The sequence below is a fragment of the Phocoena sinus genome, chromosome 4 (genome assembly GCF_008692025.1).
Source record: "Phocoena sinus isolate mPhoSin1 chromosome 4, mPhoSin1.pri, whole genome shotgun sequence".
Lineage (NCBI taxonomy): Eukaryota > Metazoa > Chordata > Mammalia > Artiodactyla > Phocoenidae > Phocoena > Phocoena sinus.
The window spans coordinates 56,841,369-56,963,264 of record NC_045766.1 but is presented as its reverse complement, the minus strand read 5'-3'; the positions used below and the strand labels follow the sequence as shown (position 1 = coordinate 56,963,264).

Genomic DNA, 121,896 nt, shown 5'->3' with positions numbered 1-121,896 from the left:
ACTGTTAACGCAGTTAAAATTTTCGCATCTTTTTGAGGCACGTACAGTATCTCTATTTCGTCCATGATGAAACTGAGGCCCTGAGATGGTTCACGGTCATACAACTAGGGACGGTAGAGCTGGGATTGCAATGCAATTTTGTAAGACTCTGGGCTTCAGTTTACTCTCTTACATTCAGAATTCCAGAATGTTAAACCTAAACGGGACTTTGAGGTCTTCTAAATCAGCCCCTCTATCCTGCCCACGAGCAAGCTGAGGCCTGTGCGGTGGCAGGAAGGAAACCGGCCACACCACTTGGGCGCTACTCAGAAGTGTGCTCCAGCGTCCAGGCGCCGAACCAAGAAAACGAAACTGCCCGGGAATAAATGTTTTTCTTCTTCTAGCAGGAAACGAGAGAGAAAATAGGAAGCAGACGCTCCGCTGCGCGCCAGCTGCTTTCGCCCCCCGCCCGGGCCGCGCACGCTCTAGGGTCTGCGCGCGTCCACGGCGCGTCCCCGCGGGCTCGCGCGCCTCGTGCCTCGCGCCTCGCGCCTCGCGCCTCGAGCCACGTCCCCGCCCCGGCCCCGCGCGCAGCGGAGTTGGCTGCTGGGAGGCGCGGGCCTGGGTGTGGTCGGCGGATTTCGGCGGCGCCGGTCTCAGCGGTACTCTGCGCTCTGCAAGCCGGCTCCGCGCGCCAGGGGCTGCTGAGCGCCCAGCTGACCTCCGCACGTCCAGTCCACACGGGCCCAAGCTCCCTTCAGGTAGGCGGCGGCCGCGCTAGCTGCGGCTTGTCGGTGCGCCCCGCGGGGGCATCCCGGGCTTCCCTCAGGGGGCGTGAGGCGCGGCCGGCGGGGTCCTCCTGACTCGGGGACGGGGGACTCCAGGAGGCGGACCCTGCCCGGGAGGGACGGGGCGGGCGCGCCTCGGTGGCGCTCCGCTCCGGTGCGGGGACCAGCCGCTCGGCCGCCGCTTCGGGCACTTCCTGGGCAGCGAAGGGGCGGTCTATGGTCCTTGGCCTCCAGACCCCCAGGTTTCTCTCCGCGCCCCGAGGCGCCTCCGGGGCACTGGAACGCGAGCGTGCGTTTGTTCCGAGAATAGCGGTTATTCAGGGCTTCCCAGAAGGGTTATTGGGTGGTGAGCGCTAGGAGAGATAAAAGTTCTCCACCGAGTGCTAAAAATGAGTCCAGTGGTTTCGTGTTAAATTTATTTTGTAAAGGATATGATGATGCCCAATATTTGGCGGGGGGGAAGGAATTAAGGATTTTGAATACTTGTAAGTTCAGTACATGATAAAATGTTTTCCTTTTCTCTCCGCATTCTTTTCTGCTTTCAAAACACAAATGATTGCCTTGTATTGTACTTTGATATTTATTGCTCTTCGGCAGAGGAAGAATCTCCCAAAGTTTCAAAACAGACTTTCATTTGGTTATAGAAGCAGTGTCTTGTTATTTTGCATCTCTCTCTCTTCCCTTTTCTCCCACTCCTTCCTTTTCTCTTTTAGTAAAGGGTGTGGATGCATCTTTCTCCTTCCACAAGCAAAATAGCTCGGTCTGTGGATTAGCACCCTACTGGAAAGTTTTCTTAAAACGTTCGGCATTGAATTGTAGATGAATTCTAATCGTCTTGGTATTGCATACTGAGATTGTGACCTCTAAGTGCGTCTTCTAGAACAGAGGTAGAGCACACACTACTTATTTAAGATGAAAGAGAAGTCATTTCTAGTCGGCGAGGAAAACGACGGGTAAAATTGTATGCTTTGTGTCTTATTGCCATTGCGCATTTTAAGGCTCTTCAGTGTGGGGCTTTGGGGTTATTACTGATTCTAGATTCTGAAAGTTTATTGTATATTTCAGTATTTAGTTAAAGATCACTTTAAGACTTTCCATGTTGCATTTTGGTTTGTAGATCAATTTGAAAGTGAAATAGAAACTTTTAAAACATTGCTTTATTGAACGTCCTTAATTCTCTTGTGTATACACATTTATAAAATTATAAAATTGGTTAATATGCCTTTTGATACATTTATGTTCATCTCTTTGTGAGCCATAGGCATTACTTAGGAGATTATTCAGAGTCGTTGGTATTGCTTCTTTTATTATTTTCTCCAGTTTTATTGAGATATAATTGGCGCATAACATTGTGTAAGTTTAAGGTGTACAACGTGATGATTTGATAGATATATAAATTGCAAAATGATTACCACAGTTAAAGTTAGTTAATACATCCATCACCTTTGTGTGTGTGTGACATTTAAGATTATTCTTTTAGCAACTTTCAAGTATGCAATACAGTATTGTTAACTGTAGTCACCATGTTGTACATTAAGCCCCCAGAACTTATTCATCTTATAACTGGAAGTTGTTTTTTTTAATTAATTAATTAATTAATTAATTTTTGGCTGCTTTGGGTCTTCGTTGTGGTGGCTTCTCTTGTTTCAGAGCATGGGCTCTAGGCGTGCGGGCTTCAGTAGTTGTAGCACGCGGGCTCAGTAGTTGTGACGCACAGGCTTAGTTGCTCTGCAGCATGTGGAATCTTCCCAGACCAGGGCTCGAACCCGTGTCCCCTGCATTGGCAGGAGGATTCTTAACCACTGAACCACCAGGGAAGTCCCTAACTGGAAGTTTTTAACATTTGATCAACATCTCCTCAGAATTGTTTCTTTTAAATCATTGGCACTTTAGTATGTCAGCACATATTTTTACACTTTAAAAATAGACTCTGGGACATTTTGAAAATTGAGAATTGGAACTACGTGTTGGACATTTTTTTTGCCCTTACCAAATACTGCCTGAGATGGTGTGATTTCACTGATTTCTTCTAGGCATGTTATTTATTGAAACACACTGTGTAATTTCTTTACCTTGTTTATCTGCATTTATTATAGGAACTACTTATTAAGCATATGTTCTGGGCCAGGGGCAATTCTATACATTATTCTGTTTATATTCTACATTAACTTGGCAAAAGAGATATTATCCAGTTCTACAGGTAAGAAAATTGTGACTCTGAGATGTTAAGTAACTGGCCAGTGGTTATGTAGCTGTTAGGTAACTCAGTTGGGATTTAAGGCCAGACCACTCTGTCTCTAAAGTTCATGTTCTTCCCTCTGTGCCACACTGACTTAGTGCCAGGACATGAGGAATAGCCCTCAGTTACTCAATAGCATATTTGTAAATTTTCCAAGACGTGCCAGAGATGTGGGTTTGATTTTCTAGCACGATCATTACTATCCATCTGTGTTACTACACAGATCCTCATGTCACCCATTCTCTTCTCACCTCTCTATTCCTGCTTAAATGTCTAGCTCAAAGTTCAAAACCTCTCTCTTGCCAGGGCAGAATTTCTCCTACTGACATTAATAGGTAGTGATAGCTTAATTATCCTTCCAAAATAATAACCCCATTTTATGTAGGTTCTCTAGAGCCATAGGTATAACTAATTTGGAAGGTTACAGACAAGATGGCATCTATTTTGGAATATGGGAACCTTTTGATATCCCTCAAATTTAAACCAGAAGTTATTTTGATAGATATTTCTTTCTGCAGTTACCCCATCCCTTCTCCACCTTCAATTTCAGTTTCTGTGGAATCATTTACATTATAATACAAACATTCTGTTATGTCTCCCATCTTAAAATTCTTTCTTGATCCAGTATGCTGTCCCATTTCTCTGTTCCACATTGAGAAAGCATAATCTTTTGATAGAACAAAAATAGAGAAGAGGTAACCAGAAACTAGCTATCTGTAGGGGGTGGGTAGGAACTGAGTAAAAGGGATGGTGGAGGGAATGGCATTGCTCTGATTATACCTTTTTGTGTAGTTATGAGCTTTGGAAACTTGGTAATGTTTTATATGTTCAAGAATGAAATTAACAGGGTTGGGAGAAAAAAGCCTCCAAAATTGAATACAAACAGCAACAGATGAACTAACTGTATTTTAGTGAATAACGTAAACTCTCAGAAGAAAAAAAATGAATCCAAGTAAGTTTTTAACACAGGACTTTGATTATATGCCTTTAACCTAAAGGTGAAAGGACTGCCAACAACAAAAACAAAAAACCTTGAACCATGTGTAGTAGGCTGTTATCTATAGTGTAGACATATAGCAGTTCTGAAACTATTTTGTGTGTTTTGTAGGATTGAGCAAATAAGTAAATTCATTGCTATTTTGAGAGCTAGGGTTTTCACTGTGGGAGAAGGGAAATAAAAAATATGGAACAGAAGAAGGCAATGAAGACCTCTATAGTGTTGGATTGGAATTAGAGTTATACATATGAACTCATGATTAAAATATACCTACATTGGGCTTCCCTGGTGGCACAGTGGTTGGGGGTCCTCCTGCCGATGCAGGGGACGCGGGTTCGTGCCCCGGTCTGAGAGGATCCCACATGCCGCGGAGCAGCTGGGCCCGTGAGCCATGGCCGCTGAGCCTGCGTGTCCGGAGCCTGTGCTCTGCAGCGGGAGAGGCCACAACGGTGAGAGGCCTGTGTACTGCAAAAAAAAAATAATAATAATAAAAATATATATATACCTACATTAATACAGACATGCATATAATTCCTAGCTCTGTCTGATGAAAGGGCTAGAAGTAATGACACCCTAGTAGCAGTGAGCACAACCAGTGCACAGACCTAAATAGCTGATTCAAGAGCTGGGGAAGGGAAAGTATAAGCTGAGCCTAGAACACAAAATAAGGAAGGGTTCAAAAAAATAATGGGGGCATGTCAAAGGGATGTAGGAACTAGCTTGAACAGACAAATCTGGGAAAATTTGAGCATCAAAATGACTAATAATAGTAATGTAACCCATTGAATGAAAACAGAATCCACAAGTCCATAATAAATAAATAAAATAAGAAAAAGGGAAAAACTGTTCCTGGTAGACCACCAATAAAAACTGTAGAAGGAACAATAGAGTTAGAAAAGTCACTAGTTTGCAACCATCATGATAATACTGATTCAGGCAAGTGTTACTAATAGAGAAAGGTCGATGAGGAAAAAGGTATTACTACTGTTTCCAGTGATCTCTCTGGAGATTAACAACCAAGGAGAAGACAGTAACTTCACAGTGGAGAAATCTGGCATATACCACTTTGGTCAAGTGATCAAAATTAACATCACCAGTAGTGGGATAAACATGTTCCTTTTAACCCTCTTGCCCTGTTGGTGGGAATGTACATTGATACAGCTACTATGGAGAACAGTATGGAGGTTCCTTAAAAAACTAAAAATAGAACTACCATATGACCCAGCAATTCCACTCCTGGGTATATACCCTGAGAAAACCAGAATTCAAAAAGAGTCATGTACCAAAATGTTCATTGCAGCTCTATTTACAATAGCCAGGACATGGAAGCAACCTAAGTGTCCATCGACAGATGAATGGATAAAGAAGATGTGGCACATATATACAATGGAATATTACTCAGCCATAAAAAGGAATGAAACTGAGTTATTTGTAGTGAGGTAGGTGGACCTAGAGTCTGTCATACAGAGTGAAGTAAGTCAGAAAGAGAAAAACAAATGCCATATGCTAACACATATATATGGATTCTAAAAAAGAAAAAAAATGGTTCTGAAGAACCTAGGGGCAGGACAGGAATAAAGACTCAGATGTAGAGAATGGACTTGAGGACACGGGGAGGGGGAAGGGTGAGCTGGGACGAAGTGAGAAAGTGGCATGGATATATATACACTACCAAATGTAAAATAGATAGCTAGTGGGAAGCAGTCGCATGGCACAGGGAGATCAGGTCGGTGCTTTATGACCACCTAGAGGGGTGGGATAGGGAGGGTGGGAGGGAGACACAAGAGGGAGGAGATATGGGGATATATGTATATGTATAGCTGATTCACTCTGTTATAAAGCAGAAACTAACACACCATTGTAAAGCAATACTCCAATAATGATGTTAGAAAAAAAATGTTCCTTTTGACATGCTTGAAATAGGGATGTCATTACTTTTCTGTGGTATTTCTGAAATGTGTAACCAAAATCTAATCACAAGGAAACAGTTGAGGGACCTTAACTGAGGATTGTTCTACCAAGTAACTGACTTGTACTCTTCCAACATGTTAATGTCATGAAAGACAAAGAAAGGCAAAGGAACTGTTCCAGATTAAAGGAAGTTCAGGAGACCTGTCAGTTAAATGCAATGCATAATCCTGGATTGGATCTTGGGTTTTGGGAAATCCAGTTACTCTAAGAACATTATGGAGACATTGGCAAAACTTGAATATGTACTGAATATTAAATATTAAACTTGAATATGTACTGAATATTAAATAATATTGTATCAAATTTAACATATGTTAAATTTCCTGAATTTGATAATTGTACTGTAGTTATGTAGGAAAATGCCCTTGTTCTTAGAAGATACACAGTGAATTATTTAGGAGTAAAGGGTCAAAATATCTTCAATTTACTCTCAAATGGATAAGCAATAATAATTACTACATATAGAGAGAGCAATAAAGCAAATGTGGCAAATGTTAACAACCGGTGAATCTAGGTGAAGGGAATAAGAGTATTCACTATATTAAAATTTTGAACTTTAAGTTTGAAATTCCAAAAACATGGAAAGTTAAAACTTCAAAAAGTAATAAAGCTACTTAGTGTCCAAAAATCTTGGAAAGATTCCATGTAGGCTGTATCTGCTTCTCAATTCCTCCTCTCCCTCTTCTTCTGAACCTACTCCAGAGACTTTATCCTTCCTATGCCACAAAACCATTCAAGGTCACCAGGGATGTCAGTCTTGCCAAGTTAGATCTCTCAGCCACGTTTGACACAAGTGATAGATAACTCCTTCCTTACTGAAGCATTTTTTCCCTTGACTTATGGGACACTAACTCTGATTTTCATCCTGCCTCACTGGCTGTGGCTTCTTATTCTTTTCCAACTCAGTAAATGGTATCACTATCCACCCAGTTGTTCAGTCTAAAACTCCTAAGAGTTACCCTGATTGACTCATCCTATATCTGTTCCTCCATTGGCAAGTATTATGGCCTCTAACTTAAGAATTATTCCAAATTTGTCTGTTTTTCATCACCTCCACTGCCACTACCCTCTTGTCAAACCACTATCTTTCCTGGTCCAGACTACTGTAGTAGTGCCTAACTGGTCTTTCAGCTTTCGGTGTCTGTGTCGCCTAGCAGCCAGCATGAACTTTAAAAGGTATCAATCAAATCAGATTATATCTCCCAGTCATCAGAACACATTACTGTTAGATGAAAACTGAAGTTTTTATTATGGTCAGGAGGCCTACATGATCACATGTTTGGGCTCTTACCCACCTCTGTTAAATCTTCTGCTTTGCTTACTCCCCTCCAGCCTTACTCTACTCTCTCCTGTTGATTCAGTTTGCCAGGTTAGTTTCTGCCTCAGGGCCTTTGCATTTATCAATACTATTTCTTGTACCTGGAATGCTCTTCTCCATTTAAGGCATGGCTCATTTCCTTCAGGTCTTTACTTAGATTAATTTATTTAAAAATAGCCTTCCTGGTCACCCTCTAACTTCTTGCAGGTTTTTTTCCCCCCTGCGTAGTACTTTTCTGTACTTGAAATTGTTATTTATTCATGACCTTTGTAATCTTCTCCTAGACAAATATAGAATAAAGCTCCATGACCACGGGAGACTTTGTTTTGTTTACTGCTGAATCCCTGGAGCCTGGAATGTGCCAGGCATGTGGTTGGAATTCAGATATTTGTTGAATGAACGAATAAATGCATGAATTAATATTTGCCAACTTTCTGGCTGTATTTTATTTAACACTATGGCAATTGGAGAAGACTGTCTCAGAGAATCCCATAACATCGGTGCTGTTTTTTGGTGACACTGCTCCAGGTTTTCTGGAAGCTAACAGGTTATCAGCTTTGTGTTTCACAACTTCATCTTTCTTTTGTCTGCCCTCTGGTGGAGGGAGTACTAATAAGCAGGAGATAGTAGAGTAGGTCAGTAGGAAGAAATAAAAGTGGATGAGTCTTGATCACAAACTGGATAATTAACTTTTAAGTTACAAAGATTTGAAAATTTAAATTTTAGGTAAGCCTCAAAATTAACCATAATAAGGTTGGAAAGAATGAAAAGAAAACTGGCAGTAGTTAGATTTAAAGAACTTTCTGGCTTAGGATGAAAAATAAAACTAGCTCCAAAATGTTTTGATTACTTAAAATAATTTCTGCTTAAATATAATTCTCTTAAAATATTTTTAACATTTTTCCATCTTTAGTGCAAAGACATCTTTTTCTCAACTGTACTAATAATGTCAGCTAACTTTTGTTGACTTTTCCAGTTGTCAGTTAACATATGCCAGGGGAAAAGCCAGTATTCAAACCCCAACAGTTGGGTACTAGAGGCAGCACTCTTAACTACTGTGCTTCACTACAGCCTTCCTACTAATGTCCTATGAATGGTACAGGCACCAAAGAATTTCCTTTGGTGTAATAGTTATGAATAACAACAAAAATGCTTGATAAGGGGAATTCTCTGGCAGTCCAGTGGTTAGGACTCCTGTGCTTCCACTGCAAGGGGCACAGGTTCAATCCCTGGTTGGGCAGCACAGCCAAAAAAAAAAAAGGCTTGATAAGTTTACAGCCTGTGTTGCTGAATACCACTTTCCTAGTATGTATTATGGAGAGCTTTTTCTTACAGAATTTGAGAACTATATCTTATTTAATCTGTTTTGAAGTAGAAATCACATTAAATGATTTCAGCCCTTGTGTACTATTGACTTGATAAAATAATATAAAGTTTCTCTTAATGTCCATATTTAACATTTAAGGCAATATACAGCTTAAAATTTTTTCCCCCCGTTTCACCTTTAGCTCTCCAATTGATTTATTCTTATAATTTTTGGTTATATAAACAATTGGGTAATGACTGTCTTTAAACATTCATTCTTACCTCTTCAAAAATACCATGTTTTATTATTTATTTATTTATTTTTAAATTTATTTTTGGCTGTGTTGGGTCTTCGTTGCTGCACGCGGGCTTTCTCTAGCTGCGTCAAGCGGGGGCTACTCTTCGTTGTGGTGCGTGTGCTTCTCATTGTGGTGGCTTCTCTTGTTGTGGAGCACAGGCTCTAGGCACGCGGGCTTCAGAAGTTGTGGCAGGTGGGCTCAGTAGTTGTGGTTCGCGGGCTCTAGAGCTCAGGCTCAGTAGTTGTGGCGTATGGGCTTAGTTGCTCCGTGGCATGTGAGATCTTCCCGGACCAGGGCTCGAACCCGTGTCCCCTGCATTGGCAGGTGGATTCTTAACCACTGTGTCACCAGGGGAGTCCTACCATGTTTTTAGAAGCCTTACTTTTTCTTCTTCATCATGTAATTTGTAATACATTTTTAGCTATAGAGAAATTGATAGAATCTGTATCATAAAGTGAGAACACTACTTTGGTAGGGACAAAGATGAGGACAGTGGCTCCTGTGCTCCAAGTGCTGATAACCTCTGGGCTCTTACATAGGAAGTTTTGGTATTTTTGTTATGATGACATTTACCAATGGCTTGACTCTGTTTTTTTCCCCTTCAATTTTTATGAGTTCCCCACCTAAACACCTTTACCCAGGAATTGTTTAAAATACGAAAATTGAACGTTAACTCTTTGGTTTGTGAAATTAAAACCCCAGTAATGCACCTTAAACTGAATGAGGCTCTGTTGTACAACTGGCATGTGACATAGATTATATCAATACATGGTATTTAGGATAATTAACAAGGCTTATAATGACTAGTTTTATAAGGAAATAATTTGAAACAATTTTACTTTCTAGGCTTCTGTAAATTAAATTATGTATTTAAATGGAAAAATGGTAGACAGCTAATTACTTAAGGAAATTGAAATTCGTCAACAAGGGATGTCATTATGTGCATTGCTTACTAAATGTGCCCCTAGGGAAGTTGTTGGGAGAGAATAAACTTTTTGAAAAATGTGGTCTCCTTGTCATTTGGTGTAAAAAAGCAAAAGCAATTGGTATTTTAAAAGTTTTAATAGATACTAGTTTTCATGGTTATGTTAACCTCTACTTTTGGGAATTAAACTTTATCAACAAGGAATTTTATTATGTTTATTAATTATTAATGCGCCACTAAGGAAGATTTTGGGGGAAAATGAATTTAAAAACACACACAAAGACTCCTCCATGCCTTAAAATATAAAAAAGGAGAGAAATGTTTGTATGTAAATTTCCCCCATGGTTATAACTAATCTTTCCATGAGGGAACATCTGTATAGTTTCTAGAGATGATAGAGAGACAGGTTATGAAGGGATTGTGAAGCATCAGGAGCAATGTGTGTTTCCTCAAGGCTGCTGAAGGGCAGTATTGGTGTATGTGATAGTGAGTGTGGCAGGATGAAAAACATCAATAGGACAGTCTGAGCAGTAGACTAAAACTGTATGCGACTACAATGTAAATGTAACTAAAAGTGAGTACACTGTTCAAGCCACCTGGTGGAGATAAACTCTCTGTTGATTGATGGATTTTGAGGATATTAATTGTAGGAGTAGGGAGCTGGGGATGGAGTGGAGTTGCAAATAGCTAGTGTGGGTTATTAATTAGCTGTTAGTCTAAACCCAAGAGAGCAATCAGATGACATTTTGGTAAAGAAAGTGTGATACTGAAGTAGCATTGGTGGATATCTGTTCATCTCAGACCAACATCATATAAGTACACTTGCTTCTTAATTAGTAAAACTTCCAAAGTTTTACCTCGTGCATAGGCATTATAGCTTTATGTTAGAAAGAATGAAATCTGCCCAGGGAGAAAGGCACTGAGTGCTATACTCTATTTCGACTTATTATTGGTAATTTTAAGATATTTTACTTTTATTAAAACTGAACATACGGAATTGTAGCTACCGTTCTATGAATATGTTAATTACGCAAGTCACATTTTGTGCTGTCGAGCCAACTCAGCAAATGAGTTAGATCATGATTGATGCCTGCTAGGCACTCATAAAAATTTGTTGGATGAAATTCTGATGTATCCAGCTGTCATATTTTCATCCTTTAGCGGTGGGATTAATTTAAAAAAAATTTTTTAGATATAACCAAGAGTAATATGTAATCAGTTCTGGTGAGTTTGTGTTGTTTCTGGTAAAACAAAAGCAAATTATGTGACTTTAAAGGGTATAAGACTTTGTGACTTAGTGGTACAAAGATGAACCATGCATGGTCCTATCAAAAAAATCCAAGAGGTGATAATATTTGAGTGAAGTCATATGAGAAAAGACGGGCTGACAAGGTTATGATCTGTAATGTACATAATCGTAATTCATTTTCCTAATGTTTGGTTCACGAAGCCTTGGAAATACTAAAACTAGAGGCGTTGCAACTTAGAGAAAGTAGTTTGAGGACTAAGTAAAAGGAAATACCCTCCTATTTTACATCTCTGACAGCGAATTTATAGAACTGGTTACTTTAAGAGGTTGTACAGCTAAAAATACAAGCATACTGAAAGTGGTTTCAGTGGATTCACAGACAGTGTTTTTGGAATGTATTGCATTTAGTTTGAGGGAAATCCTTAGTATGTTGAGTTCAGTCACATTCTCATGAAACATTTGGTTTTGGTGACATAACACTCTAAATATGTTCAGTATTGCGGCACTTACATCTTAATGTAACTATTATCTTTCTTGTGAGAAGATGAATTTTTCTGATTGGGATGGGTCAGTTCTTGTGCCTGGTGCAGGGTAGGTGTTAAATACATGTTTGTTGAGTGGAAGGTCCAGGAAGATCCCACATGCCGCGAAGCAGCTAGGCACGTGAGCCATGACCGTTGAGCCTGCGCGTCCGGAGCCTGTGCTCCGCAACGGGAGAGGCCACAACAGTGAGAGGCCCACGTACCACCAGAAAAAAAAAAAAAAAAAAAAAAAGGAGTCAAAGTGTTCACCCTAAGTGGATCTGTTTATGACACTTAGATAAAGAACTTGGTTTCTTGTTGATTGATTTATGACTATGTGTAGACTGATCCTGTTGTGCCTTGTTAAGAAAACTTAATCACAAGTGGGTTTTTTTGTTTTAAAGAAAAATATATAAAAGTCAGTTTTGGCATTTCATAATCCAAGTTCCTTTTTTAGTTAATTCCAAGGATACACGAAACACTGTTTTCTTCGGGGTATTTTCTCATATACTTTGCTACTTTAACAAAGATTAATACATTTAAGACTTGAATTTAAAACATTGTTTTCAAGTATCTGTCTTTTCAGGTGACATGGGTATTTCAACATAGAAGATAGCTTGGTTCTTAAGTTGTCCTTTTCAATCCTGGTGTTTATTTCATTCTTATATTTCTTAAAGAGTAAAGCAAGACCAAATACAAGTAGATTATTTTAAAGAAGGCAATGGCTGCCAAAAAAAAAAGAAAGAAAATAAAGATTTTACCAGATGCATTGTTTCCCTTGAGGAAAGGGAAGATAACACCTGAAATACGTCAAGGAATTGTTAATGATTTCTTTGTAAAAATATGTTAAGGTGTGAGTGTTGAAATAGGAAATGTATATGGAAACTTCTTTTTTCCTGTTGCTTCTTTTCTCATTCCCAAGCTATCCTTCAGAAAAATAAAACTAAAAAATTTCATAATTCAGATATGGGAAATAGTTTTGCTCTATTATTTATTTATTTGTTTATTTATTTTTGGCTGTGTTGGGTCTTCGTTGCAGTGCGTGGGCTTCTCATTGTGGTGACTTCTCCCGTTGCGGAGCATGGGCTCTAGGCATACAGGCTCAGCGGCTGTAGCACGTGGGCTCAGCAGCCGTGGCTCGCAGGCTCAGCAGCTGTGGTGCACGGGCTTAGTTGCTCCGCGGCATGTGGGATCTTCCCGGACCAAGGCTCCAACCCATGTCCCCTACATTGGCAGGCGGATTCTTAACCACTGCGCCACCAGGGAAGTCCCAGGTTTGCTCTGTTTTAAAACCAATTGGAATGGGAATGATTACTTTCTGTAATTATGTTTTCCATCCATTATCTTTATCTTTTTTTAAGTATCTAGGTGTTGTGTTTGACCAGGAAGATAATATAAATGCCATTTAGTTTTTTAGGAGCTTCTTAATAAATGAACACACACCCTTGAGGTTTCCTCCAATCCAGTGGTTTTAGACAAGAGTTTAGACCTGTAGTTCTCAAACTCCAGGAGGCATCAGAATAACCTGGCATGCTTGTTAACCACAGATTGCTGGGCTCCATCTCAGAGTCTCTGGTTCTTTCGGCCTGGCAAAGGGCCTAAAAGTTTGCATTTCCAGCAAGATCCTCAGTGATGCTGATGCTACTGGTCCCCACCCTCTGAGAACTACTGATTAGGCTATTTGGTTAAATTAGTGGTTATGAACCATGTTTCTTCCCTTACACACCTGATTGATATGACATTAATAATGCCCCGATCCAAGAGTCACAGCATTGGAGTGAGATGGGCAAGGTGCTGTTGGAGAGTCAGGTATTGAGATCTTCAGGAGGTGGGTGTAGTTTGAGATAGCCCCCTTTTTAAAAAATTAATTTGTTAATTTATTTATTTTTGGCTGCGTTGGGTCTTCATAGCTGCACACAGGCTTTCTCTAGTTGCGGCGAGCAGGAGCTACTCTTCGTTGCAGTGCGCGGGCTTCTCATTGTGGTGGCTTCTCTTGTTGCGGAGCACGGGCTCTAGGTGCACGGGCTTCAGTAGTTGCGGCACGTGGGCCCTAGAGCACATGGGCTTCAGTAGTTGTGGAGTGCGGGCTCAGTAGTTGTGGCTCGTGGGCTCTAGAGCACAGGCTCAGTAGTTGTGGTGCATGGGCTTAGTTGCCCCATGGCATGTGGGATCTTCCTGGACCAGGGCTCAAACCCATGTCCCCTGCATTGGCGGGCAGATTCTTAACCACTGAGCCACCAGGGAAGTCCCTGAGATAGCCCTTTAAATGATTGGATGTTTTCTCTCCTATCCTCTCCCCCTCTGAATCTTCCTCCTCCACGCTCGTTAGAGAGTCCTAGTCTATAAGTAAGGGTGCAAACGGGGTAGAGGTAGTTTAGGTCCTCTCCCAGCAAACTTATACCTTCTAGAGTCAGGGAGGAAGCTTCAGTGCTTCTCAAGGAGCTGAGGAGAGAAAGAAGAGGTTACACTGCAGGAGAATTGGGATGCTGAGGCCATGAACAGAATTCTTTCTGGTAATAATTCTATTTTCCTTTTTTGTTTAAAGTATTATTGTGTTATATCTATTGATCCATCAACAGATACGAATATTGGCCTGAGTCATGTTTATGATTATACCCTCTTCATATATTTCCCTTGTTAGGCCAAGTTAGCTCTGACTTAAAGTTCCAAGGACGTTTTGTTAATGTGTGTTATTTAATCCCTAAAACAATCACTTGGGTGTAGACATTAGTGTCTCCACTGTACAGATGAGGGAATTGAGACTCAGAAGTTAAACAGTTTCTGGAATCACACAGTAAGTATAATCATACTCCAACTCTCATTAGGTTGTGTGAACTTGGGTGAGGTTCATAACCTCCAAAACATGTAGTTTCCTCATCTGTAAAATGAGGATGATATTAGTACTTACCTTTTGAGGTTAATTTGAGGTCGTTAAATGAGTTACTGTGAAGAGTTGTGAACAGTGCATGACACATAGTAAGTGCTTAATAAATGTCATCTCTTGACTGGCTAAATACTAAGTATCTTTTAACATCAGGGGTCATCCAGGTAATCCTCCTCTTATATATTATAGGTCAAGAATCTCTTACCAGCTTACGTGGTTCTGTGTGCCACAAGGGTTGAGAATCACGGATCAAGCTAAGTTTGTTTGGCTTTTGCAATGAGAAGGTGGAGGCTCAGAATCAGGATTGGCCGCTTATACTTGAGAAGTTGATTTGTGTTGCCAGCCACATCTCTTGTAGCCATCAATTTTGTAGGAAATCATTTGTTATACCGAGATTTGCTTTAACTGTATAATGAGACAGTGATTAATCACTACGTAATAGATTGTGTTTACTGGAAAAGTATTCATTTCTTGGGAATGCCTCAAACATCTTTTAGATAAACTGTTATTTGCTTTAAAAAAAAGAAAAAGAATCTCTTATCCATAATTTGGAGATCTAGAATGCTTTGAAACTGCAGTTTTTTTATATATCATTTAGTGGCAAAACCTTATGTGATTTGAACTCGTTTGGTGGCACAACCTAACTTGAACTAACGTGAAACTGTTGCTAGTCTACTTTTTCCCCACCTAGTTGTGACGACACTTACATTTTGCTGCAGAAGTACTCCTTCTGGATTATGTGGCTGCTGCCCAGGAGTCCAGTTGGTGTGGAATGAAATATGTGATGAATACACCTTTTAAAATCTGAAAACCTGGGAATTCCCCAGTGGTCCAGTGGTTAAGACTCTACGCTTTCATTGCCAAGGGCGCGGGTTTGATGCCTGGTTGGGGAACTAAGAGCCCACAAACCATGCGGTGCGACCAAAAAAAAAAAAAATCTGAAAAGCTTTTAAAAAATCTTTTAAAAATCTGTAGACTCCCAAATTCTGAAATGCATTTGGCCCTTAGGGCTTAGGGTAATGGATTATGGACTTCTGTGAATATGCCCTTAAACCTCTCTTTTCCTTCTTAGACGGTAAACTCCTGGAGAACTGGGCCTGTATCTAATTCATGTGTAGCCCCAGTTCTTGGCACATAATAGGCGTTCGGTAAATGTTTGGTGAGAGAATGAACTGTGCCAGAACAAACCAGTTAGGTGAAGGGAAACAGACTTGAGAGCAGCACCTTATTTTTTCCTGGAACACAGACAAAACAGACTGCCTTCAGTTTACAAGAGGCTGAATCATGTTAGTTTTGGGGCACTTAAAAATGTTCAGTGTAATGAGAAATTTGGTAGCAAAATAAAAAAGCAAAACTTAGTGCCTATACTACAATGTCAGCATCTCTTCTATTTTCCTCTCTTATCCACTCACTCCATACAGCTTTAGATTTTTGGCCAACTTCTTGAGAAAGAAAGCCACATGGGAACATCTGTAACTGGAAGACTACTTGGGGTGGGTAAGCAAGTGTGTTTTTACATTCTTCTGAGAATGATCATAAAAGCTTTAAATACCTTAACTAATTCATTAAGGGTTTAGGGTTTTTTTAAATAAATAAAGTATAGGAATTATGAATCAGGATTGCAGAGACGAAAGCAGAACATTAGAGAATTTAATTATAATAATAGCAAACTTTTCTGATAGACTACTAGTAGGTAAAAGTAGTTTACATTTAAATTTTTAAAGTACAGTTTAAAATATTTTTTCATGCCTTACATGAGCTTTCATGATCCATATGAAAATTATTAATAGTTAAGAAATATTTGTATGTCTTTGTCTTACATGGATTAAAATAACTGTTCATTAACACAGCAATATAATTGTACAGGCTACATAATGCCTTGTTTTAGAAAAAAATTCTGTGGACATTTTAAGAAGTGTAGAGAGAAGTCTATTTGAATTATGCAATTGTATTTTTTTCCATTTTATTTAATAAGTTGGCTTGGATACAATGACCCATTGATATTTTTTGATATTTGTAACTGGTACAGCTGAACTTTTTAAAGGATAATTGATATGCTGCCTTCTGCTCAACTAACAGTGCTTTCACTGTATGATCAAGTTATTTAAAATGTGTTAAATGAATCAAATATTCATGTTGAGAAAGAACCTAGTAAAGAAGTTACAGTAATTAAGAGAGCACTACTCTTATACCAAACTAGTTTCTGTTAAATTATTAGTTTAAAATTGCCTTAGTTAGTAATTTCAGTACAACTGCAGAGATTGTGATAAACAGCTCCAGTTGGATCTTGAGTAAAAACCACTGTTGGTGAAATTCCTTGACTGTATCCTTCTGATGATTTTTTTGTGTTTTTTGTAAAGGAAGGTAGAGATGGCTCATATCTCATACACGTCTGTATCTTTCCTTCCTCCCAGGAGGGAAGTTTCTTAACTAGCTGACCAAAGATAGATCTGGAAAAACATAAATATTTAAGAAATGAATTGGGGGTGGGAAGGGGTGGGGGGAGGAGCCCACAATGGTATGGATAAGGAATAGTCACTGAAGTACAAGGAGGAAGTAAGGGGTCTGGAAAGCTATTGGAGTAAAGCTTGAATAAGAGGGAGGATCATTAGATTCAAGCGGAGAGATCTAACGAAAATGCCCTTCCAAGGAGGCGAAGTGGAGTGGTTGAGAGACTGGGTTCCAGAGTCATATATGCTTTGCTTCAATTCCCAACTCTGCTTCTAATCTTAGGCAAGTTGTTTAACCTAACCTCAGTTTATTTTTAAATTTCATTCCATTACATTTATTTTATGGTTCCCAGTGGACTTAAGTGTGTTAAAAGGTAAGCTGAGGGACTTCCCTGGTGGCGCAGTGGTTGAGAATCTGCCTGCCAGTGTTCGATCTCACATGCCACGGACCAACTAAGCCCGTGCACCACAACTACTGAGCCTGTGAACCACAACTACTGAGCCCACACACCACAACCACTGAAGCCTGCATGCCCTAGAGCCCGCATGCTGCAACTACTAAGCCCACGTGCCACAACTACTGAAGCCCGTGCTCTCTAGGGCCTGCATGTCGCAACTACTGAGCCCGTGTGCTGCAACTACTGAAGCCCACGTGCCTAGAGCCCGTGCTCCACAGCAAGAGAAGCCACCGCAATGAGAAGCCCACACACCACAACAAAGAGTAGCCCCTGCTCGCCACAACTAGAGAGAGCCCGTGCACAGCAACAAAGACCCAACGCAGCCAAAAATAAAATAAAAACAAAGGTAAACTGATACGTATTGGGTTAGCCAAAAAGTTCCTTCAGTTTTAAAGTAAACATAAAAGACACATTTTTCATTTTCACCAAGAACTTCATTGAACAACGTATTCACAGTTTTGTTCCACTACCTTCTGTCATTTTTCAGGCAACTTCATAATTCCATCTTCCCAAAACTTTTTGAGCGAAGAACTGTTCCAGGTGCCTTTTACAGTCTTCCAGGTAATTGAAATTTTTTCCATTAAGAGAATTTTGTAAAGACCAAAATAAATGGAAATCTGAAGGTTCAGTGTCTGGTAATGTGGTGGATGATCAGAACTTCCCAGACAAGCTGTAACAGTTTTGCCTGGTCATCAAAGAAACATGCGGTTTTGAGTTATCCTGATGGAAGAGTATGAGTTTTCTTTTGACTAATTCTGGATGCTTTTCGTCGAGTGCTGCTTTCAGTTGGTCTAATTGGGAGCAGAAGTTGTTGGAATTAATCATTTGGTTTTCCTGAAGGAACTCATAATAGAGGACTCCCTTCCAATCCTACCATATACACAACATCACCTTCTTTGGATGAAGACCGGCCTTTGGTGTGGTTGTTGGTGGTTCATTTCACTTGCCCCACAATCTCTTCTGTTTGCCTGTTATTGTAGAGTATCCACTTTTCATCACCTGTCACAATTTGTTTTAAAAAACAACGATTTTGTTACATTTCAGTAGAGAATCTCACGCAGAAATACGGTCAAGAAGGTTTTTTCCCTTAACTTATGTGGAACCTAAACATCAAAGTGATAAAACATAACCAAGCTGGTGCAAGTGATTTTCAACTCTTGATTTGTATATGTTGAGTATGTCAGCTATCTGCCACGTGGTATAACATTGATCGTTCTCAATTAGTGTCTCGATTTGATCGCTATCAACTTCAACTGGTCTACCCGACTGTGGAGCATCGATTTCCAGCAAGAAATCTCCAGCACGAAACTTCACAGACCACTTTTCACGTTCAGTCAGTCACAGCACCTTCTCCATACACTGCACGAATCTTTTTTGTGTGTTTCACTTGGTTTTAACCTTTCTTGAAATAATAAAGCATAATATGCGGAAAATGTTGCTTTTTTCTCCCATCCTCAGTATTAAATGGCTACACAAAAATTCACCAATTTTGATGTTTTTTTTTTTTTAAATGCACGCTAATATGACAGCTGTCACAATACAGTGTAACAAAATTGTTTTGAATGAAGTTAAAGACAACTAAGCGCTACTAGAGCCACCTTATGGAAAAAAAACGAATGAACCTTTTGGCCAACCCGATATTAAAAAGGCTTAAGTTTTCTGAGCAAAAATCGATTTGGATTGGGCACTGCCAAACCAGAGTGGTTAGGAGTGTTCCACCAGCCACCTCTGGAGGTAGGGGTAGGACTTTTATAGAGAAGAGGAGGAAGTGAAGCAAGGGAATTATTTGATTGGCTGTAGTTTATGTGATTGCCTTACTGGTTTTGTTTGTTTTGTTTTGGCCGTGCTGTGAGCGTGTGGGATCTTAGTTCCCCCATCCCTAGCCCCCTGCAGTGGAAGTGCAGAATCATAACCACTGACCGCCAGGGAAGTCCCCATTGGTTGTCCTTAGGTTTTGATTTCTTAACCTTGAGGCATTTACAGGCTTAGGTTTTGATTTGCTTACACAGGCTGCTAAGGTATTAGAATCACCTCAGTCTAATGGCCTCCTTGTTTAACTGAACATGTGCAAGAGTTGGATTAATTGTAAATATAGTATTCATGGATCCATGTATGACTCATCATTATATATTTATATTTGCTTGCTTATTGATAATGTATAAACAGCTGTAAAGCAAATATCCAACTCAGGAATTTGGAAATTAACAATTACTTGCAACTCCTTGTGTGTTCCTTCCTTCTCTTTTATCATTCTCTTGCTTCAAAAAAGTCTTATTGCATATGTATGCATTCTAAACAATATATTATTTAGTTTTAGTTGGTTTTGAGTTTTTTAAAGAGTATTATGCTGATATGTGTCTTCTGGAACTTGCCTTTTTCCTCTTAGCAGTATTTTTCAGATTCATCTATGTTGTATACATCTGTAGCTCATTTATTTTCACTGCGATGTAATAATTTGCTCTGAAAACACTGTAATTATCCATTTTCCTATTGGCGGGTGTTATTTTATTGCTATTACAGGTGGTGCTGTATGAATCCAGCCCTTAAGCACAGGTATTTAAGTTTCTTTTAGGGCTCATCTACCCAGAAGTGGAATTAAATTGTCAGATTGAAGATACACATATCATCACCCTTGTTAGATATTGCCAGATTGCTTCCCAAAGAGCTGTCCTACCAGAATATGTTACCATTTCCCCACAGCTTTGCCAGCTCCTGGATGAGAAAAAAAATTCGGTTAATCTGATAGGTATGAAATTGTTTATTTGCATTTCCCTGATTACTGAGTTTGAGTATCTTCGCATTTGTGTATTGGCCTCTACTGGCTTTCCTGCTGTGACCTGCTATTCGTACTACAATTTGCACATTTTTCTTTTGGGTCATCAGCCTTTTTTATTATTAACTTGTAGGAATTTTAAATTCTAGATTCTGTAGACCTAAAACAGATAGACTGCCAGATATTTCTCCAGCAAAGATGGGTTTATTGCAGAGAAGTGCAATTCAGGGTCTGCAGCCATGGCAAACCAGCTGCAAGTCTCGCAGGGCAAGGGAATGAGAACTCTTTTATAGAGACGAAAATGAAGTTGGGAGGGCTGTAGTAAGCAGAGTCCATGGCTTTTCATTGGTTGAGTCCTTGCCAGGAAAGAAGAGGCGTCTTTCTTTTGGGCTGTGTTATGTCACAGGGTGTGAGAGCTCCCTCTTCTGACCTCCCAACTCTATTTAATTTTCTGTTTATCAATTTTTTATAAGGCTAATCCTTTCTTTGAATTTTAGCTTGCAGCTGTCTTCTTCCGATCTGTGTCTTCGTTTCTTTGGTTTTTTCTTTCTTTCTCTTTGGGGTAGAGGAGAAACTCTCTTCTCATCATGCATACACTGTACTTCCACAGCTGAAGATGCTAGCTCTTACAGCTGACCTTTCCTCCTCTCCTCCGTCTTCTTGTGTATAGGGATAATTGTGAAAATCATCATCAACTGTGTGTGTGTGTGGTGGTGTGCAGCAGACTATTGGGCTGTTTAGTAAGCCTGGAGAGTGATTCTGCTCCCATATGTTGGAAGCTTTTTAAAAAATAGTGTGTTTGATGCCTCTTTGTTTTCAGTTTTGGGCCAGTTACCAGGTCTGAGTCCTTAGGAGAAGTTATACTCAATTTTCTGTTATGCATATAACCAGTGTACATGGTATATACGTTTATTTCTGTCTATAATCACTTCCTTTTTTGGTCAATAACTCAGGGAGAGTCTGATCAGAGACTGTTTTTGGTTTACTCCCTTCTTAGGTTGGGATCTTGATTATTTAAAATTTAGATAAGACTCTTCCTTATCTAAGAATTTATACTGCACTTAGTATGCCTGGCTACACCCACTGAGGATTTTTTCATTCGTTGGTGACTGTCTTACTGGTTTTCTCCTGTCATTATTTTCCATCTTTTTCTTTTCCCCACATAGAATTTACAATGCTTTATAAAATATTTTGCCACTTCCCTGATTTCTGTCCTTTATTAACTGTGGATGCAAAGGAACTGCAGGAGGGCAAGTAGTCAGATGACTTTGTTTTCTACAAGTCTAAAGAAATGCCCATAGAAACTTCACTTCTCTGATTTGGAGCATGCTCTTAGGTGTATCGTTTGAGGGAGCTACTTTAATAACTATACCTCATGCAACAATATTTTCTCAAGAATTCAAAACTTTTTAGCCGTATTATATATACACACAGACCATGTCAAATACACAGATTGGCTACTTCTTTAAATCCTCCTCTTCAAAGCATAATTTATTAGGATTTATCATATTAGGTTTCATCTGGGGGTATCCCGTTGCTTCTCTTTAACCCTAATCAGCCTCTGGGTTTGTCTGGAAGTAGTTTATAATCTACTGGTCTGTGCTGGATGCACTTCTTTTTTTTTTTTTTTGGTATTCTTGGGAATACAACAATTGTCAGGTGAGAAGAAGACATCAGCAGAAAGTCTGTGCAATCAAATGTTCCTCCTCCATAGTGACAGGACTAATGTAAGCAGATCAGGTAGCGGGTCCCCAAGAAAGAGCATCAAGAATGGCTTTCTTGACAGAAGAGAGTCCATTTTTGGCCTAAGCCATTTTGTGCTCTAAACCTGGTGGCAACGCTTGCCCGTGAGCGGGTCTTAGTAATGAATGATCTTAAGGGAACGAAAGAACAACAGGCAAGAGAAGTAACAACAGCAAAGATAATATATCAGTCATAAAGACTCCCAGTTTTTATTTCTGTGGTAAAACATTAGCCTGAAGGGCTCAACCACCAGATCAACTGGAACCTAAGGGATGATGATGTTTGTTGAGCTTTTCTGACCCTGGTGACTTCAGTCAACTGCAGTTTAGCCTCTGTAGACTGGCCAAGCCCCTTCTTGAGGCTGCATGTATCTTTAGCTTAAAAATTCCTAAGTTTTGCTGCTGGGAGACACTGCTTTGGGAAAGATCCCCAGTGTTCTCCTTACTTGGTGCAAGTAATAAATCCTTCCTTCTCCCAACCTTTAGCTTGGTTGTGTTTTTTGGCTTGACACCCACCAAGAGGTGAACCCAGTTTTCGGGTAACACTAATAAGTTTTCAAATAAAGAGTGAAAAGTTAGTTCCTGTTTTTAGCAACAGATATGATAGGCGGGGAAGGCTGCTTTGACATTTTTCAGACATCCGGAGAGAGTTTGCAGTATTCAGTAGCGGAAGAAAAGTAATTTTCACTCTACCCTTCTGAGTTCTTGGGTGAGACCCCATGTAACAAAAGATTAACAAGAGAAAAACACACAGAAGTTTATTAATATGTATACCTCCAGTATACATGTGAAATACCCCGGGAAAAATGAGTAACTCCCTGAGGGTAACCCAAGCCACCAGCTTAAATATTGGGTTGGCCAATAACTTTGTTCAGGTTTTCCTGTAACAGCTTAAGGAAAAGTCCGAATGAACTTTTTGGCCAACCCAATACCATCTTCAGCTAAAGACAAAAGAAAGGTTGGGAGGTTAGGGGTGGAGACTAGGCTTGGGAGGATCTTAAGAAAAGCAAGGGTAGGGTTTGATGTGCAGATTTAAATCCCAAGACTCTAGTCATTTATAGTCATCCCTCACTTCTGGTACCCAGAGGGAGACACCCTTACAAATGGAGATTTGCTTGGTAAATGTCACTCTCCATTGCAAAGGGGTAATTTCTACTCTTGTTTTCAGAGTTTCTCTTGTGTCTGTTGTTTCTCAAGATAATCCTCCTGTCTAAGAGGCATATTTTGGGTAGGCATATTTTCCTACCCTTCATTGGGCACAAGCATCACAAGGGTTCTGATTTTGCTGCTTGGAAACGTTTCTCAGACAATCCGTTGCCTTATAATTACTCCCTTCTTTTCCATTATGCCTGCTTAAACTTAGCTGAAGTCATTGGGCATGAGCCTTGAGAATTCAGAATTCCATATGAGGAAATAGGGTCATGTAAAGGCAACTGTCTTTGAAAGTTCTTAAACATAGAGAAAGGACTGTAAGTGATGGTGAAATATAGAATCAAGGAGTTTTTTTTTTTTTCCTTAAAGGGAGAGACTTGAGTGTGTAACCCCTAATGGAAAGGATGCAGTCGAAAGTGAAATGCTCCCCAGAGGCTGTTTGCTGAATGAAAATGAGGAATTATAACTTTACAGTAGACGTGAATACACTGATCAATCTTAGCTTCGCTAATAGCGGCATAAACATTAAGTTGATTCTGATGTATTGTAATATGAAGTCTAGACTCACCTAGAAGTTTTCTTGCCAAATACATTGAAATTGAATATCACGTAGCCTGTAGGTCTAACTTCCTTCCAGTTCATAGGCAGTATAGAGTATAGAGAAACAAGTTAAACAATACCATGGGAAGTAAACAGAATGTGGGACATTCTACAGGACAGCTGTCTCCAATAAGTCAATTAGCATAGAGAAAAAAAGAAAGCAGGAGATGGATTCTTCTGGATGGAGAGATTTAAGAGATAAAACCAAATATATAGTCCTTTAATTGGATCCTAATTTGAACAAATCTGATGTAGAAGACATTGGTGGAATAATTGGGGAAATTTGAAAATGGACTGGGTATTCGCTACTAAATAGTTGGTGTTAATTTGGGAGGTTTGTTAATGGTATTATGGTTTAGTAGGAAAATGTCTTGATATTTTTGGAGATGTGTGTACCTGAAGTGTTTAGGGGTAAAGTATCTTTTTTCTTTTATAAATTTATTCATTTATTGGCTGTGTTGGGGTCTTCGTTGCTGCTTGCGGGCTTTCTCTAGTTGTGGTGAGCGGGGGCTACTCTCATTGCAGTGTGTGGGCTTCTCATTGCGGTGGCTTCTCTCGTTGTGGAGCACAGGCTCTAGGCGTGCGGGCTTCAGTAGTTGCGGTGCACGGGCTCAGTAGTTGTGGCTTGCGGGCTCTAGAGCACAGGCTCAGTAGTTGCTCCGTGGCATGTGGATCTTCCCAAACCAGGGCTCGAACCCGTGTCCCCTGCATTGGCAGGCGGATTCTTAACCCCTGTGCCACCAGGAAGCTCTAGGGGTAAGTATCTTGATGTCTGTGATTTTTTAAAAATTTGTTTTATTGAAATATAGTTGATTTATAATGTGTTAATTTCTGCTGTACAGCACAATGATTGTTATACACGTATATATATATACACATTGTTTTTCATATTCTTTACCATTATAGTTTGTCACAGGATATTGAATATAGTTTCCTATGCCACACAGTAGGACCTTGTTGTTTATCCATTCTATATATAATAGTTTGCGTCTGCTAATCCCAAACTCCCAATACATCCCACTCCACCCCTCTCTCCTTGGCAACCACAAGTCTGTTCTCTATGTCTGTAATTCTGTTTCTGTTCTGTAGATAAGTTCATTTGTGTCATATTTTAGATTCCACATATAAGCGATATCATATAATAATTGGTCTTTCTCTGACTTCACTTAGTATGATAATCTCTAGGTCCATCCATGTTGCTGCAGATGGCATTATTTAATTATTTTGTATGGCTGAGAAATAATTCCATTTTGTGTGTGTGTGTGTGTGTGTGTGTATGTATCTTTATCCATTGATGTCTGTGATTGACTTTAAAATACTTCAGCAAAAACAAAAGATGGAGCAAATACAGTAACAGTATTAACAATTTGTAAACCTTCACAGTGGACATTATGGATGTCTGTTATATTAATTTCTCTGCCTTTCTCTGTGTTTGAAATTTTTCTTAATAAAAAGACTAAAACAGGGCTTCCCTGGTGGCGCAGTGGTTGAGAGTCCGCCTGCCGATGCAGGGGACACGGGTTCGTGCCCGGTCCGGGAAGATCCCACATGCCGCGGAGCGGCTGGGCCCGTGAGCCATGGCCGCTGAGCCTGCGCGTCCGGAGCCTGTGCTCCGCAACGGGAGAGGCCACAACAGTGAGAGGCCCGCATACTGCGAAGAAAAAAAAAAAAAAAAGACTAAAACAATCGAGAAAGAGTGAGAGGTTGAGTGTACTAGGTGAAAAGGGATAATCAGAAATGTAAGATTACTGAAAAGATAGGGAGAGATAGGATTTAAATCTCAGGAGGAAGAATTGACCCAAATGACAGAAAAGTCAGCTTCTCTATTATAACAGAAGGGAAGGAGGAGCATATGATGAGTCAGTCCTCTATGTATCATTTTGTAAAACTAATAGTGGGAAGTTGAAAGAGTTCATGTCTGGTGGCTTCTCTTTTCTCTGTGATATAGAAGGTAAGCTCACTTGCTGCAAGAGGGGTTGTGAGAAGATCAGAAGCTGGTGAAGGATGCAAAGGAGCTGAAATCGTTGATATTGAGTGGACGTGATGGGTAAAAAGCTGCATATGGTAGCCAGGTGGCTTTCACGGCCCAGCTAGATTGCTTATATGAACTTGTAGTAGAACTAACTTGCCCCGCTGTTGGACTTTTCAATCAGTGCTTGATAGATTGAGTGCTGGCTGAAAGAAAGTACGGAGTTGGGTTCATCGAAGTTGTGATTTTTGTCAGTTGAATGTGACCAAATAGAAGGGCAGGGGAAACTAGGGTACTGGCAGAGTTGTTGAGGAAGTGCTGGACCTGAAATTCAGCCTGTATGAGAAGGGAGTGCAGCTTGCAACTAGAAGATGAATAAGTTCTGGAGATCTAATGCACAGCATAGTGTGTGTAGTCAGCCACGCTGTGTTTTATACTTCAAAGCTGCTAAGAGACTAGATCTTAAATGTTCTCTCCACAAAAAAGAAATTGTAATTATGTGATGTCATAGAGGTGTTAGTTAACGCTTTGGTGGTAATCATATAGATATATAAATATCAAATCAACATGTATGTCTTAAACTTACACAATATTATATGCCAATTATACATACCTCAATTTTAAAAAAGGGGGAATTGCCACAAACTCACTATATTTCACATTGGACCCCTCATCTTTCATATGAACCTTCTCCCTGTCATGGACTCTAAAGGGTCTGGGATTTTACCTACTTATAAGCTAATAAATTAGCCTGTTAGTGTTTTGTGGATGTTGGCAGAAGACATAAGACTCTTGGGTCAGAGTCCAAGGACTTTATTACTCGCAGCACCCCAAGTAGCATGGCCTGATGTTGGTTTTTGCCGGTTCCCCATGCTCCTCAGTCCCATGGAGGTGACCCAGGTGTGCCTAGATGGATGCTACATATGCATTGGGTTTGCATCGCAGTCTAGAAACACTGAGCTTAGGGAATTTACCACTTTTACAGTAAGAAGCAGCAAGCTCTCTCTTTGTCTTGGGGCAGACGTTGTCTCATCCCTCAAGGTTGCTCACTGCAAATGCAGCCTTGAGAAATGGCTTAGGTAAAAGTGACGAGGGCCTTGTTATTTTGGCATATGCAGTAAGAATGTGCAGGTATGCTCAGGGCCCCATGGCCTCTCCTAGTATTCCCCCTCCATAGGGTAGTGGTGGTGATGAGGGAACTGCTTCCTCTTTGTCATTTCTATTCGCAGTACCTCCATCCTTTTGGCACCCAAGCTGGAAACTTTCATTCATTTGGAACAACTCATAGTCTTTCCTGAATAACTCTTGTTAGCTGCAGATAGCTCCTCTTTAGAGGGTCCCTTGTGTGTGTGTGGCTTTGGGGGGTAGAAAGGCAGTAGAATTGGGTAAGAGGTGGTTTTGAATGCCCTTAAAAGTTATATGAGACCTCTTTGAGCCCCTTGATATACCTACAGAAAGTCATTCTGTAGAAAGAGAAAAACAAAGCAGGTATGAAGAGAAAAGCAGGACAGGTAGAGAAAGAATACTGCCAGTTTCCAGTCTCTGTTTTCTTCCTGAGGTCATAACATCCTTGCCTTTTACTTCTGGGATTCATGCTAAATCCTTAGAATGAATTTTCCTTTAGTTCTTAGATTATTTTCGGGTTGGTTAATTTACTGGAGCATGAAGTGTCTCAGGTGCTAGAGATGTAGCAAAGAGTAAAGTGAGCAAAGTCCCTGCCTTAAGGAGCTTACACTCTACTAGGAGGAAGCAGACAACAAATAAGCAAATACGTGTTTGATGGCATTGAGTATTACAGTGAAAAATAAGACAGGGTAAGGGGCCTAGTTGGGTACACGTGTGCTATCAGTGAAGGTTGCTCTGAGAAGGTAACATTTGAACCGAGGTAAGGGTGGAAGCAGTGAAGATATCAGGGGCAAGCAAGAGGGTTCCGGGCAGAGGTAAGAGCAAGTGCAAAGACTGAAGCTGGTTCGTGCCCCGGTCCGGGAAGATCCCACATGCTGCGGAGTGGCTAGGCCCATGAGCCATGGCCGCTGGACCTGTGCGTCCAGAGCCTGTGCTCCGCAACAGGAGAGGCCACAACAGTGAGAAGCCCACGTACTGCAAAAAAAAAAAAAGACTGAAGCTGGAGCCTGCTTAGCGTGTTCAAGGAACATCAAGAAAGCTTTTGAGTGGCTGGAGCAGAGAGGGGTAGCGGGAAGAGAGATATGAGGTCAGAGGGTGTGTGTGTAAGAGACTGTGTAGGGGGCTCTGTGGGTCAAGATAAAGAGTTAGATTTTGCTCTGAGTGGAGTGAAAAGCCATTGTAGGATTTAAAGCAGAAGAGTGACTCGTGTTTTCAAAGCATCTCTGGTTACTATATTTAGAATAGACTGGAGAGTGGGCAAGGGCAGTAGAAAGGAGACCAGGTGGATGATGGTGGCTTGGACCAAGGTAGTCAAAGTGGAGGTAATCAGAGTTGGTCAAATCCTGGATATTTTTTGAAGGAATGCCTGACATGATTTGCTGATGGATTAGATGTAGGGTATGAAAGAAACAGAACAGAGCCGTTAAGGATGACTCCCAGGTTTTTGGCTTAAACAACTGGAAGGATGGAATTGTCATTTACAGAGATGTGGAAGACTTAAGGGTGGTGTGGGGTTCAATTTTGAAATAAGTTGAGGTGTCTGTTAGGCGTCCAAGTGTGGATGTCTACTGGTACCCTTGAAAGTGTTGTAAAGTATTGCTCCCTGGACTCCATTCTAGTACTGATTCTCTATAATTAAGTCTTGAATACTACAACTCAAGCTGTCTCTTCCTTCCTCTGATCCCATTACTCCATAAAGTCCTTTAGTAAATAATCTAGATCTATATTTACTAAGCAGTTTTAAGTACCAGTAATAATTATCTCACTTGAGTTTCAGAGGGACCGAAAGGAAGTTACATGTCAGTATTTAAAAAGCAGATTAATATGTAAATGGAGAACTGAGTCAGTCTGTCTCTCTTTCTTTTTGAATAGTGACTTTCATTTGTTAGTTTCTGAGGTAAACAAATTCAAGGATGAGTGAGCTGGAACAGTTGAGGCAGGAAGCCGAGCAGCTGCGGAATCAGATCCAGGTAAGAGCGAACTTTTTCATTTTGAAATTTTAACATTTTTTTGTAATACCAGCGATGAACAAAATTTGTGCGTTATTTTATCAGTCTACATATATTAAATAATTTGTAAGGTGAGAAATGGTCAATTTGTTTTTATCATGCCTCTAAAGAACTCTGCAAAAATCATTCCTGACAAATACCTATGTGGCCCAACGGCCCCTGTGTCCCTAAGAAGTTAATAGTGTTCATGTAATCTCTGCTGACATGATAATTCTCTTCTACTCACACACCTGGAATCATAGTTTGATTTTTGGTATGTAGAGGTGTAATGTAATATCATAATGTTACATAATATCACATAATGTAATCTATTAGAAAGTTAATCTCTAAACCATTAGATTGCAGAAAAACATTAAAAATGATTAATGGCATAGTGAAGATGTCTGTCATCTTTACTCTTGGAAATCAACTCAAAACAGTAAAGAGCATAACGAACAAATACAAGCTTCATCTTTAACAAAATTAAAGACACTTAGAACTTCAAAACCTAATAGAGTGGGGGAAAGTTGTCAAATGTTAGGGTGTGGAAAGGCTCTGAGAGAGGGTTTCTGCGGCTGTAAATCTCATATTCCCTCAGGGACAACATCGTTCCTTTCTTTTGGAACAGTGAAAACAGATGCTTCCCTGGACTGAGAAATATCAAGGAGGGCAGAGATAAACATGAAGGGATATAGACATGCTGTCTTTTGGGAAGCCTCTTGGTGAGAAGGTACAGGAGAGACCGAATTGTGTGTAGCCTGCTGCTGCCTACTTCTTTTCACAGGGAAAAAGTAAGAGCTAAACAACTTACAAATATAAATGAAAAACTTCATAACGAAGCATGGAGAATCCAAGTTATTAGTAACTTGGAACACTGCTGTGATCTCTCCAGTATGAATCTTTGGCAATAGCGATTTCAGAATTACTTATCTAATTTAAAAGTGAAGAATAAGAAAAAAGGAACAATCATAGGATCTATGCAAAGATATTACAGGAAAGAGATGAAAGGAGCAGGAAAAACAAGGGATGGCGGAAGAACACTCAGCAGAAAAATGTTGGTTCTGAGTGGATTAAAATCATAATCATTCTGATCACCAGGAATTCAAGGAAGTTAATGATTTAGATGTGAATGAGAACTCTGAGTGGATACCTTAGGTGTCTGAACAAACCTGTCAAAACAAAGGAGGGATTTATTTTTTCTGGGATGATTAGAGAAGGCTTCATAGGCTAATCTCTGAGTTAAGATGTTGCTGCCACCACCAGAATGGATTCTTCACCATCTCTACTTTGTGTCACTTGCTCCAGATGCTGAGCAGGAATGACTGATTGGCCAAGCACATTGGTCACATGGCCATCTCATTTTTTAAAATCTTTTCTCTGTATCTGTAAGCTTGGTTTTTTGTTTTTTGTCTTTTTTTAACTTGCACATATAAGTGAGATTATGTGGTATTTGTCTTTCTCTGTCTGACATATTTCTCTTAGTGTAATGCCCTCAAGGTCCATCCATGTTGTCACCACAGATGGCAAGGTAGTCTTTTTTTATGGCTGAATAATATTCCATTGTGTGTATGTATGTATGTGTGTGTGTGTGTGTGTGTGTGTGTGTGTGTGTCTCTCACATTTTCTTATCCTTTCATCTGTCAACAGATACTTAGGTTGTTTCCATATCTTGATTATTGTAAATAATGCTGCAGTGAACGTGGGGGTGCATATATCTTTTTGAGTTAGGGTTTTTGTTTTCTTTAGATAAATACCCAGAAGTGGAACTGTTGGATCATATGGTGGTTCTTTTTTTAATTTTTGAGGAACCTACATACTGTTTTCCATAATGGCTGCACCAATTTGCAGTCCCACCATCAGTGCTCAGTGTTCCCTTTTCTCCACACCCTCGTCAACACTTGCTATTTCTTCTCGTTTTGATGATGGCCATTCTGACAGATGTGAGTTGCTATCTCATTGTGGTTTTTATTTGCATTTCCTTGATGATTAGTGATGTTGAACACATTTTCATGTACCTGTTGGCCATCTGTATGTCTCCTTTGGAAAAATGCCAGTCAGACCCTTTGCCCATTTTATTTATTTTTATTATTTTATTTTTTGGCTACGTTGGGTCTTCATTGCTGTGTGCAGGCTTTTTCTAGTTGTGGCAAGTGGGGGCTGCTCTGTTGTGGTGTGTGGGCCTCTCACTGCAGTGGCTTCTCTTTGTTGCGGAGCACAGGCTCTAGGCATGCGGGCTGCAGTAGTTGTGGCTCATGGGCTCTAGAGCACAGGCTCAGTAGTTGTGGCACACGGGCTTAGTTGCTCCATGGCATGTGGGATCTTCCCGGACCAGGGCTCAAACCCATGTCCCCTGCATTGGCAGGCGGATTCTTAACCACTGCGCCACCAGGGAAGTCCCCTTCTGCCCATTTAAAAAATCAGATTATTTGTTTTATTTTTCTGTTGAGCTCTATGAGTTCTTTATATGTTGTGGATATTAATCCCTTATCAGATATACAATTTGCAAATATTTCTCCCATTCAGTAGGTTGCCTTTTCATTTTATTGATGGTTTTCTTTGCTGTCAGAAGCTTTTTAGTTTAATGTAGTCCCACTTGTTTATTTTTGCTTTTGTTATCTTTGCTTTTGTGGTCAAATCCAAAAAATCATCACGAAGACTGATGTCAGGGAGCTTACTGCATATGTTTTCTTCCAGGAGTTTTATGATTCAGATCTTGCATTCATGTCTTTGATCCATTTTGAGTTAATTTTTGTGTATTATGTAAGATAGTGGTCCAGTTTCATTCTTTTGCACGTAGCTGTCCAGTTTTCCCAGCACCACTTATTGAAGAGACTGTCTTTTCCCCGTTTTGTATTCTTGGCTCCTTTGTTGTAAATTAATTGATCATATATGTGTGGATATATTTTTCTGCTGTCTGTTCTGTTCCTTTGATCTATATATCTGTTTTTGTGCCAATATCATACTGTCTTAATTACTATAGCTTTGTAATATAGCTTGAAATCAGGGCATGTGATGCCTCCAACTTTGTTCTTCTTTTTCAAGCTTGATTTGGCTATTTGAGGTCTTTTCTGGTTTTATACAAATTTTAGGATTGTTTGTTCTATTTCTGTGGAAAATGTTATTGGGATTTTGATAGAGATTGCATCAAACCTGTAGATTGTTTTGGGTAGTCGGGACATTTTAACAGTACTCTTCCAGTCTGTAAGCACAGAATATCTTTTCATTTATTTGTGTCATCTTCAGTTTCTTTCATCAGCGTCTTAGTTTTCAGTGTACAGGTCTTTCACCTTCTTGGTTAAATTTATTTCTAGGTAATTTTTCCTTTTTGATGCAATTGTAAATGGGATTGTTTTCTTAATTTCTCTTTGTGATAGTTCTTTATTAGTGTATAGAAATGCAGTTGATTTCTATATATTTATTTTGTATCCTGCAACTTTACCAAATTCATTTATTCTCAGTTTTGATGGAGTCTTTAGTGTTTTTTGTATATAATATCATGTCATCTGCAAGTAGCAAAAGCTTTACTTCTTCCTATCAAATTTGGATGCCCTTTATTGATTTTATTTCTTCTCTTTGCCTAATCACTCTGGCTAGGACTTCCAATGCTATGCTGAATCCAAGTGGCAAGCATGGGCATCCTTGCCCTTCTCCTGATCTTAGAGGGAAAGCTTTCAGCTTTTCACCCTTGAGTATCTTATATATGTCATATATGGCCTTTATCATGTTGAGGTACATTCCCTCTATATCCACTTTGTTGAGAGTTTTTATCATAAATGGATATTGGATATTGAATTTTGTCAAAAGCTTTTTATGCATCTGTTGAGGTGATTTTATGATATTTATCCTTCATTTTGTTAAAGTGGTGTATCACATTGATTGATTTGTGGGTGTTGAACCATACTTGCATCCCTTGAATAAATCCCACTTGATCATGGTGTATGATCCTTTTGATGTGTTGTTGAATTCTGTTTGTTAATATTTCCTTGAGGATTTTTGAATCTATGTTCGTCAGGGATATTGGCCTGCAATTTTCATTTCTTGTGGTGGTCTTGTCTGGAGTGACTGGCCAATCACTTGGTCATGTGCTGATCTCATTTAATGCTTGTAGCAACCCTATGAGGTAGATGGTGTTACTTCGTAGCTGAGGAGACTGAGCCTCAGTGAGATTAAGTAACTGGCGAAGGTAACATAACTATGAAGTGGTAGATCAGGACTCAAGCCAGGTGTATTTTGGTTCCAGAGCCCGTGCCATAGGTACCCCTGTGGCCCTGCCTCCCCATCATGTCTGCTAAGATCTGGCTCTGTAGCCTGTGCTATAGCCACATGAATCTGGTTGTCATTCCCTGAACATGCATTGCTCTTTTCCACTTTGTTGCCTTTTATCAAATTGTTTCCTTTGCCTGGAATTATACTACCTCTGCTCTAATTTTGTTCCTGGGACTTGTATTCATTGAATCCTAGTCTTCCTCTAAAAACCCTCACCAGAGTCCTGCACTTGGATTTCTTATTCTTTTGCTGGAAGGCAGCATTGCCTGGTGGAAAGGACATGGATTCCATCTTTTAATTATTTTGTGGCCAGGACATGTTTACAGCTTTTTTTGATGCCTTAATGTCTCTGCCCACTATATAGGTTTGTGGAGAGGAGTAAACAAAATGACATGTAAAGGATTTAGATCAATGCCAGTAAGTGGCAGTTCCTTACCTTGTAACAGCCCTTTGGATTTGTGTTACAAGGCTGATTACAGCCCACCTGATATTATAGTTCCTTGTGCATATTTATCTTTACTACCTGTACTTGGCTGGGAAATTCTGTGTTTTAATTATCTTTGTATCTCACCAGCATCCAAGCAGAATGTCATGGGCATAGTTGCTCACTGAATTATCTTTCGTGATTTCAAGTAACCATGTGTATGTAAAATGCCATGTACTTTTCTTATCAGTTTAATCATGTCATGCTATATTTAAAGACCATTTCTTCCTTCTTTCCTTTTTTTCCCCCTTAATTCCAGAAATATATTTTAACTATATATTTAACTATGGTATAAACACATGACGTAATAGAAATGTATGCTATTTGATGCAATACATGATTCATTTAAAAAGTTTATTTTATATTGGAGTAGCATTGATTATAATTCATTTTAAGTTAAAAAACAGAAATAGAGAAAAGGTAGATTGTCTTTTGTAATTGTTACCTGTTTGATTTGGAGTGAGAAACACCACTTTTATTTTGCACAAAGATATTAATATCAGAGCTTTATTTTTTAAGGTGGGCAATAAGGAATTCAGCTGTTCATTGGGAATGATTCTCTTATATTCAGTTTTATAATGGATAAAAGTGTTCGTAAGTTCAGTAATTTTAACTTGCAGTATTTTAACTGTGGTGTTAATATAAAGGTAAGCTCTATGAGGGCAGGGATTTTTGGTTTGTCTACTGCTCTATCCACGGTGCCTAGCATAGTACCTGACACAGTGTGCAACAGATTTTTTTATTGAATGACTGAATTAAGAAAGATCTAAACAGTGATAGTTCATTTTCATAAAGCTTAAAATCAGAGAGCTCTTTTTATAGAATTGTCTTCTACTCCAGCATTTTTGGACATGGCTCAGGCTGTCACTGTTGTTTCTGGAAATTCTTTTCATTGTAGGAAAGTGGGCTAAATTATTCCTTGCCAAATGAGGTTTCTAAACCCACAGTCTGAGAATGAGAGAATCAAATCATATGTTTGTATAACTACTTATGAACACCCTTACATAGAAATATTCTAAGTGCTTATAAATAGGTTGAAAAGGCCGCCAAAAAGACTGCATACTTATCCAGTCTTTGTTGCAGACGGTGGCAGGCATCCCCTGGCTGAATGGAACAGGTTGTCCTTTGGGGACAGTAATTCAACAAATCGTGTGTGCCTCTCTGCACAGAAGCGTGCACAGCACACTGGGGAAGAACAAAGTTGAAGACAACACTACCCTAACCTTTGGGGGAAAAAATTGGAACAAATCTAGTAGGAAGAATTAATTGTGCTTCCCATGTATATGAATCCTCTAAATTTATTATTAACTGATAAACTTGATTTAAAACATTTTGTTGCTTATTAAACATGTTCTTTGTTTGCCGTTACTTATTTTGTTACATTAATTTTTGTTTCACTATCTTCTGTTTAATAATCCTCTTCAGTTTGTGTAAAAATTTAAGGTCTTTTTGAAAGGCTACCCTATAATACTTAGGCAAAAACACCTGCTTACATGTAGGGAATCTGCTTTTAATATAAAAATATAACTCATTATATAAAAAATTATTTTCCTGACATACCATATCTTTTTATCATGTTAGATCAAAAGTATTTTATTTCTGGGCTTCCCTGGTGGCGCAGTGGTTGAGAGTCCGCCTGCCGATGCAGGGGACACGGGTTCGTGCCCCGGTCCAGGAAGATCCCACATGCCGCTGAGTGGCTGGGCCTGTGAGCCATGGCCGCTGGGCCTGCACGTCCTGAGCCTGTGCTCTGCAATGGGAGAGGCCACAACAGTGAGAGGCCCGTGTACCGCAAAAAAAAAAAAAAAAAAAAGTATTTTATTTCTACTAACACCTGTATACAGTATACTTGCAAAGTATTTTAAAGATGTGTTATTTTTTAATTAAAAAATTTTAGTTGAGGTATAGTTGTACAATATTATATAAGTTTCAGATGTACAGCATAGTGATTCATAATTTTTAAAGGTTATATTCCATTTATAGTTATTATAAAATATTGGCTATATTCCCTGTGTTGTGCAATATGTCCTTGTAGCTTATTTATTTTATACATAGTAGTTTATACCTCTTAATTTCCTAAGCCTATCTTGCCCCTCCCTCTTCCCTCTCCCCACTGGTAACCAGTAGTTTGCTCTCTATATCTGTAAGTCTTTTTCTTTTTTGTTGTATTCACTAGTTTGTTTTATTCTTTAGATTCCACATCTAAGTGATATCATACGATATTTGTCTCAACTAAAAGCTGCTTCTTTGAAAACATAAACAAAATTGATAAAGCTTTAGCCAGAGTCATCAAGAAAAAAGGGAGAGGACTCAAATCAATAAAATTAGAAATGAAAAAGGAGAAGTTACAATGGACACTACAGAAATACAAAGGATCATAAGACACTACTACAAGCAACTATATGACAATAAGTTGGACAACTTAGAAGAAATGGATGAATTTTTAGAAAGGTACAACCTTCCAAGACTGAACCAGGAAGAAATAGAAAATATGAACAGCAGAATCACAAGTACTGAAATTGAAACTGTGATTAAAAAGCCTCCAACAAACAAAAGTCCAGGACCAGATGGCTTCACAGGCGAATTCTATCAAACATTTAGAGAAGAGTTAACACTTATCCTTCTGAAACTATTCCAAAAAATTTCAGAGGAAGGAACACTCCCAATCTCATTCTATGTGGCCACCATCACCCTGATACCAAAACCAGACAAAGATACCACACAAAAAAGAAAATTACAGGCCAGTATCACTGATGAACATAAATGCAAAAATCCTCAACAAAATACTAGCAAGCCAGATCCAATATACATTAAAAGGATCATACACCATGATCAAGTGGGATTTATTCCAAGGATGCAAGAATTTTTCAATATCTGCAAATCAATCAGTGTGATACACCACATTAAGAAATTGAAGAATAAACACCATATGATCATCTCAGTAGATGCAGAAAAAGCTTTTGACACAATTCAACACCATTTATGATAAAAAAACTCTCCAGAAAGTGGGCATAGAGGGAACCTACCAACATAATAAAGACCATATATGACAAACCCACAGCAAACATCATACTTAATGGTGAAAAGCTGAAAGCATTTCCTCTAACATTGGGAACAAGAATGTCCACTCTCACCACTTCTTTCAACATGGTTTTGGAAGTCCTAGCCGTGGCAGTCAAGAAGAAAAAAAATATATAAAGAGGACTTCCCTGGTGGTCCAGTGGTTAAGACTCTGCCCTTCCACTGCAGGGTCTTAGTTGCGGCATGTGGGATCTTTTGTTGTGGTCCACAGGCTCTTCGTTGCAGTGTGCAGGCTTCTCTCTAGTTGTGGCGCACAGGCTCCAGAGCGCATGGGCTCAGTAGTTGCAGTGCGTGGGCTCTCTAGTTGTGGCACGCAGGCAAAGTAAATCAGAAAGATAAAGACAAATACCATATGATATCACGTATATGTGGAATCTAAAATATGGCACAAATGAACCTATCTGCGAAACAGAACCAGATTTGCAGAGATAGAGATCAGACTTGTGACACAGAGATCAGACTTGTGGTTGCCAAGGGGGAGGGGGGAGGGAGAGGGATGGACTGGGAATTTGGAGTTGGTAGGTGCAAACTATTACATTTAGAATGGTTAAACAGCAAGGTCCTATTGTATAGCACAGGGAACTATATCCAATCTCCTGGGATAAACCTGGGATAAATGGAAAAGAATATTTAAAAAAAAGCATATATGTGTAAAACTGAGTCAGCTTGGCTGTACAGCAGAGATTGGCACAACATTGTAAATCAACTCTACTTTGATTTAAAAAAATAAAAAAAATAGTCTACTTTGTTTGATATAAATATTGGTACTCCAGCTTTCTTTTGATTTCTATTTGCATGGAATACCTTTTTTACATCCCCTCACTTTCAGTCTGTATGTGTCCCTAGATCTGAAGTGGGTCTCTTGTAGACAGCATATGTACAGGTCTTGTTTTTGCATCCATTCAGCCAGTCTGTGTCTTTTGGTTGGAGCATTTAATCCATTTACATTTAAGGTAATTATCGATATCTTTGTTCTTATTGCCATTTTGTTCGTTGTTTAGGATTTGTTTTGGTAGGTCTTTTTTTCTTCCCCTTTTGTTCTCCTGTGATTTGATGACTATCTTTAGTCTTGTGTTTGGATTGCTTTTTCTTTTTTGTGTGTGTATCTATTGTAGATTTTCACTTTGTGGTTATCATGAGGTTTGATATAGCAGTCTATATATATACAAGATTGTTTTGACTTGCTGGTCTTTTAATTTCAAATATATTTCAAATATCCTGCATTTGCATTCTCCTCATGATTGCTGGTTTTGATATCATATTTGTTTGGGGATGATTTTCTACCTTTACTCTATGTTTGCGTTTACTGGTGAGCATTACTTTTTGTAATTCTCTTGTTTCTAGTTGTGGCCTTTTCTTTTTTGTCTAGAGATGTTCCTTTAACATTTGTTGTCAAGTTGGTTTGGTGGTGTTCTGCCTATGTTTTCTTCTAGGAGTTTTATGGTTTCTGGTCTTACATTTAGGTCTGTAATCCATTTTGAGTTTATTTTTGTATATGGTATTAGAGAATGTTCTAATTTCATTCTTTTACATGTAGCTGTCCAGTTTTCAAGTACTATGTATTTTAAAAAATATTTCTGAAATGACTTGGGTTATACTGTAAATATTCTTCCCATCACCTCAATTTCTAGTTGCCAGAACAAATAGAAGGGAACTCAGAACTCTTGCTTTTTGGTGATGCTTATTAACAAATATAACCCTGAATACAATGAGCTTATTAAATCAGTCTAGTTCAGTTTATTCGGGGGATGCAATTAAAAATCTTTTAACCATAAACCAAAAGTATATTTGTGCAATAGAATAGAATTGTGTGTCAATATATAAAGCCACATATCTATGGCCAATTGATTTTTTTAGCAAGGGTAACAAGACAATTCAATAGGGAAAGAATAGTCTTTTCAACAAATATTGCTGGGACAGCTAGATATCCACATGTAAAAGAATGAGTTTGGACTCCTACCTCATACCATATATAAAAATTAACTCAAAATGGCACCTAAATGTAACAGCTGAAAGTGTAGAATTTTTAGAAGTAAACCTAGTTGTTAATCTTTGTGACCTTGAATTAGGCAACAGTTTAATATGACACTAAAGCACAAGCAAGAAAGAAAAAAATAGATAAATATACAAATTGGTCTTCTTCAAAACTATAAAAACTTGTGTGTCAGAGGAAACTATCAAGAAAATGAGAACTCAACCTACAGAATGGGAGAAAATATTTGCAAATCATAATCTGATAAGGGTCTAGTATCCAGAATATATAAAGAACTCCTATAACTCAACGATAAACACATAACCCAATTTAAAAATAAGCAAAGAAGTTGATAGACATTTCTCCAAAGAAGATATACAAATGGCTAATAAGCGCATGTAAAGACACTCCACATGAAAAGATGCTTAGTATCACTAATCATTAGGGAAATGCAAATCAAAACCACACTAAGATGCCACTTGACATCTGCTAAGATGGCTGTAATAATTTTTTTTAAAAAGAAGAAGAAGAAAAAGACAAGAACAGTGTTGGTGAGGACATGAAGAAATTGGAACCCTCATACATTCCTTGTGGGTATGTAAAGTGGAGCAGCTACTGTGAAAAACCATTTGACAGTTTCTTAAGATGTTAAACATAGTTGCCATATCACCCACCAATTCCACTTTTAGGTATATACCCAGGATAATTGAAAATGTATGTTCAAAGCATCATTAATCATAAAACCAAAAAGTAGAAACAGCATAAATGTCCATCATATTAACTAATGGGTAAACCAAATGTCATATTTTTATACAGTGGAATATTACTCAGCCATAAAAAGAAATGAAATACTGACACATGCTACAACTGAATGAACCTTGAAAACATTACACTAAGTGAAAGAAGCCAGACACAAAAAAGGTCATATATTGTATGATTCCGTTTGTATGCAATGTCCAGAATGAGCGATCCATTGGAAAGTAAATTAGTGATCACCTGGGGATGGGGGAAGAGGGAATTGGAAGGTATAGGGTTTCTTTTTTGGAGTGATGGAAATGTTCTGGAATTAGGTAATGGTGATGGTTGCACAGCATTGTAAATATGCTAACCAACCCAACTACACACCTTAAAATGATTAAAATGGTTAATTTTATGTTATGTGAATTTTATCTCATTAAACCTTTTAAAAATAAAGATTGTGTGGTACAGTAAGAAGTATATTTCAAATCTATATTTCCAATGAAAGTATTATTTTAAATCATATCTAGGGATTTCCATATCTAAATGTATAATTATCTTTCTTTACTTCAGGATGCTAGAAAAGCATGTAATGATGCCACACTTGTTCAGGTAAAATTTTTATTTTTCCTCAATTCATTTTATTAATTCACATGAAACTGCTTGATACTGATGCAAATGATGTTCAGATTCTCTTTATTAGTGTTTAATTGAAAGGAATATGAGATCTCTATTTAAAAACACGTTGTAATTTGTCAGATGCTGGTAGAAGTGCTTTTTAAAGCATACCTGTTAAAATGGAAGTCTGAAAAAATACAATAAAAATATGTACATTCATATAGTATATGTTTCTTTTTAGGTAGCTTCTGATTCTTTTGACATGCCCTGGTTAAGATCTTTTTTTCTTATATAAACTATTAGGAAGGTTTCATTAGTTTAACTAATATTGATCATTTTTATTAAGGAGATATTTTATGTATTGTTTAAATATAAAATTGGCTTTCTTTAGATAGTTAAAATTAGAAATGTTTTACTATTTGATCATCTGCTATTAGATTTTTATTTGTGGCTGTTTTTTTAACTAAGGTTGGAAGGTATGTCTGTTCTTTTTACTTAATAGTCTACAGAAGATGTTCTCACTGGAAGGTGTGCAAATAAATCATACTTTTTCTTGAACAACACATTAATCCTATAATGACTCTAGGAATTATTAAAATACCTTCAATAGCTATAAATTTGTTTTATGTCTGCTTTTTTGACTATTAATTGTTTCTACTTTATTTTCTGAGCTACGTCTAAGGTAAAGAATGACATTCTCGTCACTTCCTATAGATCACGTCAAATATGGATTCCGTGGGGCGAATACAAATGCGAACAAGACGTACACTGAGGGGTCACCTAGCTAAAATCTATGCTATGCACTGGGGATATGATTCGAGGTTTGTACCTGCCATTTTCAGACTGTGTGCAGAATTATTTTTGTTGAGTCATCATTTGCATTTTCTTTTTAGAAACAACCTATATCTACGAAGTATTTGCAGAAAATGCATCTAATGTGAACGCTTTGCTTTTAATAAAAGTATTCATTCATACTTTAAAAGTTTAGAAACCTTTAATATGGAAAACAGATTTACCTCTCAGAAATATCCTTTATCAAATGATTTAGGCAAAGCGTTTAGGATTTCTTTTCTTTGCAGTGGGGTATACTTTGTGTTTTTTTTAACATGCCAAGGCAGTTTTATTGTGTATTAACATTGAAATTTCAGTTAATAAGGAAATATTTGTTGAATATTGCTATGTACAAGTTACCAGATCTTGCCATAATTATTTATTACCTAAATTCACAAAGGATGGAATTACATAAAACAATGACATTTTTGTTGAATACATCTTTTATTCCCCTAACCCCATCATACAAGTGTGTGTATATTGAACACACACACACACACACACACACAGCCACCATCTGGAGTGCAGTTGGATGGTTGGTCTTGATGATTTACTTTGTTCATAGGGTCACAGTGTGGCCTGTGCTTTTTCCAGAGTATCTGGCACTGCTTCCATAGTGGTTGACTTGTTCCTTTGATTTGGTTCATCTAATTGGGAAAAAGTCTTAACTAAAAAATTATTTTTTAATAGAAGTTGCATATTTTTTCTCTTCTTCCAGGAGAACCTAAAAATGTTGCTACCTGTTGCTAATGCCTGGCACATCTTGATGTAAATAAGATACTTGAATACAGTAATATAGAACTTGTGCCTCTTAGGAGGGAATAAATAAAATTATATAACTGGCAACTGACATAAAGCTAGGCCAAATATTTTATTCTTTTTCTCAAAGAAGTTTAAGAAGTAATCTACCCATTGAGATAGCAAATGTGTAACTCGAAATACAATCACTTGAAATGATGTTAATGGTTCTTACTTTCTTATAGTTTTCTCAAGACTATTAATCTTAATAGAGAACCAAAAGTGTCAACAGAACCTATCTCACATTGTCTTTCTACCCATTCTGATTATCAACTTGTAACTTAATGTCCTTCTCAACTCAATGCTGATGATGCCAACTGATTTTTGAAGAACTTTAGGTTCCATCCCATACCCTGTGGTTAGATCTTCCCTTTCATAAAACTTACAGTAATTGCTACGTAAGAACCTGATGTTATTTACCTACAGTGAAGGGTGATAGGGACAGGAAGGTGATTCTTTTCACTGTATATCTATCCTTTTGTAGTTTTTGAATTTTATACCATAGTGAAAAATAAAATTCCAAAACAAAACAAAAAATTCAGTGGCAGGTAACTTAGTCAAGAGTTCATATTTAGCCTGGCAAACAGAGCTTTCTGTAGTTTAAGCCCAGTCCCCTTTTCTAAACTGTTATTCCCATTTCTTACAAACTCTCTGTAACTGGGAAATTCACAATTCCTGAAATATCTGTTGTATTTTTCCATCTCTTGCCATGGAACATACCCTCCTCATAGAACACAGACTTCTCTATCTTTAGCTTTCGAAATTCCATTTTTTTCAAGACTTGTTTTCTTTTGCAAGACTACTTGAGTAACCCAGTTAGCACTTATTTGTCCCTCATTTGTTTTCCTATGGCCTTTATTTTATACCACTCCTCTGACTATTTTCATTTACCTAATTTATTTTATTAAATGTCTTATCCCCACCAGATGATGGAGGGCCCCAGGGTAGGCGGTATAGCCTGTTTTGTACCCATAACACTGCCTTGCATTCACAGGCTCTCAATGGATATTTTTAGATTGAATGAAATGTGGTTCTTAGGCTTGTATGTACTCTACTGTCATTATATTTAAGTCAGTACATACTAAACCAGTCAGCTAATAGCTACCAGAATCTTGAATAAGAACTAGAATGTTGTTACCATGAAAAAGTTGTTACAACCAGAGACATTTCTAGTAAAATGTCTAAAAATATTTAATGTTGAAATTTTTTGGCATGCAGAATAGATTTTTTTTAACTTGTGAGAATATTTTCTGGTATCAAGTTTTTAATTTGAAAAATTATTTTTGTCTTTTCTGTTCTACATTAATGCAATGCATAACTAATTTAAACTACTTTTTTCCTCTAAATGTCACATTATTTTTGTGTTTGTTCCTCTAGGCTACTAGTCAGTGCTTCCCAAGATGGAAAATTAATTATTTGGGATAGCTATACAACAAATAAGGTAGAGTTTCTTAATCATCCTCTTACATAACCTTTTATTTGGTTTGATGTCCACCAATTCTTCCCTTTATTCTATTACTTCAAGCTTTAATTTCTTTCCAGGATAAATTTACTCCGTTAATTTTAACTCAGATCCTTTCTTTAGACCTAGTGTTTGCTTTTAATATTTAACCTTTTCTTTTTATTCCCAAGGACAACTACAGGAATATAGTTCAGTGTGTCTTATTTGAGTCCCATATTTCATACTTGAATATTAGAAGACAGTGTGCATCAGTTTTACATATAAATGATTTTTTTTAAAAGGTCCCATTTCCTAATGTGACAGCGACCCTGCAATTTTTATTTTTAGTTGTGGATAAGCTAGATTGTTTTCTTTGGTCCACACTAGGCATTGATTTGTGTTTCTGGACTGCTCAGAAGATACAGTAGATTGGAGGCAAATTACAACTTGTTTAGATCCCTCGGTGGTAAAAGCCAGTGGGTCCTCTTAATATGTCCACTGGAAGGAACCCCTGACATAGAGGTGTTGAGTGGTCATGAAGAAGCTCCAGGAAAATGCTCACAAGTCAAATACTTCTAGATTCTGTGTGCACTTATACCACTGTTTCTAGTAAAGATTTAGAAGTACTATTTTGTGAAATAAACAGTAACTTCAGCCTGGTTGGGAATTTAAAGCTAGCTAAGACACATTTGTAATATAATAGTTTTTCTGTATCAGTCAGAATTGAGTGTGACTTTCAACTATATTTTCCTAAAACAGAAAAATATTCTTTTAGATTAAGTGAGAGCATAGTAATCCCACAATGTGTTGATTCTGTGTATGGGCCACTTAGCCTTTACGTTCCCATTCACATTAAACTTTGCTACCTGACCTGCAAATGCTTGGTGTTGGGTAATAAGGCATCATACAGTGGTATGAGTAGATCAGTGCAAACTATTACCATTGTTTGAATTCGAGCCCAGAATATGTGTTATTAGAAGGTCATAGTTCTTTGTGGAAGAACCACTCTGTTCAACTCCAGTACTTGTATTATTCAGTGTTATGTTAGAGGAGATTCATCTTTTGAGCACTAATGCAAAACCAAAAAATTTTGTTAAGTTCTGTAACATTTACACTTAATATTTCAAATGGCTCTGTTAGTGTTGAAATGTCCTACATCCTTGTTCTTCTTAAAAGAATACTTTCTGAAAAGAGCACTTAAATCCAAATGATTTGATAATAATACAGAAAATATAACAGGCATTTCAGTGTGCATTAGTATTTTATTTTTTTTATTTATTCTTTTTTGCAGTACGTGGGCCTCTCACTGTTGTGGCCTCTCCTGCTGCGGAGCACAGGCTCCGGACGTGCAGGCTCAGCGGCCATGGCTCATGGGCCCAGTCGCTCCTCGGCATGTGGGATCTTCCCGGACCGGGGCACGAACCCGTGTCCCCTGCTTTGGCAGGCGGACTCTCAACCACTGCGCCACTAGGGAAGCCCTAGTATTTTATTTTTTATTGTTCACTTTCTCAAACCATTTCATTTTTATTTTACTTGGCCTATTTTTTAAGTACATTTAAATTGCAGTAATATTTGCTTCATTGTAAATAGGTTTGAAAAATTAATGACTGTTTTTGTACTCTTGACTTAGTTTTTGTGTTGTATTTGTCCTATAGATGCATGCTATTCCTTTGAGGTCCTCCTGGGTGATGACCTGTGCTTATGCTCCCTCTGGTAATTATGTTGCTTGTGGAGGACTGGACAACATCTGCTCTATATATAACTTGAAAACCAGAGAGGGAAATGTGAGAGTGAGCCGAGAGTTACCGGGTCACACGGGTGAGCATCACTACATATTGTCCTTTTCTCCTAAACCTGCTTCCTCCTGAAGAATGAGCTCATCAAGGAGAAGGAGTGACAAAGTGAGATCAGCTGGCCAAAGGATGCATATTAATCAAGTGAGAGTAGAAATTACCATGAATCTGGGAAACACTGACTTTTTATAATTATACAAATGATGACCATACTTCTGTTTTTCTTTCAGAAAAGTATTGTTTTTAATATTGTACATCAACTATACATCAATGAAAAAAGAAAATAAATAACTCCAAAAAATAGTATTGCTTCTGTAAAAATTTATTGCGAAAAATTCAATCAATAATGAAAAATACAAAAAGAAAGCAAATATAATTTTCTGTATTCTCTGCAAACCTATAGCAATTATGGGATTTTGGTGCTTAATTATGTAATTGAAAGTGTGTATCAAGATACATTTATGAAGTATTTTTCACTATGTGATAGTGCATTCAATGTGCACACCATAGTTCAATAATATAGTGTTTGGTTAGCAGTGTTAATTAGGAATTTATCACCACTCAGCAGGTTTCAGCCTCTCTGGATTCTTGGAAGTACTATTTGGCTGTGCTTTTTACACAATCTCAATAATGGTATTGTTCTTGAAATTTCCATATTTTGAAGCACAGGTGAATTCTGAGCATTTGAGTGCCACCTTTCCTTCCCTGAGGTTTTTAAAATATTTCTCCAAGGTACTTAACCAAGTCTGCTATAGATTATAATAGATATTTGTATTAAGGAGTATCTTTCTCTTAGGTAATTGTAGTAGGTGGAAAGGACTGTGTCTTTTACACAAGTTTGTAACTTTGAGTCATCAACACAGTAAATACCTAAGAGAGTTTGTTGATAAAATTCAGTTGCAGGCAGCATAGAGTTGGAAGTAATTAAAAGTAGAACTATAGATTATACTAAAAAACACTTGCCCAGGTATTATATTTTTAAAAATATATATTACTATTTCATACGGTAATTGAATTAATCAGTGATAACCTAACATTTGTTACTCTCTATGCTGTAGGCTACTTGTCCTGCTGTCGTTTTTTAGATGACAGCCAAATTGTTACAAGTTCAGGAGATACAACTTGGTAAGTTTATTCCAGAAGATTACTGATTTTGAGGTTGAGGATGGTAGTAGGAACTAATGTAAGAAAAGAGCAGTCATTAATTATTTCTATTTTTAATTATAGTGCTTTATGGGACATCGAAACTGCCCAGCAGACCACTACATTCACTGGGCATTCTGGAGATGTGATGAGTCTTTCTTTGAGTCCTGACATGAGGACTTTTGTTTCTGGTGCTTGTGATGCCTCTTCAAAATTATGGGATATTCGAGATGGAATGTGTAGACAGTCTTTCACTGGCCATGTGTCGGATATTAATGCTGTCAGTGTAAGTGAAGAGCACTTCTAAGGAAAATTTACTGTGCATATAAAGTGTTGAACTCTATAGTATGATTTTAACAACAGATTCCCTTCAAGGATTCTTACAAGTAGTATGCTTTTATGACATTTAACCCCCAAATAACAAGGGTTTGATTTTTTTTTTTTTTTTTTTTTTTTTTGCGGTACGCGGGCCTCTCACTGTTGTGGCCTCTCCCGTTGCGGAGCACAGGCTCCGGACGCGCAGGCTCAGCAGCCATGGCTCACGGGCCCAGCCGCTCCGCGGCATGTGGGATCCTCCCGGACCGGGGCACGAACCTGCGTCCCCTGCATCAGCAGGCGGACTCTCAATCACTGCGCCACCAGGGAAGCCCAGGGGTTTGATTTTTAAAAATGGAAAGGTTTTAATCCATAGGCCTAGGTCCTTATTTGCTGGTAAACAGGAATAAGTTTTGTGTTTTTTTTCCAGATTTAGAGGGATAGATCATCTTGAGCAAACAAGCAGATCATGAGTATCAACAGTGTGTTCAGAGGAGAACAAAGTCCCATATCTCTGGGGTCAAGGGAACAACCCAAAGAGAGACAGTCAGGAAGACAGAGGCAGCTGTTTAGTATAGAGAGTATAGCTTTTGAAGTCAGCAAACTCTGGATCTTAGTTCTGCTGGGAACCAGCTGTGTGAGATCAGGTGGGCTACTTAACCTCTGTGAGCTACACATTCCTCAGTAGGAGTAATGCTACCTACATTAAAGAATAATGTGAAGACTAAATGAAACTATAGACTGGATGCTCAATAAATGGTTTAAATTATTCATAATCTCCTTCATATTGAAAAAAAAAAACCCTCAAACAGGTATCCACAAATAGATTAAGCCAGACAATAAGTACTTAGTTCTTATTTCAAAAAAGTATTGTTTTTAATATTGTACATCAACTATACATCAATGAAAAAGAAAGAAAATAAATAAATAACTCCAAAAATGAGAATGAACTAGTCATACGTCTTTATAAATTAAAACTAAAATGGCATTTTGAATGACAATCAAAATGATTTATCAAACAGAATTGAGGAGAGGGATATTAAGAGGAGGTGGGATACCGCTTGACTTAGGTAAGTTGTCCTATGCGGATCAGATGCCAAAATGTATAGATATGACTAGAATTTCCTAAAGCACTGTAATTGCAAGTGTTTATGGGTATAAGATACACTCTAATTTTGCAAGACGATATTTTTTGGGAAAAATTCGTTTTTATTTATCATGTGCATATTGAAAGTCAATTTTATATAATCTTTAGAGAATATCAGAGAAAGTAAAGGCTTTGTTACCCCCACCCCTTATTAGGCCAACCTGGTTTGAAGAGTAGAATTTGGGAATAGGCAAGTGCAGTCCTCTCCATCTCTCATCCCACCACCTTTATCAAGTTGATGAGCTTCTCTTCTGTTCCTAGTTTGCTACAGATTTATCAGGAATGAGTGTTGAAGTTTATCAAATGTCTTTTCTTCATCTATTGAGATGATCATGTGGTTTTTCTTTTTCAGTCTGTAAATGGTGAATTTACGTGGATTAGTTTTCAAATATTAACCCAACCCTACATTTCCAGGACAAACCTCACTTGGTTATAATGTATAATCCTTTTTAGTTACTAGTGGATTTGATTTGTTAAAATTTTTAAATTTGCATCCATATTGATAAGTTATATGATTTTTCATTTCTTGAAATGTTTTTTTCAGATTTTGAAAGGGTTCCCTTTTTTCCACATCCTCTTCAGCATCTACTGTTTGTAGATTTTTTTTTTTTTTTTTTTTTTTTTGCGGTACGCAGGCCCCATGGCTCACGGGCCCAGCCGCTCCGCGGCACGCGGGATCCTCCCACACCGGGGCACGAACCCGCGTCCCCTGCATCGGCAGGCGGACTCTCAACCACTGCGCCACCAGGGAAGCCCTGTAGATTTTTTGATGGCCATTCTGACCAGTGTGAGATGATACCTCATTGTAGTTTTGATTTTAGTGATGCTGATAATTAGTGATGTTGAGCCATCTGTATGTCTTCTTTGGAGAGATGTTTATTTAGATCTTCTGCCCATTTTTTGATTGGGTTGTTTTTTTGACATTGAGCTGCATGACCTGTTTGTGTGTTTTAGAGATTAATCCCTTGTCAGTCGCATCATTTGCAGATATTTTATGCCATTCTGTAGGTTGTCTTTTTGTTTTGTTAATATTTATTTAATTTATTTTCTTTATTTTTTTTGGCTGCGTTGGGTCTTAGATGAGGCATGCAGGATCTTTCATTGCAGCGCAGGCTCTTTGTTGTGGTGCATGGGCTTCTCTCTAGTTGTGGCATGTGGATTTTCTCTCTCTGGTTGTGGCATGTGGGCTCCAGGGCACATGGGCTCTGTAGTTGTGGTACGTGGGCTCTCTCTTCGAGGTGCACAAGCTCAGTAGTTGTGGTGCGTGGGCTTAGTTGCCCTGCGGCATGTGGAATCTTACTTCCCTGACGAGGAATTGAACCCACGTCCCCTGCATTGGAAGGCAGATTCTTTACCACTGGACCGCCAGGGAAGTCCTTGTCTTTTGGGTTTGTTTATAGTTTCCTTTGCTGTGCAAAAGCTTTTAAATTTGATTAGGTCTAATTTTATTATTATTGTTTTTATTTCCATTACTCTAGGAAAGGATCCAAAAAGATACTGCTGCAATTTATGTCAAAGGGTGTTCTGCCTATGTTTTCCTCTAAGAATTTTACAGTATCCAGTCTTATGTTTAGATCTTTAATCCATTTTGAGTTTATTTTTGTGTGTGGTGTTGGAGAATGTTCTACTTTCATTCTTTTCCATGTAGCTGTCCAGTTTTCCCAGCACCACTTATTGAAGAGACTGTCTTTTCTCCATTGTATATTCTTGCTTCCTTTGTTGTAGATTAATTGACCATAAGTGTGTGGGTTTATTTCTGGGCTTTCTATCCTGTTCCATTGATCTGTGGATCAATGGAATCAAGTGTGTGTTTGTTTTTGTGCCAGTAACATACTGTTTTGATTACTCTAGCTTTGTAGTATACTCTGAAGTCAGGGAGCCTGATTCCTCCAGCTTTGTTTTTCTTTCTCAAGATTGCTTTGGCTATTCAGGGTCTTTTGTGTTTCCATACAAATTAAAACATTTTTTGTTCTAGTTCTGTGAAAAAATGCCATTGGTAGTTTGATAGGGATTGCATTGAATCTGTAGATTGCCTTGGGTAGTATACTCACTTTGACAATATTGATTCTTCCAATTCAAGAACATGGTATAAGATTTCCTTTTTTATTGCTGAGTAATATTCCATTGTGTGTATGTATATGTGTGTGTCTGTGTGTGTGTACGTGTATATCTCACATATTCTTTATCCATTCTTCTATTGATGGACACTGAGGTTGCTTCCAGATCTTGGCTATTCTAAACAATGTTGCATTGAACAGGGTGCATGTATATCTTCTCCAATTAGTGTTTTTGTTTTCTTGAGGTAAACACACAGAAGTGAAATTGCTGGATCATATGGTAGTTCTATTTTTAATTTTTTGAGGAACCTACATACTGTTTTCCATAGTGGCTACACCAGTTTACATTCCCACCAACAACACATGAGGGATATTTTCTCCACATCCTTGCCAACACTTGTTATTTGTTGTCTTTTTGATAATAACCATTTTGACAGGTGTGAGGTGCTGTCTCATTGTGGTTTTTATTTGCATTTCTTTGATGATTAGTGATGTTGAGCATCTTTTCATGTGTCTATTTGCCATTTGTATGTCTTCTTTGGAAAAACGTCTATTCAGTTCCTCTGCTCATATTTTAATTGGGTTGTTTGTTTTTTTTTAAATTAAATTAAATTTTTTTTTTTTTTGTGGTACGTGGGCCTCTCACTGTTGTGGCCTCTCCTGTTGTGGAGCACAGGCTCCGGACACACAGGCTCAGCGGCCGTGGCTCATGGGCCCAGCCGCTCCGCGGCATGTGGGATCTTCCCGGACCGGGACACGAACCCGTGTCCCCTGCATCGGCAGGCGGACTCTCAACCACTGCGCCACCAGGGAAGCCCTGTTTGTTTTTTTGATATTGACTTTTGTGAATTCTTTGTATGTTTTGGATATATTGTTTACAAATATCTTCTCCCATTCAGTAGGCTGCCTTTTCCTTTTGTCAGTAGTTTTCTTCACTGTGCAGAAGCTTTTTCTAGTTTGATGTAGTCCCATTTGTTTATTTTTGCTTTTCCTTGCCTGAGGAGACATCCAAAAAAAAAAATACTGCTAAGACCACTGTCAAAGAGCATACTGCCTGGGAACTCCCCAGTGGTCCAGTGGTTAGGACTTTGCACTTTCACTGCTATGGGGGGCCTGGGTTTGATCCCTGGTCAGGGAACTAAGATCCCACAAGCTGTGCAACGTGGCCAAAAAAAAGAAAAAAGCATACTGCCTGTGTTTTCTTCTAGGAGTTTTATGATTTCAGGTCTTACATGTAAGTATTTAATCCATTTTGAGTTTATTTTTATATATGGTGTGAGAAAGTCATCCAGTTTGATGCTTTTGCATCTAGCTGACCAGTTTTCCTGACACCATTTATTGAAGAGGCTGTCTTTTCCTCATTTTATATTCTTGCCTCCTTTGTTGTTGACTGTGTGTGCATGGGTTTATTTCTGGGCTTTCTATTCTGTTCCATTGATCTATGTGTCTGCTTTAGTGTCAGTAACATACTGTTTTGATTACTATAACTTTGTAGTAGTTTGAAATCAGGGAGAGTGATACCTCCAAATATTTGCTTTATATTTTTAAAAAAGTAAAAACTATTAGAAGGTAAATGAAAAACTATGAAATATTTGCCACAAAGAAAACAAATTTATATTCTTCATTTTATTCCTACACATCAGCAGGTACTAACAGAGTAATACAGATGACCAGTAGATACATGAAGTGATTTCCTCTTTGTAAAACGTGTTGAGTAGTGCCACAGTATCTGAGAAAGGGGATTCACAAACTAATAATGCATAGTTTGCTTTACTACTAGCTTAACTTTATAACCTAGCCTAACTGGATGATTTTTGTTCTCTTTTATAAAATGTTTCCTATTTATTTCTCATAATGAGATTATTGGAACATTTAAGAGTATACATACATATATAAATTCTATAAATAGTAATATTTGATTTAAACATTTCAGTAAGACATATGGAGGTCCAGAGCCAGGATGTTTTGAGTACTTGCTTTGTGCTGAACAGTGGGTTATGGGTACTGTGCATGTGTTATTTCATTCAGCCCTAACCAACACACTAAATTCTGAAACTAAGACTCAAGTGTTTAAGAATCTTTAGTGCCTAACATCATTCACCTGGTAAGAAACCAAGTTGGAATTTGAATCTAGGTCTGTCTTACCCCAGAGTCTATTATTATACTGCCTCACGTAATTTTTGTGTACTTCTATGGAATAAATGTTTGTTGCTTTTCTTTCTAGTTTTTCCCAAATGGATATGCCTTTGCCACTGGCTCTGATGATGCTACTTGCCGGCTCTTTGACCTTCGTGCAGACCAAGAGTTATTATTGTATTCTCATGACAATATCATCTGTGGGATCACTTCGGTAGCCTTCTCAAAAAGTGGGCGTCTCCTGTTAGCTGGGTATGATGACTTCAATTGTAACGTATGGGACACACTAAAAGGAGATCGTGCAGGTTAGTAAATAAGTACACATTAGGTTTTGATTTTGTCAGGAAATGTGAAAAGGTTCCCATCTGTTGTTTCTGGGGCCCCCATGGACACCCTGGGGAATGGCAACATGGCAGTTCTCATTCATGGTCATTGTTGATCTTTTGAGTTTAGTTACAGTCCATAAACCATATTTATGTTTCTGTTTTCTAAAGAGTAATATCTGATTCTGTATTTTGTTTGGTAAGTTTTGACATAAAGATGAATAGTGAATATAATTTAGTATGGTCTTTTCCAAATTACAGTTCTCTTATAACCTGACAGGAAACATGGATCTTCTTTTTGGCTCAGATCTTGTATGGGACAGGACATGGAACCACTGTCTCCCCTTAACCCCATACTCTGTGTTCTCCCCTGCAGCTTCCAGAATATTAGCATCCAGTTGTACTGGGGACTGTCGTTAATAACAAATTACACAGAGTGACTTAAAATTTTTTTAGAATCAAAATTATACTCAAGGAATCAAATAGGTCTAGATGGCTTGTTACCAAAACACAGCAGTCCTCTGACCCCAGCCCATGTTCTCTGCTCTCAATGGTAGCTACTTTTAAGTATTTACTTTTATATCTTTAAAGAACATCCTGTATTGATTTTTTTTTTTTTTTTTTTTACTTTCAGGCATTATCTGTTGAGGGTTTGGTTTCAACATCCCTCCTCCCACCACAGCTTCCATCTTCCCATGTAGTGAATTTGGTTTAGAACATCAGTCAGTGTTTATTACACAATTACGAATTTTTAAACAGTACTTACTGCCAAGCAGTGAGGTATATGCTGTGACTTCTTTTGCTGTGCTGCTTTTGAATATTCTCTAGGGTCAAATTAATTTTTTGGCTTACATTCTTAGTTTTGATGTACTTCTCACTAATTAATCTTCAAACTTTTTGCAAGTTTTGATATGTTTGGGAGTAGATCCATTTTCATCCCTCATTCTGGGCATTCAGTGGACCTTTTCAACCTGGAAACGTATACCCTGGAGTACTGGGAAGTTTAGGAGGCTTATTTAATTGGTTGCACTTTTTTCTCCATTATCATTCTGTTCGTAGAACTCCCATCATTCATTCATTCATTCATTCTTTTTGGCTGCACTGGGTCTTCATTACTGCGCACAGGCTTTCTCTAGTTGTGGCGAGCGGGGGCTACTCTTCGTTGCGGTGCACAGGCTTCTCATTGCGGTGTCTTCTCTTGTTGTGGAGCACAGGCTCTAGGCATGCGGGCTTCAGCAGTTGCAGCATGCAGGCTCAGTAGTTGTGGCGCAAGGGCTTAGTTGCTCCGCGGCATGTGGGATCTTCCTGGACCAGGACTTGAACCTCTGTCCCCTGCATTGGCAGGCGGATTCTTAACCACTGCACCACCAGGGAAGCCCAGAATTCCCATTATTCTGATGTTGGACTTCTTGGACTTTCTTTATTAGTTTCTCTCATATTTTCCATCTGTCTTTTTTGCTCCATGTTCTGGGAGAAATTCTTGCCTTTTCTTTTCATGAACCTTCTGTTAAGCTTTGGTTTTCTATTTTTGCTACCATCTTTTTGAGAGTTTTTTTTTTTTAGGGCCCCCATTCTCTTTTTCATGAATAAAAGTCTTTTGTTTTTCTGGGGTCATTAATGAAAGCCTTTTTTGAAGTTTTCTTCTGAAAGCATAATCTTTTGTCTTCCAAGTTGCCTTTTTTCCCCCTTCTTTTTTCAGTGTCCTATTATATTTCCTTAAAACTCTGATTCTTAGCCTCTTATTTATCCTTAAGAGTGAGGCACTATAACTGTTTGAAAGCCCTCTACACATGGTTGGGGTGTATGTACTGACTGTAGGCCTCACTGAACAGTGATCTGGCCAGGCTTTGATTGGGGAACCTCTGATATATCCTATGGCCTTTTATCCCTTGGGCCAGCCGTCTTCTCTGAGGTGGATTGTTCCACTTTTCTACCTGAAGTACATAAGCTGACTGACAGTTTGGGGGCTGATTTCCGGGAAGAAGCTGGGGTGCAAGACAATTAGCAAGTAAACTTACTTATTCCCCATTTTCAGCAGTTTCACCAATCTCAACTGTGCCTATTTTCTTCTAGTTAAGAGACCCTTTTTTACTCTAGCAAATAAGTCTCTAGTCTAACGTTCTGGTGCAGGATGATAAATCATCTGACTCTGCAGAGTGAAGGAAGAGACCTGGGGAGTCTAACTGATTCCTGGACACTTTCTAATGTAGCCTCAGTTTACCCCATCTTTGCCCGTGTCTGGTTCCACAGATACCTGGTTCCACTAGTATCTGACCCTTTTGGAGGTTCTGCAGTTTGCTTTTGTTTCTTGGCTTATCAGACCATTTGCTTTGAACTTAGCATTTTGGGGTCCACTAACACACTTACCACCATACAGCTAACAAAATTTTGTTGCCACTGCTTGCTCTCATCCTTGCTGTCCTTGTGGGTGTATGTCCTTGCCCTTTTAAACACCTATACAGTTGTTGAGATTTCTGAGGGAGTGGAGGCAATGTCAACATTACCAGGAATAATTTTCTACAACCTCTCTAGAGACTGCAGAAAAGTTCACGGGTTAGCATTTTGCAAGTAAATTTTTGGAGATACTGTTGTTCAAAGCCAATTACTTTTTTGAGGTATTAGGTGTTTTGCTTGGATCGAATGAATTAATATCCATAACAAAATAAAAACATGTTTTCTGTATTTTTTTAAACATATGCTTGAGTTTTAGTTTTGCTTTGCTTACAACCATTTGGTTTCAAGTTGACTCAACTGGATACTTTCACCTTAAAATTGAAATGTGACTCATGAATTGCTAATTCATTCTTCTTTCCAATATGACTTGGAGTATTTGGTCACAATGGTCATTTTTTGTTATTTCAACCCGTAATGGTAAATTTGCCTGTTGCCAAACATTGCCATACTGAAGGTACTGCACAAAGTATTGTTAGACAAGATGAACTTCTGTTCCTAAGATTGGGTGAAAATGATATGCTTAATTACATATGGAGATAATGAAAACTCCAACAGTATATTAAAGAAAAAATTCTTTTTGAGAATTTGATATATTCTAATTTTTCTTTTAAATCTTTACTTTTCTCATTTTCCTCTCAAATATTTGGGAATATTTAATTTTATCCTGTGTAGTGGTCAGAAGATCAAATAGGTTAAATATACAAAAGAAAACTAAGACTAGATGAGTTTGATGGTTTCAGAAAGTTATGACCAAAACATTCCAGGGTTTGGTGGTTAAAAGAATAAAGTAAATAAATTATGTTGTTAATTTTGGAAGCGGTAGTATAGGTCAGCTTCATTCTCATGTTTTTGTTGTTCTGGTGGTAAAAGTTCATTGAACTTCATTTAAAATTTTGTTTTTGTTGAAAATAGCATAGCTTATTGGCAAAATTTAGAAGTATCATGAACTTATTAGAGATGTAAAATAAAAGACTACATGTTGAACAGATGATTTTGAACATAAGCATAATTATAAAATAATTTTTCAAAAATGAAAAACACAATTTGACGCACATGTCAGAAGTTCACGGAATACAAAGAATTTTATTTTACCTACATGCCCAGCTTACCCCTGGCACTCAGTCTCTCAACTCAGGGGAACCTGTTAGCTTTTAAGTACCCTCCCAGATCTTTTATGCATATACTTGTTTAATTCTAAAACTTGCCCATTGCTAACTTTTTACTGAACTTTTGTTTTTCAGGTGTTCTTGCTGGTCATGACAACCGTGTCAGCTGTTTAGGTGTAACTGATGATGGCATGGCTGTGGCAACAGGGTCTTGGGACAGTTTTCTTAGAATCTGGAATTAACAGCACAAATTTTCTGTTCTCCACTGATACCTGGAGAAATCAGTACTACAGCCTATAGCTGTGAAAAAGAATTTACCTTATATTTGCAGGTGAAGATTTTTCTATTATTATATACAAAAAGAAGCTTTCAGTAAACTACAAAACAAAAAAAGGTGAAAACAAGGTAAAGGTGCTTGCTGAGATCAGGACCAGTGTATTAATTTGAGGAGTTGAGCTAATTTAACCTTGATGAATTTTTGCTTGTACTGTCTAGTTCTTTTTCTTTGTGTAGAACAGAATGTACACATTATAGCAGCCTATCATGTTTGAGAGTATGTGTTTGCATTTTTTAAGAACTACATTTTTAACCTTGTATACCTTAAAAAGTGTCATAGTTTTGAGTTTTATAGTGGAGGAACCAGGCACAGTAATAGATGGAAGTGATACCATTGATGTGTGTACTGATATTTGAAGCAAGTCTCCTTGTATTCCGACCATTTTGATCTAAAAGAGATCCTGGTTGCTTACTGTTTAAGAATGCTGACAGGCCTAGGTACCACTGAGGGGAGTCCTTGTGAATATCATTAGTTTCTGCAATATCCTCTGCCATCTTATCAATTGAAATTAGTGCTCATGTTTAGTCTTTTGAAGGGGACATAATCGATGGCCAGGGAATAGAGATCTCACTCTGAAATTTTAGACATACATAAGAAACTCGTATTATATTAATTGGTAGATAGCAGTAATCACATGAGAATGGTTCTTGTTATTTTAAAAAGCTGGTTATGATCAAATGACACTTAGGTAGCATTCGAAATAGCTGGGCTTTCCTATTGATTTCATATTCTAGAACTGAGTTTGTAAGGTGCACTCATTTCAGCAGATTTCTGAACATTTGGACTGTCCTTGCATCTGAAAGATTTTTCCCAGTGTTCTCCATCAGTGTGTATCTAGGTGGGAAAAATAATGTGATGGCATTATGTTTTTCAAAGAAGTATAAAATCTAACCAATCACCAGGTCTGACTAGTTATAATCATTAAGAAAGTTGCTTTATGAATTTGTTCACGTAATATAAAATCTGAATTGATGTTAACTCTCCGTGCCTTCAAAAATTTAAAAAGCAGACATTCAAGCTTTTTGATCTTCTGTAATATTGCCTCCCATTAGCACAAAATATTGGTTTCTAAGTGGTTTTGCTTCAAAGGATACCAAGATCAAAGTGACCCCCACTTTAAAGCCAAAAGAAGATTCTAAGAGCAGTTCTTGAAGGGGTCAGAGGAAAATACTAAGCAATTCCTCTGCTTGTCAGTGATATAATAATGTGTGTATTACTAGAACGGGCCCCCTTGAACTTAAACAGAGATCCTTGACCCTTGGATTTCTCTCTTAAAAATAATCTAAATGATTGACAGTAGAAGATTGTTAGTCTTCTTTGATGGTAAAGTCGTGGGTTTTTTTTTTTTCTGATGTAGAAGTGCATTGTGTTTTGTAACAGTAAACTATCAGTAACTGTTAAGATAAGTCTGTTAACTTTTGATCACCTGTAACCCTAACCTAAATACTCCCAAATTTTACTTGTAAATTTTCATTTTTATATTGTGGATGTGCTAATAAGTGCATCAACCATAATGAAATCAGTAAGTGTTTTAAGATACTAAAAAGAATAAAATGGGAAAAGGAAGATTTATAGGACCAAAAAAACAGACTTGTAGATGGCAGGCATGAATGTATATTTATATACACATTCAAGATTTCTATGAGCTTTAGCTGTTAATGTTTGTGGACTATTTATATCACTTCATAAAGAGCAGCTCTTTGAGATAAGGCACGAATACTTCAAAGGAACATATTCATATCCAAAAATAGAGAGGGGTGAGGGTTTACCATGTAGTTCAGCAATTTATTCCAAAATCCCTTCAAGAAAGCACTTCTACCATGTGCAAAATAGCCTTATATATATAAAAAGAGAGTATCTCCTCTACTTTGAAAGTGGTTCTAGTAACAAGATAACTTTAGTCAGAGGCACACAGACTATGAGAAGTCTGTGGTCTTCAAAATGTTAATAAAAGTGATTTAATGTTATTAAAGTTTTTGTAGATAGTTAAAAAGCAATTCCCGTAATTAAATATGTATTAGGCAACTGAAAATCACTACTACGGCTATTATGACCGTATTATACATATGACCGAATGGTGACCTCATTACCACGTTAACTTACTACTTAAACCTTTGTTTAGTGATATGGGTTCCAGTTGCTAAATATTTGTTTCCTTGCAGTTTGAGTTCATCTGCTCGTCTAATTCTTTTGTGCATAAGAACTTCCTAAATTCAGTATAATTTGTAGAAGCACAGTACAGTTTGAATCTCAGTTTTTCAAAACTTAAAAAAAATATGGCCAAAAGTAGTTTCAAGGAATTTTATCAATATTGCAGTTCTGGTGCCTGATCTTTTTCTGTTTACCTAAGAAACATTTAAATGTCATGCGCCTCAGTTAGGTTTATTTGTAGAGTCTTTAATCACTTCGTAAAGAACAGGTTTTTTTAAGATGTGGCAAGAATATTTTAAAGGCACATACTCTTTTCTAAAACAAAGTGGAGTGACTGCCATGTGCTTCAGCAAATCATCCCATAAACCTGCTCAAGAAAGCACTTCGTGCTCTCAGCAAGAACATCACCTCCACTTTGATGGACAGGCCTCAATTTTGGCAGCTATGCTATCAGAGATTTAGACTAAATATCCAAGATCCCTCCCTAACTCGGATTTTTATAGTTGAGTCTGTGGTTACAACAGCATATTGAATTCCATCTTCAGAGAGGCAAAGATTTAGGCTTAATATTTCATGAGATACTTAAGTATCAAGAGATACTTAATTCTTCAAGAGAGCCTAGTAAGCCATCTCCTTATCTTAATTTAGACTCAGATGAACTGATTAATACTGCATGATGATAGTAAACTAGTTTCCTAGACATAACGGAGGTAGCTGCTTCTGGAATATGTTAAGTAATTTTAAAGTTAACGTATTGAAAGAGAAATGGATCTTGGCTCCTCCAGGTGACAAAGTGAAATTTTGATTGTTGATAAAAAAAATACTGTGCCAATATTATATAACTAACCTTCTCCAACACTTCTGATGTCTTAGATTTAGTAATATTATTAAGACTTTAAAAAATGAAGACATTTATGGAAATTTATGCTTGATCATTGGTGAATGTCTCAGTTTAAAGTACAAAGTTGAATACTTGTGGCTTACTTGTTGATGTGTTTAAACGTTAATGGAAAGTGATCAAACAATCTCCCAAATGGGTCTATGATTTTAGTAATAAACATGTTCTTTCTAAAATCTTCACAGTGTGAGTCAGACTTAAAAACATTTTTAAATTAAGTACTATGTTCAGTTTCTAATTTCCCTTTTGCCACTGTGGAAAGCAAAATTTTAAAGTTTCTTACCTCCTGTTAGAATTTTTTTTTTTTTTTTTTTTTTTTTTTTTTTTTTGCGATACGCGGGCCTCTCACTGCTGTGGCCTCTCCCGTTGTGGAGCACGGGCTCCGGACGCGCAGGCTCAGCGGCCATGGCTCACGGGCCCAGCCGCTGCCGCGGCATGTGGGATCTTCCCGGACCCGGGGCACGAACCCATGTCCCCTGCATCGGCAGGCGGACTCTCAACCACTGCGCCACCAGGGAAGCCCCTGTTAGAATTTTTAAAACACCCACCAGTCAGACTATCTTGTGAGAAATGGTATCACAGTGAATAAAATTGGTATTTTAAATTAGGTTAAGTAGAATGTGAAGTACCCTTCATATTTACTAGTTTTTCTCCCATTGTTCATTGTAAGTTGCCTTAAATTCAGTGATATATTTAAAAGTATTGGTTATAATAGGTACTCAGTAAAGTGGTCTGTAGTTGAATGTCTAAGCTAGCATTGTTTTAAAAAGTAATTTATTAATCAGAATGGTGGTACACCTTGTGTTTAGCAAATTTGTTTGCATGTTGATAAAATTTCCTGTCTTTTTTCTTAAATCCAATTGATCCTACAAAATAGTTGATTAATACAGCATATGAAAAAGCTGGTTATATGTTTCAACTGGTGTTAAATGTGCCTGACAAAATCTTACATCATACAGTATTTTTTAATTAATAGAACTTCAGTGATATACTTGGTAGATATTTCAAGCCTTTTCTGTGTCTTACACAATGGTGCTCTATCCTATTGTTTTCTCTTTTCAAAGAAGCATCTGAACACTTGCATTTGCATATTCTTATCCAAAGGCATTCATGTCTAAGTGGGTTTTTTAAGTTGATTAAAATGTTTTTCTTCACCTAGAATGGTTTCTACAACAGCTGTGGCCAACTGAATCTGAATGTCAGTAGTTTGTGGGAAAGGTGAATGTATTAGATTAAAGCTCTTAGAAAAAAGCTTTAAACCAAACTATGGACTTGTATCATGATTTAACAGTATTCTTGAATCTTTCTTGCAGTAATTTGTTCCTTTAGTTGTACAGTAGCTCTGTGAAATAATGTTGCTGTGAATTGATACTGTAATCAATAAAGTGCTTTTAACAGATTTCGTGTAGCATGTTTTGATTTTTAGTAGAATTACTTTTAAGTCCCAGAACCAAACTCCAAGCCCAATAGTTCATGTTCAGTTCTAATTCCTTTATCTAAACATTGGTAATTATTTTCTTCATGAAAAATGAATGGGCTGCTGGAAGCAAGGAAGAGACTGGAGTGCCAATGACCTAGTCTGTAGTACTGTGAATGTTAGCCTACTGTTAAAAGGCCACAGATTTTCATCAAAAAGCAAAATTGTCATTTTTTCCCCTTAAAGCTCCCTTAGGAAAAAGATTAGCAGGTTTCCCCAAGATAGCCATAAAAATCATTAAAAGATTAAAACTCACTAAATGCCAGTATAAATGCTACATTTATCAACTATCAGGCAAACATTTTATTTTCACCTTGCATACTTATAAAAAAATCTAGTTTTGTAAAAAGTTGAAGGTTACACAAAGTTTATAAATAATCCTGCAAACATACATAGTAGACAGTCAAGTAAATGTGCAATGCCTTTGAATGCCAACAGCTACAATTCTTTATAATTCATGGGCTTGGTCATAGGTGCACTTATTATCCCTAAGCATAAAGGCTGGGCTTCATTAGTTTAGTGTCCCATTTCCAACACTCATATTTTCAAGCTTGATCAGGCGGAACTGGATTCAAACTAGTGATGAAAAACTTAGTATAAACTTACTATACGAGAACCACTATTCTGTAGTTCCCAAACTTCAGCATGCATCAGATCACCTTGAGGGCTTGTTAAACCAGAGATTCCTGGTCCCCAAACCTAGTATTTGATTCAGTAGGTCTAGGATGAGACCCAAGAATGTAATTTCTTACAACTTCCCTAGTGTAGTGCTACTGCTGACTGAAGGACTAAACTGTGAGAACCACTGTACTAGACTAATGAGGTGATACCAAACCACTATGCTATTTCAAGAGTTCAAGTACTTGCATATAAAGATTAAGACCCCCCCCAAAAAAAAGATTAAGGCCTTGAAATTGTAAACTTAATTAGCAGTACCCAGTCTTAGACATGTTTTTCATGTTGCAATTTTACCTAATCCCACTTCTTGGTGGCTTGTATCATTTTTTGGTTATAAAGCAACAATATTAGCCATAAATGAATATTTGGATTTGAATATTGCATTCTAATATCTGATTTGCATAAAAAATAATTTTGAAAGCCTTCTATGGCCTAAATAATGTTATTTTCTCCTTAAAATATCCTGGAAAACAGTGTTGCACCTGTTGTGAAAAGACTGAATAGCATCCAGGAGCCTTAAAGGCACAGAAAAAGAAGTACTGAGTATTAAAAGAAAAAAGCATGAAATGTTGTTATCCCTCCCATGGAAAAGCAGCATAAACTATACTGGCCAAATGTGCTGTGTCTTCTGGGATTGTGCCTTTCTAACAAGCATCTAGGTGATGCTGATTTGGTGGTCCTCAAAACTACGTTTTGTGTAGCAAAGCCTTAGAATGTCAGTTTTTTAATGTTTCCATATAACTTTTCTCTTAGTTTTTAACATAGAAACAAACAATACTTGAACTCATAAACATTTCATTAAGGTAAAAAACGTAATTTTTAACCGTGACCTGTCAAATTCATACAATGTTTAAAAGCCACCCCGGGGGACAACCCAGCAGTATCCTTGGCAAATACTTTCTAAAGAACAGCATTTGTACATGACTGTAGCCACCCAAATTCAGATCTCCCATATCTCTGGCTATTTTTATCACTTCAAACTTAACTCTTCAAACTGAGATAGAAAGCTTTCCTTACTGGAATCAGAGTTGAGGCTGGAAGTGTTTCTTGAGAAACATGAGAAAAACTATTTAGACCCAAATACCTTTATAAGGACTCTATAATAACAAACCTATATACTGTTTTACATCAACTTTAATAGGAATAAAAGAGGGAGTAAAAACAGCATTATTAGTGGTTTACATACCTGCCAGGATGCAAAAGTGATTGTAACCTGCATAAATAATACACTCAAGAACATTCCACACTCCTTTGTGGTTAGAGCAATGCAGTTTATAAAACAAAAATGTGACTATTCCCATTGAAATAGGCATCAAAAATTCGTTTTGAGAAAGAAGATGAAAGGAGCATTCTCTAACTCCTGGATGCCAGGAAGCAGAGTTTTTCAGAATCAAAAACAAAGAGAGCCCTAATTAAGAGCAAGGCCCCACCCCTCAGGGGTCAGAGAGTTGGTTCTTGAAACTAATTCATCATTTTCACATATCAAAGGATTTTTCTTTACCCAAAATTAAAACTAAAGAGACATCACAACACTTTTCAGAAATGCACACACCCTGAGATAGATCAATACCAGGATCTACTCAAGGATTTGCTATTTAGGTGTAGTTAGTATAATTCATATTTAAAGTCACTTCATAAAAATAACTGTCCCCATCTTCCAAGTTCCATCTTCTATCATGATCACCAAAGCAAACTCTATTGTTAAGATTCTTCTTCATTGCTTGAATGTAGAAACTGCTTAGTAAAATTCTCCAGCTCGTTTTCAAGTTGAACAGCTTTATTTCTAATTTAAAAAAATGAATAAAACACCAATCTAATCATAAAGGTCAATGAGAAAAAATGCATCCCATGCAAATCTTAAAAAAAAATCACTAGCCAGCTGTTGCTACATTTGTCTGAACTCACATCATCAACTCTTTTTAAAGCATTTATTATATGTGCTACTGTAACTTTGCAATAAACACAGAATCCAATGGCCAGAAGAAAGGTATACTGAGATAAAATCTTTAATAAGAATGAAAAGCCTAAGAGACAGTGGAGTCACATCACCTTACATGGGAGTTACATCCTAAGTCACATAAAGACATAATTGTTCTTGAATTCCCGTTAAGAATAAAGCGTAGAATAAAAGGAGTGGTTTTATGTATACACAAAGTAGCTGGTAGATGTCAAAGGACCACAGTTAACAAAAATATTTTTTTTTAATATTAAAATTGTACTTGATGCAGCCAAATGCCCATAACGAGGGAAAACAATGTAAACTGACAGGGGAATGCAGGTTTGTATCTCCCATTCTCATACTCTGCCAGGGCACACACACATACTTAAATGAGTTTCTCTCTTTTCTTGGTCCCGTTTTGTTTGTTGCTGAGTGCATATGGTCAAGGTCATAAGTTAAATGTTCATATGAACTCCACTGTATATTTCTTCAAGTAATGCTCCTGAAACATTAGTTAAGTTAAATTATATCTGAATGGCTAAAAGCCTAATTTAGTAACAAGGGAGATTCCAAATATTATGTTAATAATATTCTAAACTTATTATGTTAATATTATTCTAAACTTTCCTATTAGAAGAATTAGCAGATCAAAAATATTGATACTTATTCAAGTCAGTCCTGCCAAAATCTGAAAGCTACATAAGTACCAATAATCTATTTTATCAGTTATGGCTTTTTACTATAGCAAGATGAAAAAATATTTAAAAACCTACCTAGGTTAAAAAAAAATTTCTATTGGATATAGTTTCACCAAATTTGAAAAGCTGTATTTGGGATGATCTAACTTAAAATAGGAGCAATGGAATATGTGAAATTCACTTGGGTGTATTTGTGTGTGAGAAGTGATACTGGGGTTTAAGTGATAGGCAGTCACCTTTTTCAGAGACCCTGAAATGGAGATGCAATGAGAATGTGACTGCTAAATCTTAATCTTTTCAGATTAAGATACCAGGGATGGACACTATCACAGGTGTTTTAAGTATAATGTTCCAAAATCCACGTCATAAGGACAGCCTCTCCAATTTGCAGGCGTTGCAAACTGTTTTTATATAGGCAATTGTATGTAGCATGTGCCCTGGTAAGTAGCAGCAGGAAGCAAATGATGCTTAATGATTCTACCAGACTTGTAGGTGAGCCAGCTAATGGGTAATAAAGCTGAAAGAACCGCCAAGAAGCATAGATCTCATGGTGACACTTCTGGTCTTGACCCCCAAAGCACAATTTATTTAGACTCCAAAGAATCCATGGCAAATCATATTAAACCAGAATTCCACATTATATTAGGATATCTCATTTACTTCCGTTGCTTCAAATTTAAGTATACCTAACAGTCCCCAATGAGAAGAAAAGGTATGGGTCTTGGATATGTAGGACTGAAAATTCATACTTTTAATTACAAAACTTCTGCTCTGAAAAAGGACTAGTATAGCTTAACATAGAGCTATAAGCTTAGATCTAAAAAATTCCTTTAAATTCAGATTTGTTTTTTTGTTGTTGTTCAAATTAGCTTTCATTGAAATTGCAAAATTACAATTAAGCCAATGCAGAAAGCCAAAAATTTTAACATAAATTTGCTAGTGATTTTACATAATTATATTTTGGTAATGAAACTAATAAATGTTCATATTATTAAGGAAAAAAGGTTCAAATACCTTAAGCGCTTTGAATTGTTCTGTATTTTCTCCAGTTGATCTATCTCTTTGGATAATCTGGCAATTTCCTCTTCTAGGTGTCTTTGTGTAATATCAACTTGTTGGCACAAGCGAGCAAAAGTGGTTGCCATTTCCCTTCAAATAAAAAATAATTTTATCAGCAGTCATGAATGTCTTTTAAAATGAATAAGCTTTCATTTAAAGTTTATATAAAAAAAAGAGATCACAAGTTTAAAAAATTCCCAAAAATATAAGGTATCAAAGAACACGGCTAAGAATGGTATGAAGGAGGATATGGCACTTGTAAGCTTAATATGACCGTGGGCTTAATTTCATCTGGCCTCAAGACAAATGCTCAGTGGGTAATAACATTACTCTGCCATATTGCTGTAAATATGAATAAGCTATAAAAAGGCGAAGGATGGGTATATTTCTTCAGAAGCATAATAAGCCTTACTCTTGTCCCCTGCCTATAAAAATAAATTACTGAGAACAGGAAAGAAAATTTCATGAACTTCTGTGACAGTCAAAAATACTTTATAGCAACATTTAACCACTTTTCTAGAACAAAAGGGCTGTATTTAATTTGTGTGCTAGTTAACATGTTAACTTTGGAAAATATATTTTTGCAACTTGGAGCATGCCTGGTAGGTGCGTACCGCTGGAATTTGATGAACTGACTTGTTTTTCTCTGCAATTATTCTCCTGCGCATCTTCATCTTTCCCAGGGTCCTTTCCCCCTCCATTCTCTCCCTATCTGACCAAATACCAATTTCAGACAAATGAAGCATCTTTTTATTTTATTACATTAATATTTAGCTAGTATTATTATTATTTTTAGCTAGTATTATTATTATTTTTAGCTAGTATTATTTTAACCGGAGTAATTATTTGAGGTTGCCTCCATTAGAGTGTAAAGTCCTCTAAGGAAGAATACAAGTTATCTTTAACTTTTAATTTCCCATAAGTTCTAGCGTATTTATTGTCACACGGTAGGCAATTAATAAATGTTTGATGATGAAATGAATAGTAAGCTTCATTAATTCTGTTTTTATGAATGTGAGCCTCAGCTGATTTTGTTTGGAGGTCCAGGTTATCCTCATTAAAGAAAAAGATCTTAATATAAATAAATCAAAATTAACAGTTATATAATATAGGAGCTCAATAAATATTTGGTAAATGAGTGAACTAATTCAGTGGTCTCAATTCTGTGCCCTCATTGCTTCCATTCCCTATAGCTCTAACTTAACTAGGTTAGTACAGGCTCTGATCTTGTGTCTGAAACAGTTTAATCTCCCTGCAATTCTTGTCTCCTGACTCTAAACCACTTTACACACCACACCACTGCAAAGTTATCTGTTCTAGAGCTAAATGTTAATGATATCACTCCCAGGGTTCCTAATTATCCAAACCTCAGTCCTAGTGTTAGGTTTATACTTGAATGGACCCCTTCTTATGTACACATCTGCCACACTGAAATTATCTCACGTTTCTGAACACATTCCTTTTCCCCCAACGTTCTTGCCTTTGGTTTGAGCTGTTTTCTCTGTCTTGCTCTTTCTATTCTGATGTTCAAGTCTCATCAGGCTACCTCTCCTAGTCTAGGAAACCTTTGCTGATCCACTATCCTTCATGATTTCAGATTCTAGGGACTTCCCTGGTAGCAGAGTGGTTAAGAATCCGCCTGCCAATGCAGCGGACACGGGTTCGAGCCCTGGTTCAGGAAGATCCCACATGTCGTGGAGCAACTAAGCCCATGTGTCGCAACTACTGAGCCTGCGCTCTAGAGCCTGCGAGCCATAGCTACTGAAGCCCACGCGCCTAAGAGAAGCCACCACAGTGAGAAGCCCATGCACCGCAACAAAGGGTAGCCCCCCACTTGCCACAACTAGAGAAAGCCCACACACAGCAACGAAGACCCAATGCAGCCAATAAATAAATAAATAAATACATAAATACTCAATGCCATTAAAAAAAAAAGATTCTAGAGCCTCACATTATGAAGCTCTCATTACTTTTCACTTTTCACCTATTATAATTATGTACATGTTGTTTCTTCTATTAAATTGCAATCATCTTTAGCTCAGAAAACTTTCAATTCAGCTCTCAGGGGCACTCTAATACAGAATATTATGCATTGATTTGACTGGAGTTCTATATATTTTTACTAAATCAATGAAACAAATATTTAAGATACATAAACTCGGTGGATGCAGGTATTTATTATTATAATAAAATTCTCTTGAGTTTTAAAAAATCATGCCTTTAAACCTACAAATCTGGGCTATAATAGTAAAAATAAATTACATTTACCACCATGCATTTTGAGCCCACTTGTTTGGTATCATTCTATGTTTTCCACTTTGGTGGCAATTATAAAATGTGTTCATGTTGTGATAATTCTTTGAGCTGTACTCTTATTTATGCATCTATGCATGTATGTCCTACTTCAGTAAAGCTTTAAAACAAAAATAGATGAATCTTTCAACTTACTGTTGTACTTGATGGCTGCAGTTGGCGCTTGTGAAGCTAACAATCAGCTGCAGTTTTTCAGTTGCATAATTCACAAATTGCTGTTTAAAGGCTCTCTCCTTGGCACGGGTGGTCCAAGTCAGCCTTTCATAAAGATACAAAGCTCCATACATACTTAATGAAACAGATATGAGTTTCCAGCCTACAGTTTTCCAAATCTGTAAGATAAATTCACAGCTTACTTTGAGAAAGAAAAATACCACTAGGGAGATTGTACTAAAAGGCATTTTAGAAAACTCACTGGCTCCCTACAGGTCTTTGAGTCAGATCCATTTTTTAAAAATGTATATTCCTTCTCTATGAGAAAATATGAAATTACCGGAAATCAAGCCGAAAAAAGGAGCAGCACATAAATACCAGGCAAGAACTTTTATAACCTGCCAGGCGTTTGGTAAGTTGATTCAATGTATCTCAAAAAGGGATGTTAATTTAGGTCAAAGGTTTAAAAAACCAAAATGAACTGTATATAAAATAGTTAACTGGGAGTTCCCTGGCGGTCCAGTGGTTAAGACTGCATGCTTCCACTGCAGGGGGCACAGGTTCGATCCCTGGTTGGGGAACTAAGATCCCACATGCCACGTGGTGTGGCCAAAAGAGAAAAAAGAAGAAAAAAAAAGATAACCAACAAGGACCTACTGTATAGCACAGAAAACTATACTCAATATTTTGTAATAACCTATAAGGGGAAAGAATCTGAAGAAGAATAGAGATATTATGTATTTGTGTAACTAAATCATTCACTGTACACCTGAAACACAACATTGTAAATCAACTATACGTCAATAAAAACAAAACAAAAAACCAAAATAAACCTACGCTGTTAATGATATGAAAAAAACTTTTAGCATATAAGAACTACTACAAAAAATAATATTTAATACTTTAAGGCAGATCCCTTTGGTATTTGGAGAAGGCTAGATAAGGGACCTGGATCATTCCTGTTACTCCAATGCACAAATATTGTTTCTTCGTGTGCTGTGATGTAAAAGTAGGAAGTATTGTTTATGTTGTGGTAATCATTTCACAATATATACATATATTAAATCATGTCATACACCTAAAACATACTATTTTATATGTCAATTATATTTCAATTAAAAATTTTTTAAAATATTTATTTTTAAGATTAGACTTGTGAAACCCAATTCACTAATTTTAACTTACAACTTTTCATGTCATCTTATAGATCCTGGAAACTGAAGTAAATATATCTTTCTTTTCCTGATCTAGCAGGTAGCTTTGCAGTAATTTCAATTTCACTAAAAAATACTGTTTCAAAAAAAAAGTTACTATTTCTTACCACTCCTCCAACAACAATGATGCCCATAGAAGTTCTAGACGTAAGAGAGGCTAATGCTGTTATTAAGGTAACCATGAGTTCTTCCTGTGACGCATTATCTGGTGTTGCTGGATTGGTAGGAGCAGTGGGAGTAGAAGCTAAAGATCTAGGAAGCTAATGAGGTTGGGGGGGGAAAGGATTAATTCAATTAAACCACTACAAATGGAATAGTTACATTTACAAAATTCGACTGTATTCTCTTTTAAAATTACAGTAGTAAATCTACAAAAAGAATGACTCCAATTAATGAGTTTACCATAAATACATGAAGAAAATAAAAATGGTCTGAAAGTTATCTCCTGTGACATGGACCAATGATATCATGAAGAATGAATTTTCATAACATACAATGAGTCTACCTAAAACAACAAGCCTTCAACTCTCAAGTGAAATTAAAACTGTATATAAAGAATATTTTTTTTACACCAAAAAAACAATCCTTAAAAAAAAACTGGACTTCAAATTTAAAACCTTGGGAATTCCCTGGCGGTCCAGTGGTTAGGACTATACGCTTTCACTGCCGAGGGCCTGGGTTCAATCTCTGGTTGGGGAACTAAGATCCCACAAGCTACGTGGCCAAAAAAAATAAATAAAAATTAAAAAAAAAATAAAAGCAAAGTTAAAATCTTTTACACTTCAAAATACACCATAAGAAAATTAAAAGGCAAGCTACAGACTAGAAAAACATATGTATTTGGAAATCATGTATCTGATAAAGACTTGTATGTATCTGGAATATATATAAAGAACTCCCACAAGTCGATAAGAAGCCAAATAACCTAAAAATGGACAAATGATTTGAATAGACATGTTACAAAATAAGATACACGAATAAGCACATGAAAAGATGTTCAAAATCATCAGTCATTAAGGAAATACAAATGAAAACTACAATGAGGTACAACTTCACATCTGCCATAATAAAAAAGACGATAACAAGTCTTGATGAGCATGTGGAGAAAGAGAACCTTAATACGTTGCTGGTGGGAATGTAAAATGGTGCAGCTGCTTTGGAAAACAGTTTAGCAGTTCCTCAGAAAGTTAAACATGGAGTTACCATGTGGTCCAGCAATTTCACTCCTAGACATATATACTCAAGAGGAATGAAAACAGATGTCCATATAAAAACAGTCTATGAGTATTTAAAACATCATTATTCATAATAGCCAAAAAGTACAAACAACTCAAATGTCCACCAATTGGTGAATGGATAAATAAAATGTGTGATATCCATAATGGGATATTATTCATCCAAAAAAAGAAATGGAGTATTGATACATGCTACAACATTCATATACCATGATGACAAACCTTGAGAACATTACGCTAAGTGAAAGTAGCCAGTCACAATAGGCCACATTTTGTGTGATTCCATTGATATGAAATGTCCAGAAGGGTAAAAATGATAGCTAGAGAAACCTGACTAGCAGTAGGGCTGGAGGTGGAAATGACAACTGACTGCAAATGGGCACAAGGGTAGCCTTTGGGGTGACAGACATGTTCTAAAACTGGATTGTGGCGATGGTTTTACAACTCTGTAAGTTTTCTGAAAACTTATTGAATTGAGGGACTTCCCTGGTGGCATAGTGGTTAAGAATCCGCCTGCCAATGCAGGGTACACAGGTTCGAGCCCTGGTCCAGGAAGATCCCACATGCCGCGGAGCAGCTAAGCTCATGTGCCACAACTACTGAGCCTGCGCCCTAGAGCCCATGAGCCACAACTACTGAGCCCATGTGCCTAGGGCCTGTGCTCTGCAGCAAGAGAAGCCACCACAATGAGAAGCCCAAGCACCGCAACGAAGAGTAGCCCCCGCTCGCTGCAACTAGAGAAAGCCCGCACGCAGCAATGAAGACCCAAAGCAGCCAAAAAGAAAAAAAAAATTAATTTAAAAAATTATTGAATTGATAAATTCAAAAAAGTTTTTAAAAAGAGACTCTAAACTGGTAGAATCAGATACATACCTGTATAGTACAGCAATAACCACCTAATAATAAGCCTACTCAAAAAAAAAATATATATATAGATATACCTGAAAGATAGGCTCTGATAATCCTAGAAGCACCCGCTGAGCATTTGTAGGACCCAAGAAACGATGGACAAGGGAGGACCAGCCCAAGGAAAAATGAAATACAATATCCTCTTGAAAATCTGAACATAACTTGTGGCAATTTAGGTCATAGCTGAGATCAAATTTCTTGCAAGGAATCAGTGTATGTAGTTTATTCTGTATACCAGCTGGAAGTAATGGCTTCAAATTTTCTAGAAAGAACCAAATTATGATGTTTTAGTTAACAACAGTATATAATATTTTATAAAATATCTAAAGGATTTTATAATAAATCTTTTAACAACGACATAAAGAAAAAACTACACACGAACTTGCAGACATAAATATTACCAATAATTTCTTGTTGGGATTGAAGCATTGAAGCATTGACTTCATTGGTGCACCGATCAGCCAAATTTCTTCCCATTCCATCTTCTATGTGCTTATTTAACTCCTATTAACAATGGTAAATGCCCACGTTATTTTTTCTCTAGAATATATGCAGATTTTATTAAAATGTCAAAAAAGAAGTAAACACTAAAATGATCTTATTCTTTTCTAAGATGATAATTCTTCTGTGTACTTTATAGTTTAGATTTATTACAAGAGTGCACAGGAGATGTAACAGTTTAATCATGTACTGATTGCCATGAAGACACTAAAATGGCCAAACCACTAAACAGTTGAATAAGAATCAGAATAACATAAGGAAACTGTATCTGAATAACATTTAACTACAATTTAACTTACATTTTTATATACTTTCAATACACTTGGAGTAGGATGAAACTCAGAACAAAATTCATCAACCAAAACAGAGAGTCGACAAATTTCATCTGTCATTGCACATGAAACCTAAAAATATTAAAAAATCAGAATTAAAATATTAAAACAAGATTACCAACTACTCAAAAAAATTAAATTGAAAAAAACTTAAATATTCCTTTAAGGTAACAGATATCATTTTTAGCATTATCAAAAGTATTTCCATTCCCAGATATTATAATCACAAAGCTAATGTTACCCACCTTATTTGCAACCTCCTCTGTAACCTCCCTGATTTTTTTCTTAACATCCAGTGTTAAAAGGTTCATCTGGTTTCGGATAAAGTCCAGTCTATCAATTTGGTCTTCCCTCTCTTCTATTGAATAAACCCTATTATAGTATGAAAAGTAATTAATATTCAGGGTATATTAAAGTCCCAAAGAAATTAAGTACAAACACTCACTTATATATTGAACCATCTGTTAGCATGACAGAAGAAAAAGAATCTTGTATTTCAACATCTAAAAGGATTCAAATAATATTTCACTTATAAAATGTTTTACAGATGATTGGATATAAACTGTCTCTCTGCTCATGTGGTACCTGAATCCCACAAAGGATTAATAAGGATGCTAAATCTCCACCCATTTCATAGATGTGAACAGTCAAAACAGAACTAACTCAATATTAAGTCTACTTAATAAACAGGGGCCAGTAAACAGCACTCTGCAAGCCCAATCCAGCCATCCGCTAGTTTCTGTTAAAGTTTTCTTGGAACACAGCCACAAGCATTCATGAACCTATTGTGTATATGGCTGCTTTTGCTCTAAAACCGCAGAACTGAGTAGTTGCCAAAGAGACAGTATAGCCTACAAAGCCTAGAATATTTACTATCTGCTAAAATTTGTCAACCCCTGGATGATATAGGAAAATAAAAGCCTGAGATCCTTTTAAGATCATCTTTCCCAAGACATCTGTTCCCAAGGCATGATTATACATAAACCACCCTCAAATCACATCTTTTTTGTGCTACGTTTATTTCAATGTCCTATATTTTTATAAAAATTAAGGTCAATCCAGTGGACGAATACTTACGTTGGCTACCATAATAAAGCAACTGAGCTCATAGGGCCAGAGATCAGAATCTGGGTTCTGATCCTTGAGTTTTATATGCTGCAAATTTTCTAACGTTGTACATAATGCATTCCTGCTAAAGTGTCAAAATTAGGCAACAGACCTAGATATGAGTGGAGTTTTGTTCTCAGCAAGATCAAATACATTTAAAATCCCCAATTTTATATCTTGAATTTAATCTTAGATTCTTTATATCTTCCCATTGATTGGCTTAAGCCCACTTAAAGGTCCAATTGAGGCTTAACATCATTATGCTTATAACATCTAATAACATCTTAATCTCTGTTTCAAGTATACCAAGTTTGTGAGAACTACCCTTTTCTTCGACTAGTGTTGGCACTTTCGTGTATTCATTTTCATCATTACAAGGTAATAAATGGAATAAAATACTGCAATATAGTATGACATATAGAGTAATGCTTACCAAATTCACTTTTTGGCTGGCAGGTAGTATCACCTTGTTTGTTTACCAGCTGATATAAAACCACAACTGGCATAAAGGAGTGATTTCAAGGTTTCGATGTATGAATACATGAAAGATGAGTGATAGGTTGAATGTAAAAAGAGGGTCACCTGTTTTGGACTTCGAGAAATTCTGCTGGAAGAAATGGTTCTTTCACTGCTTTAAAGACATTTAAAGCCACTGAACATTTTAAAATCACAGCTCACACACGAGAATACTGAGATCCAGAGGATGTAAATGATGTATTTGTTCAAGGTTGTAAAAAAAATATTTATAGTTTCAAATATTCATTAAAAAACATGCAAGTAGGCATCAGCTAAACCTACAAGGTTGATGTTAGTGTGAAAGGTATTTAATAATATAAAAATTTTAAACCTTAGTCTAAATAATTCATATTGACACAAAAGTAATTTTTTATTTTGCAGTAAAATGAATTCATACCTTTTCTCTGCTGCTGCCACGTTTATTGAATCCATGATGTTTTTCACCGTTTCTAGTATCTGTTTAGCTCTGATAGTGTGCTGTTCAAACTTTGTTTTCACTGCTGACTGCGAGATACACTCCTGCGAGGGGCCCAAGCCATAACACATTACTGTAATTCCATCCCAACATTTTCAGGAATTTAAACACAAAAACTTGCTGTTTGTAATCTTAACCAAAACAGACATAAGGATAGAAAATAAATGGATGACAAACACAACTTAAAATTATAAAGGTAAAAAAAAATGTCAAAAATTTAAAAGTTAAAAGGCTTTAACAGCAAGTTCGTAGCTTTGTGTAATTTCACACAGTAATGTGCAATGGTTCTTTGACTATATTATTTTTTTAAATAAATAAAAAAGGGTGCTATTTTCAATGTTAAAAAAGGTTTCCTATTAGGATTACTAATTTTATTTGGATCACCTTTAATCTACTTCTAGTCCATCTATCTTGATTTTTCTCATATTTGCAATGAAAACCTCATGAAGTTCTTAAGCCATGAAACAGAATTCTACATTGAAACAAATGAACGATACGATTCACATAAAGTTAGTAAAAAGGACTTCTACAGATTAAAGCTTGAACAAATTGAAAAATACTATTTAACAGCAAACAACCTAATTAATATTTTAAATTGTTTATAGAAAAATATCTAAAACTATTTCTAAGATAATCCCATTATTGTCATTGGACTATAGTGTGTGCATATAGGTCAGAATGATGCCTTATCTTGTTTCACTTTCAAGCTAACTGTAGCTCACAACTTACTAACAGTTGTACAAATCAATTAGTGTTTCATGACCCGTGTTTTTTACAGAGAATACATCAGAATGCACCACATATGATGATGGATGTTTCTTTTGTGAAATTTTGTTTCAGTTTCAATATATGTGCATATTACTTGTTATTTAAAACATTTACTGTGATTCATCATTTAAGTGCTAGCAAAATTATTAAATTAAAATTGGCCTTTCACTTTTACATCATAGAAAAGTCAAATTCTGTACTGACATAACATCTGAAAACAACTGCAAGTGCAGAGAAATACTATCTGGTCTATGAACAACCAAGAACACTCATCTGGGTCACGACATCAAATTAGGGATATACTCCCCAACTCTCCAATACTTCCATGAATTCATCTTCTTGAACTTAATATAAAACCAGTACAAATTGTGGTAATTACTTCTGAAAGTAATTACTATCCTTTATCAAAATAAATAGCTTTTAAGCTTTAAAAGGTAGTCACTTAATACTCTAGCACTATATTTGTTATGGTGAAATCATTAGTATATTATATATTCATTCAGTGTTCTATTTATAATCTATGCTGAGCCATCACATCTCTACAATGATTATTTCACTAAGACAGAAGAGACTTTTAAATTCTCTCTTTGGTATTTTTTTGAGGTATAGAAAACAAAGCAGATTCATTTCTTTAGCTATAGGGCACATGAGGGTAATTCATTTAGTTAACAGTTTATGTCTTAACTCAGAGCCCATTACTTTTTTTCAGTGCATAGTCTTACTTTTGCTCATTGTCAAGCTCATTTATACTAATTTATCACTAATCCTGAAGAGATCAGTAATAAGAAGTTACAGTATTCCTGTTCTGTATATGCCAAAGCAGAAGCCACCAATAACTACAAAATATTAAACATTTAAACTGCAAATGCTTATTTTTTTACAAACTGCTTATTTTTTAATGACCAAAACAAAGTTATGATTTTACTTTAAATAACTATCTCATAAATTGACAAATTAACCACCACAAAAACTATAATAAAAGAATAAAAATATTTTTAAAAGAAAAAAAAAGTTAAAAGAAATTCTGTTCCTCGATGAAGCAGATCTAGATATCAGCAATGAAGACCCCAAATTTGTAGATAACAGCACAGTATTAGAGCTAGACTAGAGAAAAAGAAAAGACCTCCAAAAGTTATTAGGCAATATACAAGTTATTCCTTGATTCAAAAATATACATTGGTGAATAAGTATAAAGAAGAAAACAGGCAATCTTTTTCTAATTAAAAAGTATCCCACACTGACGTTCCCGCTGATCAGAAAAATATCAGAAGTCAACTGCAAAAGGAATACTCTATTCCAAACTAAGTATAGGGAATGCTAATTTATTTTTTTTAAAATATTTATTTATTTGGCTGCACCAGGTCTTAGTTGCAGCATGTGGGATCTAGTTCCCTGACCAGGGATTGACCCCGGGCCCCCTGCATTGGGTGCACTGAGTCTTAGCCACTGGACCACTGGGGAAGTCCCAGGGAATGCTAATTTAAATAAAGGTTCTTTACTGAACAATTTCTCAGAGCCCTTTATATACTAATATACTTATGAATCTCTATGGGAGACATATATAGCATGCAGCAGTTCCCAGACTTATTTTATCAGGAACTCTAATTTTCCAAGGAGAAATTTAAAATACTACACCAGACAATTTAAATTCCATCTTGTCAGAGTATCCTGTAGGCTGTTTTAAAACTTATTAAAGATTTAGAACCAAAACAATAATCACATCTCAATTATGATCATCTTCTGATTTTCTAATAACATCTACAGAAAACAACTGATGATTTAGTCATATGTAGTTACAAATTTGTAAATATTAATATTTATGTGTAATTAAGACATACAGGGCTTCCCTGGTGGCACAGTGGTTGAGAGTCCGCCTGCCGATGCAGGGGACACGGGTTCATGCCCCGGTCCGGGAGGATCCCACATGCCGTGGAGCGGCTGGGCCCGTGAGCCATGGCCACTGAGCCTGCGCGTCTGGAGCCTGTGCTCCGCAATGGGAGAGGCCACAACAGTGAGAGGCCCGCGTACCGCAAAGAACAAAAACAAAAACATAAACCAGCTTGTCAAGTCCCCTTGATAAAAGACCCTAAATACCCAATAACATGCTACTTACCACTCCCAACATATTATTTTGAAATATCTTAAACTGACAGGAAAATTGCAAGAAAGAACACCAAGATACAATATACCTTTCAAGTAAATATACCAAATGTTAACATTCAGCTTTGTTTACCTTTCCTTCTCTCTCCATGCAGATCTATATAGATAAGTCTATATAAATATTCATCTTTATACATACCTGTATATATTTCTTCCTGAACAATTTGACAGTTCATTGTAACCACCACAGCCTTACTACTAAATATATTAACATGTGTCTCCTAAGAACGGGGACATTTTCCTATACAACCACAAAACAATTACTGTATTCAGAACTTTTATCACCGGTACAATACTATTAACCTAACATACAGTCCATTTCCAAATTTCACCAGTTGTCCCAGGAATGTCCTTCACAACAAATTCACTGACACAAAACTATTAAGAATAGTTAATGGCCAAATATTTGGGCAAAAAAATTTTAGATTTCTAAACTGTGTTCAGAATATACACCTGTCCAAATATAGGTTGAAAACAAGAAAACATATGAATAGAATTAACATTGATTTTCTTGATTGATTTTATTTAATTTCCAAGCCTTATTTAACTTGGTACCCTGAAAGTTCATACTATTCAGCTTCTTTTAAACCAAATGAATCTCAAGAGGTCCATAGCAAAGATCAGACTGTTTGATAAAATGACTAACTTGGTACAGTTTTTCTTTATACAAAAATCATCTTATAAGACTACACACACAATATTGAATTCTAAAAACAGAGAAAATGTGTATAAAGACCACATCTGTGATCACAATGCAAAAAAAATCAAGAAAAGTTAGATAATAATCAAAACATCTGAATTTTAATAACTCCTGTATTGAATAGGAAATGCCAAAAGCTATCATTAAAAATTAATCAACAATGAAACTGGATACTGAAACCTATAGAATACATCCAAAGCTACACTCACAGACAAATTCATGGCCCTAAATTCTTTCTTAAAGACCAAAAAGCAAAAAACAATCCCACTTATATAATGAAAGCAGAAAGAAACTTTGTGTAAAGATTAACATAGAATTTAATGAATAAAACCCAAAAAATACTATGTATTGACTGATAAATTAACCAAAGTCTTTGGAGGAAAAGCAAAGCAATCAGATCATTGGTAAATCCAATTAAGGTTTAAAATACACAGATATTTCTCGTATCCTTTATCTATCTATATATACATATAAGTATAGATATAGAAAAGGAATACAAAATTTTTTTAAATAAACAATTTTATACTAAATCATAAATTCTCAGAAATGCACCAATTTATAGGAAATCATAAATTACCAAAATTAGTTTTAAAAGTAACAAATTTCAGCTTTGACAAAAGTTGAAAAGAGTTGGCAGTGCAGTTACCAAAAAAAGGTCTGGCCATCCAGACAAAATTTTTTGCCACCTGATTATTCCTTTAGGTAAATTCAAATAATTTCTAGCTGATTCTCATTTTATATCATGGTTTTAAACAAAAATTTCAAACTCTAAAGCCTAACATTCTCCACAACTTCATGTAAAAGCTCTTGCTCATAAAGTTTTTTCCATATATAATTTTTAGATGCTCAAATGAACTTTTACAATAAAAAAGTGAAATGCCAAGTTTCTTCTAAAAACATTAAAAAGAATAGTTCCTAAGTCTGCCTGATTATTGCAATCACTCAGGGAGCTTTAAATATATAACAGATTCCTAGGTCCATCCTAGCCCTACTGGATTAGTCTCTGAGATGAGTCAGGAGTCTGCAGTTCTCTAAAGTACCTCATGTGTTTCTCATCATCAGCCAGGTTTGAAAACCAGTGCTCTACAGCACATCTTTTATTCTTCTCATTCCCACCTCTTCAAGGAGATATTCTGGGAAATCAAATGCTGTACCAGGAACCAATATGAAAGAGGTATAAATGTATAACTGAACAGTATATGATTTGGTAGGAGAAATCAATGACAAACACACATGCACACAAACACACAGGAAGAAAGAAAAGCTCAATAAATAAGAAAAGACAAGGGAAACAATGATATGCTCCCCAATTATTTTCTCCATGGATGAAATGACTATAACTGGTAAGAGTGAGGAGAGCATTGAACTCTCTTGTGAAAGCAAGAGGGAAAGAAGATAAACAATGGTCTTTGAGTAACTGAGATATCATATATCCTATAGCTTAGTTTGACAAGACACCTACTGATATCCCAGGGGCCTCTGAACAATCAGAAACATCTTACCAAGATAGCAGAGAATGGGTTTTCTTAAACACCTTGTCTTTATCTACCTAATGGTCTTTCTCCCTCTCACCAAATTAAAAATAGGGGATAGTGAGCAAATGGTTAATTTTTAAAATTCTGCCAAGTACATTCAACATTTATGTCCTTATTATTAAGACAGTTACTACTCATAAGGAAGAATAATTACTGATGGAAGTTTTTTTTCAGTTCTGAAGTATCTGTGTTCATCTGCAGATGAGAAGGAGATATGCAATCTAATAAGCACAACTAAGAGCTAAATTAGAGTCAAGAAGATTAACAGCTAGAGAATTTTTCAGTCAATGTAGAAAGTTTTAATGTCTCTGAATAAAACACCTACACCAAAACATAAGAGTATCTTCCCTCCCCAGTGCTGCACACACACTATCTATTCATGCGCCTCAGCAGTTTAGATTCCTAAAATACAGGACCTATATCTTAATTATTTTTGTATTCGTTTGTTCAGGACATTTGGCATAAAACATGGAGAATTAACAGTTGACAATACAGTTTAGAAATGTAATTAACTTTTGTCCAATGACATTAAATATGTTCTATCAAAAAAGAAAATCTTCATTTTGCTCTATTATCCATTCCAACAGCAATTACATTTCTTTAATCTTGTGCCTGACTATTGAATATAGAATATTTTACCCACTGAACAACAAAATATTAGAAACTAGTGTCTCATTTAAATACAAATACATTAAAGAAAAAGAATAGGAAGAAATTACAATCTTTAATTTTCCATTCTTATGGATCATCCACTTTGCGGGGACTCTCTTTCTTCCAACTTGCCTCGTTTTACTTGCTGTGTCAGAAACTACACTAAATAACATCAAAGGTTATTGACAAAGGTAAGTAGTGAAAACAGAAGATTATGATCATTCTCCAACCAATGCTATGGTTTTACATTAGTCAGTACATTCACAAAATTCCTACCTCAAAGATTTGTTCAAAATTCTGAAACTCCTGCAATCTCGCCTGAAATCCTTCTGCAAGTGCCCCACCTGTAATATTTAGGTGAAGATTTTAAAACCTAGTATATAGCAAGATAAGATTTCTAGCACGCTATTTTTATAATCTATTTGTATTTCAAAAGGATGAAATAATGAATACATACCACCTTCTGGCATCCCCTGGGCTTTGTGCTTTCTAGCACTAAGAACTTCCTTTGCAGAAACAAAAAAGATACGATTCCGTGCTTCTAAAGGATCCACAACTTTGAGCTCCTCCACCAAGAAATGTAGGCATCTTTCCATGTGCTGTCTGCGTACCTAGAGAAAAACGGTATTAAAAGAATTCTAATAATTAAATAAATATAACAGTTACTGGCCTATACTAAACTCCACTTATAGTGATATTGTTACTATATGATACAGTAACAGTTGTCTTATACGTAACAAACCCAAAAATTCTAATAAATGAAGTTTGATACTTGCTGACAGGAAATCTTCCTCTTAACTTAATGATTCTTCCTTGAACATTTAATTTAAAATTCTGATGGACCATCAAATACTACACAACCATTAAGAAACATACTGTAGACAAACATTAGTGTTTAATGGCATGGGGAAAGGTTCCTAATTCTGTATTAAGGGTATATGATGTGTACATATATTTATGTAAATTAATAGGTGGCATGCAGGCAATATCCACAAAACTAGGTGGCATTTTAATTTCCTTAAGCTTTTATTTTCCAAATTTTCTACAGTGAAGCTATTAATACCTTTAAAATCAGAAATTAAGTGCTACAATAAATTTGCTATAATGAAGTTATTTTTATTTTGAAATCAGAACATAGATGGTATATTTTTCTTCTAAAAAACACTGGGGGGACTTCCCTGGTGGTCCACTGGGTAAGACTTCACGCTCCCTATGCACGGGGCTCAGGTTCAATCCCTGATTGGGTAACTAGATCCCACACGCATGCTGCAACTAAGAGTTAGCAGGCCACAACTAAGAAGCCTGCATGCTGCAACTAAAAGGTCCCACATGCTGGAACGAAGATCCCACAAGCTGCAAATAAGACCCAGCGCAGCCTAAATAAATAAATTAAAATAAATATTAAAAAAAAAAACTACCTGGAATTAAAATTGGGGAGAATGCATTAGCTAGGGATTGGAGTTCTAACTTTAGGTTTAACAATAGCACCTGGGTACCTAAATTAGGAAGAAGGATTGGAAGTTAGTTAGGGTTTAGTACCAGCCTTTAGCATTATGATAAGAGATCTCCATGTTAAGACTTAATAAAATTAAGCTAAATAGGAATGGAGAAGAACAATCTGTGGGTGATATTTCCTAATTCTCTGATGATTAAATGAGACCCCAATTTGAAAGAGTATGATTATAAAGCAAGAGTTAATAAAAACAAGATATAAATCATCATATTAAGCAAAATTTCAATTTGGGGGGTGAGGGGAAGAATGAAAGCAAATAATCTAACGTGAATAGTGATGGGATAGTGTAAATTTCATTTTTTAATGCATTTTCTGTTTTTTTTAATAATAAACACATACTACTATTAAAATCAGAAAAAGTAGTATCAAGCAAATTAAATACTATTAGTAGACCAAATACCAGATTCTCTATTCTTTTTACAATGAAGTTTCTAAAACCACCAGCATGACTAAAATGAAAAACAAAAGCAAAAAATACCAAGGGTTGGCAAGGATATAAATCACGTGGAACTCTCAATCTGGTGGTGGGAATATAAACTGGTATGAGCACTTCAGAAAACACTTGGGCTGTATTTATTAAAACAGCATATTCTTGGGAATTCCCTGGTAGTTCAGTGGTTAGGACTGTTGTTTTCACTGCCAAGGGGGCGAGTTCAATCCCTGGTCAGGGAACTAAGATCCTGGTAAGCCACGTGGTGAGGCCAAAAAACAAACAATAAACCCCCAGCATATTCTTAATCTGTAATCCAGCAATTCTACTCCTAGACTATACCCATGGATTACTGATTCCTGTGTTATTGACATTTTGAGTCTGATAAATCTTTGCTTTGGGGGCAGGAGCTGTTCTGTGTTATAGGATGCTTAACAGCATCACTAGCCTCTACCGACTAGATGCCAGTAGCACACACCCTCAATTGTGGCAACCAAAATATTCCCTGGGGGACAAAATCACGCAGCCACTTACACTGAGAACCACTGGTATATACTCAGCAGAAATATACACCAATGTGCACCAAAAAGACATATACAACAATATGCACAGGGACCTCTCTGGTGGCCCAGTGGTTAAGAATCCGTCTTGCAACACAGGGGATGCTGGTTCAATCCCTGGTCGGGGAATTAGGATCCCACATGCCACAGGGCAACTAAGCCCACGTGCCACAACTACAGACCTCACACGCCACAACTAAAGAGAAGCCCATGCACCGCAACAAGACCCGACACAGGCAAAAAATAAATAAAAGAAAAAGAATATGCACAGCAGCATTATTCATGATAGCTAAAAACAGGAAATTTATACAAATGCCCATAACTATCAAAATGAACAGATCAATTGTTATTCATAGGATGAAATACCACACAGCAATGCACTTCAGCTATGCACAGCAGTATGCATACACACCACAAATATAATGTTGAGCAAAAAACCTGACATAGAAGTAGATACTATGTGATTCCATTACATAAAGCTGAACAACCAGAAAAATTAATCTAGGGTATCAGAAGACATGGTAAGTGGTTATTCTTGGGTTGGAGGATAAAGGCTGGAAACAGGGGGTACTGGGGTGCTGGAATGTTCTGCTTCTTGATCTGGATCCTTCTTGATCTGGATACTTACACAGGTGTCAAATTTGTAAATTCACTGAGCTGGACACTTATGATTTGTACACTTTTCTGTCATGTTATATTTAAATAGAGAATTAAAAAAAACAGGGGACTTCCCTGGTGGCGCAGTGGTTAAGACTTCGCCCTCCCAATGCAGGGGGCCCAGGTTTGATCCCTGGTCAGGAAACTAGATCGGCAAGCTGCAACTAAGGAGCCTGCCTGCCTGCGACTAAGACCCAGCACAACCAAATAAATAAATAAATATTAAAACAACAACAACAACAAAGAAACAGAAGGACATTTCAAGATCTAAAATGATTAGATAGTACTTTTATAACATAACTTTCCTTCAAAGTAGCTTAATACTCTGTCTCTATCACATATCCACTTCAGGTTTTCTGTAACTATATTCTTCTCAAGAGAATAGCTGCTTATCATGTTCTATTCTATGAGATGTATTGTTTCTTCAGATAGCAACGTACATGACTGTACTTCAAAACTTACAAAAAAAAATAACTTACGTCTTCCATATATTCTGGCTCTGATGCAGAGGCATCCCAACGATTATTCAGAATAAAAATATTAGGCTTGGAAAGTCGCTCATTTACCTTGTGAAAAAACTGTTTTTCCTGAAAAACATGAAATATCCAACAGTATGTTTACTTTTTAAAGCTACTTTATTTTTACCTTTATACTTGAAACTTTATTTAAATCTCAAAGTTTGAACCATTTAACAACAGTGATAACACCCACTGATAAAGGATCCCAAAGCACTCTGAGCATTAAACTTTCAAAGATGACAAAACTGGGCTTCCCTGGTGGTGCAGTAGTTGGAAGTCCACCTGCCGATGCAGGGGACGCGGGTTCGTGCCCCGGCCCGGGAGGGTCCCACATGCCGTGGAGCGGCTGGGCCCTGTGAGCCATGGCCGCTGAGCCTGCACGTCCGGAGCCTGTGCTCCATGACGGGAGGGGCTGCAGCGGTGAGAGGACCGCGTACCACAAAAAAAAAAAAGATGACAAAACCAAGATATAAGAAAGCAAAAGTTAAGATTTTCCTGCTCCTCCCGTCAGTCTTTTTTTGAAATTCAATTTAACAAATATTTATCTGTTTCTACTATATGCATGACATAAAAGATACTGCTAGATATGACAGTCCATATTTTTAAAAAGCTACCTCACATCTTTTTGAAGATTTAGACTAAGTAAATAATAATGTAAGACACATGTACAACACATCGTAATAAACAATAAAGGTATATGCCATAAATAGTATAAATATCCAATTGAAATTAGGAAATGCTCCATAAAGAAGGAAGTGGTGATAAAGATGGGCTTGAAAAGTACTGACAACAGGGCTTTCTGAAGGATGAAAAATTGGGAGGGGGAAGAACTGTGCACAAAGAATAACATAAACAAAGGTACCAAAGTCAGGATGTGTATCAAAGTTTGTTTATCCAACACCTAAATAATGCAGTTACTCTAAAACAGGTTTTAAACATTTCCCTATTTTTTATACCATCAGGTTGTAAACAACTGTCAGTGTTGTCACAGCAACATGGTTTATGTGATATAGATTGGGCCATATAAACACTAATAACACGGTGACAAAACAGGTCTTGCTGGTAACACCTAGGTTTTAATGGTGTTTGGCCATTTATATGCTTTTGATGAATAACATTTTTTTAAGATTATACAATAGTATTGGATATTAGATATTGAAACTCTGGAAAGTTTATTTGAAATAAGTCTGGCTCTAGACATTCTGGATAAATAATCTTCTATGTTTGACAGCAGCTTATAGTGTACACAGGTAAGCTGAAACCTGCAGTGCACACAGATAAAGCTGGAAAAGGCCGACAAAACTCAAAAGTATGAAAGGCCTTGCCTGCCAGATAGGGAGGTGAGGTGGGAGTTTTATACTTTATTCAAAAGACTTAAGCCAACAGCCTAATAATTCTGATGCCTATTCCTTCAGAAACTTGTAAATAACCACAGTGAATGTCAACAACACACACGTATCACACCGTGAACTCAAATATTCACTAGAAGTTAGAGCCATCAAACCAGAATCAGCCCTTCTAATCCCACAGAAACACAAACCCCTTCGTTCACCTCTGATATTAAAGCTTCTTTCTAATCCATGACTTGGATTTCCTTCACTTTTCAGAATTAAAACAGACATCATTTCATTTCCTATCATTCAAACAAAATAATGATTAGACCCTACCGTATTCATTAGAGTTGATTCAGAGTTTGCAACCAAAACGAAGACATCAGCATCTAAGCAAAACTTATCAATCCAGCTATCCAGCTCTGTAGTGACATCTGTACCTGGACTAATGGGAATAAAATAAGAATTGTGTTATATATTCTTTAAAAAGAAAATTTAGATTACAGAGAGATAATTTTTTTAAACTTTTAAGAATTAGTTGAAGTCTAAAGGATAGGATTTCTACCAGTTATCAGTCTGAAGCCTAGGAGATTTAAATTACTTTCTCAGCTATAAGACAGCAGTTGTGGAAAGCTGAGAATCTGTGCTTTATATACTTCTATTCTGCTGACAACCCCCCAGAGCCTGTCCAATCAACAACTTAACAAATGCTAAAAAAGTTTATTTACTAAAGAGAGAAAACTTCGTGATTTTTGACAAAGCAAGTAACATGTTCACTATTTTAATCTTTTAAATCTTTATGCTTTGGAAGATTGAAAATAAGCAATGGAAAAAAACAAAATAAAACCTAGGCTAATATACAATCTATACTATAAAAAGTATAGTCCAACTATCTATACATTGACTTGATATGTCCTGTGACAAATTGGCAAGTTAACAGGTTGGGGTCATGGATACAGTCTGGTCATGAAATAAAGAAAAATTAATTAGTTAATATTATATTTAAACCAAATATTTTAATTTCCCAAGCACCTTCTCTCATCTGAGCTATTTCTGTTGATTACTTGAAACTTGCTTTCAATCAAAAGGGAAGACCCTCAACCAAAAAAATAAAGATTTCCATAGAACACTGAAATTTTAACTGAAGAAAACAAAAGAGCACACCACAATTTAAAAAAATCATTTAACTACTTTTTTCGTTAAGGACTCTGCTAAAGAGATATGCATTACCATTTTATTAAGCACCAGTGTAGTAGGATGATTTTTGAAAAAACATATTAAATGCAGGTTAATCAGAAGAGCCTGAATAAATTACAAAAGCACGCAATTAATTCTTGAATAATGAAAAGCTGTATTAACTGTCCAGCGGTTATTTTGGGAAACTAAGTCTCAAGAATAATTACTGATTAAAAATAATACCTATTTAGAGTTATCTATCTAGGTATCTAGAATGAGACAATCTCTAAGGCCCAACCAATTATCCAAACTACAAAGTCAGTCTAGAGAAAAAGTGACAATTCTTGAAACTTCCTGTAATAGAATTAAACTGATAAATTGGCATTTTTATGAAACCATTAAAAAACAAAAAAATAACTTATCTATTCCATTACAATCTAGCAAATGAGAACAAAGCAGCAATTGAACATTTTTTTTAAGCAACTGAACATTTAAAAACTTTACGTACTACATGCTAGAAGCAAGCAGCATTTCTAAAAAAAAAAAAATACAAATACATACGTATAAAACAATTCATATGTAATTTTACCTATCCACTAAAACCAGGTCATCTCTCAAGAGGGCACATTTTGCCTTTGGCCAAAACACATGTACAAGACAGCCAGCTTTCAAATCTTTGTCCATATGAAGGGCATGGGCCAGCTGATTAACTGTCTAAAGTGGGAAGGAAAGAAAAAATAAAACTCTACTTGTAACAAAATTCAATAAAAATTTAAAATATTATGATTTGGTACAATTATTTCTGCAAAACATGTAGAAAAAGCAGAACTTTAAATCTTTTGAAGTAAAACCATCTGAGCAATCTTGAGAAACCTGAGGTTTAAAATTACCAAGTAGGAAAAAAAATAAGGCCTTGAAACCGTTTACTCATACCATTCAACAACGATAATCTGGGCTGGAAACATTCTAAATGTCCAACAAATGGAACTCTGGCAATGAATCCCATGCAACCCCTGAAACTGATAATTGTATGTATGAAAAGAAATTCACAATATATTAAGAGAAAAAAAGTAAATCAGAAAATAGCATATATGGGACTTCCCTGGTGGTGCAGTGGTTAAGAATCCACCTGCCAATGCAGGGTACATGGGTTCGATCCCTGGTCCGGGAAGATCCCACATGCCGCGGAGCAACTAAGCCCATGCACCACAACTACTGAGTCTGCGCTCTAGAGCCCACGAGCCACAACTACTGAGCCTGCATGCCACAACTATTGGCCCGCCTGTGTGCCTAGAGCCCGTGCTCCACAACAAGAGAAGCCATCGCAATGAGAAGCCCGCACACTGCAACGAAGAGTAGCCCCTGCTCATTGCAACTAAAGAAAGGCCACGTGTAGCAATGAAGACCCAGTGCAGCCAAATAAATAATAAACAAAATTATTTAAAAAAAGAAAGAAAATAGCATATATGATATAAAATCATTTTGTTTTAAAAATACAGAGAAACACCAATGTAACTCTATAGCAAAGAATTTCCACTGAATTTAGAAGTTTCAGAGTTTGGAGTTTCTTTTCTTTTTGCCTAATTGTATTTTCTGACTCTTCTAAAATGAGTTTATTGCTTAGTAATAAGGGGGGAAAAATAAAGGAACGTCACTAGGCAGTTATTTATTCACACAAGCCTGCTTTGTATCAATGACTATGCCTTCTCTTTCCATTTAAATTTCCTAAAATATTTCTATTTCTCAAGATGACTTCTGACACACATTAGTTCATTACCTTTCTTGTATGTGTTAAACATACAATTAAGTACAAAGGGCTTAACACAAAATTAATAATCAAGGAAAGGGCATCAGTACACATACCTCGATGGTTCTTTTGTGATTTGTATGAAATTTTAAAGGGAAACATCTATTTTCAAATGGGCACAATAGTCCTGATCAGGCTTGAAGTGAATCTCCACAGTGACAATGTTAGGTAGGGGTTTTTCTGCTTGCTTTCATAAACTTTTTGATAGAATTATAAACTTGTATTAAAATCCTGATACCTGGGCTTCCCTGGTGGCGCAGCGGTTAGGAATCCACCTGCCAATGCAGAGGATGCGGGTTCGAGCGCTGGTCCGGGAGGATCCCACATGCCACGGAGCAGCTGGGCCTGTGTGCCACAACTACTGAACCTGTGCTCTAGAGTCTGCGTGCCACAACTACTGAAGCCCGCGAGCCACAACTACTGAAGCCCGCGTGCCTAGAGGCTGTGCTCCACAACGAGAAGCTACCGCAATGAGAAACCAACGCGCTGCAATGAAGAGTAACCCCCACTCGCCGCAAGTAGAGGAAGCCCGTGCGTAGCAACGAAGACCCAACGCAGTCATAAATAAATTAATTTAATTAAAAAAAAATCCTGATACCTTACCTGTAAAATTAAAATAATAAAAGCACCCATCTGACAGAGTTGTAGTGAGATTTGAGTTATTACAAGTATTTAGAATAGTGTCTGCTACTTATCTTGATTACAAAATAAGCAATTCCTTCATTTGTATGGCTTAAAAGCTTGAAAAATATTTTCATAAATATCATCTTATTTATTGTTTGTAAGTAATCTGAAGGGTATTAGACGATTGAGTTACTTTCTCTGATCAAACAGCAAACTCACAGGAGGACTAGACCTATGAATTCACCTACAGTTTAGCCAAAACTAAAATAGCATGGATCTTCACACACTGAACTTTTGCATTTGTGGGAGAGATCTTACGACTTAAGAGAAAGTGAGCATAGTGAGAAGCAGTGCCTTTTACCAATTGCTTTCACTGCAGAGTAAATATCTTGCATCCTAATTGCTTTTTATTTTTGTTTGGCTGAAAAAAAATCTAGTGCCACTGAATTCCTTAAGAAATTTATGAAAGGTAGCGAACTACCACTGGCCTTTATCTGATAAAGCTATAACATTTACTAATGAATATGCTTACCAAATATTCCAAAGGCAAAAACAGTTTCTAAAGGACAGATGTGTCAAAAACGATTCCAGAGCTCAATTTTTTAAACAAAGTTTTCTTTAGAAAGACAAGATTTGAGATTAAACAGCAACAACACACTTCAATAATGTTCTTTTCACCAGGAACACTATTTTAAAAATTTTATAAACTTTTAATTCTAATTTACTTTCATTTAGTTGAGGACAGGTTTCATTCTTCCAGTAACCTAGCTCTGAAGCAAAAGAATTTTAGAAAATTCAAAATATTAGTGATAGTTTTAAAAGCTATGACTAGAAATACTAATGGTTCTTCCATTAGTATTTCTTGTAAAAAATTTTTACAAGTATCTTAAAAAGTATCTTAAAAGTATCTTCTTGTAAAAAATTTTTTAAAAGAACAAGTTAAGGACATTATGTCAGGTACATTATGTTGCTAAAGATCAAACAGTATACCTTCACATTCTTTTTTTCATCTGACCCTTCTGTCATGAGATAGGCTTTATCTCCATCCGTTCCTTCAACACTCAGGAAGCAATTGGTTGTATGGCCAATTCCACTAGGGAGGACTTTATCCCACAACATGGCATTGATAACAGAGCTCTTCCCACTGCTTGTCCTGAAGAATGAATACACAAAATCATGACAAAACATAATGGTAAAAACTTTGTTCTTTCACTGGGTCAAAGGCCAACTTTTTTAGAATGCAAATTCTGTAAAAAAAATTTCATCAGATTACAATCTGAAATCACAGCCCACTCTTCCCATCACAAGATGTGGTCTAACATCCCATCTTAAATCTGGGCTGGACCTTTTTTCACACGCAAAGCTCATTCCTATTTCTTCTTCTCAAGCAGGACAACTGAGTCATCACTTCTCCAGGAGGCCTCTTCCCTCCCACTTCTATACTACCCTAACCTGGGGTAGGGCCTCTTTCATGGACCTACTTCATACTAGACTCTGTTTAAGGCCCTGAGAATATGGTCAAGTGGAAGAAGCAGATAACAACATAAAACAAACAAAAACAGAGCTTTGAGAAAAGTTTTCAAGGACATAAACAGGGTGCTTTAGCAGAGAATAACTGAGAAGGAATACCTTAGAGTGGTCCGGAAAGGTTTCTGCTGTAGTAACATTTAGGATGAGATTTGAAGAGTGAGGAGTCAGACATACAACAAGGCAAAGAGAATTCTAGGCATAGGAAATTGCAAGTGCTAAAGCCCTAAGATGGGAAATAGCTTAGAAGGCCTATGAGGTTAGTGAGTAAATAAATGCTTCTATTGGTGAACAGCACATGATATCTGAACAACCAAGTGGGGGCCTCGTCATTTCTCTTTGCATCTCTAGTACCTAACAGAGTGATTGGTACATAGGTAGTTAACAAATGGTCCTTAAATTAACCTATGAGCTGTGGCAGAAATCATTCTACCACTCCAGAAGTTTCATTAAGGAATTGCACTTCTTATTCTCCCTCTGGGAATCATGGAGCTGAAAATCCTTTTGGAAGGCACACCTGATAATCAATAGAAACTTAAAAAGAGTAAGTCACAAATTATACTTATCTGGTTTTCTATTCTTACAGCTGGCTAAGAAGCCAATTCTTAGAGATAAGCATTCTTAAAAAGCAAAAATATAGCTTCATAAAGCTATATTTTATACCAGGAGCTAAAATGAACAAGTTCTTTTACATGCTAATAGCTTTAACATTTAATACAGGCAGAAACTGTTGTGAAGAGAAGAGGGAAGAATATCACTTGCTGCAACATCAGAAACAGAGCTGCGGATATGATCAAGAAAAGCTAATATCTGGAAACTACCCTTGAGAAGAAATAATAAAGGATTACCTGCCAAAAAATGCCACTTTCATATGTCTCCGAGACAGCACCTCACCAATGATGGAAAGCTTATTTTTATACCTCTGTATTTCTATCAGATCATTCTCAGTAGCTACTCGGTCAAGTTCTGGATTCTTGTATGTTGCTGTAAAATTGAAACAGTATTAGAGAAAGTAATATAGATGAATATTAAGTTAATTATAAAACAGAATACTTAAGATGTACATATATTTGGGTTTTGTTCTATATTAACATGATATTTGAAAATAAAAATAACATGGTATCTGAATATTCGGTAAAAGGTGAATGCCTTGTTGTAATGGGTCATAAGAATACTGCCCAAAAGAATTTCAAAATTATTAAAAATGACAGGGGTCCAGTCAAAAGGGTATTTATTATTCATCTAGGTCTCAAAGATACAAAATACCCACCTAAGACAAAAAAGCATTTCTGAACAGCGAAACTAGAACCTAATATCCACCTATTATTATTCCATCCTGACAGGAGCTTCAAATCTTGAACTGAGAAGAGGGATTCACATGCTAAGAGTGAGGTTTGAATGCGCAGTCTCCCCAAAATAAAGATATGGTTCAAGGAGGTCTTCAAGCTAGGTAAGACCTTGCTGTCTTACTACTTCTTGTCTGCTTCCCACAGGGGTGGAGCAAGACAGCTCCCTTGAACATGAATGAAAAGAGAATTGCAGACTGTAACCCACTCCTGTCAGGTTTGGGAGTAACTGCCTACCCCAGCCCCAATCTCTCTTCCTCCAGAGATGGGGGTAGCTGGGAAAGCAATGATTTGAAAAGTAGGAAAGTATCTCAGTTTTGTTTATATTTCAGGAATATACATTTTACATATTTTTCCACCTCATTTTGAAGGTGAAAACATGAAGATTCATTTGGCTATCTGAATGGTCCTAATTAGAGACAAATACTGACACAACTTACTGAGTGACCATCTAATTAAACTTAAGCTTCACATCTCACCATACTTTTCAAGTACATTGATAAAATATGTGCAATTTGGTGAATACAGGCAAGACTGGCTTAAATACCATTACATTCATCTTTGTTTTTCATTTCATTCTTGCTCTTCTACGTGCTTCCTGATTTACTTGCTTTGCCTCTTTTTTGCAACAATTTTTTCTGAGGTTTTAGAACCAGTAATGTAAGCAGATAGGTTAGGGGGTCCCTGGAGAAAGAGAACCAGAAATGGCTTTCTTGACTTAAGAGAATCCATTCTGGCCTAAGCCATTTTGTGATCTAAGCCTGGCCACAATGCTTGTCCTTGAACAGGTCTCAGTAATTGATGATCTTAAGGGAACAAAGGAATGCAGCAAAAGAGAAAGGGCAGTCAAACAATAGTGAGTGATAAAGCAGAGTCCTAGTTCCTCCTCAAGAGACATACATGTGTGTGTGTGGTGTGTGTGTGTGTATCTATCTATCTATCTATCTTTGCGTTCTGCAGGAACTAAAGTCCCCACCCAGGTGGAGAACTGAATGATGATGTTGACCCTCCTGACTCCAGTCAACCAAGACCTGGACTCTGTTGATCTTTGCTCCAATTCTATGCTGAATTCTCCTCTGCTCAAGCCCCTTCATAAATACACATGTACCCTTAGCTTAAAAGTTCCCCAATTTTGCTGTTTGAGGACACACTGCTTTGGGAAAGATCCCCAGTGTTCTCCTTACCTGCTGCAAGTAATAAAACCTTCCTTCTCCCGATCTGTGGTTTGGTTGTGTCTACTGGCTCGATACCCACCAATAACAGTAACATTGAATTCAGATTCTAAAGCTGAATTCACTAGCTCCTAGAGTAATAGCTCCTAGCATCTATTACATGCTCAATACACAGAAGATGTTACATTTAACTTCATTTTCACTTCCCATCAACTTTTGTAGAATAAAATATTATTCAAAAGTCACCATGCCAGCTCAAATTCTTTCCAAATTGAAAACTAAGATTCTGAACCAGTATTTTTTTCCTCATTCAACAGCAAAACTTGTGTCAGATCTGGTAATACGGACAAAATAATAAGGCAGGATCCCTACTCTCAAGAAACTCAAAATCTGGTGAAAGAGAATTAGGAAGGACAAGGAAAAAAGTTTGATTCTACCAACCTACCAAATGTTTTCCCACTGTCACAGGAGTTTACAGAATCCCTCCCTTTTCACTGTATGCTTGAAGGTCAACAATTATCTCTAAAGTAGTATTTCCCAGTATGACATTCTCACCACCTTTGTTTGAACAGTTACACTCTGTTTAAGAAAACTCCTTTTGCCCTTTTCCCACTGCATTCCAGCCTCATTTGAGAAGATAAGAAAGGTCTCAGATCTTGGTTTAACTGCTGAGTTGATGGGGGTGATAAGTATAATGGCTAAATGTGGGCTGCCTGACTTTCAGTCTGGGCATTTACTAGCTGCGTGATCTTTGGTAAGCTGCTTACCTTTTCTGTGCCTTAGTTCCTTCATTTTTTTTTTTTTTTTTTTTTTGCGGTACGCGGGCCTCTCACTGTTGTGGCCTCTCCCTTTGCGGACCACAGGCTCCGGACACGCAGGCTCAGCAGCCATGGCTCACGGGCCTAGCCGCTCCGCGGCATGTGGGATCTTCCCAGACCAGGGCACGAACCCGTGTCCCCTGCACTGGCAGGCAGACTCTCAACCACTGCGCCACCAGGGAAGCCCTCCTTCATTTTTAAAATGAGTATGATTAAAATCTGCCTCAGTGTTGATTTGAGGATTAAATGAGTTATTAATAAAATAAAGTGCTTAGAACAGGACCTCACATATGCACTTTGTTCTTAGTTGCTATTAATATAATTCAATCTTCCTCTTTTGGAGGGCAGAAGTGGGTTTTATTTGTTATGGTATCTCTCATAGAGCACAATCCCCTGTATGTGTTCAGTAACCAAGGTTGAAAGAATAAAGCACCTTTATATATTTTCAAAAGTAATTATTTAAAAAACTTAGAGGAGCTAACCTTCAACAAAATGTGATCCTTCAGTAACAAACTCCAGTAACTGGTCAAAGATTGCTGTAATTGTCTTCTTAGCCAGCACAAAGTGCTTCAGTGGAGAAGCAGTTTCTGCCATTATGCTGAAAATAAAAAGTTAGAGAAGTACAAATTAAACTGGATGATAAAGACATGTGAGTTAACACTTCCAGCAACATTAACTCCCCAATGAAACAAACTTCCAAACTTTTAGATTTATTTCTGGGGGGAAGAAGTGTTTTATTTATATATTCACTTTTTGGCTGCCTCGGGTGCGGCGCGGGGGGTTCCAGAGTGCGTGGGCTCTGTAGTTGGGGCATGCAGGCTCTCTAGTTGTGGAGCGCGGGCTTAGTTACCCCGTGGCATGTGGGATCTTAGTTCCCCAACCAGGGATAGATTGAACCTGCGTCCCCCGGCATTGCAGGACGGATTCCTAACCACTGGATCACCAGGGAAGTCCCTGGGGGAGAAGTGTTTTAGTCAGACAATTAAAGACTACTTTTGCGTGATACTCCACTAAAATAAGTGAATTCAATGGGCCAAAATCTTGATTGCAATTTCTACTTTAGTTCCCTTTGCTGATGATGAAACTGGCCAAATTCTGATTGCATGTGACTCTTAACTACATCAGGGAACACGGCAGCGAGTGACATGAAGCCAAGTTCACGAACAGTAACTAAGTTATTACGTTTTTCAACCTGGACCTCTAGGTGAGTGGAGGTGGATATGCAGAATGAGGAAATAAAATTCCAAGATCATAATGCAATACTAACGTTTAGAAAGAAGTAGTTCTCATCGCAACAAATAAGGAGGCAAGCCTTAAAGCGAGTATTAACGTTTCCAGCCAAAGTACCAAGAACTTCAAGGAGTGTAAGTTAAGAAAAATAAGTTTTGGTGGCAGCTTCTCCTGAAAAGACACCAAACAAAAACGATCACAAACCAGTCTAATCCTGGTATGCATGTGTGTCAAATGGAGCAAAGGAGCCATAAAGAAGGCTGAGCCTTCCAAAGCGTCAGGAAATGACTGACCAAAGGGGACAAGCGGGAAAGCACGGTGGGGGTAACAACTCGGTTCAGCCGGTGGTGAACGCCGACCTTGGAGAAAGGCCTTCCCAGTCCTCCACACCAGGCGCTGGAGCCCCGCCCGCAGGGCTCGGGGCCAGACCCCACCCCTGGCCCGCTTGCGCCGGCCCCGGCTCACGGTATCCCGGGCTCCGGGCTCACGGGCTCCGCGGGCCTAACCCGGTCGCCAGCCCTACTCGCAACGGCAGCAGCTCCCTCCTTTTCCGCAGGACCGCTGCGGCGCCTCGTCACAGAGCGCCCCACGCACGACTCCTCGCCCCCTGCCCCCGGCAGGACGAAGGTCACCCGAGCAAAGTGAACCGGCCCGCGGCCGAGGATGCGGGCACTCACCCCGTCCCGGCTCCGACTTGTCACCCAGCAACCGCACCTCAGCCACAGCCCTCAGGCCGCCTCATTCTTCCAAGAGAGGCTGTGAGACTGGGAGGCGGTGGGAGGAGAAGCAAGAGGGCGGTCACTTCCGGTCTCTTGCCCTTCCCGATTTGGTTTGGCTCCGTAACCGGAAGTGATCTACTCCGAGCGCCATTTTTCTTAAGGGCAGAAAGCGAGGAATTGTTGTGAGCAGGCAATGCATCCAGAAGAATGCTTTTCCTTTCACCCCCAACTTGTGCATCGCCTCCCTCTCCCTTCAAAGTTTCCAAAGCTCTGCCCAGCCTAGGCGTAGCTAGCTGTCAGTAGCTCGTTTAGTGAGGGAGAGCTAAAAGGAGGAGGGGTGAGATGAGGTGGAGTTAGGGTGTCAGACAAGGATTCCTGCTTACTCCGCCAGCAGCAATAAAGGAAAACCTTTTGACCTCTCCACTACCCTCTGTTCTTGTGTGATTCACTTCCTGAGCTTGGAGTATAGCGGTGTGTGAGGCCACTTCATTTTTCTGAGCCTCATCTACAAAATCAGAGTACTAATAATACCTACTTTGTGGGTAGGCTCTACTACCCAGTTATTCAACCAAACACTAATCTAGGTATTACTGGGAAAGTATTTGTGATTAATATCTATAATCAGTTGACTCTATGTAAAAGAGATTAGTTTGGGTAATCTGGGTGTGCTTGATCCAATCAGTTAAAAGACTTTAAGAGCAGAACCGAGGTTTTCCTAATAAAGGAATTCTGCCTGTGGACTGCAGTGTCAGTTCCTGGCCAAGAATTTCCATTCTGCCCTTACTGATGGCTTGCCCTAATGTTTGTTTTTTAACAACAAAAAATTAATTCTCTCACAGTTACAGAGGCCAGATGTCTACAATCTAAGTGTCAGCAGGGCTGAGCTCTCTCTGGAGTCTCTAGGGGGAGGTTCCTTCCCTTGCCTCTTCCAGTTTCCGGTGGCTAGAGGCATTCCCTGGCTTGAGGCTACATGGCAACAACCTCTGCCTCTATCTTCTCATGCATCTTCACATGGCCTTCTCCCCTGTGTCTCTTTGTCTCGAATCTCTCTCTTCTTTCTTTTATATGGACACGGGTCACTAGATCCAGTATGGGGATTTGGATCCTGGATCCTAAATGCAGGATGATCTCATCTCAAAATCCTTAACTTAATTACATCTTCAAAGGCCCTATTTCCAAGTAAGATCATATTCACAAGGTATCAAGAGTTAGGACGTGGAGACATATTTTTGGGAGATACTATTCAACCTATTACACATGTATTATAAATACTTTCTTTAGTCCATGGTTTGCCTTTTCACCCTTTAAAAAAAACTTTTTTTTTAATCTGATGAGGAGAATCGTAAATATTCTGTGGCAGGACAATCTAAGATAGAAAAAAGGAAAAAAAAAAGGCAAATGACATGCCCCCTTTGTGGCAGGCCTTTCCCAATGTGCAATGCCAATCTACATTATGCACTTGAACCAGATCTCCTCAAAGCAGGAGGATGAAATCAACCTATGAGAAAAAGTCCGCTCCTTTCTTCAGGCTCCAGCATTATAACATTGTAATTCTATTATTAATATATTTATTTTTCATCTCATACAAAGATAAAAGGGGTCACATTGACCAAAGGCTTATCTGTACATGCGTAATTGAAAAAAAAAGGGAAAAAAACCTTTGTTGATTGAACTATAGATACAACGTTAATCTGTCAATATGATACATAATTTCTTTCTCTCAAAAATCTATAAAACTGCATCTCTAATTCCTGATCAATGGAGCAGTTCTCAGAGGTTCCGAGAATATGTTTCCTGGGTTATAATCCTCAGTTTGGCTCACATAAAATTCTCTTTTCTTTTTTTTTCTCTCTCTTTTCTTTCTTCTTAGCTTGATTGGTATTTGATTTTTCATAGACAAATTGAAATTTAGTTGATTTACAATGTTTTGTTAAGTTTCTGGTGTACAGCAAAGTGATTCAGTTATACATAAATATACATACATTCTTCTTCATATTCTTTTTCATTATAGCTTATTACAAGATATTGAATATAGTTCCCTGGGCTATACATTAGGACCTTGTTGTTTACCTACTTTGTATACAGTAGTTTGTATCTGCTAAACCCAAACTCCTAATTTATCCCTCCTTCCTCCCACCCCCGCTTTCCCTTTTGGTAATCATAATCTTGTTTTCTATGTCTGTGAGTCTGTTTCTGTTTTGTATATGAGTTCATTTGTATCATTTTTTAGATTCCACATATAAGTGATATCATATGATATTTGTCCTTCTCTGACTTACTTCACTTAGTATTCAACATAATAATCTCTAGGTGCACCTATGTTGCTGCAAATGGCATTACAGTATTTCACTCTTTTTTATGACTGAGTAATATTCCATTGTGTGTGTGTGTGTGTGTGTGTGTGTGTGTGTGTGTGTGTATATATATCACATCTTCTTTATCCTTATATATTTTGGATTTGCTTAGCCGGCCCTCAGTTCCTTGTAATATTCCTTGCAATAAATTTCTTACCCTCTGAACCCTAACTGACACACACTGTAACCCTCCTGCCAGCAAAGTAAGAGACTACGCTTGGTCATTTGCATCATAATGTGACATTTTAAAATAAATAAAGATCTTCATTGTAAAACACATTTTGATAGAAGTACAATTCTAAGGATTCCCAGCAGAAATAATTAGCATACTGTTTCTGTAAGTGTTTTTGTTTATGGTGTGGAGAGGGAGGGTGGGGAGAAGAGATAAGGCATTAAAAAGCACAAAACACTTTGAAATCAAAAGATTTCCTTTGTACGTGCCTGACCAATAAGCACTATAATTTACAATCATGTTAAGGCATTAAGCAAAACGGAATGAAATTTTAAGGATGAATTTCAAGCATCAGTCAGCATGTGAAGGGTGAAGGCAGTTACTACAGTTGAGATCATTCATATGTTCATTAAACAAATATATACTGAAGAAGAAATCTTTTAATGAAAAAGCACGGAACTTGATCTGATGACCTCAGTTCAAATCTAGACTATGCCAGTTCATAGCTATGTGAAACTCTTAACCACTCAGTTAGTTTTTAGCATAGGGAATTTCAAAGGAAATTTTTGCTTTATTTATATTGTTTCAATTTTTAAAATCATAATGGTATCCCTTTATTAGTTTTATAAATAATTACATCTTTAATATAATTATTGTATATCAAAGTAAAAGTGACATTGCACGTTATAAATTATAAAAATAATAAATGTTTTTGTATAAGTAATAAGTAATTTAATCCATTGTTTTTCTTTTTATGGAACAGACTCATAGGCAAAAACCAGCAGAGTAAACATGAAGAAGAAGAAAAAAATTAAAATATAAGGGCTAAAACAGAGATTAACAAAAAGTAAAATTTAATTATTTAAAAAACTTATAAATTTGACATACCACTGCCAAATCTGTTTAAGAATGTCAAAAGTGAGGGAAGACACAAACCAAAGGGGAAATAACACTAGATACAAAATATCATAAATGCCAATAAACTTGAAAACTCAGGTGAAGTGTAAAATTTCTGGGAAACCATCAAATACCAAAATTAGCCTGAGAAAAAATAGAAAACTTGAATAAGCTAATAAGCATTCAAAAAATTGAAATGGCAATTCTCATATATACAAAAAAAGAGAGCCTAGATGATTTTAGAGGTAACATTTTACCAAATCTTTAAAGAAAAGATTAATATTATCTCATACAGGTTTTTGCAGAGCATAGAAAAAGAGAAAAAACACTCCAACTCACTTATAAGACTAGAATAACCTTGATACCACACTGCATAGGAGGTGTAAGTAAAGAAAATCACACGTATGAATAAGGCAAACATCCTATGTGAAATATTACCTAACTGAATCCAACATTGTATTAGAAAAAAAATTTTGTACAGGTAGGGTTTTCCTAAAAATACAAAGATAATTCAACATTAGAAAATCAACCAATGGAATTCATATTCGCGGACTTAAAGGAGAAAACCCACCTGTTTATCTCAATAGCTATATAAAAAGTCATTGCTAAAGTTTAATACCTACTTAAAATAAAAAGTCTTAAAAAACTAAGAAAACTGCTAAAGGCTACTTATCAAAACCTACAGAAAATATACTTAATGGGGAAAATTTAGGAGTCTTACATCTAAAAAAAATGCCTGCTAATGCTATTTCTACACCTTATAGCAGTGGAAGTGCTGACAAATTCGATGATAAGAAAAAAGAGCCATTTGGACTCGCAGGCTGAAAGTAAAGAGACAAATATATAATTTATGGCAGATTATATGGTTATTTACATTAAAAATTAAGCAAAGACAGCTATTAGAACTAAAAAGGTTAAAACCCAAACAACATTATTTCTGTATACAAAAATCCATGTTTCAAAACTCAGACGTTTTCCTATACATGCAGTAGCCAATTAGAAAATAAGATAGCATGTCAAAGCAACCAAAACTGTAAAGAATCTAGGAATTGATTTAACAAAAGCCACACACAACCTTTATGGAAAAAATTTAAAAGAACATTAAAAGAGACCTAAGTAACTGGATAAATACACAATGTAAAAGTGTAATGTTACACTTTTCTTGTAAAAAAGAAAAGATTTAACATTGTAAAAATGTTGATTCCCTCAAAAATGATCATAACTATAATGCAATTCCAACAAGACTTAAATGGAATTGGAACTAATTCTAAATTTACATGGAAGAAGAAAAAGTCTACCAATAACTAAAACAGTTCTCAAAAGAAGAGCAGAGGACTTGCCTGGTGGCGCACTGATTAAGAATCCGCCTGCCAATGTGGGGGACACGGGTTCGAGCCTTGGTCTGGGAAGATCCCACATGACGTGGAGCAACTAAGACCGTGAGCCACAACTACTGAGACTGCATGCCACAACTACTGAAGCTCATGCGCCTAGAGCCGTTGCTCCGCAACAAGAGAAGCTACCACAATGAGAAGCCTGTGCACCGCAATGAAGAGTAGTCCCTGCTCGCTCCAACTAGAGAAAGCCCATGCACAGCAACAAAGACCCAACACAGCCAAAAATAAATAAATAATAAATTAATTAATTAAAAAAAAAAAAAGAAGAGCAGGGAGAATAAATTCACACTACCTGATATTAAGACATACTGGAAAGCTATAATGTTTAAAGCAACTGTTAAAACATGTAATACTATTGCAGGAACTAACAGGAATATAATGAGTACAGACACAGATCCATATGCCAATTATGCCCATGGGGAGTGGATATATGATCAAATTGGTATCATGAATCACTGGGGGAAGATGCATTATTTAACAAATAGTATTGACAAAATCAGCTCGCTTGAATGAACAAAAATAAAACTTGAATCATCCTTACACACAAAGAATCTCAGACCTAAACACAAAAGGTACAACCAGAACATTACTAGGAGAAAATGTAGGAAAACAGTTTGTTAACAAGATGTAGAGGCCTTCCCTGGTGGCGCAGTGGTTGAGAGTCTGCCTGCCGATGCAGGGGACATGGGTTCTTGCCCCGGTCCGAGAAAATCCCACATGCTGCAGAGCGGCTGGGCCCGTAAGCCATGGCCACTGAGCCTACGCGGTCCGGAGCCTGTGCTCCGCAACGGGAGAGGCCACAACAGTGAGAGGCCCACGTGCCGGGAAAAAAAAAAAAAAAAGATGTAGAAAGCACAGCCTGTGATGTAAAATGTGATGGATCTATCTACATTAGATCTTTCCTCCCTCCCTTCCTCCCTCCCGCCTCTCTCTCTCTCTCTTCTCTTTCTCTCTTTTTCTTTCCTTCCTTCCTTCCTCACCATGCAGCATGTGGGATCTTAGTTCCCCGACCAGGGATTGAAGCTGTGCCCCCTGCATTGAAAGCGTGGAGTCTTAACCATTGGACTGCCAGAGAAGTCCCAATGTAACGATTTCTGTTCAACAAAAGACGTAAGTAACAGATGGATGGCAATCTGGGAATCTATTTTTTGCTGTGTATATCATCAACTAAGAACCAATATTTAAAACTTTTAAAGAACTTCTGAATATTAACCAGAAAACCCAATAGAAAAGTGAACAAAGGGGAATTCCTTGGCGGTCCAGCAGTTAGGACTCAGCACTTTCACTGCTGTGGCCCTGGTCCAATCCCTGTTCTGCAAACCAAGGTCCTGCAAGCTATGGAGAGGCACTTCACAAAATGAGAAACCAAAATGTCTCATAAGCATATTAAGATATTTTCAATCTCTTTAGTAATCAAATAATGCAAATTCAAACAATAGTAACATACTACTTTAGGCCCCTCAGATTTACCAAAATTAAAAAGTTGTATAAAACTTTCAATAAGGATGTAGGGAAGCATGATCAGCTGATGGGCGTGTAAACTTGAGCCATTCTGGATAATATTTTGGAGGTATTTAATCACAAGCATACAAAAAAATATATACACAAAGCCCACTCCCCCTCAGAGAAAGAGAAAAAAATCCACAAACACCTTAACACATACAAGAATGTTTATGGTAGCATTATCTACAAAGTGAATATTTAGAAACACAGAAGGCACTCAACTTGGTATTTAACTGAATTCGAGTTCAGAAAGGTGACAGAGGAGAGTTTCCTGCCCTATACGGTAAATTTCTTTGAGGACAAGAACCATAGTTTACCTTTGTATCCCTGTGCATATGGCTTGATAGGAGATATTCCATAGCTGTTTGTTAAACTGACTAGTAGTGAAACAGAAGTTTTTAAGGAGCTGCAAGAAAAATTTGGTAACATTACATCTATTGTCCTTGGTTAGTCACACAATTTATGGTTAGCAAACAGAGACTAGAAAACAAAATCACATGCCATGGTCCAGTACTCTCTATTACATTATTTTCTCTCTTCAATTGTCTGGTATGACATTCCATGGAAAAAATAGGGCACATTTTCACTTTTCCTATAGAAAATTCTTTGAAGAATGGTAGAGAGTTATAAAGTCCTGTTTATTCTAGCTTAAAAAGCATTTGTCTAATGATGTTAGAGAAGCATTTTTCTAAGCTATAAACAAGAAATTTACATCAGAATTTTGTATTCTCAAACTTCAGTCATTCATGTTTCACCTGCTCAATTTTTTCCATGTCCATGTATCATTATTTACTTCATGCTTTTTCCTTAACTGTTTGCTTTAAAAAAAAAAAGTTCTGTCTTAAGTAAAAATATTCATGAATCAGATCTGATGTTACATTTTACAACATATAATTTACAACCATGAAAATAAAACTATGTACTATATATATTTTTATATGTTGTGCGCTTTATGAGTCTGGATTAGATGATTTCTGAGGTTCCTCCTGATTTCTGAGGTTCCTCCTAAACTAACATACTGTCATTTTGTGTTAGTTTCTCTACTTCAGCAATTTAGTTGTTCACTAAAGAACACTGGATCAGTGCCACAAGGCACTTAACCATAATCTTGTAACCATAAAGAAAGAAGTGCCATGAGGGAATTTCCTGGCGGTCCAGTGGTTAGGACTTGGTGCTTTTACTCCGTGGCCTGTGCTCAATCCCCGGTTGGGGAACTAAGATTCCGCAAGAGCTGCACAGCCTCCTCCCTGCCCCGCCCCCCCACCCCCGCAAAAAAAAGTGCCATGATATTATGCTTTAAAAATTTCTAAATTCAGCACTGCTGTTAGACAGAAATTTATAAAATATTTACAGGGTATAGAAGCGAGTGATGTGGTGGGTATATGGTATGAAAGGATTAAGTTATTTTAAACACAGCTTGGAGAATACAGAGAAGGAAGAATTAAAGAAAAAAAAATCCACTCTCACCTGGCTAATTGGGAAAATTTTAATCTTTTGAGACTTTCTGAAAATCCAAATGAGGTGTGGAAGAGTTGCACAGAGGAGGGTAATCAGTCATAGAATATAGTTTGAGCAATATGTTTTTTAAAAAAACATAATGCTATAGCAGAGAAGTGGTAACCCTAAATAAAACGTGCAGCGTAGGCAAGAAAAGATAATTCAATAGTCTCAGATTTCAGCCAACTAAAATCCAAAACATCATGGTAAATGGTCTTTAGGCAGAGGATCAAAAAACAAAAAACAAAAAAACACTACCCACCAGAAATTACATTTCTGTGTTATTTTGGTATGATTCCAATTCCTAATCTCAGCTTATTCTGAAGAATAAGGGCAAAAGTATCAATGATTTCAACTGTAATGTTTTTCAGTAGTGGACAGTATCTGGATAAGATATTTAAAAACTAGAAAACATTTTTTATTCAAAACATACTTTTCATTAAATTTTTCAATGTGTAATTCATTCAGCTCAATATTTTTAGCAAGAAAAAAATTATCCAGGTCATATTTGTTTGCCTATTTAAAACTCAAAATAAACAAAAACTTAAAGGTTGTGACAACAAAAATCCCCCTAAAAAAGTATCTAAATAGTCATACCTTTTAAAGTATGGGATTAAGACTAGTAGATGACACAATGTTCCTATTTAGCAATGTGAGAAAATTGTTTCTTTTTACAGTGAAGAAATTACTTTTCATAAATGTGATTTATTTTGGGTTCAGGTAGTTACCAGTTTAATACCAAGGTTACTAAGGAGAATGAACTTAACAAGGAAGTTGTGGTGATGCTTTAATATGGAAAAATCTTTATATAGAAAATTATTTTTCAAATCACTAGTATGAAGTAGACTCCAAGCAACTAACAGACTATTAATATTTTGTTTTTTAAACTTACAAATTGAGCATATAACTTCATGTAATAAACATGTAAATTACATGTGACTTTTAGCTTTGTGAATTTATATTTTACACCATAAGTGTACATACACATTTCTTTCTCTTAGATTTGACTGTTGTCTTAAGAGATTAATTTATGGAAAGCTAAACCAATATAAGGTATATTTGTAAATCCATAAACTCAATGCCATGAATAATTCCTGTAGATACTCTATCTTCAGTCATCAGAACTTGAGTTACAAAGGAATATATATTCAAAAGTTCATTTTTAATTTATAGGGATGAGACTGTTAATCGTAGGGAGAAACTGACTAGCCAGATTTGCTTCTCTGTTGGGATTTACAGTTAAACTATTTATTTTCAATTAAATAAAAAGTACTGATTCTTTTAAGCCAATCTGCTTCTCAAGAGGATTGTGGCTATTTGATACATATTTTTTTCTTTTGGCTGTGCCGCACGTCTTGGGGCATCTTTGTTCCCCACCAGGGATCTCACTCGTGCCCCCTGCCGTGGACGCATGGAGTCCTAACCACTGGACTGGCAGGGAATTCCCATGGCTATTTGATTTTTATTAGCTTTTTCAAATTTATGTCACTTATAGTGCTTTTAAGTCATGAAAATTCCATCAAAAATTAATCACAGTAGTTTGGGGAGTATATTAACCTGCTTGTAAAAGGTAAGACTGGGAGAACAAGCTGAGTAAGATTAACTGCAAATTGCCAGGAATTAAGTAATTCAATGCTTTGAAAATCAGATTTAAAAACTAGGAATAGTGTTAGTTTATTGGGGAAAAACAAAACACTACTGGCTACACCTGCCAATAATTCAGCAATCACCTAACAGGCTACAGACCCTGTGAAACAGAGAAACTGGTTAATATGTGATGATACAAACTCAGAGGAATGCGAAAGGTGATTTAAAATGGTAAAACTGGCAAATTCACAAGCAGGAAATTTACAAATTTACAAGCTTTTGAGTACCACACAATTATTTTCAAATAACATGAACTGCAAAGTGAAGATGAAAAATAAAGATCCATCACTACTGTTCACTACTGCCAAGAATTCTATTGTAGTGCTAATAAACATCACCATCTGTTACATATTCTCGAGTCACAAGAGTACAGTGGAAATGTCTGTCTTTGCGCAGAAAAAATCTAGAAGCAATCTAGAAGCAATTAAGTAGGTTTGTTTTTCCAAAGTTCATTTAGCTAAAAATATAGACTTCCTACCTCAGCAATTTATGGTCAGTCATAGGCTTATTTGAAAGCTGAGTCAAAGCAAAAAGGTTTATTGGACAAACTGTCAGTGAGATGTGGCCTCAAGCTGCAGATTCAGCAAAAAAGCACTAAATTATATGGTTCTAAAACTTGGATTTAATACCTCTGGAGTAGTTGCATTACAATCTCTAATTTGATTACTAACACCTGATCAAAAGTAAAGCTGTAAAATACACAATTAAAAAAAAAACCCAGGCATTATTTATTTAAGGTTTGTTTCCTGAAAATCAAATTCCTGAAGCTGGATGTATATTAAAAAATTATAGACAGAATTACCAAGAAGGTAGTTGAATGGCTAGGTTACGTAGTTATGAAAAACATCCCAAGGACAAACCTTAGATTTTTATGTAACATGGTGTAATGGAAACATAACTACACTGGAAGCCAAATAACTTGGATTCCACTCCTGTCTGCTATAACTGGTTTTGGGACCCTGGCCTAATAATAACCCTAAGTTTCTGTTTCTATAAGAAACTTAGAAACCTAGAGGGTGTAGACCAGATGGTTTCTAATGTTTTCTTACAATTTCATTATAATTTTAAATCTTCTAAGAAACATTTACATCAGACAGCTCTACCTGGAATGTGATAATCAGATAGAATGGTAGTTTTTAGGAATACAGGTATGCATATATAACAAAATGGTGGAAATAAAAATGATTGGTTTTGAAAAACTTGTTGCTGCCACCATTCTCAAAACAGACTCAATTCCCATGGGTCTTGAAGTAAAAAAACACTGTGGGTCATAAATCAGTCTTTTCAACTACATCAATATTTCTGAACGACAATATAGTTAGTGACAGTGTTTATTATATTTGAGGTCAATGATGCACAAAATGCTATCTCCTTGATACTATAAAAAGCTGTTACTGAATTGTAGTTGTGCCTCGCCCTCACTCCCCTCAGTTCATATGTTGAAGTCCTGGGCCCCAGTACATCAAAATATGAACTTATTTGGGTATAGTGTCTTTATCAAGTTAAAATGAGGTTATCAGGGTGGGCCCTAATCCAATTACTGGCTGGTTCCTTGTAAAAGGGGCAAAGTTGGAAACAGACTTGCACTCAGGGAGAAGATGATGAGAACATGAAGATAGCCACGTACAAGCCAAGGAGAGCAGCGGGGAACAGATCCTTCTCTCACAGCTCTCAGAAGGAATCAACTATGCTAATATTTCAATTTTGAATTTCTAGCCTCTAGAACTGTGAGGCACTAAATTTCTATTGTTTAAGCCACTCAGTTTGTGATAATTTGTTATGGTAGCCACAGGAAACTAATATAGAAGATTGATTTACCACTATCAAAAGTAATCTATACATTTTCATACAGCAACCCCTATCTCCCACATCTTCCTATTTCTATTTTAATACTTCAGTGGGTTTTCTCAGAAAATAATTTGATATCATAAGTTTGGGCATGACTTTGCAGTTGCATAACTATACATGAAATGTGAACAGATTATAAATAACCTGTTTATTCATTTATAAATGAGTTATGAAATGTTACTTTATTGTCGAACCCCTTACCAGTTTCTCCCCATTTAAAATTATTTAGCACATAGATGGGGTTAAAATAGAGTGAGAATTAAAAAAAGACTGCCAAGAAAACCAGATCTCTCCTTCTCACCATAACGCTGGCCTCCTAGTGTCACTGAAAGAATCACACATATGGGGAGTTCACTGATTGCCTTGGGGATAATAATTGTTGGGGAATGCAAAAGGAGGGTGTGGATCTTATTAATGGGAGTATCACTGGACTTAGGTGCGTATTATGTTGCACTTTAGTTCTGGTAGTACAGTATTTTAACGACTTTATACATGAAAAACTGATCGTTTTGAGTTTAAAGAAGAAAAAGTTTACAGCACCTATGTTTACGGAAGGAAAACTACAGTCTAATTTCTTCAGTACATCTGTTTCTTATCGATTTATGAAATCAGAGAACATGCCAGACGGCGATAGTCACCAAAAGCGGTTAAAACTACCAACTACAATACATTGAAAATACCACATTTAGGATACAATTATATACTGAAAAAGGTAGCAATGCCAAGAAAAAAAGTTTAAAAAGATCTTGTTAAAGACAGTTCTCATAAGTTGTGTTTAAAATCATCCATTTTAACATCTGCAAAAAAGTCAAATTTATTATTTTACATCAACATTATGGAAGTTAAAGAGAACAATCAAGTTGTCTCATGGACTGGAAGGTGACTTATTAATTCCCTTTCATTTCCAAACCTCATTAAGCAGTCACTACATTTATGAGGTAAATCAGCCGAATGCTTGAAATCTAGATGAATTTTAAGATCTTCAATCTGTCCTGTTGAATATTCACAATATTGACATAAATAAATCCCTTCAGATAAATGTGAATTTAAATGTTTGCAATATTCTAGCATGCTTGAAAAGCCTTTCCCACAGTCATCACAAACATGAGGAAAAATTTTAGTATGTTCAATAGCAACATGCCTGTTAACATTTGTATGAAGTCTACTCCGAAACCCACATACTTGACATACAAAGAAGTTTTTACATTTGTCAAATGTAATTTTGCTTAAGAGGCTGTACTGTCCATGTTCTCCATTGTTATACTTATCACTTAACTCTATTAATTTACATGCATGCTCATTTACCACATGGCTATGCAAGTCTTCTGGATCATTCGTTTCATGTTCACAGAACTGACACAAGTACTGTTCATCACAGCTGTGCTCCTGGAAATGTAGGTAGAGTTCACTGCTTGAGGAGAACTGTACATCACACTGCTCACACCAATAAAGGTGATCACTAAAATGGGTGTCTGCAATGTGCTGGCTGAGGTTCTCAAAAATTACTGTCTTATAATCACAGTATTTACAAATGTAGGGATCCTCTTCATGCAGTTTGGCATGTTCGATCAGGAGCATGTTGGTAGAGAAACTTTCTTTGCATACTCGACAGACATTTGAATCAGTACGCTTATGCTTCAAGATCATATGCTGCTTTAAATCAGAAAAATATTTGCTGTTGAACTCACAAAGTTCACATTTATAGAGGCCACTGCTATTAGCTCTCAGTAAAGGCCATTTCTGCTGGGCAGTCACATTAAAAGCTTGGCTCTTGTCAAGAATTTTGCAAAGTTTAGCTGGTGGCTCTTCATCAGTTTGGTCTTGGAGACTCTCAGAGGAATTGTTTTCTGTCTCTATATCATAATCTTCAGAAATTGCATGCACTTCCGCAGCAATTGGAACATCTTCAGCAGTGTGAACTTCTATAGGGCTCTCCTCTTGAGTTTGCTGGTTGACTGATTCAGGGGAGTCGCACTCTTCATCACAAATTTCAATATCAGCAGATTTTTCTAAATAAAACAAGGCTATTATTATTATTATTACTAGATAAGATCTACTAAATAAGTCACTGGCAAAAAGAAATTTATTTTACTTATTATTTTTTCACTGATCTATACAAAATGTGCAAATTCTATTAATTACTTTCCCTTACCTGTAGAAAAGGCAGTGTGATCTAGAATTCTAAGTACAGGACTGGGAACCAGGTAGTTTTGATTTCTGTTTCTGGCCTTGATTCCATCTGTAAATTTTGGCAAGTCATTTGATGTCTCTGTATCAGAATCATCATCTGTGAAAAGGGATTTGGAAAAATATTTATTATTTATATAAAAGCAATAAACATTATTATAAAACAAAGCACAAATGTTTTTAAATATAATTTAGAATTCCAACAGAACTAAGGACTTAAATTTAGCTATGAAAAGCTTTGTTATCTGCGTACCACAGATACACAGAAAATCTGTCCAAACAAGCAACTACTTTTGCTTCCATGCCCTATTTGGACTAGAATACACTTTTTAAAGTTACTTAGGAATTTTAACTTGAAATTACTGAGTCTGAGTAAGTCTTTATTCCCTCAGCTCAGCCCTAATGTGTTTATTTTTTAACACTTTAATTGGAATATAATTGCTTTACAATGGTGTGCTAGTTTCTGCTGTATACAGTGAATTAGCTATACATATACGTATGTTCCCATATCTCTTCCCTCTTGCATCACCCTCCCTCCCACCCTCCATATCCCATCCCTCTAGGTGGTCACAAAGCACCGAGCTGATCTCCCTGTGCTATGAGGCTGCTTCCCGCTAGCTATTTTACGTTTGGTAGTGTATATATGTCCATGCCACTCTCTTACTTTGTCACAGCTTACCCTTTCCCCATCTCACATCCTCAAGTCCATTCTCTAGTAGGTCTGTGTCTTTACTCCCATCTTCCCCTAGGTTCTTCATACCATTTGTTTTTTCTTTTTAGAGTCCATATATATGTGTTAGCATACGGTATTTGTTTTTCTCATTCTGACTTACTTCACTCTGTATGACAGACTCTAGGTCAATTCACCTCACTACAAATAACTCAATTTCGTTTCTTTTTATGGCTGAGTAATATTCCATTGTATATATGTGCCACATCTTCTTTATCCATTCATCTGTCGATGGACACTTAGGTTGCTTCCATGTCCTGGCTACTGTAAATAGCGCTGCAATGAATATTGAGGTACACATGCCTTATTTACTTATTTATTTATTTATGGCTGCGTTGGGTCTTCATTGCTGTACGCGGGTTCTCATTGCGGTGGCTTCTGTTGCGGAGCACAGGCTCTAGGTGTGTGGGCTACAGTAGCTGTGGCTCGAAGGCTCTAGGGCACAGGCTCAGTAGTCGTGGCGCACGGGCTTAGTTGCTCCATGGCATGTGGGATCTTCCTGGACCAGGGCTCGAACCGATGTCTCCTGAATTGGCAGGCGGATTCTTTTTTTTTTTTTTTTTTTGCGGTACGCGGGCCTCTCACTGCTGCGGCCTCTTCCGTTGCGGAGCACAGGTTCCGGACGCGCAGGCTCAGCGGCCATGGCTCACGGGCCCAGCTGCTCCGCGGTGCTTGGGATCTTCCCAGACCTGGGCACGAACCCATGCACCCTGCATTGGCAGGCGGACTCTCAACCACTGCGTCACCAGGGAAGCCCAGCAGGCGGATTCTTAACCACTGCGCCACCAGGGAAGCCCATGTGCCCTTTTGAATTATGGTTTTCTCAGGGTATATGCCCAGTAGTGGGATTGCTGGGTCATATGGTAGTTCTACTTTTAGTTTTTTAAGGAACCTCCATACTGTTCTCCACAGTGGCTGTATCAATTTACATTCCCACCAACAGTGCAAGAGGGTTTCCTTTTCTCCACACCCTCTCCAGCATTTATTGTTTGTACATTTTTTGATGATGGCCATTCTGACTGGTGTGAGATGATATCTCACTGTAGTTTTGATTTGCATTTCTCTAATGATTAATAATGTTGAGTACTCTTTCATGTGTTCATTGGCAATCTGTATATCTTCTTTGGAGAAATGTCTAATTTAGGTCTTCTGCCCATTTTTGGATTGGGTTGTTTTTTTTGATATTGAGCTGCATGAGCTGCTTTTAAATTTTGGAGATTAAGCCTTTGTCAGTTGCTTCATTTGCAAATATTTTCTCCCATCCTGAGGGTTGTCTTTTCATCTTGTTTATGGTTTCCTTTGCTGTGCAAAAGCTTTTAAGTTTTACTAGGTCCCGTTTTTGTTTTTATTTCCCTTTCTCTAGGAGGTGGGTCAAAAAGGATCTTGCTGCGATTTATGTCATAGTGTTCTACCTATGTTTTCCTCTAAGAGTTTGATAGTGTCTGGCCTTACATTTAGGTCTTTAATCCATTTTCAGTTTATTTTTGTGTATGGTGTTAGGGAGTGTTCTAATCTCATTCTTTTAATGTAGCTGTCCAGTTTTCCCAGCACCACTTATTGAAGAGACTGTCTTTTCTCCATTGTATATTCTTGCCTCCTTTATCAAAGATAAGGTGACCATATGTGCGTGGGTTTATCTCTGGGCTTTCTATCCTGTTCCATTGATCCATGTTTCTGTTTTTGTGCCAGCACCATACTGTCTTGATTACTGTAGCTTTGTAGTATAGTCTGAAGTCCGGGAGCCTGATTCCTCCAGCTCCGTTTTTCTTTCTCAAGATTGCTTTTTCTATTCGGGGTCTTTTGTGTTTACATACAAATTGTGAATTTTTTTGTTCTAGTTCTGTGAAAAATGCCATTGGTAGTCTGATAGCGATTGCATTGAATCTGTAGATTGCTTTGGGTAGTAGAGTCATTTTCACAATGTTGATTCTTCCAATCCAAGAACATGGTATATCTCTCCATCTATTTGTATCATCTTTAATTTCTTTCATCAGTGTCTTATAATTTTCTGCATACAGGTCTTTTGTCTCCTTAGATTTATTCCTAGGTATTTTATTCTATTTGTTGCAACGGTAAATGGGAGTGTCTTCTTAATTTCACTTTCAGATTTTTCATCATTAGTGTATAGGAATGCCAGAGATTTCTGTGCATTAATTTTGTAGCCTGCTACTTTACCAAATTCATTGATTAGCTCTAGTAGTTTTCTGGTAGTGTCTTTAGGATTCTCTATGTATAGTATGTCATCTGCAAACAGTGACAGCTTTACTTCTTCTTTTCCAATTTGGATTCCTTTTATTTCTTTTTCTTCTCTGATTGCTGTGGCTAAAACTTCCAAAACTATGTTTTTTTTTTTTAAACATCTTTATTGGGGTATAATTGCTTTACAATGGTGTGTTAGTTTCTGCCCTACAACAAAGTGAATCAGCTATACATATACATATGTTCCCATATGTCTTCCCTCTTGCGTCTCCCTCCCTCCCACTCTCCCCATCCCACCCTTCCAGGCTGTCACAAAGCACCGAGCTAATATCCCTGTGCCTTGCGGCTGCTTCCCCCCAGCTATCTACCTTACTACGTTTGTTAGTGTGTATATGTCCATGACTCTCTCTCGCCCTGTCAAAACTCACCCTTCCCCCTCCCCATATCCTTAAGTCCGTTCTCCAGTAGGTCTGCGTCCTTATTCCTATCTTACCCCTAGGTTCTTCATGACATTTTTTTCCCTTAAATTCCATATATATGTGTTAGCATACGGTATTTGTCTTTTTCTTTCTGACTTACTTCACTCTGTATGACAGATTCTAGGTCTATCCATCTCATTACAAATAGCTCAATTTCATTTCTTTTTAAGGCTGAGTAATATTCCATTGTGTATATGTGCCACATCTTCTTTATCCATTCATCCGATGATGGGCGCTTAGGTTGTTTCCATGTCCTGGCTATTGTAAATAGAGCTGCAATGAACATTTTGGTACATGACTCTGTTTGAATTTTGGTTTTCTCAGGGTATATGCCAAGTAGTGGGATTGCTGGGTCATATGGTAATTCTATTTGTAGTTTTTTAAGGAACCTCCATACTGTTCTCCACAGTGGCTGAACCAATTCACATTCCCACCAGCAGTGCAAGAGTGTCCCCTTTTCTCCACACCCTCTCCAGCATTTATTGTTTCTAGATTTTTTGATGATGGCCATTCTGACTGGTGTGAGATGATATCTCATTGTAGTTTTGATTTGCATTTCTCTAATGATTAATGATGTTGAGCATTCTTTCATGTGTTTGTTGGCATTCTGTATATCTTCTTTGGAGAAATGTCTATTTAGGTCTTCTGCCCATTTTTGGATGGGGTTGTTTGTTTTTTTGTTATTGAGCTGCATGAGCTGCTTGTAAATTTTGGAGATTAATCCTTTGTCAGTTGCTTCATTTGCAAATGTTTTCTCCCATTCTGAGGGTTGTCTTTTGGTCTTGGTTATGGTTTCCTTTGCTGTGCAAAAGCTTTGAAGTTTCATTAGGTCCCATTTGTTTATTTTTGTTTTTATTTCCATTACTCTAGGAGGTGGGTCAGAAAGGATCTTGCTGTGATTTATGTCACAGAGTGTTCTTCCTATGTTTTCTTCTAAGAGTTTGATAGTTTCTGGCCTTACATTTAGGTCTTTAATCCATTTTGAGCTTATTTTTGTGTATGGTGTTAGGGAGTGATCTAATCTCATACTTTTACATGTACCTGTCCAGTTTTCCCAGCACCATTTATTGAAGAGGCTGTCCTTTCTCCACTGTACATTCCTGCCTCCTTTATCAAAGATAAGGTGTCCATATGTGCGTGGGTTTATCTCTGGGCTTTCTATCCTGTTCCACTGATCTATCTTTCTGTTTTTGTGCCAGTACCATACTGTCTTGATTACTGTTGCTTTGTAATATAGTCTGAAGTCAGGGAGCCTTATTCCTCCAGCTCCTTTTTTCGTTCTCAAGATTGCTTTTGCTATTCGGGGTCTTTTGTGTTTCCATACAAATTGTGAAATTTTTTGTTCTAGTTCTGTGAAAAATGCCAGTGGTAGTTTGATAGGGATTGCATTGAATCTGTAGATTGCTTTGGGTAGTAGAGTCATTTTCACAATGTTGATTCTTCCAATCCAAGAACATGGTATATCTCTCCATCTATTTGTATCATCTTTAATTTCTTTCATCAGTGTCTTATAATTTTCTGCATACAGGTCTTTTGTCTCCTTAGGTTTATTCCTAGGTATTTTATTCTATTTGTTGCAACGGTAAATGGGAGTGTCTTCTTAATTTCACTTTCAGATTTTTCATCATTAGTGTATAGGAATGCCAGAGATTTCTGTGCATTAATTTTGTAACCTGCTACTTTACCAAATTCATTGATTAGCTCTAGTAGTTTTCTGGTAGTGTCTTTAGGATTCTCTATGTATAGTATGTCATCTGCAAACAGTGACAGCTTTACTTCTTCTTTTCCAATTTGGATTCCTTTTATTTCTTTTTCTTCTCTGATTGCTGTGGCTAAAACTTCCAAAACTATGTTTAATAATAGTGGTGAGAGTGGGCAACCTTGTCTTGTTCCTGATCTTAGTGGAAATGGGTTCAGTTTTTCACCATTGAGGATGATGTTGGCTGTGGGTTTGTCATATATGGCCTTCATTATGTTGAGGTAAGTTCCCTCTATGCCTACTTTCTGGACGGTTTTTATCATAAATTGGTGTTGAATTTTGTCAAAAGCTTTCTCTGCACCTATTGAGATGATCATATGATTTTTCTCTTTCAATTTGTTAAAGCCCCAGTGTTTTAAAGTTAACATGGACAAGCTGAAATGCCAGCCAGTAGAGAAAACTGCACTTCAACATCATGTCTTTATGTTTTAGGAGTTTCAGATTTACAGAAAAAAAAAAAAAAAAAAAAGAAAGAAAGACAGTACAGAGAATTCCCATATATACTCCATTCAGTTTCTCCACTCTTAACATCTTATATTAATATTTGTTACAATTAATGACCAATACTGGTAAGTTGTTATTAACTGAAGTCCATACTTCATCCAGATATCCTTGGTGTTTACATAATGTTCTTTTTCTGTTCCAGGATCCCAATCAGGATACATACCATTTAGTTGTCATGTCTCTAGGCTACTGTTAACTGTGGTAGTTTCTCAGACTTCCCTTGTTTTCGAAGACCATGACAATTTGAGGAGACTGGTAAGGTATTTTGCAGGATGTCCCACTAATGAACTTTGGTTTTTTTTTCATGATTAGACTGGGATTATGGATTATTGGGAGGGAAACACAGAGGCAAACTGTCTATTATCGTATCATATCAAGAGTACATACTATTAACTTGGTTTATCACTGTTGATGTTGAACTTGATAACCGGGGTATTTATCAGGTTTCTTCAATGTAAAGTCACTCTTTTACTTTCCATACTCTATGCTTGGAATTAAGTCGCTAAGTGCAGTCCATACTTTAGGAGTGGAAAGTTATGCTCCATCTCCTTGAGTGAGGAGTATCTACATAAATCATTTGGAATTCTTCTGTACAGATTTGTTTCCTTTCCCTTAAATCAGCCATTTCTCCAAGAAGCCCTTGTTCCTTTTATTGGAAAATGGTATTAGAAACCAAGATCTGGACACTAGATGTGCTCATTGCTACTGGGCTGTCATTTCTGCTAGGCCCCCTCAGCTAACACAGCAAATAATATGTGCATGTACACTACCATGTATATATAGATATACCCATAAATGTTTCTGTATGTAACCATTTGTGTCTATATTAAGCCAAACATGAGTTCATATTGATGTCTCTGACTCTGCATGTTCTTTTCTTAAAATTTATTTATTTTTATTTTGTATTATTTAAAAAAAATATTTATTTACTTGGCTGCACTGGGTCTTAGTTGCAGTACGTGGGATCTTTCAGTTGCGGCATGCAGTCTCTTAGTTGCAGCGTGTGGGATCTAGTTTCCTGACCAGGGATTGAACCCAGGCCTCCTGCACTGGGAGCATGGAGTCTTAATCACTAAGCACCAGGGAAATCCCTGCATGTTCTTTAAATAATTTATGTATCTGTGCCTATAATAGGAGCTCACGGGAACTGGGAGTTTTGATTATTGCAGAGGAAGAAGAGAACAAATGCAAGTTACTATTCATCTTATGCTCTAGAAAAGAGGAGTCAATAGAAGATACAAGATTGAAAATGACCAAATCCTTCACCCTCTCTTCTTTCCTTCCATTAGCCCTCCAGACTGAAAGGTATAGCTGAGTGGAAGAACTGTGTGTATCAGTATTCTTTACCTTTCATCATAAATGGTCCAAACTCTGGGTCATTCCTGCTTTGCCACTGATTCCTAGCTGATTAAAATTGATTTAGGAGGATCTGTTTTTGATTTATATCTCTGAAATAATGTTAAAAATTAAAATTCACTTTCTTACACAAAACTCTTTTGTTTTCTTAAGTTTAAACACTTGCCCATTTTGAAATCATCACTTTCACCCACATTTTCAAAAATGAAATGAAAAATTATAAAAGCAATTTAAAGAAAAATATTTGGAAAATTTAGATATACCTTTGTTGTCAAAATATTTTAAGTCTGGTTGTCTCATAGAACAAACACTATAACAATGATCAGAAAAAATGCCATTGAATCCATCTGCAATTCTGCTTATTCCAGAGGAATCTGAAAACAAAATTTTAAAAATTTCAAGCATACTGAACATATATACATTTAATGACAGCAATCTCTTTATCCAACATATATAAAATTTCATAGTATTTGTAATAAAGTATTAATATTTCCCTCAATTCTCAAGGCTTTTATAATTCAGATATGACACTGACTTTGAGCTTTGAAAGAACCATAAATTATACAATTTAAAATATAATACTTTGAAGCACACGAAGATACAATTGCCTTGGTCAGAATCCCACAAAATATAAATATGCAATATATATGTTAATTGCAAAAAACAAAAATAACAAACCAAAAAAACACATTGAATTAACTACCAAGAAGATCTGCCACGTACTGTAGGAAAAGCATAACACATAGGGGAAAGTCTGAGGACCAGTTAGGGCTCTGAATACAGTCATTTCAACTCTTGCCTGGGAAGTGCCAGTAAGCAGTAAACCAGGCTTAATTTCCTCAGATACGAAAAATGTGTAGGTTGGGTTGGTTAACAGGTATACCTGAGACTGCCCCAAGTATATGCATGTGAGTTGCATTTGTTACAGATGGCCAAAGACATCTTATTTGCCAAGACGGCAGAGCCAACCTCAAAGAAAGGGTCTAAAATTACACAAAAAGAAATTCATATTTCTGAAAATAATGTACAAGATAAAGTATTTTCCCAATGATGCAAAATATCTTCCACCAAGGTTATTGCTGTGCCTTAAGCACAAGCTTGGGAATCACACAGGCAAGTATCAATTATGCTGTACAAGTATGTAACCTCGGATATCTAATTTTAAATATCTATAAACCACGAAGTTGTGAGGAATAAACAATGTCTGTAAAGTTCTGATGTGTGCTTAGCATATGGCAGACATTGAGAAATATGTATTCAGAGAATTTATTTAAAGTTTACTCTTACGTAAAAGTTGACCCAGATATTTAACTCTTATCAAATAGATCATTTATGAGAAAATGATGGAAACACAACTGCATGGGAATACATGGCCTAACTTTTAAATAATTTAATCACACACTGACCTGAATAACGAGAAGGGTGTAAAGTCTTCCTTTTTCTTTTTTTAGGATATTCATTCATATCTTTTTAATCTAAAAATGGAAAAATTTAACAAATATATCACAACTGTTAATACTGTTATAAAATTTTCTTCTAACCAAATAATTTATTGGCAATAGGAAGTATGTGTGCCACATGAAAATCCACTTCATAAGAGAAATGTTAAACAATCCTTCTGCTTACATTTTGGATTTATTTTTCTGATCAAGTTTAAAGGCAGGACACCAAGTTCTGTTTTCTTTCTTACTGAGGTCGAGAACTCCTTTTCAAATGTGGATGTAATTGTGAAAACTGGATAATAACATAAGCCTTATGCTTAACTTTTTATAGAAGACAAATTGTGCATATGGCACCAAATTAAGGGTTTTACAGGTACATTTCTTAGAGTTGGGAATATTTTGATGCAGTTTTGAAGCCACAGGTAGATAGATTCCCTCAAAAAAATACTGTCACAAATCTGTATTGATGCCCTGGCTTCAGGAAAAACAAAAAAACAAAAAAAACAAAACTCATTGTATAGAAGCTCAGAATATAACTTTCAAGAAAAAAATCCTTTTCTGACTTATGAGGTCACATTCAACATTCCGTCGAGAACAAAAGAGTATGGCAGCCACTGAATGATTAAATTTCGACAGACTGTTATAGAATTGACTAATTAGTTTTACTACATCCCACTTACTTGGTATAATTCTTAATACTGGAGTGAGGAAAAATGAATTACAGGAAGTTTTCACAGATGGTAAAAAAAAAATGCCTGTAGAAAAAAACATGACAAAAGTCTTATGAGCAAAAATGTAGTTCATTTCTGAGACACAAGAATATAATGGTGGGCTTCCCTCGTGGCACAGTGGTTAAGAATCTGCCTGCCAATGCAGGGGACATGGGTTCGAGCCCTGGTCCGGGAAGATACCACATGCTGTGGAGCGACTAAGCCCATGTGCCACAACTACTGAGCCTGCGCTGAGCCCTCGAGCCATAACTACTGAAGCCTGTGCGCCTAGAGCCCATGCTCCGCAACGAGAAGCCACTGCAGTGAGAAGCCTGCACACTGCAACGAAGAGTAGCCCCCACTCACTGCAACTAGAAAAAGCCTGTGTGCAACAACAAAGACCAAACGCAGCCCCAATAAATAAATAAATAAAATTAGTTTTTTAAAAAAAGAATATAATGGTACCAGATCTTACTCAACTAGAAAGCTATACAGAATTAACTCAAGTACAATATTCTTTTGAACATACTGTATTAAGTACTAAAACTTGTATAAATCTATAAATATGTGACTATATGTAAATGTGTCACGTTTCGTTGAAATGAATTTATCTTCTAAAGCTATAGTTGTATCTTAACACCAAAATAGGAATATAAATCTCATTAATTTATTTAGCCACAGTGAAAGCCAATATAATGCAAGCCAACTCCAAATTAGACTTTAAACTGTTTAAATCCTTATAGATTATTTAATAAAGTATAATGATCATTTGAGCACCAATTATGTACCATGCTGTTGTGTACATTATTTTATTTAACCCTATAATTTGCAAAATCCACAACACTCTCAAAATCGCTATTCTTTACCCTTTGTTACTGATGAGGAAACTGAGGCATAGATTTAAGTCAGGGGAATACTTAATAAGTGACAGGGCTGGGATTTGAACAAAGATCTAACTGATTTTGAAGACCATGCTTTCAATCCCTTTATTTTAGTTGTGGAAACAAATAGGGAGACAAAGTGATCACCCCAATTCAAGTAATAGATTAGTGTCAGAATCAGAACTGCCTACTCCATTTCAGATTAGTGCTCTTTCCACTGTAGCATTGGGAAAGTAAGGAATGTCAGGGAAAAAAATGCATTGTGACGTCTTCTCTACCAGCTTATAAACTGCTTTTCTTATCACCACGGTGATATACTATATAGCAGGTAGAACTTGGCATCATTACTAAGACCATCTCATTTCTAGTGGTAAGGAACTTGAGGTGAACATACTATTTTTGCTGTTTCACTAAGTTCTGGGTATATCAGCACTACATGTGCTGTTATACTACACTTATAGTGCTGCTGAGTTTATTGCAAATTTTCCTTATTTTATTTGATCTTCACAACAATCCTGTGAAGTACATAGAAGGGCTACTATCAAATCCACTCCAATATTACTGATGAGGAAACAAACTCAGGGTAAGTCAAGTCAACAAAGTAGCAGAACCAGAGATGAAAAAGCATGTCTTCTGACTTCTGGGTTTTGAGCAACTGTGTGAGTAAATCTTCATTTCTAATCACTGATACCAGAAAGTTACGTCTTGCTTCCAGTTCTTACTCAGCCACCAATTGGGAGGAGGGGAAGGGAATCACCCAAAGAAATTGACAACCATGATTTACAGAAATGGTATCAATATATATAATGACTCACCTAACAACACAAATAGCATTCCTTGAGCCCACCCCCATCAAGTGCATTAAAAAATAAAAAAAAGAAAAGCTGTTTTCATATTTATGTAATAAACTAAAATCTCAAGACTTATTCCTAATACCTTTTGTACACTTCCAGAATTTACACAGCTAAAACCTTTATACTTCATGTTCTAAATGTTCTACAAGTATCAGATAGAACACTGAAAACTGTCAGCCGAGCATGTTAAACACTTCAAATTCTTTCAAAAAAACAAGAAAAGGAAACCAACTACGGCATTAGAATTAATGTTAAGCTGGCCTGGATTCAGATGTCAGGTGGAAGGAATAGGATCACCTTGATCAGGAATTGTTTGACTCCTACTTAGGGCTAAACAATATCCAAATGCTCACCAGACCTCCTTTAAGCCAAGATAGTAAAATGCCCACTCAAGACCAAAAATGCTAACCATCCTTCATTTCAGCAAATGTTTTTAAGTGCCTTTTGTATGTATAACTGCCCTGATAAAGAAGTTTGGCTTTTTTACTTAGGTATGTCACATACACATTTGCTCACTAGTCCTCCTTTCACTGGGAAGATTCTGAACATGCACATGCACCTTTTAACTCAACTCCCCTTCCTCACTTAAAAACAAACTACAGATGTAATATATGTCACTGCAGTAAAATTAGAAAAAAATTAAAATGAATTGAATCACTTAGAATCTATTCATCCAGAAAAACCAATGTTAACATTTTGGTGCATACACATCTAGACATTTTTCTCATGCTAAGGTATTCACAAATATTTTACGTTTACAGAAAGAAAATAATGCCATCCAAAACATTTTTTTTAAAAAGCAACTTACAAGACATTCATCAGCATCTTTCCACCTGTCATTTTTTTCAACAATATAAACGTCTAAGTACAAAACACACTACAGATAATAGGCAGTCAGCACTTACATCAAAGAGTTCAACCTTTCTAAGGCCTTTCATGCAATGTAAATATTCTCTTTCTAATTGGTATAAACATAAGACAAGCATTTACAATAAAAAGCTACAGTTTTCTTCTAAAGAGTTTTAAAAGCACGTTCTTTTTCACCTTCATTTTGAAACAAGTGTACATTTTCCAGATTTTAAAAGAAATGAAACACAAAAATGCCACAGGAAAACCTGAACTAGAACCGACACTATATGTCCAATTTAGTGTCAGTCTTTGCTTTATCTCTTTGCTAAGAGATAAACTGCCTCAAATCACTCGTGTCCCTTGGTTCTACTGAAAAACAAGACCAAAAGGAGTTATAAGCACCCTAACAAGTAGCTTACACTATACTGGCTGGAGACTTATAGCCGGGACCGAGGCCTGAAGATTGAGGCTACAAGAGTGGTCAAGGGACGCGCCGCCGGAGGGTCAAGATGCCACCTGGCAGGGTCTGAGGGCCAGCGTGGCACCGACGGGCGTCCCGGGCCCAGACGCCCGGAGGGGCCCCTCAGGATCCACCGAGACCCAGCCGTCTCCACCCCAGCGCCACGCACCGGCCCCGACGACTAGGGGAAACTCCCAAGTCCCGACCCCAGAGGCACCTTTCGGGAAAAAACAGCGGGGGGCCGAGGCGAGCCAGGGTGGAGGCATCCTCCACAGGAGATGGAACTGCCTTCGGGATGGGGGAGGGGAGCGCCATCCCGCCTGAAAACGAAGGCAGGGTTTCAGTTTAAAAGACGCCATCCGGTCTTCCCTGCCCTCTCCCGCAGGAAGCTGCGGCCGCACGCCCGCGGCCCCTGCAGCAGTGCAGCGCCCGACCCGCTCCGCCCTCACACTCACCAGTCCTCGGGCCCCGCCCGGCCAGCCCAGGCGCAGCTCCGAGGCGGCGGACAAGGCGCCCGAGCACGATCGGAAGAGCCGCGCAGCTCTGCCCTCAGGCGCACGGCGGCGGGCGGCGCCGCTCTAGCCTTCACGCTCCGCCGGGCCAGCCCCACTCCCTCCCCGCGCGCCCTGTGCCCTGCCTGCCAGGCCCCCAACCCAGGCTTGGCGGCCGCACTCACCGCCTCGCTCCGCGCCTGCGCCGCACGCCTCAGGGGCCCGCTGTGAGGGCGGGGAGGTGACTAGGTGAGAGTGGGGGCTGGGGAACGGGTGGCTTGGCCTCGCAGCACACCCGGCCTGGGCGGGACCACCGGCCTCGAGTGCCGGGGGTGGCCCGGCGGCCCGCCCGCCCCCTGGCAGGCACCTCCGCGCCGCGGCGGTTCCTTCCGGGCGGGGGACCGCCCCTCCCGAAACAAGCGGGCGATTCCACCCTCCAGAATTGCTCCCGGCGAGGCTGCCGAAGGAACTTTCCCCCGCCCGACCCTGGCCCTCCCTCCCGCACGGAAGAAGTGGGAGAAGCGACGCGCGCCAGGCGCCCTTTTCCCACTAAGCTCCTCCTGGGTTGTGCGAGAATGGTCTTGCTCGGGGTGGGTAAGGCATGTGGCGTTTCAAACCCCAAAGAGGGGCCGCAGCCTATTGGGGACGAAAAGGGCAGCTGTCCACAGGGCAGGAGGGTTAGCTCTTAAAAGGTCGTGAATCATTGTTAGTCTTTAGCCGGATTCCCTGACTCAAAAAATCTTGGTGGAATGAGTGTGAAATTATAGCGGATTGGATTAGATGATTTAACTCCTTTTCCGACCTTGAGTTTCTAGGAGCAGAGGTAGAGAGGATTAAATTAAGTAAGCGTAAATAAATTTGTGAACAGGGTGTGGTCACATGTTTTATCTTTTTGACAAAGAGTTAAGGTTGTTAGTCCCAATTTACAAACTAGTAAAGTGAGCTTGTGAGGGTCTAGAGACTAGGTTTTATTCATTTGTAGCCTCAGTACCCGGTTCGAATAATTGTTAA

General features: G+C 37.3%; 3 protein-coding genes across 17 annotated transcripts; 1 reads left to right on the top strand and 2 right to left on the bottom strand.

The window, feature by feature from the left end:
• The first annotated feature begins 492 nt into the window (after positions 1 to 492).
• GNB4 (G protein subunit beta 4) lies at positions 493 to 59,121 on the top strand. 4 transcript variants are annotated; one of them, XM_032630949.1, is made up of 10 exons: positions 603 to 740; positions 28,617 to 28,714; positions 39,847 to 39,885; positions 40,606 to 40,712; positions 42,898 to 42,961; positions 44,617 to 44,779; positions 45,813 to 45,879; positions 45,982 to 46,183; positions 51,641 to 51,857; positions 55,571 to 59,121. In XM_032630949.1, exons 2-10 carry the CDS (start codon positions 28,658 to 28,660, stop codon positions 55,675 to 55,677), a joined length of 1,023 nt encoding a protein of 340 aa, XP_032486840.1. In that variant the 5' UTR covers positions 603 to 740; positions 28,617 to 28,657; the 3' UTR covers positions 55,678 to 59,121. The 4 variants fall into 4 exon arrangements, with proteins under 4 accessions (XP_032486843.1, XP_032486840.1, XP_032486842.1 ...); XM_032630951.1 differs by having other exon boundaries at positions 630 to 740; positions 28,634 to 28,714; XM_032630950.1 differs by lacking the exon at positions 603 to 740 and adding an exon at positions 19,101 to 19,117.
• A 1,445-nt stretch (positions 59,122 to 60,566) lies between these two features.
• On the bottom strand, positions 60,567 to 94,732 carry MFN1 (mitofusin 1). Of its 4 annotated transcripts, XM_032630542.1 has the most exons (19): positions 94,628 to 94,717; positions 93,988 to 94,121; positions 93,203 to 93,318; positions 90,233 to 90,368; positions 88,848 to 89,010; positions 86,016 to 86,140; positions 84,587 to 84,695; positions 82,881 to 82,988; positions 79,699 to 79,852; positions 79,518 to 79,585; positions 73,350 to 73,471; positions 71,575 to 71,701; positions 71,297 to 71,401; positions 70,898 to 71,000; positions 70,529 to 70,758; positions 68,460 to 68,612; positions 67,121 to 67,317; positions 64,628 to 64,762; positions 60,567 to 62,759 (listed from the first exon to the last, which is right to left on the bottom strand). In XM_032630542.1, the coding sequence occupies exons 3-19, from the start codon at positions 93,312 to 93,314 to the stop codon at positions 62,678 to 62,680; spliced, it is 2,229 nt and encodes a 742-aa protein (XP_032486433.1). In that variant the 5' UTR covers positions 93,315 to 93,318; positions 93,988 to 94,121; positions 94,628 to 94,717; the 3' UTR covers positions 60,567 to 62,677. The 4 variants fall into 4 exon arrangements, with proteins under 4 accessions (XP_032486433.1, XP_032486434.1, XP_032486436.1 ...); XM_032630543.1 differs by lacking the exon at positions 93,988 to 94,121 and having other exon boundaries at positions 94,628 to 94,732; XM_032630545.1 differs by lacking the exons at positions 60,567 to 62,759; positions 93,988 to 94,121 and adding an exon at positions 62,967 to 63,417 and having other exon boundaries at positions 94,628 to 94,732.
• A 9,199-nt stretch (positions 94,733 to 103,931) lies between these two features.
• Positions 103,932 to 121,318, bottom strand: ZNF639 (zinc finger protein 639). Of its 9 annotated transcripts, XM_032631305.1 has the most exons (7): positions 120,850 to 121,054; positions 120,612 to 120,714; positions 117,321 to 117,395; positions 116,605 to 116,673; positions 115,462 to 115,572; positions 108,137 to 108,271; positions 103,932 to 107,993 (listed from the first exon to the last, which is right to left on the bottom strand). In XM_032631305.1, exons 4-7 carry the CDS (start codon positions 116,660 to 116,662, stop codon positions 106,840 to 106,842), a joined length of 1,458 nt encoding a protein of 485 aa, XP_032487196.1. In that variant the 5' UTR covers positions 116,663 to 116,673; positions 117,321 to 117,395; positions 120,612 to 120,714; positions 120,850 to 121,054; the 3' UTR covers positions 103,932 to 106,839. The 9 variants fall into 9 exon arrangements, with proteins under 9 accessions (XP_032487196.1, XP_032487192.1, XP_032487194.1 ...); XM_032631301.1 differs by lacking the exons at positions 120,612 to 120,714; positions 120,850 to 121,054 and adding an exon at positions 121,071 to 121,318; XM_032631303.1 differs by lacking the exon at positions 120,612 to 120,714.
• Positions 121,319 to 121,896: the final 578 nt, after the last annotated feature.

Excerpts from the sequence above, each read along its gene's own strand:
- GNB4 (XM_032630949.1), top strand. The coding sequence starts at position 28,658 with ATGAGTGAGCTGGAACAGTTGAGGCAGGAAGCCGAGCAGCTGCGGAAT. Across the intron at positions 45,880-45,981 it reads AGTTCAGGAGATACAACTTG|TGCTTTATGGGACATCGAAA; the intron begins GTAAGTTTATTC and ends TTTTAATTATAG. Across the intron at positions 51,858-55,570 it reads ACTAAAAGGAGATCGTGCAG|GTGTTCTTGCTGGTCATGAC; the intron begins GTTAGTAAATAA and ends TTTGTTTTTCAG.
- MFN1 (XM_032630543.1), bottom strand. The coding sequence starts at position 93,314 with ATGGCAGAAACTGCTTCTCCACTGAAGCACTTTGTGCTGGCTAAGAAG. Across the intron at positions 70,759-70,897 it reads ATCCCAACAAGAAATTATTG|AAAATTTGAAGCCATTACTT; the intron begins GTAATATTTATG and ends GGTTCTTTCTAG. Across the intron at positions 62,760-64,627 it reads AACAATTCAAAGCGCTTAAG|AAATAAAGCTGTTCAACTTG; the intron begins GTATTTGAACCT and ends TTTTTAAATTAG.
- ZNF639 (XM_032631301.1), bottom strand. The coding sequence starts at position 116,662 with ATGAATGAATATCCTAAAAAAAGAAAAAGGAAGACTTTACACCCTTCT. Across the intron at positions 115,573-116,604 it reads ACACCCTTCTCGTTATTCAG|ATTCCTCTGGAATAAGCAGA; the intron begins GTCAGTGTGTGA and ends TTTTGTTTTCAG. Across the intron at positions 108,272-115,461 it reads AAAATATTTTGACAACAAAG|ATGATGATTCTGATACAGAG; the intron begins GTATATCTAAAT and ends CCCTTTTCACAG.